General features: G+C 41.0%; 17 protein-coding genes across 32 annotated transcripts in view; 8 read left to right on the top strand and 9 right to left on the bottom strand.

Annotated features, from left to right (window-relative positions):
* Positions 1–1,046, bottom strand: part of RB195_011867 (uncharacterized protein) — a gene marked incomplete at both ends in the record, with an annotated part of 1,644 nt that extends 598 nt beyond the window's left edge. The window contains 2 exons of the mRNA XM_013439080.2: positions 1–134; positions 912–1,046. The exon at positions 1–134 is cut by the window's left edge and continues 598 nt beyond it. Of these exons, the coding sequence (XP_013294534.1) occupies positions 1–134; positions 912–1,046 (269 nt within the window). The remainder of the gene's footprint in view (positions 135–911) is intronic.
* Positions 1,047–5,809: 4,763 nt separating this feature from the next.
* Positions 5,810–14,580, top strand: RB195_011866 (uncharacterized protein; the record flags this gene model as incomplete). Of its 2 annotated transcripts, XM_064193462.1 has the most annotated exons (3): positions 5,810–5,831; positions 13,143–13,288; positions 13,867–14,580. In XM_064193462.1, 3 exons carry the CDS (start codon positions 5,810–5,812, stop codon positions 14,578–14,580), a joined length of 882 nt encoding a protein of 293 aa, XP_064051045.1. The 2 variants fall into 2 exon arrangements, with proteins under 2 accessions (XP_064051045.1, XP_013294533.2); XM_013439079.2 differs by lacking the exon at positions 5,810–5,831 and having other exon boundaries at positions 13,154–13,288.
* Positions 14,581–15,578: 998 nt separating this feature from the next.
* On the bottom strand, positions 15,579–19,134 carry RB195_011865 (uncharacterized protein; the record flags this gene model as incomplete). Of its 2 annotated transcripts, XM_064193461.1 has the most annotated exons (11): positions 15,579–15,623; positions 15,674–15,808; positions 15,864–15,968; positions 16,066–16,170; positions 16,828–16,905; positions 16,958–17,086; positions 17,333–17,454; positions 17,643–17,725; positions 17,839–17,960; positions 18,046–18,097; positions 18,211–18,275. In XM_064193461.1, 11 exons carry the CDS (start codon positions 18,273–18,275, stop codon positions 15,579–15,581), a joined length of 1,041 nt encoding a protein of 346 aa, XP_064051044.1. The 2 variants fall into 2 exon arrangements, with proteins under 2 accessions (XP_064051044.1, XP_064051043.1); XM_064193460.1 differs by lacking the exons at positions 18,046–18,097; positions 18,211–18,275 and adding an exon at positions 19,096–19,134.
* Positions 19,135–19,357: 223 nt separating this feature from the next.
* Positions 19,358–20,285, top strand: RB195_011864 (uncharacterized protein; the record flags this gene model as incomplete). Its single annotated transcript, XM_064193459.1, has 4 exons — positions 19,358–19,388; positions 19,443–19,544; positions 19,982–20,097; positions 20,151–20,285. 4 exons carry the CDS (start codon positions 19,358–19,360, stop codon positions 20,283–20,285), a joined length of 384 nt encoding a protein of 127 aa, XP_064051042.1.
* Positions 20,286–20,300: 15 nt separating this feature from the next.
* Positions 20,301–25,022, top strand: RB195_011863 (uncharacterized protein; the record flags this gene model as incomplete). Of its 2 annotated transcripts, XM_064193458.1 has the most annotated exons (6): positions 20,301–20,372; positions 20,440–20,527; positions 20,612–20,859; positions 22,916–22,992; positions 23,256–23,326; positions 25,000–25,022. In XM_064193458.1, 6 exons carry the CDS (start codon positions 20,301–20,303, stop codon positions 25,020–25,022), a joined length of 579 nt encoding a protein of 192 aa, XP_064051040.1. The 2 variants fall into 2 exon arrangements, with proteins under 2 accessions (XP_064051040.1, XP_064051041.1); XM_064193457.1 differs by lacking the exons at positions 23,256–23,326; positions 25,000–25,022 and having other exon boundaries at positions 22,916–22,996.
* An 809-nt stretch (positions 25,023–25,831) lies between these two features.
* On the top strand, positions 25,832–44,347 carry RB195_011862 (uncharacterized protein; the record flags this gene model as incomplete). Of its 3 annotated transcripts, XM_064193454.1 has the most annotated exons (21): positions 25,832–25,867; positions 31,179–31,316; positions 36,370–36,510; positions 36,612–36,738; positions 37,039–37,128; positions 38,158–38,276; positions 38,721–38,850; positions 38,930–39,050; positions 39,110–39,220; positions 39,366–39,502; positions 40,164–40,257; positions 40,319–40,436; positions 40,638–40,798; positions 40,862–40,946; positions 41,006–41,075; positions 41,415–41,490; positions 42,218–42,272; positions 42,651–42,777; positions 42,920–43,006; positions 43,513–43,604; positions 44,255–44,347. In XM_064193454.1, 21 exons carry the CDS (start codon positions 25,832–25,834, stop codon positions 44,345–44,347), a joined length of 2,208 nt encoding a protein of 735 aa, XP_064051037.1. The 3 variants fall into 3 exon arrangements, with proteins under 3 accessions (XP_064051037.1, XP_064051038.1, XP_064051039.1); XM_064193455.1 differs by lacking the exon at positions 25,832–25,867 and having other exon boundaries at positions 31,263–31,316; positions 40,892–40,946; XM_064193456.1 differs by lacking the exon at positions 25,832–25,867 and having other exon boundaries at positions 31,263–31,316.
* A 5,810-nt stretch (positions 44,348–50,157) lies between these two features.
* RB195_011861 (uncharacterized protein) lies at positions 50,158–76,852 on the bottom strand (the record flags this gene model as incomplete). Of its 3 annotated transcripts, none has more annotated exons than XM_064193453.1 (30): positions 50,158–50,268; positions 50,348–50,377; positions 51,884–51,913; positions 52,101–52,133; positions 52,243–52,281; positions 52,339–52,380; positions 55,036–55,080; positions 55,212–55,364; positions 55,434–55,475; positions 55,670–55,711; positions 56,706–56,809; positions 57,748–57,865; positions 59,293–59,388; positions 59,446–59,528; positions 61,379–61,448; positions 61,523–61,609; positions 62,322–62,406; positions 64,870–64,986; positions 65,498–65,608; positions 66,429–66,529; positions 66,670–66,738; positions 66,932–67,015; positions 67,084–67,164; positions 67,220–67,330; positions 71,521–71,678; positions 72,065–72,221; positions 72,304–72,402; positions 73,692–73,760; positions 76,666–76,784; positions 76,840–76,852. In XM_064193453.1, 30 exons carry the CDS (start codon positions 76,850–76,852, stop codon positions 50,158–50,160), a joined length of 2,499 nt encoding a protein of 832 aa, XP_064051034.1. The 3 variants fall into 3 exon arrangements, with proteins under 3 accessions (XP_064051034.1, XP_064051035.1, XP_064051036.1); XM_064193452.1 differs by having other exon boundaries at positions 55,212–55,361; XM_064193451.1 differs by lacking the exons at positions 50,158–50,268; positions 50,348–50,377; positions 51,884–51,913; ... (10 more) ...; positions 72,304–72,402; positions 73,692–73,760 and having other exon boundaries at positions 57,743–57,865.
* Positions 76,853–76,948: 96 nt separating this feature from the next.
* On the top strand, positions 76,949–102,424 carry RB195_011860 (uncharacterized protein; the record flags this gene model as incomplete). Of its 4 annotated transcripts, none has more annotated exons than XM_064193450.1 (17): positions 76,949–77,025; positions 87,370–87,515; positions 87,578–87,719; positions 88,342–88,414; positions 88,605–88,694; positions 90,248–90,422; positions 90,523–91,427; positions 91,496–91,534; positions 95,134–95,276; positions 95,396–95,588; positions 95,648–95,736; positions 98,280–98,289; positions 98,354–98,402; positions 101,248–101,411; positions 101,465–101,574; positions 101,644–101,771; positions 101,835–102,424. In XM_064193450.1, 17 exons carry the CDS (start codon positions 76,949–76,951, stop codon positions 102,422–102,424), a joined length of 3,123 nt encoding a protein of 1,040 aa, XP_064051030.1. The 4 variants fall into 4 exon arrangements, with proteins under 4 accessions (XP_064051030.1, XP_064051031.1, XP_064051033.1 ...); XM_064193449.1 differs by having other exon boundaries at positions 101,242–101,411; XM_064193448.1 differs by lacking the exons at positions 91,496–91,534; positions 95,134–95,276; positions 95,396–95,588; ... (5 more) ...; positions 101,644–101,771; positions 101,835–102,424 and having other exon boundaries at positions 90,523–91,472.
* Positions 102,425–106,409: 3,985 nt separating this feature from the next.
* RB195_011859 (uncharacterized protein) lies at positions 106,410–110,507 on the bottom strand (the record flags this gene model as incomplete). Of its 2 annotated transcripts, XM_064193446.1 has the most annotated exons (6): positions 106,410–106,447; positions 106,516–106,687; positions 106,744–106,863; positions 106,934–107,046; positions 107,112–107,207; positions 110,390–110,507. In XM_064193446.1, 6 exons carry the CDS (start codon positions 110,505–110,507, stop codon positions 106,410–106,412), a joined length of 657 nt encoding a protein of 218 aa, XP_064051029.1. The 2 variants fall into 2 exon arrangements, with proteins under 2 accessions (XP_064051029.1, XP_013294524.2); XM_013439070.2 differs by lacking the exon at positions 110,390–110,507 and having other exon boundaries at positions 107,112–107,205.
* Positions 110,508–111,138: 631 nt separating this feature from the next.
* Positions 111,139–113,930, bottom strand: RB195_011857 (uncharacterized protein; the record flags this gene model as incomplete). Of its 3 annotated transcripts, XM_064193444.1 has the most annotated exons (4): positions 111,139–111,291; positions 111,374–112,346; positions 112,423–113,576; positions 113,637–113,930. In XM_064193444.1, the coding sequence occupies 4 exons, from the start codon at positions 113,928–113,930 to the stop codon at positions 111,139–111,141; spliced, it is 2,574 nt and encodes an 857-aa protein (XP_064051025.1). The 3 variants fall into 3 exon arrangements, with proteins under 3 accessions (XP_064051025.1, XP_064051027.1, XP_064051026.1); XM_064193443.1 differs by lacking the exons at positions 111,139–111,291; positions 111,374–112,346; positions 113,637–113,930 and having other exon boundaries at positions 112,419–113,459; XM_064193442.1 differs by lacking the exons at positions 111,139–111,291; positions 111,374–112,346; positions 112,423–113,576 and having other exon boundaries at positions 113,601–113,930.
* RB195_011858 (uncharacterized protein) lies at positions 111,260–112,288 on the bottom strand (the record flags this gene model as incomplete). Its single annotated transcript, XM_064193445.1, has 1 exon — positions 111,260–112,288. One exon carries the CDS (start codon positions 112,286–112,288, stop codon positions 111,260–111,262), a length of 1,029 nt encoding a protein of 342 aa, XP_064051028.1.
* Positions 113,931–114,121: 191 nt separating the features above from the next.
* On the top strand, positions 114,122–114,466 carry RB195_011856 (uncharacterized protein; the record flags this gene model as incomplete). Its single annotated transcript, XM_064193441.1, has 1 exon — positions 114,122–114,466. The coding sequence occupies one exon, from the start codon at positions 114,122–114,124 to the stop codon at positions 114,464–114,466; it is 345 nt and encodes a 114-aa protein (XP_064051024.1).
* Positions 114,467–117,481: 3,015 nt separating this feature from the next.
* Positions 117,482–118,264, bottom strand: RB195_011855 (uncharacterized protein; the record flags this gene model as incomplete). 2 transcript variants are annotated; one of them, XM_064193440.1, is made up of 6 exons in its annotated part: positions 117,482–117,519; positions 117,578–117,749; positions 117,807–117,926; positions 118,004–118,039; positions 118,095–118,111; positions 118,171–118,264. In XM_064193440.1, 6 exons carry the CDS (start codon positions 118,262–118,264, stop codon positions 117,482–117,484), a joined length of 477 nt encoding a protein of 158 aa, XP_064051023.1. The 2 variants fall into 2 exon arrangements, with proteins under 2 accessions (XP_064051023.1, XP_064051022.1); XM_064193439.1 differs by having other exon boundaries at positions 117,807–117,942; positions 118,024–118,111.
* A 1,691-nt stretch (positions 118,265–119,955) lies between these two features.
* RB195_011854 (uncharacterized protein) lies at positions 119,956–127,048 on the top strand (the record flags this gene model as incomplete). Of its 2 annotated transcripts, XM_064193437.1 has the most annotated exons (5): positions 119,956–120,006; positions 120,220–120,302; positions 120,426–120,522; positions 126,398–126,650; positions 126,780–127,048. In XM_064193437.1, 5 exons carry the CDS (start codon positions 119,956–119,958, stop codon positions 127,046–127,048), a joined length of 753 nt encoding a protein of 250 aa, XP_064051020.1. The 2 variants fall into 2 exon arrangements, with proteins under 2 accessions (XP_064051020.1, XP_064051021.1); XM_064193438.1 differs by lacking the exons at positions 119,956–120,006; positions 120,220–120,302; positions 120,426–120,522 and adding an exon at positions 126,229–126,318.
* A 2,248-nt stretch (positions 127,049–129,296) lies between these two features.
* Positions 129,297–130,086, bottom strand: RB195_011853 (uncharacterized protein; the record flags this gene model as incomplete). The annotated part of the gene is made up of 5 exons (XM_013438254.2): positions 129,297–129,331; positions 129,398–129,569; positions 129,627–129,746; positions 129,826–129,932; positions 129,993–130,086. 5 exons carry the CDS (start codon positions 130,084–130,086, stop codon positions 129,297–129,299), a joined length of 528 nt encoding a protein of 175 aa, XP_013293708.2.
* Positions 130,087–132,820: 2,734 nt separating this feature from the next.
* Positions 132,821–133,174, top strand: RB195_011852 (uncharacterized protein; the record flags this gene model as incomplete). Its single annotated transcript, XM_064193436.1, has 1 exon — positions 132,821–133,174. The coding sequence occupies one exon, from the start codon at positions 132,821–132,823 to the stop codon at positions 133,172–133,174; it is 354 nt and encodes a 117-aa protein (XP_064051019.1).
* A 6,787-nt stretch (positions 133,175–139,961) lies between these two features.
* RB195_011851 (uncharacterized protein) lies at positions 139,962–140,564 on the bottom strand (the record flags this gene model as incomplete). The annotated part of the gene is made up of 1 exon (XM_064193435.1): positions 139,962–140,564. The coding sequence occupies one exon, from the start codon at positions 140,562–140,564 to the stop codon at positions 139,962–139,964; it is 603 nt and encodes a 200-aa protein (XP_064051018.1).
* Positions 140,565–141,284: the final 720 nt, after the last annotated feature.

The raw sequence follows: 141,284 nt of genomic DNA, 5'->3' as shown, positions 1-141,284 counted from the left end.
ACCGGAGCACAATTGCACTTATCAGTAGTTGTACGTTTCTTTCTTCCTAGCGGAAGATCCGATTTGTTGGTGTTGTTGTTGTAGTCATTGTTGTAACCAGCCATGATCAGCTGCCAAGCGCTATCCGTTTTAAGCTGAAAATAGTGATAATTTTTTTTAAGATTTAAAAAAAAACAATATACGTTTTTTAAAGACATTTTTTTGATGTATTCGGTATGATTTAAAGTAATTGCCATCACTTGAAAAACAATTTTAAACTGCATATACATTTAAAATGCTTTTCTTTCCCACGTTTGAAGAACGAGTTAGCCTAAAAATTGTTGTGAGTCAGTTATCAACGTTATTTCATTTTTGATCATGCAAAATTTCAGAAAACAAATCTTTTGGCGTTTGCTTTTTAATTTAGGTAAAAAGTCGTTTTTCTTTTCCTCGAGTTACTTTTCTGATGTGGTCGTTGAGGCGATGGAAAATGGATTGATCATACGGAAGAAATTTAACTTTATGAAGATGATATGTATGCCATTCAAAACTATGGAATGTTTTTTCATCTAGCAGTGCGGCAAATGAAGTTTAACTGGAATTTAAGCTTAATCGTGGTGGGTGGTACTTATGTTTATTTGGGCAACAGCTACGCGTCTGGAGAAAATTATTTGCACCCGTTGCAGGAAGGGCACTTTTTGGACTTTCCTCTGACTTGTTTTGGTTCAACGCTCATAACGGTCATCGAAAAACGGCGGACGCCATTTCTGTCCCTTTGGGATAGCGGGGCACACAAATGACCGGATTGAGAATAGTGGGCGGTGCATGTTGCAGATGAGGGCGCACTTGCTCCTGATTATCGCGAAAAGAAAAATTGAAGATCATTTTCTTTCGAGTGATGAATATTATGATTCAAATAAAATTCAATTTACTCTGAATTCCTTCATGTCCTCATTGATTTCACTTTGAAGGTTGTTCAAGTCATTAACAATAACACCCATAGCAATCAATACTGATAGAATTGCTAGCGTAGCGACGCCGGTAGCGATAACATAGGATTTTGACATCCTGAAAAGTATTCTTCATAAAGAAATGGATGAAAATGGAGAACGGAATGACGATTAGGTTGAGGTCCTCCCACCCGTTCGCCCAGGGCCTCGGACTTATCCGTTCTGAGTTAAAAGTATCACCCCACGAATCTGGGGAGGTACGGATTTCCGGTGGTGTATTCGTATACGGGATTATAGACTACTGAGAGAAGGGTGAGTCCGTTCATTTCATCTTTATTGCCGTAGAAAACGCCCCGGAAGATACGACTTCGAGCGTTCCGGCGCGCTATTTTCTACAAGGAGTTCGATTGGAGCGCGCCAGCCTTGTGCACGCGCCGTATCTTGCGGGCCGTTTTTTTACGGCAATTAAGAAGAAATGGACGGAATCAACCTCCTTCCCATAATCTACTATCCCGTATAAGAATACTCCACCTGAAATCCACTTTAAGGATAAGGTAAGGATTCCCCACCTTCTGTAGCAGGAAAATGATCTGACACCCTACTAGAAAATATGCTAAAAAGGTCCAACTTTCCTAGGTGGAACTTAGGCAAAATTCTAGTGAGCTCTGTTCGTTCTTGTTGTTTTTTTTTTTTGTGGCACACCTGTGGGTGTTTTCGAATAAATAAACAAATAATTGAATAACAGACGAGAATACTTACCTCGTACTCGAGTAGAAAGGTTGAAGTTTGTGATGGGAAATGACCGATGATTTCCGCCTTTGAACTTATATTAGTCCTCGGTGAACGAGAAAGCATCGTAGAAAAACCTACAATCAGTTCCACGTTCCCAAATGTTTCGTAGGGTGTGTGTGTGTGTGTGCCGTAATAACAGTTACACGTACGACTGGCTTATAACTTTTATGGCCTGTTAAAGTATTTACAACATCGACATTTCAGATGTTCTTACGGTTCCAGAACACTCTTAACATCGTTCTATTTCTATCAATGGAATTCCACTCTATTCCTAAAAGTATTCATTGTAATACTGTAACTTGTTCTATTGGTAATCCTGAAGATTTTTGGTGAACCACATGCATCTTTTTTTCCCCTCAAATTACGATGTCCTCTTTTGTTTTTAGGTTATTAGATATGAAAGTTAGAATGCGAGTTAAATTCGGTTCTATTTTTTTTTTTTGTTCTTTTAGTTGCTCATGGATGGTCTGTCCCAATAAATTCGTGAACAATGAGTTAGTAAAAATTTGAGGAAAAGGTTGGAAAGGTTTTAAACCCTTCCAATGTTTTTTTTGTTCCCTTTTAGATTGACGGCGCGAATCTGTTCTATTATAATGTGTAGTTGTCTAGCTATTACAGCTTTCTTGACTTTTTTTTCCATAAAACACTCTCCTCCTCTTGCTGGAGAAGTCTATAAACGACTTGAACAAAAGATCAATATGGAGTTTGAAAGAGTGATCTCTAAACTAGCGGATTTAGTCTTTAAGATTTTTTTGTCTTGTTCCAAGGTGGAAACAGTACTGCGGAGACGACCCTTAAAGGCATCACCCCACGAATCTGAAATGGTACGGATTTCAGGTGGAGTATTCGTATACGGGATAGTAGATCATGGAGAGGTGAGTGATTCCGTCCATTTCTTCCTAATTACCGTAAAAAAACGGCCCGGAAGATGGCACAAGGTTGGCGCGCTCCATTCGGACTCATTGTAGAAAGTAGCGCGCCGGAACGCTCGAAGCCGTATCTTCCCTGCCGTTTTTACGGCAATTAGGAAGAAATGGATGGAATCACCCCTCTCTCCATAATCTACGTTCCCGTATACGAACACTCCACTTGAAATCCATACCACCTCAGATTCGTGGGATGAGGCCTTTGAGGGAGTGTGGCATATAAAAGGAGGACACGTTAGTGTATTTTAACTCTTAACTGCACAAGCATAACGATATTCTTAGAACGTTTTGAATTCGCTGACATTTTCGATGACCAATATGAGTTCACCAAAATACCTCAATTGACATGTGTTGTCAGAAAATTAGTAGTTGAGATTTAAAAAAAAATCTGTCTACTATGGGTCCTAAGTAATCTATTCTTTTAAATTTGCAGCAAAAATGCCATTTCCTGAGACAATCATCTACTTTTTAAGTTATTTAATAAAACTAAACTTCAGTTTCATTATGGTGAAAATAATAACCCGGAAAGGTTGTAGCGCAGTTGGTAAGAGGTTCCGCTGTCTGCACGATCGGTCAGAGGTTCGAATACCTAGTGCTCGCCAAACCTTTCATCTCTCCGTGGTCGATAAATTGTTGTCAGACTTGTCTGGGAGGATAAAAACACTGATTTGACATCGGGTAGCCTCTGCAGGTCTATAACCTAGTTACACGTTCGTAAACCTCAAACGATTCTGAATTGAAGTGAACGTGGGGGCGTATCCCAGGCGGATTGAGATTGATTAACGTTAGACACATTTCTCGGTAAAAATGTTAGTATTATTTTGTGATGTATGAAACTTTTTTTGGGTTGGAAATGCGTATTTTTGTCTAAACAGCAGCGATGCACACTCGATTGGGACAAAGAAGAGCCGAGTGCGTACGTTGCGTTAGGCGCGCCGCAGTCACCAGGGCAAAGATAAGTGCCGGCAACTATTAGGTGAAGTAGAAAGTTCTGAACGTTTTCGCTAGATGTCTTTATGTGAGCTATATCTGACAATGTGAACATCATGTGATCATACTATACGACAACTTCAAAGTGACATTACGAGAACAAAACCTGAAAAAGATCGCGGCTTAATCGTGCTGAGCCAACCCAACCTTTGACAAGCCCGGATTTAGAAGGTTTTGCTGTGTTTGGTGGTATTGGAAGGGAATCATCCACTACGAGCTCCTGATACCGGGCAAAACACTCAATTCGGACCACTACTGTCAACGACTGACCAGATTGAAGCAGGCGATCAACGAGGACCAGCCAGAGTTGGCCAGTAGGAAAGGTGTTGTGTTCCATGAAAACAGCGCCGGGCCACGCACATATTTAACGACGAAGCTCAGAAACTCCGAGAGCTTGGAAGCGACTATCACCTTTTCAAGTATTCGCAAAATTATCTTGATGGTACAAAGTGGCTTAAAGAGATGCTCGTGAAAATGATTGGGCCAATTTTTTTTTGCCAGTAAGGAGAAGGACTTCTTCAACTGCGGAATTATGAAGTTGCCATCAAAATGGACAAAAGTTATGGGACAAAACGGTGCATATTTGATCTAAATCGGTATCTATACATCGATATCTATCCTCGTCGCTTTTTATCACACTCGAAACGTCTTTCGTGGTATAACGAGGATGAACTTCTTTACCAACCAAGTACGTTTCATGTATGTTACATCTTTGTCACTAATTGTAGTAATAAAGTCTTGACACGCGAATCAGACGTTCTGACGCGAAACACTGGAAGCGTTCTATATAACAGCCAAAAGTCCGATCATGAATTGTAAAGAAGAATACATCGCTGTGACCAACGAGGTGTCGCCATATCAAAGCGTATACGTGTTTTGACACACGGGGTCAAATGCAAGGGGGGATCTTTATTAGTTACTATTAATGGCGCAACTCTATAACAAATAGCGGTCCCCTAAGACCACGGTTTTATGGCTACGAAGGGTTGGTGATGTTGTGATCTGCGTCTCTGAGAATGTCCTCAAACAGTCTTTCAGCTAAGTCATATCTTGTGGAGTGACGAGACGTTTGAGGGGTAGATTACACTTATCTTTGATTTTTTTTTAAAGGCAGCATACTACGAATCTGAGGTGGTACGGATTTCAGGCGTATTTGTACACGGGATTGTAGGATAGTAGATTATGGAGAGGAAGGTGATTACCGTCCATTTCTTCCTAATTGCCGTAAAACACGACCCGGAAGATGCGCGCGTGCACAAGGTTGGCGCGCTCCAATCGAACTCTTTGTGGAAAATAGTGCGCCTGAACGCTCGAAGCCGTATCTTTCGGGCCGTTTTCTACGGCAATTACGAAGAAATGAACGGAATCATCCTTCTCTCGATAATGTACGATCTCGTATACGAATACTCCACCGGAAATCGTACCAGATTCGTGAGGTGATGCCTTTAAGTTCTGAAGAAGGCGACGACGCCGAAACGTTACCCAGAACGAAGACGGATAACCATCTTCTCTGCTTTAGTTTCTTGTTGTGCTCAAAAAGTGTTACCCAGTAAAATTTTCGTTGGTGGGAAATTTTAGCTGCAAGCTAATGAACCAATGAAATTCCACCCATACATGTACAGGCGCCGGCAAAGTTTCTTTGAACGAGGATAAGTCCAGCACTAATGCGCTTCGGGGTGCAGATGTTTCACTCCAACGAGTGGCGGACACTTGGTCTCGTGACTGTTGCAATGTGACAACCTAGAGAACAAAAGTTTTGGCACCGGCTATGCACACATAGTCTTGTAAAACTAACAAATTCATTTAAAATTATTATTGATAAATAACTAATTCATAATTCAACTATATGTTTGTTTTGTGATTTCGTTATTTTATCTAACCACGAGGACGATACAGGCGGGAAATACATACATCGTGAAATAATGCGACATCCGGGGTAATTTTGTCTCATATTGAATCTGAAATTCTCTCGAAAGTACACAGTTCATAATGAGGTGTTAAAATTGGCTGAGAATTGTGAATGTGAGGAGAAAAGTGAAACTGATTAGCACAAAGAGATTCTTAAATGTTTCGCATTTATCATTAACGTTCAAGTTTAGCACGTAACGAACATTCCTGTCGGTCGTAATGTAATAACGACCATTGTAGCAATGATCCTGTAAAAAAGTGCCGATGTTGGAATGGAGAAGAAAAGGTGGGTTCATTAACTTTTTTTTCGATCCCATTAATCAACGTATCCTATTACAAATTGATTTAGTTCAGTTCTTCAATTTCTTCCCGGGCATTTGTCAATTCATTCTTATTTTTTGAATTCTATAATTTTTCTCAAAATCTGTTCTTATTTTTATTTTTCATTTTCTGTTTTTTTTCGCTATCATACCCATATACAGAATACACAGATATATCTCATTTTTGTCTTCTGTCGATTTTTCTCCTGTGTCCTTGGATGGCCTGAATTTTTCCTGAAGGTGGAGCTTTTCCTTTTCGTAGCTTTCAGATTCCACTCATCCTCCTTACCTCCTTACGAAACTGAATCATTATCAGGATAACTTTAAATTTTTGCTGCAGTGGTGTGAATCTGCATAGGTGGTCTGATCAGAAAGACTGTTAAATGATGTATGTTGCATTCTGTAATGTTTAATTGAAGCAAAACAAACCAGTATTTACTTTATTTATATTTTGTTACTTTTTTACTATTTTTATTTTTTGCTTTTTATTTTTTATTTTTGTTTTTTTCTATTATTCATTTATTCAGGATGATAGATTCGTGTTTTTAGTTTGGAACAGTTTTGAAAAGTGTTTTTTTCCTGATTATTATAATGGGTGTTATATAAGCTGTGAAGAATTTTGTCAACAAACCTATAAAGAACGCTTGGCATCTTTCTGTTTCTTATGCAGTCTTCAACAGTTCACGTGAACCCTGTCTTCGCAACAAACTTTGACAGCCTGTAGTTCATAAATCCGAATATTTCTTGATCTTTTGGGATCTCAAAAAGTCGAAGTTGTTTGAGCAAAGTATGATTTTGTGCTGTTACTTCTCACTTAGTTACATTTCTATGAAAATCTTTCTCTAAAATTATTTTTGAACGACACTTTTTTAAAAATAAAAATAAAAAGAAAAAGAAAAAAATTTAAAATATCATACAGCACTCATACCACAATGGAATAAAAGTGAGAGAGTAGTGCTACAGTTGGCTGTCTTCCTCTATTGAATAAACCTTATTATGGCCTCCAGCCTCAAGGGAGTTGGGATCCACGGATTCATTATACTTCATTCATTTATTCGTTTCGCGTTGTTTTAGTAACCTACAGAGTAGATCTTCACTCACCTACTCGAGAGATCATTGATTTTCTCCGTATCGATTATTTCCGGGATAGGCATGGAGACTAACTGTTTAGTTAGCCACTTCTCTGCCAAAAGAATAGCGTTTCCCATAGTTCCAAGAGTATTTTTCAACGTATTAAGGGAAAAATATGAATATTTGGAAAAAAATAAAGTCCATAAAATAATACGTTCAAATAGTTACGGTTTCAAATGGTTTAATGGAATATGCTTTCTCTGTCAATTGATTAGATCACTAGAATAGTGGAGTATAAAGTTTACGAAGCTGTATACTTTTGTTCCTATTTAAATACAACATTATGAAAAAAAAAACTCTAGGGAATCGTTAGAAAACTGCAGAACAAAATTTCCAGCTGTGTTTGAGGAAGTAGCGAGGGATCTCAATATGACCTCTCCGAGAGAAATCTCCAATCAATCGATTCGGCAGCCTTGTTATCGGTTTTTTCTTCTTTCCTTCGTGCTTTAATGCACTTACCACTTAAGGTTTCTTTTCCTCGTGATTTTTTGCCATGTTTTATTTTCGTCTCCTTTTACATCTTCGTAACCATATCCACTGACTGTAACCACACTTTTTTCTTCTCAAAGCTAATTGGAGCTGTTCGTGGCTCTTCCTCCGTCCACAGTAATTGAGCAATTTCGTTCTGTGACCAGCTTTCAGATTTTAATTGTCGGCGACTCTACATGTAACCGCACTAGTTCGTCTTTAGTTCTTCTTTCAACTCCTCCTTTTTTGCGTAATGAGATCTTCACTTACTTTACAATATTACTTGTAATTTGTTGTTGTGTACTTGTGGCACTTCTCGTAATTGCGTTTCTTTTTTCGCCGATGTAATCAATTAAAAAGAATCGGAATAGAACATGAAAGATATGCACATAGCAGCTGAATTCTTTGTTCCACTTACGGTTGAGAACAGAACCTCATTTGAACCAAGTCTTCGAAGATTGCTGGGGGTTTCTCGAAGGGTTTGGGAAGGGCTTAGTAGGTATAGTTTGCATATGGTAATGTGAGAGAGATAAAAGTCGAGAAAAAAAAAAAGAAAAAGAAATCATGATGAAATAGTAGCTCTCAGCTTACTGCTATAAGTTTTATGTGATGAAAATGTTAATATTTCTCCGAGGACATTCACATTGTGGTAAGCGTCAAATTACTGCCACACCAATGAACAATTTAAGACCGCAAATATTTTTGAGATTCAAAAGCGTTACATGGCTAGAAAATCCTTTTATTCGTCATGTTTTTTATTTGTTTCTATGGAATTGTACTTTCTACAAAATTCCACCTTATTCCTATTCGTAATGTCGTTGTCAAAGCTAACTATGTTTAACATAATAACAGTTCTATTAAGGATGATAACAGTTCTATTAAGGATGGGTGTAGTGTAGCAGCTAGAGATCCCGTTGCCTACACGATCGATCGGAGGTTCGACTCCGCCCTAGTGCTCATCAAGCCCTTCATCCCTCCGGGGTCGATAAATTAGTACCAGACTTGTCTGGGAGGATCGAAACATTGACTTTACACATCGGCTAGCTCCCTCAAGTCATTATATAGGCTAGTTACACGTTCGTAAATAACAGGCGATTCTGAACTGAAGTGAACGCGGGGCGCATCCCATCCGGATTAAAGATATTACCCCACGAATCTGGGGTGGTGCGGATTTCAGGTGGAGAGTTCCTATACGGGGTCCTAGATTATGGAGAGGAGAGTGATTCTGTCCACTTCTTCCCACTTGCCGTAAAAAACGGCCAGGAAGATGCGGCGCCGCACTGTGCTGGCGCGCTCCAATCGAACTTCTTGTAGAAAATACTGCGCCGGAACGCTTGGAGTAGTATCTTCCGGGTCGTTTTTCGCGGCAACTAGGAAGAAATAGACGGAATCACCCTCCTCTCCATAATCTACGACTCCGTATAGACACTTGAAACCCGCATCACCCCAAATTCGTGGGGTGATGCCTCTAATTAACTCCAGACACTTTATCCTTTTTCCTTCATTACCAGCTTTGTTCATGTTTCCCGAAAGCAACTAAGCAAAAGCAGTCTTGAAGATTTTCTGAATCCTTCTGAAATTTTAGTAGGATTACCAGCTGTATTTACGTAGCAATTTCTCGAATGACATATATTTTTAGATTGACTAGCTCTTGTGGTCGATTTTAAGTAAAAGCCCAGAAAACGCTAAATTGGTTAAAATGACCGAGACGCTAACCATAGGCTCCGCTACTTATGCTTCCACAGGAGAGTTCGGTGTGAAGGACTAAAGTCAGAAATAGTAAATGTGAGGCAGCTGAAGTATCTTAATTGTTTATGTTCGCAAAAAGCATCCCGATAAATCAAATTACACAAGAAACCGAAGCCAAATTTCTTGAAGACCTGAATTTTTGTACTATAATATTTAAACCCCCAATGTCGGAGAAGTGTGAAAAATTCTTTGCCAACTTTCATGAAAAATCATTTTATTTCTCTCCTATCGGAGGTCAACATTCTTTATAGTAGTGTAATAAGATTCTGGAAAAGTAAACGATTTTAGTAATCATCTGCTACCTTTGTATCAGGTTTGTAGTTCGTCGATCTGCTCGATCGGACACCATCAATATTTTTATTTATTCCGGTCGCGCACAAGAGTTGCCCAATGGCTTCTCTTCTCTTCGATAGACTCGAAAACTTAAAGGCAGCATACCACGAATCCTAAAGGCATCACCCCACGAATCTGAGGTAGTGCAGATTTCAGGTGGAGTATTCGTATACAGGATGGGAGACTACGAAGAGGGGGGTGTTTCCGTCCATTTCTTCCTAATTGCCGTAAAAAACGGCCCGGAAAATACGGCTTCATTCGTTTTGGCGCACCATTTTGTACAAGAGGTTCGATTGGAGCGCGCCAGTCTTGTGCGGCGCCACATCTTCCGGACCGTTTTTTACGGCAATTAGCAAGAAATGGACGGAATCACCTCCCTCTCCGTAGTCTCCCATCCCGTATACGAATACTCCACCTGAAATCTGCACCACCTCAGATTCGTGGGGTGATGCCTTTAAGTGGTGAGGGAAATCGTGAGAAACGCTAGAGTTGGGGTTGAAGATTGCGGGATCAGGGATGGTTCCCTTCATCTCTGCCAGATCAGCGTAAGAAACGGCGTGGGAACCATTTTGGTTTTTACGAGGTACGTTAGAGCGCTCCTCTATGCATACGTTCCGGTCTCCTTAACAGCCTATTCATTGGTTTTACTTCAATAGGAAGGCATAATTGATCTTCGACCGATCGCACTTGGATTTGGCGCATGCCCAAAGGTGGTACGCTGCAACGTCTTCAAAAGGTTCTATTCCACACCGTTTCTTACAACAATAAGGAACCACCCTGGATCCCGCAATTTACAAACTCTAGATTTTCCCGCGGATTCCTTCATCACGTCATACTCGTGGTATGGTTCAAAGGTTTAAAGGACATCGTGAAGAGGTCCGGTTGCGTGCGAGAGTCGTCCAGTGGATTCTCCTTTCGCTAAAAACACGAAGGCCATTCAATTTTCCCTTGAGGGACTTTGTGAAGAATTCTGATCTTCGGGTTGACGTCTTCCTGCGGTACGTTTGATATCGCGTAGTATCCAGTCGCTCACGACCTTTATCCAGCAACTGTCGTTCAAACGCATCAACTGTCCGGCTCATCTAACTGCAGTTTCCTTAGCATATGCGGCAGCTTCTCTTATCTTCGATCGTTGACGTAGGACAAAACTTCGAAATCTCCCTCCCCTCCACTTGTGAGAAGCGGGATACTCTTAGTATCACCATTTCAGCTAAATGTTCTATGCCATTCTGACTGCATTTTTCTTGTGCATGCGTAGACGCCCAGGTTCCCGTAGGTCGAAGCAGGAAAAGCGGTGGTGTTGAATAGGTGAGCACGAAGCCAGATGTTCTTAGTCCTCTTCACTACATCATCGATGCTCTTATATTCTACACAAGCCGCACGTTTTCTTCTGCCCAGTTCCTAGATCAGATCGTTCTTCATGTTATTTCCCCGACCGTATACTTAGCTGGAGCATTCGGATATAATCGTTCTGTTGAGCGTGAATGGGGCACCATAAACCCATCCGTTCCTCATAAAAATCGTCTTGCCCAGGACCGTTTTTTTATGCGTTTCACCAAATTCGACCAGTATTCGTTCCGTCTGATTGATGCTTGATTTCATCAAAACGATGTCATCAGCGAAACGAAGATGGTGCAACTGTCGGGCGTCAGTTATCACTCCCATTCCCAGTCCTCGCATTACATTCTCGAGAGTGGCACTGGATATTGTGGCTGATTGTGTGTGTCTCTCTCTTCTCGTCGATTGTGACATTACTGTAAAATAAAATTAAAAAAATCTCGTGAAGTTGTCATGTAACTTCTTCTTTACTTATCGAGTAGGGGCGCCTTGGTTGTCCAAGCCTTCCATGACCGCTTCCGTTAACTGAATCTAACGTTTGCTTCAAGTCGATAAAAGTGAGACACAGCCACGTCTTTTATTCCGATATCTTGAAAATCCATCAGGAATAATTCAATTATAAACCTTAGAAACTGCTTTTATCGAACCAGAAGAATCAGGAATGAGCAAATACTAGAGGGGACTTTTTGTGGAAACTCAATGTTTTCACCTAACTGAAAGGAATCCCAACTTTTTCATGAAAGTATTTGTTGACGTTAATCAGTAGTAGCAAAAGGGAATAGCAGGTACTAGGAAATAGGGGATAGGTGAGGCTCGACAAAAAATCTAAAAGATAAAAGAAAACTCGGACACCTCTGAAAGTACGAGCGGAGATATTGATGGTGCGTAATTTGCAAATTCTAGTTCCTTTGATTTTTACGAACGGCGAAGGAACTACATCGCCGACAGAATTTCAATGTCACTTTTTTTATTGAGAGTAGAAAAACACCAATCACTAAGTGACTTGTTGGGTTTCTCGTTTGTTCTTGTTCTTTTTTTAGAAATAACAATACATAAAATTGTGGAAGTATATTTGTACAAAAGCACAAGAAAATATGATAAGAAATCCTACAAATATATACATAGGTGTGCTGCAGTTTTGGCCCATTTTTTTTCCTCAAGTGGTCAAATTAAGTTCACTTAAGATTTGTAATAAAAAATGATTATGGAAAGAACTCTGGCGTAGTTTTCCGCTGGCACCACATTGTTCAAATTTCAGAGTCTGTTGTGTTCAGAAACCTTCTATTTCGGCTTTTTGTTTTTTTTTTTCGTTTTCATTATTTTATTTGTTGATATTTATTTTAGCTCTTCAGTTCCTCCTAAATTCCATTAAAAAAAAACTCCAGTTATACAAAAAAGAACGGTGGTGTGAGGAAAATCGCCAGTCCTTACATATATTACCCTGAGATTCATTTAAGGAAAAAAAAGCCGTAACACTTTAGTGATTGGCTAAGATTCTGCTGGGACTGTTTCAGCAGAACACTTTTTTTTCCAATTTTCCAGTAGAGCTTCTTTAAAAAAATTAAAATTATACTAAAAAAATCAGTAAAATTTAAGAAGATATCATAACTGCTACATAGCTGTATAGACGTTCATTGCTGCATTTCTGAAAAGAAAAAAAAACGCTATCTTCCGAGTGGAACCAATCCGTTGTGATGTCGACGGTGGTGGAACTGTTGTGCTTGTCAATTCATTTCGTTTTTTTTTTCTCGCTCACAGTCACTTCACAAATTGTAATAGTGGAACACGCTTAAATAGCGAGTTGTTGCGCTTGATCAAACTCAATCAAACGATTCGTCCTGAATCGCTGCTGGAGGTAAGTCACTATCCAGTGATAGAGGCGTTAATGTTCCGTTAAAGGCATCACCCCACGAATCTGAAATGATACGGATTTCAGGTGGAGTATTCGTATTCGCATAGTAGATCATGAAGAGGGAGTGATTCCGTCCATTTCTTGCTAACTGGCGTAAAAAAACGGCCCGGAAGATGCGGCGTGTGCACACGGCTGGCGCGCTCTAATCGAACTCATCGTAGAAAATAGTGCGCCGGAACGCTCGATGCCGTGTCTTGCGGGCCGTTTTTTTACGGCAATCAGGAAGAAATGGACGGAATCACCCCCCTCTCCTTAATCTACGATCTCGTATACGACTAGTCCACCTGAAATCCGTACCACCTCAGATTCGTGGAGTGATGCCTTTAATCGTCTACGCTGCTTTCAGAATCACCAGAAATGTCGACGGTATTCGTAGTGACGACGAGTGCCGCATCCGTGATTACCGTATCGATTCTCATTGCTATGGGTATTATTGTGAACGATATTAACAGCCTTCGGGATGAAATTATGGACGGAATGAAGGAATTCAGGGTAGGTCCGGTGAAGGTCTATTTATATTCCTATTTGAACTATGTAGTGCGAAAAAGTAATTGGACGTTTTATTTTTTTAATCCCTGACCATCAATACTAGCAACACAAAAAATCAGCGAAATTTATCAGGTTTTTAAATGTTTCCTACACCCCAAAAGAAGTCCCATTACTTTCGAAGTTTTATCGATGTTTACTCTTTGTAGTTAGGTCAAAACCACCAATGCAGTCGCGTGAGCAACTGCGGTTGATGTGGGACCTTACTAATCTCTGCAATCGCAGTGTAGCAAATAAGGGTCCCACCTTGAACTCGAGCGCTTACGCAGCTGCACCAGGCACTAGTCCGTTTTGACCGGACTGTAAGAAAGCAGGGGACTCATATTTCTCTTCTCAACCAACACCGTAAGGAAACCTGTATACTTCCACATGGTACTTCACTTTAAAAGAGTTTGATAATTTGTTCTATTTTTGAATTGCAACTTATGCCATGTTTTCAGAGTATCTGAACGATGTAATCTGCAAAAATCGCCAAAACAGAAATATGCTATGACTCTACCGCTACTAAAGTAGTTCTTTTACAGCTCGACACCGATGATGCATGGGAAATGATCGTTGCCGCTTACACAGATACGAAGAACCATACACCAAAGAATAAACGTCAGGTCATTGACTCAGATCCTTCGAGAACATCTGCCTGCCCTTGTGCCATGGCAAGAACAAATTGCCCGCCAGGACCTCCTGGACCACCTGGAATGCCAGGACCTCCAGGACAACCGGGTGCAGATGGAATGCCTGGCACTCGTGGCCAGTCCGGAATAGGAGTGCTGGTTCAACAGCAGACGGAGAGCACTTGTGTCAGATGTCCGCCTGGACCGCCGGGAAGTGTCGGGCCACCAGGTGAACCCGGACCACAAGGCCCATTGGGACCGCCAGGACGTCCTGGGTTGCAAGGGAAACTTGGCGACAACGGCATGCCAGGTCCACGCGGGGAGAAAGGAAACGACGGACTTCCTGGAACACGGGGTCAGCCGGGTGTTCCTGGAATGTCAGGAACAAAGTATACACCAGGAGCTCCTGGCATGCCTGGACACCCCGGATTACCAGGGGCTCCAGGAGCTCCGGGTAAAGACGGCGAAGATGGTCGTCAAGGAACAAATGGTCAGCCAGGGATGCCCGGAATGAAGGGACAGACTGGGCGCCCTGGCCAAAATGGACAAACTGGCATGCCTGGTCAGCCAGGTCAACCCGGAAAAGACTCACACTACTGCGCATGCCCATCGAGATCAACAAACTGACAAGTTGACAGTCGAGAACGATCTGCTCCCATGTGATGTAATAACTTCGAAAGGAATAAAATTTTTAAACTTATTTTCCAACTCATTTTTAGGTTCCCGAGTGAGGAACAGTCTTTTCTAATTAGATAAAAAAAAGTGTTCTTCAAGATCAGTGCGGAAGATTCTGATGTTTCTTTAAAAGTAAAGGACACTAATCAAAGTGTACAATAGAAAACCTCTAAAAAAAACATGAATATACTCAAAATAGGTCAACGAACTCAATCGAAGCAAAGCTGAAGCGTTCTTTATCAATTCAAAATTCATTCATTTTAAAACAAGTTTGCGCACTACGGCAACCATTCACGATCATAACACCGTCTCGAACCTAAACTGATCCCTGTTCCAAGCTAAACTTCTTGCAAACTAAACACAGTTTCATATTGGAGGAACTCTCAATCCTTCTTAACTTTAGAACTGATGGCTACTGGTGGAATCTGTATAATCACAGTATATAATTGTCTTGAACAAATTAAATTAGTCAAGTGGGACAAACATACCTTCACTTCATTCTTCAATATAACAACAACTTCAAGGAATAACGAAGAGTTGAGTCAAAGCGGAAAGCTTTCGAGACTTTCTGGATATGATGAGAAGACGTCATAGAGTAGAAACAATTTTGCGCGTAAATCTTTGAAATAATCATCAAGAACAAGAGGTGAGCCTAAGCACTCATTTGAGGAAATAATCATAAAAAATAGAACAGAACTAAAGGTACGTGTAGCTTCAGAAACAGTTCTTAGCTATGACAATTCGTCATTTGCTACGAAAAATATCGTCCGATTCTTAGGTTAAAATTGGTCCTTTATTGTTGCTGTGTTCATCCACGATTCACAACTATAATATTTTATTGCTCCTTTACACATTACAATAAATGGAATTCGCTCTTCTAAAGCGAAGTAATGAGATACGTATGAATAAATTAACTCTAACTATTCTCAATGTTAACGAATGCTACTTCGTTATCTTGGTTGTACCTTACATGCTCTCAGAGTTGGTCGCAGGATCTAGAAAACGATTTCTGTCGGAGTTCACTAGATGTGGTCACTTGACTCACCGTAAAAGAGCACAAAAGATTCTCATCCACGTTCATCACAGCAGCAGCGTTATCGAATTGACCGCAGTAATGAGGTGCGGAGAATATTGTCACAAGTTTACGATTGGCAAAAAATTCATATCCATCTTGAACAACCTGGAATGGACCTGATTTGCGAACGAACCAATCACTGTTCGATTATAGTTCTAACCTGATGCGCTCTAGCGACTAGCTCAATATCTAGAATGTGGTTCATCTCAAATACAACATCTGGTCCGAAAACATATGAAACACCCCGTGTGTTTGATGCCCATCCCTAGAAGTACAACCTGGATCGCCTATGAATTTGAGAGAAAACAGTATCACAAATTCGTCTATTGAAGAAAAAACAACAACAAAGAAACGCATCTCACCTTAGTATAATTATCAGGATCACTCCACAGCAGATCAATATGTAGCGATGGATTGGGCGGATCAATGGGGCGAGTTATCCGTCGCAGTTGCTCCATGGACTTCAACTGAAGAAGAAATTTTGACTAATTTCACCTTCTTGAGTTTATGATTTGTTTCCGACAGTTTGTACCTTAGCTTCAAGAGTTTGTGGTATATCTCTTGCAGAAGAAACATGACAAAATTTGTGCCGAAAATATTGAGACAAACCAAGGCGTAGTATTAAGAACCGATCCGAATTTGGAAGTTGTTAAGTCTTCGAGGTACTAGGTTATTCGAGAAACGATAATACCGCATAGAAATCGAGAGGACGCAAACTCTTCCTAGGTATGATCCTAGTAGAGGCGGCGTAGCGCAGTCGATGAAAGGTCCAGCTGCGTGTGCATAATCGAAGGTTCGATTCCGCGCCAACAAAGCCTTTAAACCCTCCGGGGTGCTATCCATTGGTACTAGTCTTGTCTGGGAGGGTAGAAACACTGACTTGATGCAACGACTAGCCCCGCAAATCACTGTATATCGTATCCCGTTCAAAAACCTCAAACGATTCTGAATTGAAGTGAATGTGATGCGCATCGCAAGCGGATTGACTAACATCAGACAGATCATTCTTTTTTATCATTTATGATCCTAGTTTTTCACGGAAAATGACCTTGGCTATATTGGCGTAACTTGACCAAACTACAAGTGAAACAATCAATTATTTTTGGAATCAAAAAATAAGATACCTTCGGCGAAAGGCCGCCATGCATGCAAAGGATTTTCCCGGACACAAGAGCAGTGAATGGTAAGGCGGCAAACGCATCCTGTAACATTTTAACATGTTTCCTACTGATTTTGCCATAACTGAAAGCATACCTGAAATTGTAGCCATAGCCGAGTACTTTGATATCGTCGATTACATTCTTCGAAGAAACCATAAACTCGATTAATTGGTGAACACTCGTGATTTCCGCGTAATACGAAGAAATTTCCTGGATATTTGATCTGAAGACACATTATGTTCTATCAATGGTGCAGAAAGCAATAACAACCAATTTTGTTTTAAATATGTGAAGTACATGAAAATGATGTACTGTGGATGTTGTATTTCCGAATCAAAGAGTAGAGAAGAGCGAATCATTACAAAGCACAGTGGACTGCCTATTTAGGTCAAAATAATCGCACAAAACGTAGCTGACCATCACAAAATACCGCGTTGACTTTACGGAATGTGAATGACATAAATCATACCTTGTAACAGAAGAGTAGTGCTATACATTCTAAATTTTGTTGTCCTCTGTCCACATAATCACCCAGAAATAAGTAATTAACGAAAGGTGGAAAACCGGAACGATCCAACAGCCTCAGTAAATCTACAAAATCAATCTGTTGAATAATATCAAGAATACGAGAAAGAATATGATATTTTGTCGAAGACAGGGATCAGCAAGATCGTTCACAAAGAAAAATCAGTCGTCAATGATCGAGGATCATAACTTTCATGTAGTATAGTAACACCTACTACACACACTCGTACAATTATGAACCTTTCGTTACGTACCTGCATATTGTCCATGAATGTCGCCACATATCTTTAAAGGAGGTTCTAGGTCGATTAAGGATGCTTGACTCAAGAAGGCCTGTCTAAATTTCAAAAGAGAAAGATTTTAAAAGATGATATAACTAGGTGATTCAAGTACAAAATCACGCAAATCGATGTACTCAAACTTCGTAAAAATGGTACATTGAAAAATTACCTAGCAACTGTGCATAGATTCATAAGCTCGCTCTCCTTGACGCTATTAACTAATGAGTATCCGGGTGTGGCTATGCTCAATATTCGTACAATCAAGTCATCCACATCGTAGCGTACCGAATTCTAAATTGAAGACTAGAATTTCGTACGAGTTAGCACGAACTGCAAACGACAACAAAATCAGTGTATTTTGCTGTAGTGTACCTACGAGGTTTCTAGATGTAACCTTTATTTGCCTGACGTTTCGGCTTTTTCGCCGTCTTCAGAGGCCTAAATAGAGGATGACTGGAACAATGCTACGTTTATCCCGTCAAGTGCCACACTACCCTGGGTCAGTGTTTCGATAATCGTTCAGGGTAGTGAAAACAGAAACCTATCTACATTGAAAATGGTCTTACGTTTTGCTCCACCGGATGTGGCGCGGCTGGTTGCACGCATTTGTCACTCAGTGTACCAGCGAATGAGTATTACTGCGTGTAGATCACCAGCGACGACATAGATTATTTGATCTACACACAGAATATCTAAAAACCTCGTAGGCACACTATAGCAAAACACAGACAGAATATGCCGAGGTTTCAAGACAAAAGAACATTCGAAAATCAGTGTATTTTTGCGAGCGCTTTAGATGTGAATAGACTATAGCTAAACTCCACTGCTTTTACTTGCCGCTCACTCTGTATATGAGAGGCCGATGCAAGTAAAATATTCAAAATTTGTCGAGTATTTACATTTGCAATCAGCGCAGAGGTTTTTGAACTTTGTGACCGTGACGATCCTCACACACCGCACCCACCTTCTATTTTATGCGCACTTTTTCGCCCTCTACGCAAACCGAATCGAAATCACTGTGAGAGTGCCGGAGTCAAGAATTTTAAGGTGCTATAGTCGGATGATAACGATCTGAAATTTGGTGCAATTGCTTAGGGATTGCGTTCGAGGCGGCGCGGTGGTCCATGGAGGTTGGTGTCGAGGGGGACCACTTTTCGCTGGTGTCTGAGTGAAGTTATAGTCGAGTCAAAACGACGTGTGAAGAACGGTGCAGTTGTGTAAGCGCTTGCGCCCGAAGTTGAAGTTGAAGTTGAAGTGGCGCGGTGATGATGGCGGTTGGGATGGAGGTGGGACCATTGCGAACTGCAGCGATGTACGGTACTGGTAAGCGCCCACATCCGATTCTAACCGCTACAATCTACCGCGCCACTTCAAGCGCAACCGTTTGCACACAACTACACTGTGCTTCATGTGGCGCTCAACCGACCTTAGTGACAGCAGGCAACGTCGTAGCAGATACTTGCATAGAATGAACCACACTTCAAAAAACCGCCAAATTAATCCTTCAAAATAAGCGAATAATCACTATCAGCTCAGCGTATAAACGTCGGTATCTATCTTCGAACGATCACTAGCGACACGCGTTCGATTGAGGGACAAGAGAGAGGGAAGATAGCATGTGTGTCAACTAGAGGAGTAATATACGTGGCAACTTACAAGCTGCGGTCACCTGATTGAAGACGTTCCGGATGAATGCCAGCGTTGATGCAGTCGATCCAGGTGCTTTATATGGACGATTATCTCCAACGCCACATGACATTTGCATTTGTTCAGGAAGTGGAGTGAAGCAAGTCACTGCGCTGTGGCTCGGTAAAGTTGCTTCAGCAACTGCGCTCGAAGCGGTGAGGTGGAGTGAACGGAAGTATCGAAGTGAAGGTAGACACCCACATTCCTGAAAACGACTTCTTACTCTTCTTTGAGAGTTTGTGCAAGTCTATAAATTACGGAGTTTATACGTTAAAGGAGGTTATACATGCTAATTGCTGTTCTTTTTTCGCTTATTTCCGCACCACAAACGACAGAATCTTGAAGAACCATCCAACCTAGATAGTCCTAAGCAAATCCTTAAGTAACTACAGGTTCTGTCCTTTCGACACCGACAAATTCGACGATGAGATACGATAACTGTCTGCAAAACGCTTCAAATGCTCCTGCCAATTGCTTATGATCCGAAGAAACTACTGAAGCTGTGGGAGGGAAATGTATTTGGGGGAGAGAAGAGGGGAGGAAGAGGACGCTCTAACTCATTTTCTCCTCTTAGTAACTTTAGCTTACATGTCATGGATCCCCCAAGACTAATGCTTAGGTCTTAGGGCCCCGATTTATTCAATTATTTACTTCGATAAATAAGGGCGCCAATGAGCGCCTCAGCTCTCCCCCTCCCCACAGTACATTTTACCCGCTGTGGGAAATTGAAGACGAGGCTAAGGTAGATGCCAGACCACCACTTGAAAACAACACCTGGACGTTGCTTGCCCACAGACGTGCCACACTCCTTACACGGAAAGTGCAGTGAAACAACGCCCACTCAAACCATATGGGTCCTGCGACGAACGTGATTGGGCATTCCAATGCGCGACGGCGCTCGCAATTTTTGCACCAGCTTTTTGCGAATGAAATAACGGTGACAAAATGTATGGAGCGAGACCTGGCTGTTTTCAAGAGTATTTAAAGGAACTTACTGTAAGACGTGATGAAATATCGGTGCGTTTGACATGTTTTTTAAGAAGAGACTTCAGTAACGGTGCTAATCCAGATTTGTGGTTTTTAGGCGGAGTTACTGCGTTTGGAAAATCGTATTTATAAACTGGAAGAAAGTGACCTTTTAAGGCATCTTGAGTCAGGAAATGTAGTTATAGGTGAATTGACAATTTTGGTTTTTTTTTGTTCTTTTTTTTTCGCTCGTCTCTTCATCTCCTAATGATCAGAGTTCAATTTTTAAGGGTTTTCCCGCCATGAGCCGAACGAATCAACTCACTCGATGGTCAACACACCGGGAGAATTGATGTTTTTTTCGAATTCGTCGACAACAACGATAACTGCCTGCGAACTCTCAGAAAGAGCTCAGAAATCACAGAAACGCAAGAAAAAGAAGAAGCGAACGTCTACTGTTGGAACGCGTACAGTTCATGGTTCATCCAGCGATACAGATCCGGAAACTGTAGGAATTGCAGGTCTCGAAGCGGCTGCAGTAAGTTCGTCGTCGTTTGCTATGTTGTGTTTATTTCTCTGTTTGCACAGTTAATCTGCAGGGTTTTTGGGTATTTTTTTAAACAAAACTGTTAGAAGAATCGTGTTAACAGTCTTGGTTCTTGCTTCACGTTGATAATCGACAATTATAAGTGTAAGTTCCAACCATTATGCAAAGGCTTAAAGGCAGCATAGTACGATTCTGAGCTTTTGCGGATTTCAGGTGGAGTATCCGTATACGGGGTCGTAGATTGTGGAGAGGGGGTGGTCCCGCTCATCTCTCCCTGAATCACTGCGAGCAGCCGGCCCCTGAATGCTGTTTTGTACGAAGCCTTCTATTGCAGCGCGCCACCCGTAGTGTCCCTTACTGCCAATCGGGGCAGTTCGAATTGATTTTCGACGAATCGCAGGGCGGAGGCGGCGCAAGGGGTGGAGCCTTGCAATAGATAGCGTCGTACAAAACAGCATTCTGGAGGCGGCTGTTTGCAGTGATGCAGGGAGGGATGAGCGGAACTACCCCCGTCTCCACAATATGAATGTGGTGCACTTTATTTCCATCGTTTACGAGAAAGCCAAAATGTAGTAGGGTCAAAACGACCAGAAGCTCGGGCAGCTGCGAAGGGTGCTGACGAAACATGGTGAAGCTAACGGTTCTTATCGAGATGGGACCTTCGCTAACACCACCCATCGCTGCAGGCAGTCCGAGTGGAGTTAGCAAGGGTCCCACATCAATCAGAACCTAGTTTCACCGCGCCGGCACTTCCGTAGCCATTCAAGCAACTGTTCTTAGCATTATTTTGGTCCAACTTCATCAGCGACGCACTACGGAGTTTTAAGCATACAGTAGATCTGGATGATTGCCAGAGATAGGAACTGTTGAAAGGCGGGCTTCACAACTTCTAAACTGGTCTTTTTGAAAGTTTAAAGAAGTTTGGAATCATGGATCACTCAAAATATGGCTATGCTACCAACATCAGACGCGTCTTTTTCTCTTCTTTTTCATTTTCACTTTTTGGTCGTATCGAGCATAGTTCTAGTATTTATAATGTGTCAGTATAAATGACTTACACAATATTCTTATCGTGACTAAGGTTCCAAAATACTAATGCTTTCATTTCATTTTTTGCATTTCACTACATTTTTTCCTAATGAACTTATGAATTGCTGTGTACCATCATTAACCTTGGAGACAGCTGACGACAAATTTTTCGTGAGGGATAGGTTGAAAGCGGAACAATGTTTGCGTAGTTTCTCTTCCAAATTCGTTTTCTTCTTTTTCCTGTCGTGATATTAGTACTGGATATGGATGATCTACTCATGCTGCAAAATCTACCAATAAACCCGCGCAAAGGAGAAGTTTTGTTCGCTACCGTTGCTGATGTTCCTGATTCAGTACATATGGTATTATAGGTCCGGGTGGTATTGTTGTACTTTCAGCGCTAGTTTCGATGCAACATCAGACATGCCTTATTTTGAATTTTCGATTTCGATTTTCGATTGAAAGCGACATTTTTTCTTGCAGAAATTCGTCCGGTTTGATGTCTGTGCATTCTCAACAATATATTAATTCCGATTAGAATCTTTTTTTTATTGGTATTGTCTTAGATATTCATCTATCATAGCTATCACAATTATCGTATTGTTAAGGGAATTTTGAGAGAAATTGTTCTCTTGTAGTCTTCGAATCACCTGTCACTTTGATGAGTATTCTTTTTTTGCATTGTCTTTCCAGTATCCGATTTAGATTGAAATATATTCCGGGCGTACAGAAAATTGCAGAAATCGCCTTTTTTATGCTGCATGCACTTTGGTTTGGTCTGGTTTGTAGTTACTAAGAACTTTTCTTATTGTGCAATATATTATTACTATTATGACATGATAATATAGGCAAGATATTATTACTAAAATATTGCTGTGTGAAGAAAAATCCTTGTAGGGTAATGAAAAGAACTTCATCAGTGTGAATACTTGATTATAATGATAACCATATGGTTTCCATCCTATAGCCAAAGAGTTTTCTTACTTCAGCTAATAAATTTGAACATTTCCTTTTCCAGACTCGTGACGCTGAGCTCAGAGCAGCTCATAAACAGCAATACGAAGCCAAACACCACATGAAGACACGTTCCCAGACGTAGAGAATCATTTACAGTGAATTTTCTATTGCATTTTGTACATAGCCTCGTGACATATGACTTTTTCACGTATGCCTCTCAATATATTTGTATTAGAAGTATTTTTATAATGCTACAATATCGTTCTATAAATCTTAATGAGAATGTTAATTTTGAATCGGATGTTATGTTTCTTGTAGTTGTAGTTGCATGGTTTTCATCCAGTTGTCCAAGGACTTTTCTTTATAGTAAGCATACAGCTCATATACATCCAAGTCTCAAGAAAGAGTAATTTGCAGCTTGTTTTCCCCGATAGATACCACTACGGCGAAAATGGTGTGGACCATTCTTTTGGTAAGCCATTGTTACTTCGCTTTTCTTTTTCGAAAATAATTTTTATGCGATTTACATGTTTGCATGTTTCTGCTGATTTCTTTGCGTTGCGGTGCGGAGAAGCGTAGCGGTTGAGATTGAGGGGAACCATCACATGGAACTGCGGCGATGAGTGGTGCTAACAAGCCCCCGATCCTAACCGCTACGCTTCTCCGCACCCGCTTACGCAACTACACTGAGCTTCAGGTCGTTTTGACCTGACTATATATGAAGGAACTACTGTGGATTAAAACATAGCATAAACAACACAAGGTTCGTCATGTTGTATTCGACTGTGAGTTTTGCTGTGTTTCGAAACAGGCTGACTTGTGTGTAACTGGTAAGCGGTTGGGCTTTAGATGGTTTCGTCGGATCCTCGGTAGAAGCTTACGCAATTGTACCAGGCTTCATGTCGCTTTGAGTTGACTGTAGATATGAGCACCACTATGTACAATTATTTGTGAACTGAAAACATTGAAGGCAGCGTATCACGATTTTGACGCGGTGCGGAACCCACAACGAAAGCGTAGAGTTTGGGTAGTCAGTAGCGGAACCAGAGGCAGTTCCAATCATCTCCTCGTAATCGTCGTGAAAAATGGCGTGGAAGACGGCGTTTTTTTCACGACGATTTCAGTTGCAACAACCACCCTTGTGCACCCACCGCATCCATGACCGAGTGGTCAATTGTGTCTTCTAAACAACATATTCTACTGAGAAAAATTGATAGGATGCTGAGGGGACTGGATCGTGTACATAGTTGCGCGTTGTAACGTACCTCGTAGGAAATAATGTGGTTCTCACGCCGTTCTCTACGATGATTAGGAAAGGATTAGCGGAACCATGCTGGGTTCTCTCTGCTATCTGAACTCTACGCTTTCGCGGTGGGTTTTCCACTACGTCAAAATCGTGATACGCTGCCTTTAACTCATTTCTGTTTAATTGCCTGAAAGTGCGGCAAGTATATTTTGAAAGAGACAAGGATCGAGAACTTTCAGCCATCAATTCAGTAGTATCAGGAGGTATTAATAATAACTTTCAAACAGAATTCAGGCTTTCCGTCGCATGGCCTAAAAACCTAAATTTTACTTGAAAGTTATTAGATTTTTGAGCTAAGCTGTGAATGACATAGTTTTTTACAGAACAGCCCTAACACAAACTCATGAAAGAAGGAACGAAGGGTTATGTTTTGTTTGCTTTCTATTTTGAACTTTCTATTCCTAGCCTTTTTACTTGCTGTTTTTTTTGGGTATAGTTGGATCCAAACGACTTGAAGCTCAGCCAGTTGTAAGCAACGCGGTGGAGGGAGCGATTAGGATCGAAATGGGACTCTCACTAGCTCTACTCACTGCTACAGTCCAAATGAAGCTAGCAGTGCCAGGACCCACCTCGATCCTGATCGACCATTCCACCACGCGTTTCGAGCGCAACCGCTTACACAACTGCACCGCGCTCTAGCTGGTTTTGCGGCTACAATAGTGTCTTAGTTTCGCGTTGTGGTCTTCTGCAATTCTGTTATTTGAAAATGCAACTCTCCTTCTTTTCTTGCTTCTTTGTATTGAAACAACGTTCAGGGACCGTGTAAATGGGCGTAATTTCAAGATGGTTCCTTTGATTTTTTGAAAAATCATTTACGAAGTTATAGCTGTACTTTCCAGATCCACAAACGTGTTATCCATAAACACTGCCACCGAAGTTCGAAAGAAATTTAGAATTCGTGTAGGAAACTCTCAGCAAGACGGACAGATGGACCTCCCTTAGAAACAGTAAGTAATGAGGAATGTGGTATTTCATTAAACTTATACTACTAGGAAAACGAGGTTCAGTTCTACTCGTAATTTGTGTTGGTGTATTGGTGGAAGTTTATAGAAGTCAGCTGCCCACGGTGCAGCTGTTACTCCATGGACTCATCCTCATGCGTGCCTCCCATTCTGAATATAGAAGAAGCTAATTAAGTCTATAAGAAGGCTTTTTTTTAAACTGAATTTCACAAGAAGATATTGCATGAAGATCTCCCGCTAATTTTAGCAGAATCACCAGAAAAATTTCAGCAGAGTTCCGACTGAAACTTTGGCAACCACGTTTAGTTTTTCAGTTCCGCACCGGTCTTAATTGGAGTTAGGTTTGTGATTTGTTGGTACTTTTCGACCTGTTGATTTATCTTAACATTAATTTTGAGGCAACTACATATTTGTTGAGACTCCAGGCTCTTTTCGCTAGATCCTTTTCTCTTCTTTTTTTCTATTAAACTAGATATTACATAAAATTTGTGACAAAACAAGTACCACTTAGTAGTTTTTGGCTGTTATGATAATTTTGCACTACTTTGTTGGTGAAAGTGTGTCTGTTTTTAAAAAGTATTCTCCGAGATGTGCATGAAATAGTTTGAAAAATTCATTATTCATTATCTACCTGAGCCGGCTGGCAGTCAAGGAGAATGCCAAGCCTCCGCCTGATTGAAGTGAAAGTACAAGTGCCACTGTTTTGTTGATGGTTGCTCGCCTACCAGAAGCATTTTCCACCATGGTGGGCCTTCTTTTAGTGGAATAATCACATTTGCTATCTTTTTTGAAGAATTATTGGCATGCGTTCGTGACGGGGAATCTGCCTACTTTTTCGGAGCACGTCTGGTCGCTGGTTCCTGAGAGTGAAGTCAACGCTCTCGCCTTTCTGTGTCCTCCCCAACTTTGTCGCTGTAATCGATCGCTCTCCCGGCGCAGGATGTCTGTGTATCGTCTAATTCCTTGTTTCCATTGCTATCCCTGTTGTATCTCTTACGACAGCAACCCTCCGCAGCCAAATATGCGCATTCGGGTGCTTCTGCTTTGTCTGCGTTGTGCGGCGTTTCTCCACGTTCTCACGCCGAATTGCGATCTCTAACAGCTTCCGGATTCCTCTGGGACCGCTGCGGATCCTCATCGTACTTGAGTCGATATGTTTGGCCTGATATCGCCATTATTTTTCCTTGTCTTTGCGATGTTTGCCCGTCCGTTTCAACTGCGTGCCTTCGTACGCGTTTCTTAAAACAATGTTTGGTGATGTTGACGCGAGGCTGCAGCTACGGTATGCCATTGCTGCTTAGCGCACCTCGGAACACCTCCAATTGGTCGAGCGGCATTATTATTAATGCCGCGATGGATTATGGTAGCCCTGTTGGACTTCCTTTTTTCTCTGGATTGATATTCTATCATCGTTTTCCTTACGTTATGTGGACAATCAAGCAATGATAATGAACTATGACCCTATCTTGCCTTCAAAGAATTGTTTTTTATTTTATTTAAGTGCTTAAGTCGTACAAGCTTTTCGAATGTAACTGTTAACCAAATAGATCGTCTACCAGTATGGCTGCCCACTCCTTTGGACTTTTGCGCATTGTACAGTCTCAAAGCAACGTTGCCATATTTTTTCCGTTTTTCTACACTTAACGCCAACCATATTTCTGGAAGTCAGAGGCTATCAAAGTAAACTGGAAATAGACTTTTCTTTGGTCGACTAGCATCCAGCATCCTACTTCGTCATATGTGCATTCATCAGGTCTCCATTCTTTCTTTCAGAGCTCAGGACTCCATTCTGACTTCAAGTTGTGGTTTCTTGTGCTTATTTACAAGTACTTTAAATATTTTCTGAGCTGCTGCGGAGTTGGAAACCTTTATTCTGATTGTTATCCTTGTTGAACTCATGGTTCCACCTTCCTTTTCGTTTAAACACTTCTAAAATGTAACACTAGTGCAAAATCCCCTACTTTTCCCAGTTAGGGGAATCGGTTCTTGTATTCTCCAAACACCTCCGTTCCATTTTGTTTTAGATTACTCTCTAATGTAATTATGTTGTTGTTTTCCGTGTAGATCCTGCTGGCCACTGGCCAGACGCCGTTGTTAATAGGTTTTCCCGTTGGTATTAAGCGTCATTTTTTTTTCTGAATCACGTTGGTTATTTTTCGCGTTTGCGGAACATATCACGCTCTGGAACCAACAGCGATCCGTAATTAAACCACTGCTGTCCTTAAAATCTGTCATGACCTTATCTGTTTTTTTTTGTCAGGGTTTAACGCCTTCCTCGTAGAACCCTTGAAGTGTTGTTCAGTGTTTTGTTCTTGGACTCAACCTTCGCATGATACCTAAATTTGATAACGAAATGGCTGCTGCATCCTTCTTGTGAATTTCACCAAATGGTTCATTCGACCATTGAAGGCGCAAAGAGCAGCTCTGAACTTCCCGGTTTTTCTGGTTCATCTCTCTTGCTGTTTAATGGAATACAAATGCGCTGTGCAGTTTTTTCTTGTTGAAAACGCAATTTGATGTTATTGAAAGTATTTCCGTTGCGTCCCGGAAAAAAGTTATCCTGCTATTTTGTGGTCTTTCGATGAGATCTGTCACAAGGTTGTCAATGAATAACGATTAGCCGCTTATTAAAACCATCAAAATGTCGGTGTACCTTATGATTCTCTGAAAAACGCACAATTTCGTCTTCTTTCATAACTACTACGCTATAGCGTTAGATCATTGGTATCATCGGATCTTTTACTGATCCAAACATTTGTGGATCTGCAAACTCCACTAAAATGAACGCCTTTCATTTTTATTTTCTAATGAATGTAGCTTGGAACCTTTTGTCCTTGTTTGATTATCTTTAATATAATTTCTTGAAATGTTTTATTTCGGATGCGATTAAAGCAGCGCTGAAAAACGCTGTTCTTTCTCGAAAAGAAATGGCTGGTCTTTAATTAAAAGGATCGCATTGAACCCCAGCCGTTACTGTACATTGACGTACCCACCGCAATGCTTACTTTCAAATCCCTGGCTTCTTTTCTACTTTGTAATGCTGCTACCGTACTTGTTTATTATTTGTTCAAACTCGTCCGCATCACGTCGGATCTCATCTAAAATCAACCAGAAGAAAATTGCTTGGGGCACGTTTCATCGGAAGTATGGGATGGTTTCAAATCTTGAGTTTGCCTTTCGCGTACCTCACCTCAGTAGGTGCTGCCACGTTTTTATTAATTAGTGTTATTTTTGAAGATTCAAAGTGTAGATATATAAGTTGGTCTGCAGTCATGACTAGTCAAATGCATGCTGTTTTGAGTTCAATTATTTATTTTTGAATATGTTCTCTTGAATGGCTGGAATGATCAACGAAAAGTACATAGAAATATATGATGACACTAGATTTCCTTGACTTTTACTGAACTTCTTTGGCTTATACCTTAGTTTTTACGAAAATTTATCTGTGAAAATTGTTTTCCGGTTGAGAATTGGAAAGGATAAACCGTTTTCTCGTTCGTGTCATTTACTGAAGAACTTCTAACTCATTTCAGAAGATCTCAGTAGTCTATATTGCTTACTTGATTTTGTTTACTGCCTGTTTCAATTTCTATGTCTTACCTGGTGGTTTTTGTTCTGTATTCCCAATTTTTAGACCTTAAAAGGTTAGACTAATCGTAAACACAATAAAGAAAGTCAATCTCTGGGTAACAAAGCACTACTATGTTACTTAGTATATCATAAAGTTTGAAGATTTTCAACTTTTTTGTGTTAAAATTTTATCTCAGTTTTTAAAAATCGAAGCATTACAAGGAGTGGAATAATTTCCCTATTCATTTGAGAGTAGCTGTTGCTTCACAATTAGGCAATTATCGAAAAGGAATTTAGACTTTAATTTTTTTTTTAAATAATTAATTACTGTAATAATTACTGGACAATCTTTCAATAATTATTCTGATTACTGATTCGTGATTTTGAGGAAAATTAGACAGTTTATAAGATGATGGGAATTGTTTGCAACTACATACAAAAATAAGTTTGTTTTATGGATATTTTCTTTTCCTGTCGTTCCAAAACAAGATATACGCTACTTTTGTCTGAACTCTTCGGTAAAGACGGCTGTTTAGTATTAGTTGAGTATTACTTCGACACTACCACATACGTACTTCCTTTGTCAAAAGTCTTCTCCTTCCAAACATCGTTTTTTCATTTGAATTTCAGTCTCAGTCTTCTTCGCACTTTTGTGTAATTTGTATGTTTTGATTAAGTAAATCTTTTCCATTTTCTATGATTATAATTTTAAAAGATCCCTATTATTATAGGATTACTTTGTCGTAGTAAGCGCATTTATGAAATGAAACGCTTATGGTTTCTGTTAGACTGGATTATACACTATCAAAAAAATTTTAAAATCAAATTTAGCACTTCAGTCTTTTTTCTTACTTTATATGACCTCCTAAAAGTTATCCTCTCTGAAAAGATGCAGTCAGCATCAAATTTGTTTCACTCAGCAACGTTCTTATCCACTTACAACATCCTACCTCGTGTTAATTTTATAACGTTGAAAAAATAACAAGTCTCCTTTGAGGCGTGACCAACATGTTTCTATCAATTTTTCCCTTTGAATTGAAAGACGCGTTGTACACGACCACAAATAAATATTATAAATATAAAAGTAATAAAAGTAAAAAAATAAAAACCTTTTGAGTTGAACCTTCGACACTACGCACTTGTCAAAGGCTGTGATACCAGATACTTGTCAAAGACTACATATTTCGTGCAACCAACTCCTAATATTTCTTAGCTTGTCAAAGATAAGATGAAAGTAGAACTGAGGACTTTCTTTAAAAAATATTTTCGTTGCACTGTGGTCTTCGTAGGAGGACCTTAGAAACCTTCAATGAGATCAAAAGAAGCGATTTGACTAGTTGACAGATCAAAGGCATCATCCCCCCATTCAACATTTTGTTTTGTTATTGTCCTTGCTTGTGACGTTAACCAGATGGAATCTGCGGTAGTGCGGGTTTCAGGTGGGTTATGCCTATACGGGGTCTTAGATTAGGGGGAGGACGCTGATTCCGCCCATTTCTTCCCAATTCCCGTAAGAAAAACGTCCGGGAAGATGCGGCGCGTGCACACGGCTGGCGCGCTCCAATCGGACTCGTTGTAGAAAATGGCGCCTAGGAACCTCGAAGCCGTAACGTCCATGCCGTTTTTTACGGCAATCAGGAAGAAATGGACAGAATCACCCTCCTCCCCATAATCTACGACCCCGTATCGGCATTACCCACCTGAAATCCGCTCCACCACAGATTCATGGGGTGATGCCTTTAAGACGAACAGTCGCACGTCCACGCAGACGGTCGCATAATTGCCCGAGCTATTCTTCCAATCAGTTATTACTGTCTCCGAACGCGACATTCTTTGTTGCTTCCTGTTTTCTATTTTGTGGAGTCTTTTTCATGCTTTTTAGTTATTGTATTTGTATTTTGTATTGTACTGTTGTAAAAAATTCTTTTTCGACGAGTCATTGCATAAGGTATTAGGTATTGAAGCAAGGTATTTGTGTCTTCAAAAAACCGAGAAGTACTGAACTTATTGTACTGAATTTCTTCTCTAATAATGATATTTTTTATGCTGAAAAGTGGCGGAGAAGAAAATTGTAAAATCCTTGAACCACAGAAAAGCTGTTCTATATACTTTTTTCTACAATACTCATGACATGAAAACTTCTGTCTACTTTTTTTTCTGAAGTCTTCTGTCGATGTTATGAATACTCCCTTGGGATAAAATGTAGTTAGGGGAGAGAGGCACTCAGTGGCGCCCTTATTTCTGGAAGTAAATAACTGAACCATCCGGGCCCTAAGACCTAAGCATTAGTCTTAGAGGATCGATGACATGTAAGTTAAAGTTACTAAGAGAAAAAAGTTTGGTAGAGCGTTCAGAAATGAGGGGGCCACTGAGTGCCCCCAACTACATTTTCCTCTTCCCTTGTTTTTGCATTAACATTGTTTCTTATTTTAATTGTATGTTTTTCTTTTAAAGTGTAAGTAAACTTAGCATCACTAACGTTTCAGAATTCGTTACCGCAGCAGGCATATGACGGCGTTACCATCCCGTCACTCTTTCAAGTCGACATCGTTCGGTTCTCATCAATCGTAATGAGGGATGAAATACGTTCATGCTGCCTACGAACCACTACCTTCATCAAAAAGGTTAGCAGATAGTAATCTTTTTTAAACTGCATAATTAGCTTCAAATTTTTTTTCTGGAAAGGTTTTCCTGCTCACATTCAACATTTTGTTTTGTTATTGTCCTTGCTTGTGACGTTAACCAGATGGAGGAAGTATGCAAAAACTGGCAAGTTTGTATCAACAGACTTGATGAACGAGCAGCGCCTAGTTTACATGCGTTTTGGGCTGACACTGATAAACAACAACAACAACAACAATAAAAATAACAAGGGTGCAGCTGGCAACAGCTATGCAGCTATAAATGTACAGCTTTAGTTGCGGAGCAAAATCTCAACTATTCAACCATGCTTAAAAAAACGTGGTGGACTGCGAAAAAAGGTGGAGTATCGTGTTTTTTCTAAGAACTCAATACGACGGTTATAACCCCTTTGTACTCGGTAATGAGCTCAAGAAAATGTTGGGATTTGTTGCCTTTATTTTAATTTGGATTTGGAATTCTTTTTTGGCAGTGAAATATACTACTTTGTGCTTTTCCTAGAATCGCAGCGAACGAGACGATAAAAAAAATCCTCGGAAATTCCTCTTTCTTCGTTAGTTTCAAGTCGATTGTCCTGGCCTTCGTGTTTTTGACAAGATTCAAAAACACGTACATAGATCAGGGCGGCTTATAAACGAAGCAGCACTTCTTCCTTTCTATTGATGAAACACTTCGCTTGACGGCTTTCTGTCACTGGAATGTCTTGAGATTGAATGCATTGTGAATTTTTCGAGTCCATGACATGAATCGATTGGTGGCGCTGCCGCCAATGAGGTCCGTCATGTCCCGAGAGAGGAGGTGGCGGAGACAATGAAGCGCAGGGAGTCGCCATTTTCAGAATATGGGATAGCGTTTGAAGAAAAGATCCAAACTCCCATAGTTATGGGAATTTTAAGGGAATGTGGCGGATCGAATGAAACGTTAGTTGTGATTTAGTTATGGATAAATTGAAAGTCTAATTCGGTCTAAGCTTATTTTTTTCCTCAAAGCTTCTAACCCCATTTCTCTATCTCCTTCTCCCTCATGGTCCGGATTTCAGTAGAATCGAATAACCACGAAAAAGTGGGCGACGTGTTTGCTGCATTTGATCATAAAATCAGTGGACGAGCTGTCTCTTCATTCCAAAGGTGTAATTCAATCGATAAGTGAAAAATTTTACGACTATAGCTAAATGACCTATCACATCACCACTAATCACCATGTATGGATACCGTGAGCGTTAGCATTGACACATGGTCATAGGACAGAGTGAAGAGTGAGCGTGCCCAGCAGAAAGTAAGGGTTAGTTGCTGTAGACGCGTCGCGGTCGTTCGAGAAAACTTAGCTATCAACGATCGGGCAAGGCTACGAAAAACGCCAACAGCTTTTATTTCCGTGTTACTGTGAACGTGTTGCTCTTTTCAAACAACACTATATTGCACGAGTTTTCTCATGTGTCTCTACTAACGGATGCTTTTGAGTGCTTCTTTAGTTTGAAAAAAAAAACCGATCTGTGGAAATTCCACCTTTTTGCGTTAGTATAGTGTGAACGTCATATTTGTTCTCGTTCGCATTCCCTTCGGTTCCTCTTCTCGTCGCACCTGCAGTGGAAAATTGTTGTTTTTGGTTTTAGGATTTTTTTCATTCATCCAAAAAAAAACTTATTCAACACACCGCACTCGGGTGTTATGTGATGCAGTTTTTATATGCACATTTTGCAGCAGAAATTTATTTTGTAGATCTGTCAAAATAACTGCATCGATTTATTACGCTCGTAAAACAAATGCGAATTTTAGTTTTTCTGTTTTCCAATATCCAGTGCTAGATCCTTTCCCAAACAAACGTGAGTCCCTACGCAGTCGAACTCTTTGTCCTAAATGTGTCCTTGAAAACTGCAAGTGCATAAGAATCAAGAATCGAATTTCTATTCAGTCTTCTATGCAATTTTGAACGATAGAATTGTGCCCTTCCGTGCTGCGGAAAACATAATTTGCAGGCGGGCGGAGTAACTCTTGCAATATGAAGTGCTTCTTGAGGATTTCTCTTCCTTAGCAGCATGGTTTGTGAACAAATTTTCGAGGAAAAAACAGTTGGTTACTTGAGTAAACTGAACAACGTTATTTATGAGGAAATCTAGGTGTTTAGATGAATATGTAGCAGGAATAGTAGGAATGGGAATTTTTCGGATGAGCAATAAAAGGAAAATATGAATAAAAATGATAAATATAGAAAAAAGGGATAATGAATAAAGTCAGCTACGTATCAATCCACTTCATAGGTGCGATAGGGAGAAGCCGGACCCTCCTCAGGTGAAGGGGGTTCAGCTCATGGGGTGCAATTCAAGTGAAGGGGGTCCTTTCGTCAACCGCCCAAAAGTGGAAGGGGTCCCTTCCCTAACTGTTCAAAAATGAAAGGGATCAGAGCATCGGCTCCGACTATCGACATCTATGATCCACTTAGGATTTATTGCAATTCATAATCGTTGAGGTTTTTGGAATGCGTGTAGGCCTACAATGACTTTCGGAGTCAGCCGATGCACGTCAGTGTTCTTATCCTCCGAGACATCTCTGGAATCAATTTATCGAGCCTAAACGGATGAATAGCTTGGTTGCCACTAGGGCGGTTTCGAACCGCGAGGTTACAATGGGTCTCTAACCGACTGCGCCATAACCGCCCAGATATAAATAAGCTAGAATAAAACTTTAGCAATAGCAAATATTAGGTTGTCTCATATTTCTTTAGTTTTCATGGCTTTCTCTCCTACCTTTCTAATATAGTTATATACTAAGCAGAGGAATTACTCAGTAGTCATAGTCCATCGATCAAATTATTGATTCTTTTGGCCTAGGATTCAAGTTTTTGTGAATTAAAGTGTTGACGACCGTAGAAAGAAACTTATGGGGAAATCTATTGAATAGATATAAATAATAAAAGAAGGTGTTAAACACAATTACCCATCTGTGTAGTGCATATGTACTTCCAGTTCCATCTCGCTTGTCTCATTTCTGCAATTTTTTGGGCGTTGTTTAAACATACAATTCTTTTTTTTTAACTCTCTACACTTGTTTCAGGACAGAATTCTAAGCAATAATTATTGAGTTTGGGATTTTGCCGTACTATGCCAGCACTTCATGACATCTTTGTTATCCGGGAATGAACCAACCCTGTTTTCGGAGCTAAAACTCCTAAGAACTCTTTTTTCGTGCTTACACTGCCAATTTTTTTCTCTCTACCCCGTATAAACGACCAAATTACAGATATTTTTTCATTAGAAAATTGTTCTGTTTATTCCAAATAAAAGTATATATGTACAAGTTAAAAGGCCGTGAGTCCTAGTGATACTTTCCTTCTATTTCGCTTTTTCTTTTCCCACTCACCCTATAGCTGACAGTTTGTCAATTGTCAAAAGGCCGTTTTCTGCGATATTTGCACTGATGGGATACGTCATAGAGAAGAGATACATACATAACAAATTGATCCGAGAATGCGGGGGTTGCACTTTGTCGGTTTGAGTTATGAAGTTAACAGTGGAACCAACAGGGTTGGCCAACGATTTGCTTCCCATTTTGGCATCCGTACGTCGTCAGAATCGTACCCTTGGGACGTGACGTGCGCGCATATTACCGTATGCCTATGAATTGAAAGGACGTGAGCGTATTCGGTGAAAGTGTTGTCGTTTTAAAGTTGATACTGATGCTCGAAGAAACTACAAGAGGTCATCTGTAAAAATTGCGGTGATTATACTTCGTCGTTACTTCTTTAATTTTTTTTCCAAAATTAATATGAATAAAACTTTGTTCCGATCTGCAGCATTTTCTCCTTTATCTTCTAAAATCCCATTCCAACCTTCTGTTAGGCTCCCGGTTCCTGCTTTTCGAGATTCATCTGTGAAGAAAAGATCTTCTCCACTTAAAAAAAAAGTTATTTCTGGGTTGATCCAATACAAATTTGAAGAGAAATAAAACGGATTCTACTGAGAATTCAAAGCTTCTGTAAAGAGTTCTGAGATTTGGTGATGTTTGAATTTTTCATATGAAATGCAAATACCATTCTTAAACCAGAACTTCATGATTATGATCCTAGATCATCCAGATATGGTGGGTGTGGGGTGCCCACGCAGTCGATGACTTTAATAGTAGTGTAATACAGTAGAAGAATAGAAAAAATAGATTAGTATATAGACTATAGAGTATATCTAAGCCGCCCCAATGGCAACCAAGGTTTTCATCCCTCTGAGGTCGATAAATTAGTACCAAACTTGTCTGGGAGAATAAAAACAGTGACTTAGAACATCAGTTGGTCCCTGCAAGTCACAATGGACAGGTAGTTATGTACGAAAAAAAAATCCAAAATTTTTTTTCCATCAAAATTCAAAATCTCAGCGGTTACGAATTGCAGTAAGACGCTTTGACGCATTTTAAGAATTGACACGCCAGTGAATTTATCTTTTATCATCCAGATTCTAGAAATTCTTTGCTTTGGTATTCTTTTTTTTTACTTCTCTTTTATGCAAATTCTGCAGTACTCTTCCCGAGTGTAGAACACGATTCATCCGAATGTGAATTTTTCTAGTGTAGCTACACAAAATGAAGGGATCACAGAGTATTTTTATCTAAACTTTAAAGATAGTGTCTTATTGAAGTTGAGCTGTGAAGTGCAGGATATGAAAGCAATCAAATCTTTTCATTTTGTTTGAAAAGTACGACAGTATAGTTTTTCAGGTGAAATGAGAACGTAAAATTTGTGATTTTAGGAGATCGCTAGTTACCATGACAATGTGGTTTGATCGGGTCTGTTTTGTGTTTATTGAAAAATTACTAATACTTATTGATTGATCTAAGATAGGGGAAATAAGATGAACTTTGAGTGCTTTTAATCAAAATAAAAAGATCTGTTGTTTTTTTCCTAGCTATTTTATAAGTTAGTTTGCCTTTGCAGAAGTTGCTGGCAATTCTTGTGCAATTGCGGTTTTGTCACGAATTCATTGAGAAAAAAAGTCTGATTCACTGTGAATCAACGACTACGTGCCTATCCTTTTGGAATTCTTTGTTACTTTAGGCAACTGCATTCATCGTCACACATGTCGGTCTATGCTTCATGGTGGCCGTGTACGCGGTGGTTGGCGCTTTTATGTTCCAAGCGATCGAATACCCGAAGGAGTTGGAGTTCCAAGGGCATATCAGGAATGACACGTGGAATGTACGTTGTTAGAGATATTTCCCCTCAGGACCGTAATGAGACCAAAAATTAGAATTATCTACTCTTAAAAAAAACTAAAGAATGGTTGAGATTATTCTCAGGTTGTCCACGAATTGTACGATTTTATCAACAACAGCACAGTGATCGAAGAGGCCGAAGTAAAGACGAAAGCTCATCATTTGCTCAAACACTACGAGAAATTGCTCGTAGAAGCTGTTAATTTCGAAGGTTAGTAGCATAGTAGCTCTATATGGTTTCTAGCAGAATTAAGGTTGTAAATTTTTTCAAAATATGCGATATTTTGAAAAATTATTATTTTCGAAAGATATTTTCAAAATATGTGCTCGAAACGTCTAGAGTTCTGAAAGAGTCTGAATTATTTTGAAATTAGTCAGTTAATTGTTTTTTCTTTGCGTTCTGTTTCTTTTTTTTTCGAAACAATTGCTAAAGGAAAGCATTATAGTTTGAGCGATTTTTTGATTCCTTCAAAGGTTTTTGGAGTATCAGTCAATGCATTTCTTTTTGTAGGTTATGACGAACATGACGATCTTCGCCCGACTTATCAATGGACATTTTCCGGTGCACTACTTTATTCCATTACTGTTTTTACAACTATAGGTGAGCCATTTGCATCAAAGGCCTAGTTTTTAGCATATTTAACCTAGACGTATTTTCTGTAAATCAAAATGCACTTATTGAAAATTTACATTTCAATTAACTCATAAATCGCAATAAATTCACTGTTACACACAGCTCCAAACTGTACGAAATTGTCAAGCAAGTTCCAGGAATTTCATTTAGCTTACTACATCTGTACAGTTTTTGGTTATTATTTGGAATTGTACGTCCTTTGGCTTGGACGTCTGTTATTAGAACAAAAATTAGTGGAATAACTACTGGATTTTCGACTTAATAGAGCCTCAAGAGCATTTTATGACACCTTTACCGTGCTAGGACGAACACGTCTTTGTTTCCTTCACACGGGAACATAAAACTCCTCTCCGTACTTTTGTAATTTTTGCGTTACCTGTTTCCCTTCAAGAGACCGGTTTTCGAGTTGTTTTTTGTTTTGTTAACTCAAACTTCTTTCTCAAACTTCAATATTTTCGACGCGATACAGGATCTACGCATTGTGCGATAACCATAGTCACATCGTAATTTGTTGTTGTTGTTATTTGTAATTTGTTTTTTTTTTGTATTAATTTTATGATGCTTAATATCCATGTATCAGTGAACTCTTAAGAAATTTCCTCAAGCAAAGGCAACCACTATTATGTGACAACATTTTACTTGTTCATCATAATCGGGTCAAAACAACCTGAAGAACGATGCACAGCATTGCTGCAGTGCTAGAGGAGCTGCGATGGTCCCACCTTGACCGCAAACGCTGTTCCCACAGCTCCAATGCGGGCGCGGCCGTTTATACACAGGCCTACTGCTCGTTTTGACCCAACTGTATTACACTAATTAACTAAATTTAATTGATTGCTTACATGAACCAGCTCAGATTTATTGAAGACTGTCTTGAAGGCAGCAGAATAGTTATAAAACATGTAACAAACCTAGCTAAATCATTCCAGATAAAGTTGTAAAGAATGCAGAATGTAAAGAGTGTCATTGTCAATCTGATGCTATCATCTTTTCCAGGATACGGTCATATTTGCCCAAAAACAGACACTGGTCGCTTAATGACGATATTTTATGCGATGGTCGGGATTCCTCTGATGTTGTTGTGCCTTGCAAATATTGCCGAAACTCTTGCGCAGGTTTTTTTTGAGTTCATTTGTTCTTTTTTATTCAAATTCTGTTCTTTAAATTTTGTTATTGCTTGAAAAATCGAACATTTATCTGAGGTGTACGCAATGTTAAGTATTGTAGTGGAAATAATGACTTCAGGCTTAACAATTCAACTTTTTGTATTAGTAGGGGTTACGCATATTTGCTGCGCTGAAACGTAACAAAAAATGATAACAAATGATAGAAACTGTTATCAGTTTTGTGTGATCTTTGGAATGGCATCAGTATTCGTCGTTAGAGTCGATGAGATGTGATTTGAGAGCAGTATTCTATATATGTTACATGCTCTCGCTTAATGTTTAAAAAAATACTATAAGTAGAAAAATTGTATTGTTTAGTTCATATTCTTCCAGTCCTCATGACTTATTCATTTAATTTAATTTTTTTTAAAGGGATTTAGTCGTTTTTTGCAGATCTTCACCTATATTTATTTCAAACTATGCTGTGCATATTGTCGATGGCAGCGGAATCGTCGGCGAATCCGGCGAGCGGCGCTGTCGTTCCGATATCACCCAAACGCAGCTGTCAATAACGTGAGACGAGGTAAGTTGTTTCATCGAAAGCGCTAATCTTACTTGCTTTTAATTCTATCCACCCGAATAGAAATTAGAAACTATTCCAGCCCAATCGTCGAGGTCAACGCAACGCTACAACAATGTCCGACGACATCCGTCGTTGAACCGAGGGCGAGGTCGCTATGCAGATACGAAAAGTGTACGAAGTTTCGGCAGGAATCAAGAAGGGTACGATGGGATACATTTTAATTGTAAAACATTTTGCAAACCAATTCATTTGTTTTAAGCAATAGACACGAAACTCAACGCTACGACACGATTAGTCTTCCGGGTCGGCGAAAAATCAGCCATACGCGTAGTCCCAATGGGACCATCACAAGAAACACGTTTGCGAAAAAGTGAGTTATGTCAAGTTAAGTTTTTGAAAGCTAGACTAATTGTATTTTAGTCGAATTTGCGTTGTAGAATCGATAAGTTCTGGATAATTCCTCTTACCTTTAGTCAAGATTGCTCTTTCTTCTATTTCTCTCTACGCAATTGCAGTGGTCGATATCATTTACAAAAATCAAATACGGCAATGAATATCGAGCAGTTCAATATGCACGATTTGGATGACAAACGACATCGCCGGCGAAAACATCGAACTGCCGCATCAGAAAGCCCAGCTCGGGACTATAAAGGTGAGTTAAACTTGTTTCTCTTGAAATGTTCCGGAATATTTCCGCAAAAATTGCAGCATATTTCTTTTTTTCGTATCCTTTCACTATGTGAAGTATTCCAATGTTGCTTTTGTATACTATGCTGTACAAAAAATCTCATTTTATTGTCGCAGAAATAGTTTTTTTCTACACTCTCTTTCTTTCTTTTTCTTTTTCCTTCTTCTTTCTTTTCCTTTTCAAACCCCATTGCCAGCGACAACAACTGCGGTCCCCGAAGTCTGTTTATTTGTGTAGATAAGGTTCGTTCAGGAAACCCATAGCGGAACGGTGCAAAACTTACAAACAAGACTTGCTTATTGATAAACATAATGTTACACTGTTTTTTTTTCTAATTGTGGCCAAATTTCTCATGTAAAGAAGAATTATATCATGTATAGTAGTACTGGTATTGTACTAGACTGTAGAACTTTTTGTCTAAAACACCATGACTCGCGTTGGGTTAGGGCAAGGTAAAAGGCTCAAAGTTTTAGGTAGAGAAAGTCTTGAATTGCTGTCGAGGCGTCGCAGCCGCTTAGTGGCTGGCGAAAGTGTGTGCGATGGTACTTTTCAAATTTGCAAATAAACACATTATTTTGACATTGGCAGATAAAACATTGGAGTAGATGTACGATCATACCTCTAGGTGGTATACACGTACGAGCACATCATGATGACGGGACGACGGAGATGAAGGTCTACTCCGCATCGTCATTCCACGACGTTCCACATGAAAGGAGGTTGAACATACGTAAATTATAGCTGATTAGGATTCACTTGTTTTTTTTTCTGCATTTTTAGGAGGCGAAAACCGGATGAGGGCACTTCTAATGTTCCAAATGTTGTTATCTCTCGAACCAGAGACGATGAAGTCAAAGCTGCCAGTGATGTGGAGAGAACAGAGGAGACTAGTATACAGGTGCTTAAATATTAGTTAATACGTAATGTCGTAGGAAAATGTGATTATTGGGAGCGTTCTCTTCAGCTTGGGAATTTGAACATTTTGCTACTTTCTAGTTGCATGTTTAACACAAAACTAGCTGTATTTTTGCCTATGTCACTCATTTTCACAGTAAAGATTTATTTTTGGTGCTTTTTTTTACATATTACTCAGTTCCAGTTGTCATTTTCTGATGATGATGACATTGATCGCAAACCATCAACTCGTGACCCAAATGACATGGCACGTGATCTTGTCCGTGATATGAGTCGAGAAGTACGTGATCATGGCTACCATGTATCTGCGAAGCAGTCAAGCATGGACAGTTCAATGTCGCGAAGGTGATGACATCATCCGTTATTTTGCGGCTAGTTTCTGCTTTGTTGCACTACAGAGAGCTTTAGGGTTCGCGAATTCGACGGTCGCTCTTACAGGTCGGACAGATCAGAGCGATCGGACGAGATGTCGTTGCATTCGATGAGGCGACAGGTGGTAGAAAAAAAACGCATCAATGTACTGAATTAAGCAGAAGGTTGTGAATTTTCCAGGGTTACGGTCACTCGAAGGAAAAAATGCCAGTCAGCGTTGGTATCTGCATTGTATTCGCTTTTATCTCAGGTTAACAACATTGACATTGTGTTTTGCATGTATTTTAAAAGTTGTTAGAAAATTTTAAAACATCCCATATCGCAGTTTTCACTACTTAGGTAACTCCTTCATAGCGTTCTACTGAAAGTGCAGTGAGATTAGATGTGAAGAAACTAAACGCTAGGCATGAAATACTTGTGCTAGTTCTTTTTTGATATTATTGTTCTCATTACTGAAAATCGATTTAGGCCATTTGTCTGCCAGTTCTTGCCTGTTTTCTTTTTGATTTTTGAGCTCATTACTTAATAAACCATGGCTATTATAAGGTAACGACACTCAGTCTCAACTTCAGCAAAACTCTTGTTTTAGGAGGAGCAGTACTATTCAGCTGGTGGGAAGGTTGGAATCCATTCGATGGCGCCTATTATTGTTTCATCACCTTAAGGTAAGTACTTGACTCCTCCTCGTGTTAATAGCAGAACAATGACGTCCAATCGGCTACAATATAATATTGATATTTTGAAATGAATATAGAATATAGTATTATAGATATTTATTTATTTATTGAGTGTTCAAAACTGACGGTGTTAAAGTCTGCGTTAAACAGGTGAGTAGGGGTTTTGTTTACTGCAGAATGGAGAAATCACATTAAACATTGTGTGGTACAAAGGACATAACAATTGATGAACTGCAACTAGTTGGCTTAGGAGAGAATTAAGGTGTTAATAATTGTTAATAATTAAGGTGTTAATAATAATAATAATTAAGTGAGACGTTTATTGCGAAGAACTTGGGATGAAAAAGAGTAGAACTTGTCGAAACTCCTGTTATAGAAATGCTGACCTTTTTTGCAGAGTTATTCCTTCCTTCCTTCACCTCAATATCAGATTATGAGGAGAGGGGAAAAGAGGAAAACCGAAAAACTAGTCGACACATGGTCTTGAAAACAAGAGTGCTTATCTTCCAGCTATCTTTCAGAACAAACGAGCTTCATCGTATGAGAACATGGGATGGAATTACACATGTAGCCTTGTGTTACGTAATTTATCATATTTGTGCAGAACGATTGAGTAATTACTTAATTAATTAATCAAGTTCTTAATTATCGTTTTGTGTCCTTCTTTCACATAACGTGACACTGTGGCTTACAAATAAATCTGTCTTTACTTTAGCACGATAGGATTTGGAGACATTGTTCCCGGTCAGGCATTGGATGAAGGCTCACAAGTGAGTTGTTTGTGTTGTTTCTCATAAAAATATTGATCTAGAATAGTATCCAAGCTCCGTTAGGTTTTTGACTTGGTGGTGATGTTCTTTTTTCTACAGTAGTTTGTGGGGACGCGCAAAACTCCTTTTCTTTTGATTTTTTTTTCTCGAGATTTTGGGTTTCGGTCTACGCAAATTTTGCGATAAGATCACAAACAGTATTCTGCTTATGTTGACTTAGTATTCAAGATTGCGAGGGGAGAGATGAGACTGATTTAGTTTAAAAAAGTTGGTCGAGTTGTCCCTTGAGGGGCCTAAACTTATGGCGACATCTATATGTCTACTATTTTTTTTTATTAGTTTTTACTATCATATTAGGTTTATAGTCCTTTACTTCAGGAAAAGCTAGTCGTTTGTGCACTTTACTTACTCTTCGGGATGGCTCTCATTGCAATGTGTTTCAAACTGATGCAGGATGATGTTGTGCAGAAAGCGCGATGGCTAGGACAAAAAATTGGCATTCTAGGTAAATATAAGTTTCTCTTTCATTTGTATTTTTCTTTTGGGTTTATTCACTGCTATTTTTACGTTTGCCTTTGTTTTTGTTCTTGTTCGGCAGCTTTTGTGATGGTTGTTTGTGTGCTTCGCTTTGCTATGCAGTTTAGCAGCTCGTCCCATGGAATTGAGCGAGATGATTGCTCGCCACGCTTATTTCATTTTTGGAGCGGCTGGCTCTGTAACCGGAGGTTGTAGTGGTATGTAATCACATTTTTTTTTATAATTGCAGTTGACACGCTTGAAGACGATGCTTCTTGCCTGGTTTACAGCTTTGCACCTTCATATCAAAAATCAGTGTTTAAATGCTTATAATGGTATATAAGTATCTGTAGCTTATAATAGTGTATGTCGTATATTATTAGCGTGAGGATTTAAACTTACAATTCATTATCTGAGACTGTGCTGAAATGACTGCCGTTTAAACACATTTCTTCCTTTGACATACGCTTTATGACAGATACTGGTGCTTTGTGTTTTATTATGTTGTTAGAGATGTGTTCTTTAAAGTTTTTCTCACCGCTACTTCCAACGCTTTCATGCTGTTGTTAGCTGCCAGCCTGCTTTAAAGTATGACCAGCTGTATTTCGTTCGTCTTACCTGCAAGAAAACGAAAGATCTTCACTTCTTTCGTAAAAGTAGTGTTTTTGTAAAAAAAAAAAAACAGCTTGAGTGAGTTCTGTATTGTATTTTACAATAATTGTAGTACGGGAGGATTCTTCGGATTCCGAGTCCGAAATTGACGACGATATGATCGAGGAGGATGACGAGGATATAAGTGAGGAACGAACAGACCAGGCAATTTTTTTATACTATTATATTATTGAATCTTGTTTTAAAGCCCTAGTTGGCTTGATAGTTGGTGTTTATTAAGTTTTTCTTTTCTGCTCGCCAACTTTCACTTTTTTCCACCGTTCAAAAAAATGCTCTTAGATTTCCCTATTAAGGTATGGTGTACCTCAGAGATCGCTAGGTTGTTACCTTTAGCGGTCTGACTTTTTGACATTTACATCTTCCTCAAAGGCCTTCAGTTCCACTGTTCTGAGACGAATTTGAAGTAACGTTGGGTCAAGACGACATGAAGCACGGACAGTTACGAAATCGGCTGCGTTCGCGGTGGAGCGTAGCGGTTATAATCGAGGTGGGATCATGGCAAACAGCAGCGATGGGTAGTGTTGGAAAGGGTCCCACAACGATCCTGAGGGTTACGCTATACACCGCAGCGCATCGAGCGCAGCCGCCTACGCAACTGCTCTTAGTAGCGCATAGCGAGTTTCACATCGTTTTTACTCAGCCCTGGCATCAATTGAATTGAAACAGCTGCTTGTACATTTTGAACGTTGCTTTAAGTATTATATTTCATTATTTTACCTACTCATAATTCACTAAGAAAAAGCTTTCTGTCTTGATTCGTCCATTGTCATAGTAAGATACAGTTTTAGTTTTAGGACAAACGTACAATATCGTCTGGATCGTCGAAACGAGACGATGATATTGCCCTTCACCCTTCGTCATATCGAAAACACAAGTACCGGCGATAAGAGCAAGATGTCCGAGGAAATTTCTGCAAGAAAACTTTAGGACCTCGAAAAGTTCAAACTCAATTATAAAATGGACTGTTCATGAATATTACAGTGGCCTGCATTACCGAATCCATTCGTTTTATCTACAGTTGATATATTTTGTTGCATATTTAATTTTGATCTAAAATTTAACTCGGGTAAGTTACCGGGAAGTGCTTCAGTGATGAGACTGATGATTATTCTCCAGTATCCGTTAGGACAGCGCTTAATTATTGAAGAATTCTTTGCATATAGGAAAGATGGTTGTACCTCATCAATATTACTAACATTATAACGCAAACAAGGACACCATCGTTCCGACCATGTTGTCTTAGAGGATTCATGGAAAATAATTAACAGTTCATGTGTTCAACTGGCACAATATACAGATGCATTTGGATTTTGCTTTTCTTTTGCTCATAGTCATTTTAAACATTCGTTCCGATGTTAACTCACTCTTTTTTGTCGCATACAGCTCTATGTCCGAAAGTATTTGAATATCTTAAATTTGGCAATCTTCCAAAAAAGTTACTCAGATGGCTAGCCAACCCCATTTTACAGAGAGTCAAAACGACATGATGCATGGCACAGTTACGTAAGTGGTTGCGCTCGAAGCGGCGTGGAAGAGCTAGCTGTTAGAGTTGAGGTGGGACCATCGCGAATCGCTGCGCTGAGCAGTGGTAGCAAGGATCCCCCTTCCGATCCTAACCTCTACGCTACACCGCATAGGGTGCAACCGCTTACGCAACTACACCGTGCGTGCGTATCGTTTTGACCTGACTATACCGCCATGTGATCGCGTGATCCATCAATAGGTTTCGCTCGTAGTCGTCAGGAACGCCAATTTCCATCAAAAACTGGAAAAACACTTGATTTGTACAAAGCATAGAAAAAATAGAGGAGACAAAGATAGGTCACGTGGGACCACTTCACATGTGGTGGGTCATGCGTGTGACAACCTGCAAAGTGTTTTTGTCGCACACGCCACAGACGTAAAATTCGTTGCTTTATCTTGGTCTATTGACGTGAATTCTGTCATTGTTTTCTTCTGGTTCCCAATAGGTTAAAACTTCGGTTGCTGCTTACCATCTGAGGGATTCATTGCAAAATTTCTCAAAATATAAAATCAACAGATAGGCGTTATCTCTGCTTACAGGAAGATCATTTTGGCTGAACGTGGTTAAGGATTTCTTGGTACAGTCAATTCGTTTGCTTTATCTTGATTTATGGAAGCAAATTTTGTTTGTTTTTTTTTCTGTATTTTTTCTGTACCTGGAATGTTGCACATTATTTTCCATTCCTTATGGTGTTACCCGGAAAGCCTTTCGTTTGTTCTAGTCAATTTATCCATCATTTGCTCTGCATTGCTATTGTTCTCTCAACTAACGATTTTTCGTTTGATGATGTACATGGTATTTTTCACCGACACTTTCGTCTGTAGACAATTTTATTTGCCAAAAACGTTGCCTTCACGCTGAAATTATGCATCGTTGACCAATTATTCCTGCTCCAAACCAGAATTCCCATCATGTAATCTCATATTCGCAAGTTGTCACAAGTTATATTGACATATAAAGAAATAAGTCATTTTATAAGTCCATTGCTTAGTGAGAGACATATCTCTGTGGAATTGATGCAGGAAAAAAGCTGCGATGATTTGGGACAGCGACAGTAACTGTGGGTTATAGTGTTTTCTGTGTAAAATGCACGTGATACCTTTTATTAGAAGCAAAACATTATGTAGTCACGTACCTAACTTGATACACATCTTTGCATCATTATACAGTAATGAAGTGAAATCTGTAGGATCGCGGCCCTAACCTGGTAGCCTTCATTCACTTTTTCCAAGGAAACAGCCACCCTACCAGCTGTCCTCCTTAAAGGTGTTCAAAGCGATTCTAGCGAGGACCCTTTCTAGGGATCGACTGACTGTATATCTAGAAAGCAGAGGTTGACTGGTTACGAACACAGTTCCCATTCGAAAAAAAAAGAAAAAAAACAAACAAAGGCACAGAACATTGAACAAATGGAAGGTGTCGAACAAAAAAAAAAGCCAGGTTTCGATGATTGTGCCGAAACGTAGTTATCAGTGGAAATACTTCTTTCATCGCTAACCAACGATACTTGGGAGGGAGAACAACGAGCCTCAAATTTCAATGTTATACTCGGGTCAAAAGGTGGAAACAACCTGAAGCTAGGTGCAGTTTTGCAATCGGTTGCGGTCGAAGCGGCGCGGTAGAGCTAGCCGTTGGGATGGAGGTGGACCATCGCTTGTTGCATCACTCATCGCTGCACTCTGAGCGGGTGTAGCGATGGTTCCAACTACTTCAGTTCCTACGAAATAAATACTTTAGAACGCCTCTCTATTTGCACGTTTTAGCCCTCTCAGCAGCCTATTCATTGCTTCCACTTGAACAGTGTGGTGAGAAGACATCATCGATCTTCGACCGCCCGCGTTTGGATGCGGCGCGTGCACGAGAGTGACGCGTTGCGACTGAAATAATGGAAGCAGTCGTTTTTATCGACTATCGGAGAGAGATGAGCGGAACCATCCCGGATTTACCTACATCAATCTGCAACCTTATCTCGCTTTTGACGCAGATTCCGTCACCACGTCACATTCCTGGTATGCTGACTTTAACCCACTGAAAAATCAAGTATTGAGGAGTATTTGTATTTATTAGTACGCAGCTGGGGTCGTGTATACGAGTCTGGTTACTAACTGCTAGTTGTGGCTCTGTACTAAATGCAATCAGAGATTTGAGTATACGTTCTGGGAACGTACGAGCTAATGTAGACGATATGAAACACGGTGCAGTTGTGTAAGCGGTTGCGCTTGAAGCGGTGCGTGGAAGCGTAGCGCTTAGGATCGAATGGGGACACTTGCTACCACCGTTCATTGCTGATGGTCCCACCTCGATTCCAACCGCTTTCTCCGTCGCGCCGCTACGAGCGCAGCCGCTCACGCAAAGCACCATGTATTAAAGGCAGCACGAGATGGAGCGGATTTCAGGTGGAGTATCCGTATACGGGTTCGTACATTATGGAGATGGAGGTAATTCCGCTGATCCCTACCTGCATCACTGCAAACAGCCGCCTCCAGAATGCAGTTTTGTACGACGCTATCTATTGCAACACTCCACCGCCTCCGCCCTGCGATTCGTCGAAAATCGGACTGCCCCGATAGGCAGTAAGGGACGCTACGCGTGCAGGGGTGGCGCGCTGCAATAGAAGGCGTCGTACAAGACAGCATTCAGGGGCCGGCTGCTTGCAGTGATTCAGGGAGAGATGAGCGGAACCACCCCGGTCTCTACGACCCCGTATATGGATACTCCACCTGAAATCCGTACCACCCCAGATTCGTGATATGCTGCCTTTAAGGTCGTTTTTACTTAACTGTATATAACCTGCGCAGTAACATGACGGAAATCACTCAGATATTGCAAAATGGTGATGTTGCCCAGCACATTGCCAAAGCCCAAATCAGGTAGGTCAGATCTCTAGAGGGAGCATGGAGTTTTTAATGACAACTTTACATACGTCATAACGGTGGACTGCAAATATTGTCAACCTGAGCTACTTCGGGTCACTCGTTGAAGATCCGGACAACCGCAATAGTACCAACCCATTACCGTACCGATTAATTCAGGTATGTATACAGCTCTTTATTTCATTGCTTTTCTCGCGACCCAGTTATGTCGATTTAGCACTATTTGTAATCCTTGGCACAAAATTATGTTTCTTTGACATTTTTTTTAAGAATTAAATTCGGAGGAAGGTTCTATACGGCTGTGAGTTTTTCGCATGTGTTGATCTTTTTTTTTGTCGTCCTTAGCTATTGATAAGTTACGTGGAGTAATTAACTTTATGAACAAGTGACAGTTGTCTGTTGCAATTCAGTGCGTTTGTTCCGGATATTCTGCGTATACGGTGCAATATTGTACGTGCAATCACGTATAGCGTATTGTATCCGTGTGATGCATTGCGTCCACGACAAGGCGTGCACTAGCTCCTCATCCGCAGATCTCGGTAAGTTCCTCGAAGCTCTCTTCTTGCCGTTCATTCATTTTTTTTTGTGTAATATTGCGAATGAGTAGGATTATGTGATCTTTATAAATTCCTTTTACATTATTACATTTACATTTACATTTTTATTTTTTGTAATGGTTTTAAGATAGCTCTAGCATTTTGGATTGAAGCGATCGAATTTCTCCATTTCTTCGTTTCATTGTGCATAAGTAGCATTTTCAGAGATTGTGAGCGTGGTAAAATCCCAAAATTCGTCTTGGAACAACACTAACTATGCACAATCACACAAATAACGGCGCAAAAATCAAATCCGTACGATTTCTTCGAAGAGATGCAAAAAAGTGAGACAGTAATTGAAATAATAGTGAGGGAACTGTCTCAATCGGCAACACGTCCACGATTTTGTCGTTAGGGCAGCTTCTTCTACTTATTTAAATAATATTTCTCCGATTGTGGGCTTTGGAAGGTGGTGAGGTTGCCGCCACTTTCCCGTGTCATAAGTTGCGTCGTTGGGAGACAGGATCACGCGGCGCTGTTTCACACGCCTTTTTTTGGTGGATTATTTAAAAGAATTGAGTATACTTGCGCTCATACCCGTGAACTATGCCAAGAAAATGAGGCTCAATTGAATTGAAACCAAACGCAGGGTGGATTGATCGCTTCGGTCTATCGATCGTTCTTGCTCGATACAACCGTCGCGCTGGAAAGCAAGAGACATTCTCGCATTTTCAAACAGTCGAGTAGTTCTCAGCTTTTTTCAGCATTTCAACAGTAACGTTCCAGAATCTTCTCGAGCCCGAGCATTCGTTCGTCAGTTTGCGAACTTTGTAGGGAGACTAAGTGTTTGCATATTCGAATGGTTAGGAGAAGTTTTTAGCCCAGCTTTTTCTAAAATGTAAAAAAAGACATGAAGCTCGGTGCAGTTGCGTCAGCGGTTGCGCTCGAATTGGTGCGCTGGAGCGTAGCGGTTAGGATCGAGTGATGACTCCTTCCACCATAGTTCATTGCTACAGTTAACAATGTTCCCACCTCGATTCCAACCGCTGTCCCACGTGCGGCTTCGAGCGCAAACGCTTACGCAACTGCACCGTGCTTCTTGTCGTTTTGACTCCAACATAGATCTAGCGACTACAATCTAAGTGGGGACTTCCTCATCTCTGCAGTCAATTCCAGTAGACAAGGGTCCCGCCCGATCGCATCCGCATCAGCTCGACAGCGTCGTGCGGTGAGCGCGGCCATTTGCGCAACTGCACCGTGCTTCTTGTCGTTTTGACCCGACCATAGGAGTGAGGGGACCCTTCCTAACATTATTTTTCGCTGCAGTTCACGATGGTCGTACCTCGATCGTAACCGCTACCACCTATCTTTATGTCGTTTTGGCCCGATGATACCTGTGTCTGTTTCTAGTTGCCTAGAATTATTCTCGTGGCTTTTTTGTTGCCATCGTTACAGTTTTATTACCATCTGCTACTTCAACAATTGACCGTTTTCATTTCTATCGATTGAATCGATTATAGGAGGCTAGCCACGAGCGATAAAACACATAACAACCCAAAATGAAGTGATTTGGTTAATTTGTTGCATGATTCAAAAAATACATGAAATATTAATATTTATACCGCGTCGAAGACAATAACATTGGTTGGTTACAGAATAAAAATATGGATGACTTTTATCGCACAAAGTAAATTACGAGCTTTTAATCTATTAGACAAAGCGTAAAAAGAAACATCGAGCATGCGAATGAAATGTGTTTGAAGTCAAACAGAAACGAAATGTCTTTTTTTTTTCAAACAAATGAAGAGACGTTTAATAGCATAGCTAATATCGATCCAGTTGCTCCATTGGTACCGGTTCCCTTTTTGAATGGACTGAAATTGGTGCTTCGAGAATTACATCCACTGGTGCATCGTTTTGTTTTTCCTCATTTGCAGGTTCATTACTTCGCACCTTACTACGTGATTTTTTCGGCTCCTGATCCTATAATAAATTGATCAGTAGTAGGAATATGAAACAGGTATTCGAATGATTTTATTGTCTGTCATTTTCGTTATGTAACTTTATCCTTTCCAAAGTGTTCCTTGTTAGGAACGTGATGAGAAGAAGTTTGATGGATGGACACAGGACTGACTATATCTATATTTGTTCTGGAATCATCAAACGAATAATGAATTGTGAAAAATGTTCAACGCTGTAGTCCCGCGAAGATAGCGGCTATTCTTCCATAAACCCTGCTGCTTGAATATGAATTACATTCATTGCAAGGTAAGGCGGTTGTATTGTTTGTAAATAGAAATTTTTCGAACTTCTTCATCTTTTTAATTCAAAATTAATTTTATAAAAGTAAGTTAGACATGAAAGTGAAGTCCGTTGAATGCAAGTTCATATCAAATTAATTCTGGACTATGTACCGTATCCATTATTTTTGTTCTATTGTGGTTTGGAACTTTATTTGAGAAGAGATTACCGACGCTTGTTCTTGCTTACTACTCTGCCAAAAATGAACAGCTGAAGAAGTTATCTAGTTTTGAGACTTTTCTACAGTCCTCTGAACGGCATAAGAATCCGATTGAAGAGATGCAAGTCCTTTTTCTTATTAGAAAAATTCTTTAGTGGTTGAATAATGAAGAATAGAAGTTCGATTTCAATTCGGAATCGTTTGAAATTTGTGAACGCGTGCCTAGCTACCATAATGACTTACAGTTCCATTCGATGTGTCCATTAGTAGTCTTATTCGCGCAGGGTCGAAAAGACGAGAAGCACGGTGCATTTGCGTACGCGCTCGAAACGGCGCAGTGGAGGCGACAGTTGGGAGCGAGATATGACCATCGCAAGCTGCAGCGATGGTTGGTGCCAACAAGGGTTCGCTCCTAACCGCTACGCTCCACCGCACAGCCTTGGGAGAAACTCCGTACGCAATTGCACCGTTGTTCATGTCGTTTTGACCCTACTATACGTATAGAACAAAAGTTCTCGGATGACACTTACTGTCCACTCCGACAGTTATCCTCAAACTCTTCTGCAACGGTGTGCAAGGTTTTTTAGATATTCATTTTGAGTGTTTTCAAAGTAGCAAAGTGAGATATCGTCAAAAAATGGTAATGGCGATGAACTTTGGCGGTCTACCACAGATAATATCTAAGAGTTAAGAGCTACTTCAAAGATTTTAAAGATCATGTTTCAGTTCAAACAATAGAACTAGCCATTCAACAATCTGACTGGCTGAACAGCACCCCATAAACCTTTGGACGTAATGGTCAATAATGGAAACAACAATTTGGGCACTTCGGTAAGTTCTGTGAGTGCGCTACTTTCTTCTATTTTGTGATTTAATTTTTTTCTCAATATCATTTGTCGTTGATTTCTCTGTAACGGAAAGCTGCTGTTTTTATCACTCTTGTAAAACGAATGCTGAACTAAGGTTGAGTTCTAGGATAGAAACATCAGTAAGTAGCAGCAAATATGAAAATGAGAAAAAAAACCTACAAATGGGAGCAGAGGTGGATGAATTTCTTCCTGAAAGAAAAGTCTCGAACATTTATTCAAATTTTTGTATAGCTTTCAATCAGTGTAGACTCGTTTTGAATAATAAGAGCAATAACAGTTTTAGAAATTTTAGAAAAGACGCCACATGCGATACGTCGAAAAAGCGTAAACGTTTGACGTTCGTTGAAAATAAAAGAAATACAAAAATTTGACTAACCTCATCTTGTGTGCGAAGATTCATATTTTGTTGCTAAAAGAAAATATAAAGATGTTAACGTGAATCTATGTACTCAAACAAACCGAATATTTCCAGTGAATATGTAAGATTTTAAGAAAAATCAATGAAGTGTGTTTCTGACCTCTTTATGAGTTAATAGAGTGGTTGTCGGTGGTTTCCACTGTAGTACTCAACGATTTATTTGGAACAGCGATGACAGAATCGTAATGAGACTTACTTTTCGAATAGATTCAACTAAGTCTGACGGTAGTGAATGTGACTGAAAAAGTGAAACGTTTACGTCATTAATGCATATATATGAATTAAAGAGACATGCAGTTGATTCTCTTCTAGGCGAAGGGAGTTGCAGGGAGGAAGCATCCGAATAGTGCTCATAATAGCTACCTAATAAGCAGGTTTCTTGATGTCAGAGCCATTAGAAAGAGTTTGCTGATTTAGTAGTTACGTTACTTAGCCGAATTAACTTAATTGACCAATTATTATTTTTTTGTCAAAATTCGTCGTAATGGCGTCGTTAACCTTTGTCTGGAAGCCAGACAGCTAAAAACATCGTTCGAGATTTGTTGTTGCTTCCTATTGGTTTGAGGTTGGCTGCGAAATATTTCCGAAACCACCGTATTTGAGACCAAGTAAGCGGGAATCCGCTATTAAAAGCATCCCCCACGAATCTGATGTGGTATGAATTTCCGAGAGCCAAAGACTATACGGGGGCGTAGATTGCGTAAACGGGTGGGATCCCGCTCATCTTTCCCTGCGTCACTGCAAACAGATGGCTTCGGAATGTGGTTCCTTGCGACGTCCTCTATTGCAACGCACCACCCTTGTGCCCCGCCCTCGCCTGCGATCCGTCGAATGAAATGCATTGCCTATCGGGGCGTCCGAATGGATATGCGACGAATCGGAGGCAGGGGCGCGGTTCAAAGGTGGCGCATTGTAATAGAGGGCGTTGTAAGGAACTGCATTCCATAGCTGTCTGTTTATAGTGATGCAGAGAGAGACGAGCGAGAACCCACTCGTTTTTGCAATCTACGGCCCCGTATAATCTTCGGCACTCGGAAATCCATACCACGTCAGATTCGTGAGATGATGCCTTCAATTCATTTACATAACGGCAAAAATGGGTGCTGCTAACTTGCTGACTGTTCGTGATTTCACTCTGATTAGTATGCGGTCGGAGCATGCATGGAAGTCCAACGAAGACGAATAGCTTGCCGATCGTGGATTCCTACGGATGGAGCAAGTGTACCCTAACTGTGGAAATAGCCATGAAGTTACGAATCAGGCGGACAAAGAAGATGCGCGCTGAAAGTTTGGATGCTACAAGCGCCAGTGTTGTTAAGCTAAGGCAATTATGGTAATAAACGTAAATACTAAGTCAGCCAATTCTGTTTAATGGCTTACAGCTCAAGAAACACGGCTGTGCTGGAAGCGGCGCGGTCTCTTCGAGTACAGCTATTTGCGCAAATGTACTGAGTTTCGGGTTGTATCGACCCGAGTATATGAATGTAGCCAGCAAACAATCCTTAGAAAAAAATCCAAGAGCGAGAGCAAAAAAAAACTAACCAGAAAAAAAGAGAAATCGAGAATAGGTTTCTAGATTACAGGGATGGTCGCGGCTACAAGTTGTGAATGCTTTCACAGGCATGTATGCTCTTTTTTTAGTGCTGTGTGAAAATTACAACACTGAAGATTTTTTTCTTCTCTAACTTTCCCGTTTCTAAATAGATTTTTGCTGACCTTTTAGGCAAAAAGAAACAGTGTTTTTATGAAACTTATAAGCATCTTATAAGTGATCGTACATCAATTTGTTGCTTTCTACCCTTATATTCTTGTTTACGCATTAAAGGGATCACCGCATGAATCTGAGGTGGTACTGATTTCGAGTGGAGTATTCGTATACAGGATCGTAGATTATGGAGAGGTGCGTGATTCCGTCCATTTCTTGCTAATTGGCGTAAAAAACGGTCCGGAAGATGCGGCGCGTGCACAAGGCTGGTGCGCTCCAGTCGAACTCGTTGTAGAAAATAGCGCGCCGGATCGCTCGAAGCCGTATCGTCCGGGCCGTTTTTTACGGCATTTAGGAAGAAATGGACGGAATTTCCCTTCTCTCCATAATCTTCGATTCCGTTTACGAATACCTGAAATCCGTACCACCTCAGATCTATTTCTATCAATATTTTTAGGTGTTTGTTTTTGAATGTGCATTTTTTTACTCTTGAGGTAGTTATCGGTACTTGGAGGAAGATCATTCGTATTTTGACCTGAGCGAGGGAAGTCCACAGGAGTTTCTGAAGAAAAACATTTGCCACTTTGTTGCAGTAATGCTTCAGAATCAATACTTGCTTGTTTCGTTCTATCAGATTTTCATCTTCTAGCAAAATAACTGAGATGAGTCTGCGGATTGGGATGAGGCCTAGTGAGTATAAGAAATTCAATTTCATTTACTTATGCTCTTTAAATTGACAAATACAAAGGTGAAAACAACGTGAAGCACTTTTCAGTTGTGTAAGCTGCTGCACTCGAAGTGGTACGGTGGAGCGTACTCGTTAGGATCGAAGCAAGAGCCTTGTTAGGACCAATCTTCGCTGCAGCTCGCGATGGTCCCACCTGGATCCCAACCACTTTCTCCACCGCGTCGCTTCAAGCGTAGCCGCTTACACAACTGCATCGTGCTTCATGTCGTCTTCACCATACCATAGAACCTTCACAATTATTTAAGCCAAGAACTACAGTCTGACATTGTACATTACTGGATGCACAAACAGGAAAAAATGGTAGAAGGTGGCGAACTGCTGTGCAACCACTTAGGGGGTGGAGCTTTTTTGCCATGGTTTTCACGCGAGCCTAAGAAAAGTATTTTCAGTAAATATTCATAATTTTTTTCTGTGAAAGCATTCATCGTTTATAGAATTACCTTTTCTTGGGGCTTATTCGGTTGTTTTTCTTGTTGTGTTGGAACCTGTAACTAATTCAGAGCTTGTAGTAATGGAACTTTTTTTTCTTCTCATATCGTTTTCAAAAAATTCAGTCATTTGAAAGGTAAGTGTATGTGAGCATGAATCTAAGCATCTAATCATGAACTTCACTAACCTCAACCTCTTTATTCACTTTTTCATAATTCTCTTCTAAATCTTCTTTTGGTGACTTGTTTGCTGGTATGACTTCCTTTGACTCCTCCTTCGGTTCTTCTTTCTCAACATTTTTGGAAGCGCTCTGGTCCTTTTTGACTGACTTTTTTTTCTGCTTTTGTTGTACATTGTTTTGGAGTTTATTCTTTGCTTTGAACATACAATTTTCTAAATTTTTACTTACTGGTTGTTTTGAAGTCTTTTTTCGTGTTTTATCCTTCTTTTTCTGAAAAAAAAGAGCAGTTAATTTAACCATTGAGATGTGGGATAATTCATAGGATTTCCTCTCAATTTTACTTAAGAGGCAGTGTACGAAATTTACGATGTTGAGATCTCTCCAGGAAAAGACAGGGTTGGTTGTGTAGATTATGAGAGGTTATTCATTGCTGTAAACATACAATTCTGTAAATTTCCACTTACGCCTTTCTTTGAAGGCTTTGGTCGAAGTGTGGTTTTCTGTGCCTGAAGAATTAGTTGATTCAATTAATGGAATGTGGAATAGCTCATAAGAATTTTTTCAAACATATTTTAAAGGCAGCAAACGACAAATAAGATGTTGTGATCTTGCGGAAAAGGAAAAGACACTATTAGTGGTTTAGATCACGAGTCACGATAACGCTCAACTCGTCCTAATCTCCAGTAAAAAAAAACGGCATGGGAAACAGCATTATTGGTTGTTTTCTCCTACGTGGCACCTTAGAACGCCACTTTTGCAGACGTGCTAGTTCCCTTAGCAGCCCTCTTCTTTGGTTTTGCTTGAATAAACTGCTGAGGAACCTCTTCGATTACCGTCCGTTCGCGGATGCCGTGCTTATAAAGGTGTGGCGCGTTCTTACGTGCCTTGTAGGAAAATTAGAACATGTTACACCTTTCTTCAGAACGATTAAGGAGAATTGAGCGTCATTACGCCCACAATTACACTTATAATCTACACTTCGATCTCTGTGTTTTCTTGGAAATACCGCAGAATCGTCGATTTCTCGGCGTGCTGCCCTTAAACGAAAAAGCTACTGGAAATTAATCGATGGTGTACTTATCTGTTTTTACGACTTTTTGCCAAAGTTCAATTCTTATTGCTTCATGCTGTCATTTCCGTGTCCTTTTTTCATTCCTCTGTTTTTTTAGAAGTTTTTTTTTGTACCAAATTTAAAGCCTTACACGAGGAGCAGGAATCTCCACAGCAGCTCTGTCCGAATTAATGAATCGATTGAATAGGAGAAGAAAAAAGTTGTCAAAAATGCTCTTCTTCACCCTACTCTTATCCAATTTTAATTTTAAAAAAAGTCAGAAGAATTGGAAAATCAACACATACTATCTTTTAAGATGCAAACTTCTTTTTCAAATGAAACAGATCAATTTTAGATCAGGCTAGTTTTTTTTAGAATTTCCATGTGTATTTTTGGACTTGCAAAAAAAAAAACACACTCATAGCCCACCTATATTATACTATACTTACGAATTGTTGTTTTTTCTTTCTTGCTCTTTTGGATCTTTTTCTTTTGTAACTGCCAGCCATACAAAGACCAAAATAAAGAAACAAAGTACCAATCGCACATATTACTGAAAAGTGGAGGCGTAGATCAATAATTTCAAAGTAATTTCTTCAAAATATAAACTGAAATAGTCTTTGAGATGCAAGAACTTCGGGAAAGAAATATTCTGTGGTTTTATATTTGAAAATTTTAAATTTTTTTTAAAGGTTCTTCTAAAGAAAGACGTATGGGAAGAATAAGTACCAAAGTTACATATATTTGCTCTCTATCGCTGTTGTTATTAAAAAAAATTGTGGGAAGGAGTCATTCTATGCACTGTTGAAGCAGTTGAAATGAAAGAAATATTGGAGATAACGTGGTTTTGTTGCGGATAACACTTTATCTGAACCTACATATTGCGTTGATCAATGAGTTCTGGGACATCTTGTAAAAAAATCAGTTTCATTTCGCTTCATTTGTACTATTTTGTTTATTTTTTACTTCAACTTTGGTCAATACCTGACATAACGATCCACAATATACTGCCAAAGCGATCAGGGGAATAGTAGGCCCCCTCGTTTGGGCGTAAGTGGTTGCGCTCGGAGATGCGAAGTATAAGCGCAGCGTTTGCCATCGAGCTGAGGCCACCGTTAGCTTCACTAGGCGTGCAGCGATGAAGGATGCTACCAAGGGTCCCTAACGATTGTAAACGCTCCACCCGCGGTGCTTCGAGCGTAACCTCTTACGCAGTTTCACTGACCTTTAGGTAATTTGACCCGACTATGCTACTGATCCACCGTGCTTGGGAATTCTGTCCGCGCTCATCGTCTACTTGGTTCTTCCAAGTTGACGATGAGCGCGGACAGACAGTTTTTCCAAGTATTAGCCGTCGGAGTGCCGATGGCTACCCAACTTTATACACGTTTATTATATAAATTTCGAAATTATTGTAACTAGAAAAAGAAATCCGAAGTGTCGTGAAATTTATTGATAAACTAGTATTTATAAAGATAGAGGAATGCTAACCACAGGTTGGCCATAATCCTTGCACAGGAGGAGTGACATAACTGCAATATGATGAGCCCATCACAGTCCAAACAACAACAATCGGTTTACATTGCGGCGAACGAGCGGTGGATTGCTCCTGGAAAAGGTTTAGTATGAGGTCTGAGTTGAATACTTCTTCCGAATTCCGAATCATATCGATGACTTGATGGGACAACTGTTCCTCTTTTTTTGCTGGTTTTCTCGGAAATAACTAGATTTAGACAACTTTGCACGACTCCTCCGAGCCACTAAAGGAAGAAACGTTATGTGGAGGAAGATAACGTTCTGATGACAACATGTACTAACTAATAATCGCGTTGGTGAGTTTCAGTGGAAAGTTAGTTAGTGCGTAAGGAAAAGAGAACCTTTGATGCTCCTTCATATGGACTCTCCATTCCCTAAACACTTTTTTTTTGCGCAGTCAAACGTCTGGTAGTAGGAGAATGGCAGGTATCCGAGCTAATTGGGATTCGTTTCTGGCAGAGCTCTTGCTCAAGTTCCTGTGAACTCCACTATTTACTCAACTGCCCACTAAAGTGATTGAACAGTTCCATAATGTAACGATCTTCGTAACTGCTAGAAGCTCAAATTACACGCATGTTTTCAACTGTCTATCTGTGATTCTTTTTCTTTTACACACTATTTTTTGAGTAGCAAAAGGTTCGGGAATCCTAATGTTTTCCTTCCTTAATTCCTTTTAACAGTACACCAAATATATTTGCAAGATGCTTTGTTTTCTTCACTACTGTTACGTATTTTTATTATGATATTATAATTATTACTTATTACGAGGCAGATGTAGCGCAGTCAGTTAGAGGTCAGCTGTAGCCACACGATCGGAAGTTCGAAACCGCCCTTGTGTCAACCAAACCTTTCATCCCTCCGGGTCGATAAGTTGGTACCAGACCTGTCTGGGAGGATAAAATCACTGATTTGACATTACAAATCCCAGTAAAACGTCTTGGTGCATCCTAAGTGGATTAATACGCCAGTGGCATTATCCTGTTCATTATTATTCACTTATTTTGTCACTATTTCTTTTATTATGATGTTATAATACAAGGGAATATTTCTTTTCGGATGACTGCAACGCGTGGATGTGAATATGCAGTCTTTACTTAAAGGCATCACCCCACGAATCTGAGGTGGTGCAGATTTCAGATGGAGTATAGGTATACAGGATGAGAGACTACGGAGAGGGAGGTGATTCCGTCCATTTCTTCCTAATTGCCGTAAAAAAACGGCCCGGAAGATGCGGCGCCATTCAAGTCTTGCGCGCTCCAATTTGAACCTCTTGTACAAAGTGGTGCGCCAAAACGAATGAAGCCGTATCTTCCGGGCCGTTTTTTACGGCAATTAGGAAGAAATGGACGGAATCACCTCCCTCTCCGTAGTTTCCCATCCCGTATACGAATACTCCACTTGAAATCTGCACCTCCTCAGATTCGTGGGGTGATGCCTTTAATCTGGCGGCGTAAACGTTTAGCATAGAAAGGAAAATGAAGAGTCTACTACACGTCTCACCATTGTAGCGTATTCATTCACTTTCAAGAATGAAACAATTTCGATAATGGTCTCATAGAGCTTTTTTCTTGAGGCTGTTGTCAGCAGAGGTCCCAACTGCAATTAGTTAGTGATTAGTGAAATTCATGGAGAAGAGGAATAGGAAATGCACACCGATTTTGCAGAGGCATTAAGTTCAGTGAGAAAATTATGCAATTCCTTTTCTGCTTTGACAAAGACCTTCCGAATTTGTTCACCTATAAAAAAATCCAAAATGATATGACACTGCTACAATCATTAACACGATAATTTTTAGATTTTACTGCTTGAACAACGTGCGTTTATGGTCTACATATTGTTATTTCTGAAACGTCTCTAAATTGTTGAGGGTAAAGCACGATGTATTCGCAGGAACTCTAAGGTTGCTGAGGTGGTTTCTAGAAAATGACACTTAATCGTTAAAACGTCTTTTTAGGTATTAAAGTGAAGGTAGCTGATTTTTTTTTACAACATTTGCAATTGTGTTTGTGGTCTAAATTAGAACACAGTTACTAATTCATATCCCAAAGTCGGTTCCCCGCAGATTATTCCGTTGCAAACCGTTGAAATTCTCGAGAGTGGGCAAAACAAAATTCTGGAAATATCAGTCGGAAGGAAATGAGCCGACAATCTTAAATATACTTTCAGAATTCACACCAGACAAAGTTTTGAGCTGAATACCGACAAAGTTTCGCCAACTTTCGTCAATCACTTGCAGATCCTTCCATTGGCATCCCGCCGTGAAACGAAAACTCATTTTCTGTCTATTGCTATTTTGAAATCTTAATTTTGCGCACTCCCAAAAATCCCGACGATTTGCGACGGGTCAAAGGCATCACCCACGAATCTGGGGTAGTACGGGTTTCACCAATGCGGGGTCGTAGATTGTGGGGAAAAGGGTGGTTCCGTTCATCTCTCCTTGTGTCAGTGTAAACGGACGACCCCGGAACGCTGTTTCTTACGACGGTTTCTGTTGCAATGCGCAACCCTTGCTCCCTCTGGGATTCGTCCGAATGGATTTTCGACGGTTCACATTGGTATAGGGAGGGATGAACGGAATTACTCTTCTCCACAATCTACGACCCCGGCTGAAACCCGACCCTCTCCAGATTCGTGGGATGATGCCTTTAATTCGTTGGGAAGGGATTTTGGGGAGCAAGTTGGTGGCTGTCTTGTAGTTCTAAACTAATTTCAGTCAGCCCAGTCTCGTAGTAAACGGTATTCAAGGAAAACTCTCTGTGAAGCCGGATGAATTTCCACCTTGTGATATAAAAGATCACCAGCATCTGCGATAGCGTCAAGCTCAGCGAGAGTGCGATGAGTTCATTAGATTTGTCACGGGGTGATAGAGGCGTCAAACGATGTAATGGACTGTAACATGTCCTAAATAGTTGAACTGGCGTGCCGCGGGTCCCAGAAATCTCACTGAGTCTAGTTGAGTGAAGACAACGTGGACTCTGGCGCAACTGCGTAAACAGCTGCGATCGAGATGGGACCTTACTCATCTCCGCAGTCCAACTGCAGCAAGCAAGAGTCACGTTTCGGATGGCAGCCGGTACCTCCACCGCCTAATCTCGTGTGCAATGGTTCACGCAGTTGCGACGAGCTTTGATCCGACTGTCTCGTGTCGAATATTCAGAGGAACTGGCAACCACTTGATAAACCGACTTTAGCACTTCTCATCCACTGTATGGTTATCCAGACGTGGATCTCGTCGATCTAGCAGCTTATCCTTTCATTCATTCAACTTCACAATCGAAAACGAGTTTGATTTTGTCGCGTATGTGCAAGCGCTTTAGCCACTACTACTCTTATATTGAGGTCGGTTCGCAAATCTCAATATTTCATTGAAAAACGCCACATACATAGGAATTTTTTTAGTTGAACTAATTCATATAAGTCGACCATTTCCAAGTGTTTGTTTTCTGGAGAATGATAATCACGAAAACGACACTTTTTTAATATCAGACCACCAGGCAGGTGGGTCCTTCGCCTTGTAAGCTCAGCATTAGATAGCACTGCCCAAAAAATGATTTCCTGATGGTTTGTAAAATATCTACATAACTACCTTTTCGAAGTCTATTCCAATGGGTTTTGTCCATCCCTTTCACAGAATCTTGGAAATCATTGAGAGAATTCTAAATATGGAGAGAAAAGATTCTATATATAGTTTTAAATTCATACATACATTTTCGTAATATTGACAACTCACCTGCACTTTGGTTGCAAAGGATTGTATGTCATTTTCTACTTCACACTTTCCCAAGGACACTCCTATCTTCCCCACTAACTCATCTAGCTGCAAGTGTTAGGACAGTATTATCGGACGGACATCGTATGCGAAAACATTCGGTGTTGGCTTCATTTCACTAATTAGTAGGGTTTGTGACGTGGTTTGGAAATATCGTAACAATCCCGATCTCCCCATAATCCCAACATCTCATTATTCCTATGGATATAATGAGTTGTCTATTTGGATAAATTGAGGCTTTTGATATTGAGTTTTGCAGGAAGTGCTTAATATTTTTGGTGCCACACTTGGAAACCATGCCATAAACCCTAACCTAATCGTTGAAATCGAACACAGAATCGAACTGCTGCTGCAGTTTTTAAAGGCATACTCGCGAATCTGAGATGGTACGGATTTCAGCTGGAGTGTTCGCATACGGGATAGTAGATTATGGAGAGGGGAGTGTTTCCGTCCATTTCTTCCTAATTGCCGTGAAAAACGGCCCGAAAGATACGGCTTCGGGCGTTCTGGCGCACTATTTCCCACAAGGAGTTCGACTGGAGCCCGCCAGCCTTGTGTGGCGCCGCATCTTCCGGGCCGTTTTTTATGGCAATTAGAAAGAAATAGACGGAATCACCCTCTTCTCCATAATCTACTATCCCTTATAAGATTAGTGCACCTGAAATCCGTACCACCTCAGATTCGTGGGGTGATGCCTTTAAGTTACAGTTGACGTGGGCGTTCACATGTTCATATATGAGAAAAAATTGTAGTTACTAACCCTGGGAATGTCGTAACTCCATATTTGTTCTATTTTCGTAGCACTCACTATTGAACTATTTTTCTGACATTCTTGGATTACACCTCTAAAATATGCTATACATTATCAAAAACTATAACCATCATCTCATCGTTCATCACGTGAAAAATGGTAGGCGAAGACGAAAGGAGTTCGTTTATTTATGCATATGTATTTATGAAAAAAATCCTGAACTTAGAAACAAAGGAAAAGTCGGAATTTTTCGCAATTTTAAATTTTTCTGTTAAGGTGAGCGGTACCATCGCTCATTGTAAGTTCGTCAAACTGGCGCATAAAAGTTGTGATGAAAATTACATTTTTTGGAACGGGTTTGAAATTGGAGAATGTCATAAGCCGACTAAGCTTGCGAAGAAGAACCCGAAAGTTTTCAAAATTTGTACGCTAACAACTAACTGGATATTATGTAGTGTAAATTGCGTTTAATTGTCTCACTGTGCGTAAGTATCCAGTGCAAAAACCTCTTGGACAATTAGTTGCTTGTCAGTGTTTGTAATCGTTCAGTGCAGCCTTGAATTGTCTCTCGTACTGACTACGAACTCGACTAACTATTGTGTTCAGCCACTGTCGATTCTGTTGGCCTGATGCGTCACATTCTTGCTAGCTGGCACTGATCCACCTTCATCGGTCAAAGGAAAAATTATCGATAGAGCTTCTGGAAGCTCCTCTATGCTTTTTCTCCTTTTAAATTAGTATTTGTGTTCTTTAGTTGAGCCGATCGCGAGGTTTTTATAATCATTTACTATTGGCTGCTTTGGGCGGCGTATCGCCTTTTTCAGAGCCTGAAAAGGTGAAAACGAGCGTTATTTATCGAACACCTTATCTGGTCAACAAAGGAGATCCTAAGTCTACTGTTAGATCTTATAGTTAGAAGTGGATGTCTCATCCGTACCTTAGGATTGGGGGATTTTTCTGGAGCTGCCAGATGACCGTAAAGAGTAGACCAGCGTTGTCAAGTAGCAACGTTGCGGGCGAGTTCCGGCGTAATACAGAGGTACTTCTTTCTGCTCATTGGGCTCTTGGAGTGGATCCAAAACGCCTTCAGACCCTTTTGCGCGGCATTACTAGGATCGTCCGCCAATACCGTGATCTTAGTTTCGGAATCTGCGTTATGACGTCGCACCCTGTGACCAACTAATGCCGCAGAGTCACTTGACTTCCTTTTGCCGTCCAGGTGTTTATTAAAGGCAGCATACCACAATCTGACGTGGTGAGGGAATCCGAGGGAAAAGCCAGAGACGGGGTTGTGCAGGTATCCGGGTTGGTCCCGCTCATTTCCCCAGTCGTCATAAAAAACGGTGTGGGAACAGCTTTAATTCCTACGAGGTATGTTAGAACGATCCCATATGCACAGCATTCATACAGCAGTGAATAGGCTGGTGGAAAGAAATAACTGATCTTCGATCGCTCACACTTGAGTGCGATGCATGCACAAGAGTGGAGCGTTGCAACTGGAATGGTAATGAGAAACTGCGTCTTTCACTCCGTTTCTTTAAAGGCAGCATACCACGAATCTGAGGTGGTGCGGATTTCAGGTGGAGTATTCGTATACGTATTGTATTTCTTCCTAATTGCCGTAAAAAACGGCCCGGAAGATGCGGCGCCGCACAGGACTGGCGCGCTCCAATCGAACTCCTTGTAGAAAATAGTGTGCCGGAACGCTCGAAGCCGTATCTTCCGGCCCGTTTTCTACGGCAATTAGAAAAAAATGAACGGAATCACCCTCCTCCCCATAATCTATGACCCCGTATACGAATACTCCACCAGAAGTACAGATTTTACCACTCCAGATTCGTGGGGTGATGCCTTTAACGATGGTTAGGAGAGGATGAGCGAAACCACCCCGGATCCCGCAATCTATAACCCCAATTTTAGCTTTTCCTGCGTATTCCTTCACTATGGTGTGCTGCCTTTATTCCGAACGTGTAGTCATCCGTTTCTCCCATGTATTTGTCGCTGTACCGCATACAGGTAATCAGATAGACAACACATGAAACAACACACAACAACACTTCCTTGTTGCCCAGACATATTTTGCACTCTAGCATAATGCATACACATTTAGGCAATCGCGTATGATCCTTCACTTAAGATTGCTAGGGGGCGAGCTCTATAATCGCTGCAGATTCTTATAGATTTTCTCAGTTTAAGAACACAAACACTGAATCATAATCATGTCGAGATTTATTAGAACTCGTACATGGAGGCATTTACAATTAATTTCTCCTTCCTTTTCCTGTGATTGTACATACCTCATTTGGTCAACTTTATAGTGGTAATTCTATTAAAACATTTTTTTTTCATTAGCACTGGCGCCCGTCGATTATCTTTCCGTTGACCGAACTAGAGGATACCCTTGCACGCATTCGCCGAGGACGTACGCGTCAGGACGGCTCGGATGGCCTTACGGCAAGGAATACTGCGGGCATCGATGATGACGTCTCAATAAATAGGCACAAATAAAGTCAAAAAAGATAGATTTCAGCACGATAACACAAATTAAGAAGCTCACATAAGGTCCACACTGAGATTCGAATGAACTGCTGGAGGATGGGTGTCGTTAAAATCGCTGTTCTTGGTGAATCCCTTACACAGGTACATAGAAACGTAAGCTGCGGCGAAAAAACTCCTAAAATTATCTGTTTAATGAAGAATACTGCAACAAAGGATAATACTTCATTGTGAAGAGTTATAAGCAACATTCCACAAAATTCATGATGTTGATACCTTATCACGAATGCGTAGGTAGGAATAGGGGAGTAGTTCACGAATATGAGCGTGATTGCGCTCGATTCTCATTAGCAAGCCAGGAGAAGGCATGGGAAACAGCTCTGTGTGTGATCCGTTTCTCTAACGTCACAACTTATTACGGGTAACAGAACGAAGACAATGGGGAAGTGGAGCGACACAGCCAAAGCTGTTTCTCACGCCTCTTTTTTCCTGCATTTACTAGGCGAAATTAGGCGTAATTATGCTCATGATGATCCAGAACTACATCCCCACCCATATCTACTTGCGGAGAGCCTCCAACATCGTCAACTTCATGATAATTTCGTGCGTTTACCAAAAACAAGTTTTTTTTTCTTTTGCAACCATTTGTTCTTTTCAAAACACTCCTACTATTCAGCGAAAACACTCACGCAAGGAGGAGAAACAAAACAGCTATGATGATAATTGATCCATGACCAGCAAGATTAAACAAAGTATCACCAAACAACTTATCATCATTATTACCAGACTTGATATTATACCTGAAAGGTCCCCACATTTGAACCTTACTAAAAGGACATTGGCATCTCATCTGTTGAGAATTTGGACAAGCTTTTAGAGAAAGGTGTTCATCGTAGATGGCTACCAACTTCTTCTTTATCTAGATATTTTAACTCGTCAATTCAGTAGCCGTTGACGGATTTAACTGCTTCATTTTGCGGATTATGTTGGACCAATGGTGATTAGGAGCGAAGAAGTTGACAAAAAAAGCTAAACTAAAAAGTACTAAACGCTTGGACCCGGACTAGTAGTAACGTTTTGATGAGACCCACCCATAGCCGCTGTAAGTAATTGTTTTGAAATACCAAAATACCAGATCACAAAAAAAAAACTGGCTGACCCAAAGAAATTTTAAGAAACTCTTAACTCTGAAAAAACTAAAAGGGTATGCTTGCTTCGGACCCGTTACAAAGGCGTCACCGTAACACTTTGACCAACTTGAGTTCGAAAGCGAGTTCAAGAGGGTAGTCGAAGAGAACACGCAGCGTAGGCTTTAGTCAGTGACTTCCGGATTGGTGGTTATTTTGGAACATTTTGCAAGAAGGTTTGAAGGTCAAGATCATTGGCATTGACGGGACTATTTTCAGTTTCAAATATTCAATGCAAGATTTCATAGCTCTTGCTCCTCCCAGTAAACATGATATTTAATTTATTTGAAAACACACATGAGTGTGCCTCAAACAGGAATATTAAATAAAACTCGTTACTAAATTCTAATGGTCCTACCCAATATTTACTGTTTCTCTCACGGAAGGAAATGTATCAGAGCTCTATAAATTTGTTTACGCATAAAAAACGTACCTCATTATCAAAGTTATAATCGCAGCTAACGCAAAAATAATCTGAAGAACGGGTACTAACAAAGGCAACAACATGTAATTGATAGTTTGTTTCGTGATATCCTAGAACGGTTGTCATATGGAGAGGAGAAGCATATACTATACACTACCGTATCTCAAAATCCCAAATCAACTTGAAAATTTTAAAAATTCTGTGCCATTCGATGGATGTGAAAAATATTGATTGGATTTCAAAACTTCACATTTGCTTGTTGTACGTCCTTAGCCGCAACTTTGAAACGTCCAGTTTCGTGTACGACGTCGGCAATGGTCTGAAATAGGTATGAATCACAAGATAACTGAATAAGCTTGTATTTCTATAAGTTTGAGGCTTATTAGCGCTTTTTTTTTGTTGCAGCGTAAAACATTAGGTTATACTGCCAATATCCACATACTAGCGTCTTAATTCAGCGAAATTTCCGATCTTCTTTTGATAAATACTTACCTATCGTTGATTGTGCTTACCTCATTAATAAGAGTTCGATAGGAATCTAATTCTGCGCTAATTTGAGTTTTGTCTCTCTTTATGTAGGTGATTAGGGCCAAAAACTAAAATTTGCAAATCTTTAACGATTAAAGCTTGATTTGAGACAAGTGGATCGCACTTCATAACTGACCTCATCCTTCAATGACTTTGACATTTGTTTTAGTTTGTCAATATCAGTACTGTTTATTGTCCAGCTGTTTAGCAATGTTTCCTGGAGTAGGGAATAAATGTCCTTGTCAGATTTGAATGGATTTGACTATACTTACCGTTTCCGTAGTTGTTGAGGAGAGTTTAGTTAGCCTCGGGAGTGGTGATTTTACTATGAGACTGTTTAGTTCTTGGAGGGTGTTTACTGCTCTTCGTTTCATTGCAAGCAGCTGAAAAAATCCAAGACGAATTCTTCTTAAGCGATACTTCAAATCTCATTACACAATCTTTTTACTTCTCTTCATGAAATGAGTATGTTGTTCCCATATGAAAACTCTCCCGGCCGGCCGTTCCCACGAAATCGATTTAAGAAATTATCGCAAATAATTCACGGTCTGCCCCACTGTATATAACACCTTTATCACCACAGATCTCTTGGGCATGTGATTTTGCGCCCCAACATTGCACTCGAGCGATCTGGCTGGTGTAGCGCGATCGGTAAAAGGTCCGCCTGTGACTGCACACTCGATGGTTGGAGACCACGCTAGTGCCAACCACACCTGTCATCCCGCCGTAGTCGATGAATTGATATCCAACTTGTCAGGGAGGATATAGGTAAAACAACGACTTGATACATCGACTTCCTTTTCGTCCCAAGCGAATTGATATCAGGCTTTACTTTTTTAATTTGTTCGCAGTTTGAGTGACATACTCAGTATTCAACTTGTGGCAAGTGAAAATTCTCAGGGCAAATGCTCTTTCGCTTTTTTTTTTAATGAAATTATCAATCAGTTTTATACTACCCGAAAGAAGGAAACATTCATACTGTTATCTCCTTGCGGGATTTTCGAGGATTCTTACTGCTAAACTAAGATCAACTAGCAGACACGTTTTATACATTCGAAAACCATGTTCTGGAGATCCTCAGGACAATAAAGTAAGCAAAGCAGTAAGGTGGGGTGTTCAGGTTATGGAAGATAGCAGCCAGAATGATTCTGATTCCCTATATTTTGAGCTCTTCGTGGACTTTAATGCTCACGTATTCCTGCTTTACAAGGAAAAGCTGAATTTCATACTAATAATACTCCATCACATCAGTATTCTGTAACAGACTGAATTGTAGGGTGGTGGACAACCCTTAGTCATATCACCCCAGTATTTTGTAACTGACTGAACTGTAGGGTGGTGGAGCAACGTTCACGAGGCTGACAACTAAGAGTAACACAAAAACCAATGTCAGTGAGTTGATAAACACTCACTGGCTTTGGTTTTTGTGTTACCATACACTCACTCCTCTCATTAAAAAATTCAACAATACCACAAGTTCGTAATATATGAGTTAAAGAGTAAGAAAGCTGATGGTTTGGTTCTTTCATTAGTATAGCTGCCGCACTTCATTTCTACTTCTTATCCAATATCATTTATCCAGATGGGTAGTCACACTTTGACGGTTAAATCGGCTTGGCTTGGAGACATTGCTATCCAATAAAAATTTACCAGCGGAACAAGTGAATATGTATTTCTTCTGCGGATAATTTGCATCACGCAGATGAAATACATGTTCACTCTTTCTGATATTGGAAATGCTCATCTACTAATCAGGTAGATTTCGCAGCGAAGTACCATTGTGCCAAGTTTGCATTAAGAAATCTACTAAGTTATATCGAATAGCACGGTTGGAAAGAGATGTTGCCGATTGTTTCAACTCCATCATCCACCTATCTTCGAAAAGTCGAATATGTTGGATATAAGCGGGGGAAGGTGGCTTTCAAATTCGTCGCTTGTCATGCTGTTGTTAAAGTTCAACTATAGTAGAGTCAAAATGGCATGAAGCATGGTGCAGTTGAGTAAGCGGTTGCGCTCGAACCGGTGCTGTGGAGCGTAGTGGTTAGGATCGAAAGAAGACCTTTGCTACCACCATGCTGCAGTTCGCCGTGGTTCCACCTCGATTCGAACCGCTCTCTCCCCCATGCCGCTTCGAGCGCAGCCGCTTACGCAACTGCACCGTGTTTCATGCCGTTTTGACTCGCTTCCAATTATTAATAACCACGTATAGGTGCAAAAGCCATTTTGAAACTTCGAGAGAAGCTCAGGAACTTTTTTTTCTTAAAATTAATCGAATCAAACGGGTTTTGTTTCACAATTTATGCTCCTGTAGTATCCACCTTGATTCTTGTAAATCCAAAACGATCTGTGAATGATGTTAGGGTTATAGAAATATTACGCAGGATTACATACCACCATACCTCAAACGGCAGATAGCACGCATCCTGCGCAACTCAAAGCCTCATCGTTTGTCCATTAAAAAAAGAGGATGATTGCATGGTGTCGAGAGTGGTTTATCTCATTACGTACAGGTCCTCAATTGGAGATTATAGAGAAGCTGGGCGGACATTGTTTATTCAGGAAACATCTAAATAAAAGAGAAAAGGACAAAATCACTGGCGTATCAATCCACTTGGGATGCGCCAACGCGTTTTACTGGAATTCGTAATCGTTGAGGTTTTTTTTTGGAACGCGTGTTGGCCTATACAATGACTTGCGGGGCCCAGATCTTGTCAGTGTTTTTTATCCTCCCAGACAAGTCTGGTATCAATTTATCGACCCCGGAGGGATGAAAGGCTTGGTGAGCACTAGGGCGGTTTCGAACCTCCGATCGATCGTGCAGGAAACAGAACCTCTAACCGCTACACCACACTCGCACATTTTTCATCTAAAGGCAGCAAACTACGAATTTGAGGGGGTGTGGATTTCGGGTGGAGTATCCATATACGGGGTCGTAGATTATGGAGACGGGGTGGTTCCGCTCATCACTCCCTGCACTGCAAGTAGCCGCCTCCAGAATGCTGTTTTGTACGACGCCATCTATAGCAACGCTCCACCCCTTGCGCCGCCTCCGCCCTGCGACTCGTCGAAATCTAGATAGGCTCGCAAAAAACGTAATCGAAACTCCGGAATATAGGTTTAATTCAGGATCTTTTTCACGAGCATGAGATCATAGCTGGCGGTACAATGGAAGGTTGCCTTTTGTAGGTGTCCAAGACCAAAAATGAACAGAGATGATGAGCGCATTGCGATTACAGACGAACTAGCCCCATACTAAAACCTTTGCGAGCTTTGACCTGACGGATACGTCGCTAGGGTCCCTTGTAAAAGCTCTTTTGTTTAATAGTTGTGGTACGAGATGGTCCACTATGTTACCATCCCATCACATGAAGTAAACACCAGCGGACATGTCGTTTATTGAGACCAATACTTTCTGAAGAGTTTCTGCAAGATGATGAGGCGTTCGAAAGGATAAATCACTTGAGACATTGACTTTTCCTAGCTCTGACGAAGGCGATAACGCCAAATCGTTACGTTAATAGAGACCAATACCAATCTTGGCTACAGCTCAAGTATATAAAAGAGCTACGTTTTTCAAATGCCAAGATTCAAGGACAATCGAACATATGCAGTACTAAGAGATGTACCAGTGAGCAGCTTTCGACTTTAGAAGAAGCTGTATTATTCAAACTAAAGATCTGGGAATAGTTCTATCATAGTGTCAATTACGATCGCATTGCGAAAATGGGTACTTCAATCTTCTTTTTTGAAATTTAAAGGCATCACCCTACGAATCTGGCGTGGTTGGAATATACCTGTATCAGGTCCTAGATCATGAATACAGGGTGGTTCCGCTCATCTCTTACTGCATCGCTGTAAACAGACGGCTTTGGAATGCGGTTCCTTACCACTTCCTCTATGGCAACACGCCACCCTTGCGCTCCACCCCCGCCTTTCGATTCGTCGAAAAGCGGGGCGCAAAGGTGGCGCACGGCAATGGACGACGTCGTAAGGACGGTTGGGATCCAGGTGGGACCTTCGCGGAGTGCAGCAATGAACGGTGGTAGCGAGGGTGCTCACCCGATCCTAACCGCTATGCCCAAACGCTTCGAACGCAGCCGCTTACGCAGCTGCAAAGAGCTTCATGGTGTTTTGATCTCATTATATAAAGGGTACATCATGCCGCTTCTATGCTCTGCGGCTACACCTGTTTTCAGATCGTTCTGACCTTACTATATTGAAGCAGAAAATAAAGTAGGCGAAAATCGTTTGTGGTTTTGATGCAAAAATACACGTGAAAAGAACAAAAAAATCCCCATAAAACAAGGAGAAAAGCACTACGTCGTTGTGCTGCCGATCGAGTAAGGAACGGGCGGTGACCCTTTATGCAAAGGGCTAAATGCATCACATCAACTGTGCACTTGATCACTTGGACAGAAGTGAAGCTATCTAGGTTAAAAGGGGCCGGATTGGCAAAAGTTGGATTTTCCTTTACAGTCTTGAGTTTTGGAGTTTTGAACCATGTTAATTTTTTGGTATTTTGGTTATCAACACGTATCACCCTTGACATTGAATTTTTATATTTTTCACTTACTTTAGTGATATTTTCATACTTAAAACGTTCTTGAATCTCCTCCAAATTTTTGGTGGCATTAAGTACTAGAGATAGGACATCTTTCTCAAGCATCGGGCTTCTTGCATCAAACAGACATATTGTAGAATTTGCGGATTCACCAAGAAATTTGTTAACGCCTGCAATAGTAACGCTTTAGAATCATTCTTAATTTGATATTTGGTTTCTCTTTTTCTTTTCTTTTTTTTTGGATCTCTATATAATAACTAAGAAGATACTTATGGTTTGTTTTAAACTCTCCATTCTTATCAACGTTTTCAACTTTTTTTTTTCTAATTTTTTTCAATTCGTCTTGTTTGCTTGACGGCTGTGGTCAATCAGTGAAAATAACAGTACGTGAAATTTTTCTACTACTAACAGTAATATGAAACGAAGTAAGATGAGCAAAAGGGAAGAGTCTCTCTCAGAAATAGCGCACATAGACTAACGTATAGTACATTCGTTTAAATTCTGACTCTAATATCATTGCAACACGATAAGTCCAATTTTTAACGGAACAACCCACGTCCATAAGCGTTTTCAATATCGAGATTTGCCACATTGTGCCCATCCGAGATTAGTGTTATGCTAGTGAACAAGTAGTATACACTAACGGCTGTAATACCTATACTAATAGCCAGTGATATGAATGCGAATACAAGCGTGTCTATGGTAGATGATCGCTGTAATAATGAATTTTTTGAAGTGGGTAAGTAGTCAATTTTGTTTTAAGAATTTAATTTTAAAAAAGTTAAAACTACGTGCCTTTGAAAATATCACACTCTTTCCGCATGATAGAATACTAGCGACCAAAAATGAAAGAGCCAACAATAAACAAACAAAAGCCACTATTACAATGACTAACTAAATAAGAGCATTAAATGCATCAGAGATGTCTGCTTTGTGTTAATTACAATGCCACAGGCATCGACTCCTATACTTCTCCAGACGATCATAATGCTTCAGATTGGATGAGGCAGGACAGAGGTTCAATCGGAGGAGGTTGAATTCATGTGAACGCGTTCTGGTCGCGAGCGAACATAAAGACAGCAAACCCCAAATCTGGCGTGGTGAGCGAATCGGCGGAAAAAAACTTGAGATGGGGTTGTAGATGGCCAGATCAAGGGTGGTTCCGCTCAACCGTTCCTAAAAAATGTCGTTAAAAAAACGGCGTAGGGGAGGCCTTTTTAACTAGCTACTCCTGTTTCAGCACGTCATCCTTGTGGATGGGTAGCATCCACGTGCCAGGGGTCGACGATGAATGAGGTCTCTTTACCAACCTTCTCAATTAAAAATTATGAGTAGGCTGCTGAGAGGACGGGAACGTGTACATAGAGGAGCGTTCTGACATACCTCGCAGGAACCGAAGCGTTTTTCGTTTTTTACGACGATTAGAGAGAGATGAGCGGAACCACCTCGAGCTTCGCAATCTACAACCTTGCTTTTCCAATGGATTCCCTCACCACGTGAGATTCGTAACACAGTGCCTTTATGTAACACAGTGCACTTATAATCGTAGATGTATTCTTCCAACATTTCCTGGTATCTACCGCTCCTTCTCCAGATGTCACACAGGTGTTCCTACTCAAGGTGCGTAGCTTTTTTCGGCTGCAGTGTATCGGCCTTTGCAATTCCTCCTTCACCTACGCATTCACATACATATAGTCGAATCAAAACGACATGAATCACGAGTGTAGTTGTGGTGGATTTGCGTACGCGCTCGAAATGGCGCGGCGGAGGCAGCAATTGGAACGGAGTTGGGACCGTCGCAAGCTGCAGCTGCCAGCGAGGGATCCATCAGTACGCTCCTAACCGCTATGCTCCACAGCATCGCCTCGAGAGGAGTAGCGTACGCAATTGCGTAATCTGCTTCATGTCATTTTGACCCTACTACGCATACATACATGCGTAAATACCTTCTATTTCTCATTCGAATTTCTGCCGAACAAAGTTAATGCTTCACTACGGCATGGTATTATTTTCGTGACATGCAACGGAGTCGACGCTTTAGAAATTTACAAAACTTAGAAAACCATTGTTTTAATTTGTTGACTGAGTGATTTTTAAATGATTTAACTCCCAGTCATTTTTTGACTTTATCGCATGTCTGTTAAGTGCTGTGACCTCAGTATATTCAGAATAAAAAAACTTGCATTGGATAAAATTTGCCATGTGAGTACTTGTGGAGAGGTCGAAGGATTGTAGTACGCTTTAGCAACATGCTAAAACAAACAGATTATGTGTGGATATCCTCTATTGAGAATAGCTTCAGCAGACAAAGATATAGTTTGCTCTATCCACTATGTGTTACAAGAATTCATACATATCATCACATCTCATATATACCCACTGATCTGCTGGACATAAGATAAAAACAGATGAAGTATAGTAAGGTCAAAACGACATGAAGCACCATGCAATTGTGTACGCAGCTTCTCTCGGGGCGTTTCGGTGGAGCGCACCGGCACCGGCGTGGTGAAATCCTTGCTGGCACTACCATCGCTGCAGTTTGCGATGTTCTCACCTTGGTTCCAACTACTGCCTTCACCGCGCCGTTTCGAGCGCGTGCGCAAAAGCACCGCAACTATACTCGTGATTCATGTCGTTTTGACAAGACTATTACATAGTATATTAACAACTCTGTAGACATGAAAGCGCGGAGTATGTTCTTAGATGTCTTCCATACGCGCACGAGGTGCTGGACGTCGCATGGCATGAGCTCAGCGTGACTTTAGCGCCAAGTGGGACTGGTTCGACCAAACGAGGTAGTTGAAGGGACGGGAAAAGATAGTATGTGTCAGCCAGGCAGCAAGTACACTGCGGTGTTCTTCACTACAGCTTGACCGCAAACAACATTTGGATGACCTCACACAAATCATCGGAAAACGCTCCGAAGCACAGGTACTGGTACCCGAAGGGGAGGTGGTGATCAACCACGGTCAATCACTGCAGCAAAAAGCCGCTATATTGTGCAAGAGACAAGAGAAAACCCATGTCAATCAATGCGTGCAGTTGCAACCACATTCAACTGGTCTGCAAGGCACGCAATCTCACACTTCACAGTGACACGGGGACTGGATGGAGGTTATCTCTTGTGCGACGACCAGCACAAGAGACAACCTTCCCTCGACACACATCACATCACCGCACGTCGGCGGCACCGGCATTGCTGCCAAAAACACAGGAACTGGACCAACGGAGAGTGGGAGAAGAGAGAGAAGTGTGGGGTGCTCTTTTCGTGATAGAGCAGATTCGGTCTGAGTAGTGACTCTGAGCGAATCCACATATGGCAAGAGATGGGAACACGTAATGTATACAGAATCATTGACGAACATGATCGTTTTGGTGGCCCAGGTATTGTGATGTGGGGAGGTATAAGGTTGCATGTGCTTACTGACTCCCAAATCAGGACACAGGATACACTTACGGTCAACGTTATGACACTGTAGTCCTTCCCCATGTGCGTTATTTTAGGGGCTCATTCAGTCCTGACTTTACATTTATGGATGCCAAATCGCGACGGCATCTAACAGCACAGGTGGGGGAGCTTTTGGGGCGAGAGGATATTTGTGTCGCGCCCGTTCTCTTAACTTAAAACCCATTGGACACGGATGGTATGCGTTGGGGAGACATTGCATATTGCAGCACGTCCAATTGCATCAACGATCATCCAACAGTTGTCAACTGCCCTGGTGGAGGAATGAAGCGTCATACCACAAGAACTCCTTACCAAACCTGTGCATAGAACGAGAATACGTTGCAGAGCATATATTACGATCCATGGTGATTACACACCTTATTGAGAACCATTTCCCGTCTTCCATAATGTCCAGAGAACCCTCATAGTCAGCGACGTCAGTGTGTTATATTACGTGGCAATGACACATCAAGCAAAAGTCACTTTCGCTCTTAAAGGCAGCGTATCACGAAATTGACGTTGTACGGAAACCCCAGGGAACACATAGAGTTCGGGTTGCAGATTGAAACGGGTGTAGCTCCGCTCATTCTCCTCTTAAGGTCATAAAAAACGGCGAGGAAGACGGCATTCTTTCCTAGGAAACCAGTTGCAATGCGCCACATTTGTGCACGCGCTGCGTCTGCTAGCGAGCGGTCGGGGATTAATGAGATCTTTTCAACAGCCTATTCAAGTAAAACCAATGAATGTGCTGTTGAGAGGACCTGAATGTGTAGAAGGCTGTACGTTCTAACGTACTTCGTTGGAACTGAAGCGGTTCCCGCGCCCTTGTTCAATACGACTAGAAGGAATCAAGCGGGGGCACGCTCGTTTTTGTAATCTTCAACCCAAATACGTTTTCTCTTGGGTTTTCGTTACATACCAATTTCATGATGCGCTGGGGCTGCCTTTAAGTTCTGCACACCAGAGTACAATTCAGAATTATATTCACATCGGCTTAGTTATACTTAGTTATCGTTTGGAATCGGTTTAAAGCCTACTCACACGCTAATAACGGTTCCGATTTTCAAGTTTTTCTGGAAACTCGAAATAAATCATGGTATATAATATAATTATCATACTCATATACTGCTTGCAGTTCACAGTCGCGATGGGTAGCACTAGGTGCATCTCTGCCAATGGATGAATTTGGACCACTATTTCATCCCAGCGTCTGACGCCGCGAGCTTAAAGCACGAGTTAGCAACTACTCAGTGATAGTAATAATAGCTAGACGAGTCTATTATGGGGTGCGAGGGATTTCGCAAAATGACATGGCGAATTCGCGCGCGGCAAAATTGTGCCAACATCCTCGACCAATGGTAACCGCATAGATCACGCATTTGTCACTTCTCTACATCTCATTATACGGCGTGAAAGGGCAAAAGTATGAAGACTTCAAAGAAAAGGCAGGGAGAAGTGATTGGTACGAACTGTCCGCATCATCGCACACTTTCCACTACTCATGGTTGCGCGAGTAACCAAACCCATCAAACAGGTTCGTTGCGTGCGACTACTCGAGCTGTGCCACGCTTGCGCTTAGCGACAACTTTGATTTTGATAATCAAACAAGTGGAAAAGGTGCTTGGAAGAAATCTGTCTATTATTGTTCAATCACGTGACAGATGACAACTTAACGTTACGCCGATGTTACGTTTATTTTCAGAACAGACCTTTATAAGACGTTCATCAACCTTATCAACCACTTTCTCCATCAAAAGAAAGGGGACGTCGTAATAATAATCATACTTCTTTTCCACAACTAAATCTGAGAATACCGGAGAAGGGCAGTCTTAAAAACCAAATATTACAGCGAGTAAAATAAAGTGAGTTCTAGCAGAGCTTACTAGAGTTGGCCATTTCATTGCTTAGGCATGAAAGAAATGAATCTAACCATATTATATCCTTCGTACATTTCAGATACTTCTCTTATCGTTATGACATCTTCATTTAAGTATGTTGCGACGTAAAATTGGTTGGGGTCCGTTGAAGCGACGAGCTTCGCTCAGTGTCCGAGCGAGTTCGAAAGGAAGGTTAGTTCGTTCAAGTACATCGGATTACATGTTGACAATTTTTCTGAAACCATCGAAACATATTTTACGGTTTTTTTTCAACTTTTTCTTGGATGTTTGCCTGACTTTGCAGAGCACAGTTAGGTTAAAAACAGCGTGCCATGAAGTTGACATGGTATGGAAAACAGGGAACAGGTAGACTTTGAATTGTAGATTATGGAGACGAGCGCGGCTGCGCTCATTCTTGCCTAACCGTAAAAAACAAAGTGGAAGGCGGCGTTCTTTCCTACGAGATCTGTTGCAACGCGCCACCATTGTGCACGCGCCGCATCCAGAAGCGAGCAGGCCTCAACGCATCTATGCCACTTATCATTGTCATAGCTGCCGTTGTTGTTCAGCGTGCAGCCTAGGTAGCAGAACTCATCTGCGAGTTCGATCGGTTGCCTGTCTACCTTGATTCCGGTTGAAAATCTCGAGGAGACCCAAATCTGCTTGGACTGTCTAAGGCGAAGGCCTAATCCATATTCTGAGGGTTGCTTCGCTACAAGGTCGGCAACATCTTGACGTTTCGTGCTGCTTTCAGCGAATATAACAATATCGTCAGGATACTCGAATTCAATCAAGGGGCGTCCTGATAAGGATAAGAAGAAATATTCATTTTTGCTTCGTCATTTAACCTAGTAGTAACACAGTCAAAGTATCGCTTCCTAAAAAGGCACTAATATGCCTTTAGAACTCTGTGGCTGTTTTCATAGGTACAGTTCGCCGAATTTTTGGCCCTTTCGCCACTCTACAACTCTCAATAACTACACTTAGGCATGGTGTGGTCAAATCACGATGAGTAGCTAAAAATCAATTCTAATTGGAAAAGAAATGGAGAATTTTGTGGATCGTAGATGCAGTCGGAACTTTCTCAGTACAAAGCAGCATCTATTTCTAATGGCGGCTATAGGTGGCAAGGTATAACTGGAGGTGTAATTACAAAAATCTGTAAAGACACGACGGTTGAAATGGGTAGCTAGTATATTTATGTTTTCTTGTTATGCCAACGAGGTTTGGGTGAAACTTTATTGTTGGCCTGACGTTTCAACAGACTCGTCTTTATCAAAGGCCTGAAAATGGTTGAAAATGGTCTTTGGTGCCTTGCATATCCCATCAAACCTCTCCTCTCTCCTTGCTAAGCCTCAATTTTGTTCTAAGTATGCTACGCGAGACCTCCAAAAGGATAGCAAACTGACCAGTCTCACCAACTAGCGCGGCTGCTGAACCACCGCATTCTGAAAGATTGTCAGCAAGGCCAGTGAGGTCTACGCGCTGTGCAGTAGCTTTAGATACTGATGTCTGAATAACATTAAGGAACTGCATGTGGGACAACCATATAGCTCACAGAGTGTTACGAACTGCAAGAAATCATTGGTAATTTAAGCACTCATTCTTGTTACTCATGGCTGGATTCCTGACGGAAATCCAGAATGCTTCTAATGCCTTTTTAACAGATATTTCTTTCTCGTGTGCTAATATCGTACATTCGCTAATGTTGTAGTCAGTGAGACTGGTCATTTTGTTTTCCTTTTGAAGGTCTTGCGTGGCGTACTTAGAACAATACTGAAGGTTGGCAAGGAGAGAAGAGGAGTTTGATTGGATATGCATGGCATCAAAGAACTCGAACCATTTTCAGGCCTTTGTTAAAGACGAGTCTGTCGAAACGTCAGGCCAACAATAAAGTTTCACCTAAACCTAGTTAGTATAACAAGAAAAAATAAATGCACTTCCCAATGCCGAAGTTTTAAGAAGAGAGGACTTAGAGATTGGGTAGCTAGTATTCTCCCATTTTCTGGAGTTGTACACGAAACGAAAGGTTTTTAGTTTCCAATTTATCCAAATGTATTTAGCTATTTCTTAAAGGATAAAGTAGTCGGGGAGACTTTGCAGCGTGGCTGCGTGATCAGAGGTCCGAATCCGCGTCATTCAAGCTTTTCATCCCTCCGGAGTCGATAAATTGATACCAGCCTTGTCTGACCTCTGAACACTGTCCTGACTCATCGGCTAGCTGCAGCTCATTGTATAGGCCGGTTACACGTGCGGAAACATCAAGCGATTCTGAATTGAGGTAAACGTGGTGGCATATCCGAAGCGGATTGATTAACGTCAGGCACTTTACTTTATCCTCTATAGCTATTTTTTCATAGTATATTGGGTAGATCCTGGACATTCCTTTTTATATAGAATTGGGTTTCTTTGTATTTCTTAGTGTTTGGGTTTCGAGTGGTGCTCTCTACAATCTTTTCTTCGGCTTGATTCCTTTTATAAACATTCGTTGCCTTCTACCTCTACGCTGTTTGATTTTCAGCGGGGAACTAAATTTAGATACCAGAGCGGTAACTTCTCCTCGCCTTTCTTGACTTTTTTCGTTCGGCTTTTTTTAAGCGAAGCCTATTTCTGGACCTCGCATCGTCTTACACAAAGTTTCGCTTTTCTTAGCGCTCGAATAACTAGGCTATCTATCGGTTTCAAATCGGCAAAAGGATTGGATAGTTGTTTCATTGATTAGCACCTGATTATCGATCGTGGTAGGTCCGGCTGAGAACTAATGACGCACTTCTACTCGTTATCTCCGTTGTTTAGAACTGTTTTATCAAAAATTCAACCATTTGGGCGGATGATTGCCATTGTTATTACGTTGAACCCCCGATAAGAACATCATTCGTTTGCTATACTTAATTGTTTAGAACAATTGTTGGTTATATTGTCCGCATTCACGTACTCATTTTACTGCCATAAATTTGACCTCAATCCATGAAGCAGCAACTTCTTTTTGTTAAGAAATACTCGTAAATGTAGAACTGTGCGTATACGTTCATTAAAATTTAGTTCGCCTATCTTCTTATGACATCATCGGATGGAAATCTATCAGTGATGAGTGGTTGTTTCAGATAATTATCGTAACCTGTAGTTGTTCAGAGAATGTTATACACCTTAAAGAGGCACTTTACAATACTTTTTTGACGTCTACTTTGCTATCGTGACCTAATAATACCTGGTTAATGAATAATGATAGCAAATCCAAAGAAAAAATTCCTTGAAAATCCTAACGGGATGATATGCACGGCTTATTTGTAACTGCCCAGTTTCAGTCATACTTGTTTTTTTTTCAATAATCATTTCTATGATCTAGGTTAGACTTTAATTCTTCTTGCAAATTCTTCTTTCATTTTTTGTTTCCCCTTTGAATCACGCTCCATTTTCTAGAGCTGTCGGTAAAATTTTTGCTTCCTTGATTGTCGTTACATCCGAGCGCTGCGACAGTAGGAGGCGCGGGCACGCGCATCGCCTACGCCATCCGCTAGACACTGTCACGTTTATGGTCCCATAGCAGCTTCTAAAACCGTTATCATCGCCTTGTAACATTGCGTCATAGGATGACGGATCCGTCATAGGGGCGTGCATAGTTCCGTTTTTCGAATGCGGCGGAGCTGGAGGCGAGGTTCCGCCCTCAACGACCCAATGTGACGCATTTGATCTGCACCGCGACAACGAGCGGTGGCTATAATGGGGGATGCCGTGTCGGATGGTGGAACGAGGAGCTCGTGTGCGTCAAAAAATGGCAAGCGCTCTAGCCGCGTCGTTCTTTCTGAAGAGCTCACACTTCCCACTCCGGACTGTTGCCGCCCTATCATTTATCACACGTCGCAGTGCGAAAAAAACTCCGAAATCAGTTCGAAGGCAACACACCACGAAACTTACGATGTTGGGGTCTCTCAATAGGACAATATGGGGTACGAGATTACAGGTTACGAGCGTGTTTACGCTCAACCTTTAAAAAAACGCTCGCTTTAATCGCTCTCAAAAACGGCGTAAGAAACGGCTCGAGGTCGCGACGCGAGTACACCGAAGGCGCGTTATAAGGTATCAAGAATGGGGTAGACCGTTGTCAAGCTGTTTTCTCAGGACGATTAGAGGGAGTGGAGCGTGAACGCGCTCATATTTATAATCTGCTCCCCAAACCCTACATTCTCCACGAGAAATTCCAACATCGTCAATTTTGTGGTATGCAGACTTTAAAGGAGATATTTTTTTTAGCAGAGGTGCTACATAAGCGCTAGCAAGAATATTTATACGGTGAGCGAGCAAGTATGAAACGTTCAGTGCAGTTTGAGGCTTTGGATCCATTCTCTCTCACCTTTCTGACTAGTTTAATCCGCTCCATGGAGTAGAAATGAACTTGCCTTTCTGCAAGTAGGACGCGGATCGTTGTAAGTCAGTGCTACATGCGGTCGGGTCAGTACGACATGAAGCATTGTGCAGTTGCGTAAGCGGCTGCACTCGAAGCGGCCCTGTGGAGACCCCACCTCGATTCCAACCGCCGTCTCCCCCGAGAGACCGCTGTCTCTGGGACCTTCTCGAAGTGCAGTGATGGGTGGCGTTAGCAAGAGTCCCACGACGATCCACAGCGCTGCTTCGAGCGCAGCCGCTTACGCAACAGCACCATGCTTCATTTCGTGTCAACAATACTATATACTTGATGTAACCGACACCGTATGTGTTCAACTCATCAAGCGCAGTGCGCTTAAAGGCACGAGTCTGAGGTGATACGGATTTCAGGTGGAGTATTCTTATACGGGATAGTAGATTATGGAGAGGGGGGTGATTCTGTTCATTTCTTCGTAATTGGCGTAAAAAAAATGGCCCGGAAGATGCGGCGCGTGCACAAGGCGGGCGCGCTCCAGTCGGACTTGTTATAGAAAATAGCGCACCGGAACGCTCGAAGCCGTATCTTTCGGCCCGTTTTTTTACGGGAATTAGGAAGAAATGGACGAGATCACCCTTTTCTCCATAATCTACGATCCCGTATACGAATACTCCACTTGAAATCCGTACCGCCTTAGATTCGTGGGGTGATGCCTTTAAGCGGAGTGCGTTTGTATCAACAAATAGAAGGAGCGTGAAAAGCAACAAGGTGCGTCACGCCCACCTTGTTGAACACATTTTCCGCCGACTATAGCTACCGGCAACCGTACAGTCGTTGTATCCGGCGACGCAGCTAGGCTCGGATAAGCTCCCGAACGTGACCGAATTACTTATAATGTGGCACAAGACTGCCAGACTTTTCTGGGGGAATAAAAACATTGATTTGATACATCGGCTAGCCTCCACAGGCCATTGTATTGGCTAGACACGCTATTTGTAAACCTGAAACGATTCTGAGCTGAAGTGAACGGCACATTCCAAGCGGATTGATTAACGCCTGACATTTCTTCCTTTTTTAATAGAAACCTTTTTCTAATGCTGCATGTGCCTACCTATGTCAACTAGACGTTGGTTCGTACAAACCAGCTAATCCGCAGCTCTAAATCCCTAAGGACGAGGATTTTTTTTTGACACCATGTTCAGTTTAATTTTGTTTTCTGACGATTTCTTTGTCCTTTAAGAGGTGGTTCAGGCGCGTCACGCAATGATTCACTGCAGGACACGGATAAGGCTAACGGAATTAATGAGGGTAGTGAAACTCCGTAAGCAAAATTTTTCATCCTTGGTGAGTACTATTCGTGAAAAAAAACGTTGTCTGATGTCAAATGGTTGAAATTTCGACAAAGGAGGAGGCAGATAGATTGCGTCCAGTGTAGATCACGCCTGCGTTATTGCGAACGCACGCATCACATACGGGGAAATGCAAGCATAGGCTCGTCCAGACTTTGAATCCATCATGTGATGGCGCATACGCATGTATACCATGTGGGGGGTCATGAGTCCGGACGTTACACCCCACCCACACGATCATGATGCTTGTGCACTTATCTTTTTTCTTGATAACAACTCTGAAATGGGGTATTGTGTCCTTGCGTTGAACAATGGCAATAAAATCCACATATTGCTGAGGCATTTGCTTATTTATGTTGTTTTTTTTCCAATATAAGACACTAAGCACCGATCATGTGCATTCGTTCCTAAGCTGGTTGTTACTTTTTTCGAAATAACGATAGTGTGCTCTCATCTACGGCAGAATTTCAGCGTCAGAATTAAATAACTATAATTATTTTGGGAAGTTTCCAAATTTCTCAACCTTCACTGGTTTTATGTTTATTTTCATGTATCTAAACCTATTATTCCTCGGTTTTTCATCGACTTTCGGCGTCTTGACCCCTTTTTAATGTCCATACCTCACCTTTTTTCTCTTCTTTCTGTTTTGAAGCACTGTCCTCCCTGAGAATTTTTTTCTAAGATTTCAGTGTAGTTTGCAGGAAAATTAAAGACTAAAAATGCTAAATTTTCCAAAATTTGCCATTTTAGGGTTTACTCTTGAGTATCTAAATCTATTATTTGTACTGCTTTGCCAGTTTATGATATTTTAGCCTATTTCCCATGTCCAATCCTTACTTTTAACTCTTTCTTCTGTTTTGAAGCGCTATTATCTTTGAAAATTATTTTCTGAAACTTAGTATAATCTGTAAAGAAATTAAAATTAAGAAGATAAAAACATTAAACATTTTTCTAAAGAACTTCGAGTGTTCTAGAAGTTGAAAAAGGTAAGGAATTCTATCGTGTCACGCAATCTTTCGTATCATTTTTCCATTTCGAATCCTATGAATAGACGAATAGATACCAGGAATAGAATTTCTTTGGAGAACCGGATTGAATCGTAGTGTGTATATTTCATTGCATACATCAATGTAATTACAAGTCACAAACAAGTTCTAATCATTTCTTCAGTTCGTTTCCTTTTTTTTTTTGTTTCAACGGCAGCTGCAGTCAAACAGTGCACACGAAACGCAAGTATGTACCATTGTCCTTCCTTAATGTTTGTCTACGTGATGCGATTACTAGTTTGTGACTTAGTAGTAGTAGTAGTAGTAGTAGCACTTTTCAAGGACGTAGACACATTAGTCATTATTCTTATTCATTCCTCTTCATCTACGATTTAGATGCTAGAAGAAATACACACCTGTGTATTACAATCAAGTGGTTCCAGTTTCCTTTCTATTTCATGGATTTTATGCCCCCGTGCTAAAGAGACACTATTCATTTCCTTTTTTTCTAAAGTTGTTATTATTCTCTTATTATCCTTAAACGTAGTTCCATTCTTTTTCTTTCTTTGCTAATTTATTGGTTTCACTCGTTGAATTTCTCCATTTCCTTAACTTTTCTTCAAGGAATTTCCCCTAAATTGTGTTAAAGGCATCAACCCACGAATCTGGAATGGTACTGATTTCCGGTGGTGTATTCTTAAATGGGTCGTAGATTATGGGGAGGAGGGTGATTCCGTTCATTTCTTCTTAATTGCCGTACAGAGAAGATCGGGCCGGAAGATACGGCTTCGAGCGTTCCGGTGCACGGTGCACGGTGCACGGTGGTGGTGAGTTCGATTGGAGCGCGCCAGCCCTGTGCGGCGCCGCATCTTTCGGGCCGTTTTTTGCGGCAATTAGGAAGAAATGAACGAAACCACACCCCTCTCCATAATCTACTATCCCGTATACGAATGCTCCACCTGAAATCCACACCACCTCAGATTCGTGGTGTGCTGCCTTTAAGCTACTTTAAAGTAACGATTGAAAGACGTAAACATGTCAGAAAGTGATTTTCAAGCCATTTTTGGAGGTCTTATAGCTTTGGCAGGAGTTCCAGGAATTAGAATATTTGGAATTTCTGTGGAATCTCAGAATACATCCCTGGTCCACCATTACTAGTGTACATTAGTATTTAGATCTTCGTGTCAGCGTCTGCTTTTTTTTCGACATCGCTTTGTTCACCCGTTTGTCGACGATTTTTCTCACCTTCATTGACCTCAATAGACGTTCAATGGGCTCGGTTAGATTTTTCGATACACGTTGTTTTCTTCTAGAATTAATACACTTCCTTTATTAATTCCCACTACATTACTTCTGCACTATTTTGTAGAGTATGTGTATTTATTTATTCATTCATTCATATACATTAATGACGCACCAAAAAAAAAAAAGAAAAAAGAAAACAAACTTTGTCAGAGTCAGAACGTTTTTCGAAGAAATCTGTATCCAATTTATTGTCAATGGAACTAATGGAATGTGGAATATTTTCAGGTAGCCACTCAAATGTCCTCTTATATTTCCCAACTTCTTATATACTTACTTCTTACTTACTTATATACTTATGTACTTAACTTCTTACAAACTTACTTAAAACATAACTTAATGCTTAATGAACCATATGCTAACAAGCTGACTCCATCACCGTCTACTTCTAATTCTTAATTGTTCTCGTTCCGTTTACGTCTATTTTTCCATCTTCCGTCATTTTTGTTCTATCTTTTCGTATTTATCCTAGACGAAGATAATTTCATTTCTTCATTAGAACTCGAATAATCAAGAAAATATGATCACCTCCTCGACAAATGACCGTTTCCTCTTCTTCTGCTATTCCTCATCTGTACTAACACGAATGTAAGGCACCTACAGGTTCCACCTCAGGTTAAGTCAATTAATCAATATATTTTACTTTGAGACTTCAGAATACAGGGTTCTTATTCAGTTTCTCGATGCAAAACTCTTGAGTTCCTTAACTGATATTCATTCTTTCACTTATTCATTCGTTCATTTATTCATTCATCCATTCACCTCATTCATTAATTCATTATTTAATTCATTCATTCATTCACTCGCTACTCTGTTCATCAGTTCCTCTTGCTCGTTCATTCACACATTCCATTCCATTTATTCACTCCCTCTTTTCTCTTTTTTTTAATCGACTTTTTCTCTTCCCTGTTCCCTTCAAATGCTTGCAATTTTTCACTTGTCTTCTTTCCTTTTTTGATTTTTCTTACAAATATTTCTTTGCATTTTTGCTGTTTTTTTCACTCTTTCTCATCTTGCATTTTGTCCAGGAAGGTCTGATTTCTCCTCTGGACTTTGTAGGTTGACGGTAAAATTCAGCTTCTAGTTGCACTAGCAGAAATGTAGTGTGAAAAATTCGTGGATAGGTACTTTTCCTTGCGATAATTGTTTTTGTCTTTACATATCCGATTTCTGAACGATCTATTGTATCGACCTATGAGGCTGTATGCTTCGTCCAAATCTTCCACTACAATGAACTGGCCTATTTTTTTCTTTTGCTGAAAAACCTGTATTTTTACGGATACCAGCGTTATGTACATACTAGTCTCCATATTGTCGGATAGAGTGCTTAAGGAGACTCCTATATTAGTTCCCCCTCTGCTGGCAAGGTCGGTTCTTATTTCACCGGCTTCATTGAGGTGACATTGACATTCTTCACGATATCAGCTGTTTTTTAATGTTGCAATATCGGTGTCACATGGGAAAATTTTATTGTAGTAGTCGTTTGTTCAATTAGAAGTCAATCGAAAAAAAAACTGAATAAAAAGTGTTGTGCTCTTAAAACAATGAACTTAGGCAGAGAATTTCTCGCAGTTTTCAAATTTCGCGTTAGGACCTAACTACTATGTTGTCCTGATTGGTGCGTACGCTATGGGCGGTGCGAATTGCTAGCGACTAAACTAACTTCACATCAAACATGTACAGCACTACTTTTCCTTGATTCCTCTATTCCGTGGTCGTTCCCGTTAATGGAGGGAATGGGTGTGGAACGATAAGAGAAAAGGGCAACGTTTGCATGATTTTCTTGCACTATCGATGTTTCCATAAATTTTAAGCACCGTTCTTTTTAGTTCCCGACAGCGACTATCCTAGAAAGCAATGAACATTCGCGAACATTTCGATCTTCTGCAGACTTCTGTAATTTAATTTAATTTTTTTTTTGGTATGAGTTCCTCGTGAAACTCAACTTTTTTCCCCGTTTTTTTTTGAAAAGAGACCTTTGTTCAGTCGTTCAAGTATTTTTTCAAAATTGCATTTGTTGATTTCTTGGTAGTCGTGCCTTTTTCTAAAGTGCAGTTTCTCAAGGCAAGATTTTTTTCTGCCTCAGACCTTGGTTTTGTTTGTTTTTTTTTGTTCGTTCGGAGGCAAACTGTTGAGGAACAACACTGTAATAATCAGGAATTCAAGGTTGACCATGAATTTCCTCATAATTACTGATTGTCAGGATTTTTCTCTGTCATATACGATATGTCAGAGAGGGCAACTGAGGGTGGACAGACATTTTTTAGAGCAGTTTTTTTATGGAGGCTAACTAAATGCTCGGGTTGGAATGTTTTCGTATTTTTATTATTTATGAACTAGTTCTAATTCACAAACTTGCGAGGTTTTAATTGCAGGTTTTAGTAGAATTTCACTCTTTTCAACGATTGTTGCCACTATTTTATACTATGACAACTCTCTAAATGTAATAATTTGCAAATAACGCATAGTTAGAACTCGTTTCCTGACTGATGACATTTTATTAAGATCTCGAAAAGAAAAGAAAAGATAAAATTTCCAGCAAAATGCACCTACATCTGCGACATTCACGTGGTGTCGATGCAAAAGGACGAGTTCATATCTCAACGGATGAAATGGCGGAGATCTATCGAAATTTTCATCAAGCACTTAACGAGACATACTGGGAAACAGCTTCAAACCATAAAAGTGTGTATTTTGTTGGAACTCATAACGAATTCTAGTGTACGGTAATCGTTTTTCCTTTATAGTTTGCACAGACGCTATGGAAACACTTAAAACGACTCATATCTCGAAGAAAAATGGACGATTTCTTGTGCTTTTCACATCGGTGCTATCTGAAGCCTACAGTCATGCACATTACAACGTTCAAGAATTGCTCTACGATGACAGGTGAACATGGGGGGGGGGGGGGTTCCTGGAATTGGGAATCTAGGCATAAATGGTCTGTGATTTATTTTTATTTCTCCTTCTTTAATTGTGCACCTAAACACAAATGTGTTGTGTTTCTTTTCGTTTCTCAAAGGATTTCTACTTTGTTTCTTAAATCTGTGAGTGGTTCCCTTGCAGTAATCGCGTTTTTTTTGTGGTTCATCTCAGAATTGGAATAGGCATTGGATCACAGTCTGCAGAAAAATCTTTTAATATTTTCACTTTGGAAATATTAAATATTATGGAAATATTAGAGTAGAGATCAACAGGTCCATCAAAAAGATCGTGACAATTCGTCTATATTTCTGCAAATATTCAAGAATACATCTAAGAATAATATTTAATAAAATTGACTTAGGAATAGAAAGAATAGAAAAAAGATTATATCTCTTATATATATTAGCTGATCAGAGATGACATGGCCATTTTTGTTTACTTATTTATTTGTTTACTTGCCTAGAAGTCCTGAGTATTTGAACGCCTTCTCTTAACACTGGATAGTAATTGCTGATGAAAATAATAGAAAAACATAGAATATATTTTTTATTTTGTATTTTATTGCATTAAACGTTTTGTATTTCAGAGATCAGATACGAGGTAATTACTGGGCGGATGTGGTAAGCTTTCACAAAGCAGTTATGGCCAAAGCAGATAAGGTACGTGCACTCAGAACTGTATAGTCGAGAGTACCGTAAATTACCTTAATGTTACAATGAATACTCTCATCGTCTGCATTCACTTAATATATTACAGTGACTTTGTTTATGTGTTTATTTCAACGACATGACATAGTTTTTTTTTATTTTAGTGCAATTTCTTAAAGTAATTTTCAATATAAATTTTTAGGTGCATGCACATAGCAAATGTTTGCATCAATTGGCTTTACTGCTGCATTTTGCTTCACTTTACAGCCTTTACAAGGATGTCGCTAATGAGGTAAGCTTAAGTGGTTTTGGATTGAGGGATTAATAGGAAATTGATAACAAGCTGTTCACTTAAAGGCATCACCCCACGAATCTGAGGTGGTACGGATTCCAGGTGGAGTATTCTTATACGGGATCGTAGATTATGGAGAGAAGGGTGATTCCGTCCATTTCTTCCTAAAAGAAAAACTCGTTCGGAAGATGTTTGTGCACAAGGCTGGCGCGCTCCAATCGAATTCGTTGTAGAAAGTAGCGCACCGGAACGCTCGAATCCGTATCGTCCGGGCCGTTTTTTTACGGCAATTAGGAATGGAAATGAAAAGAAATGGACAGAATCACCCCCCTCACCGTAGTCTCCCATCCCGTATACGAATACACCACCTGAAATCCGTACCACCTCAGATTCATGGGTTGATGCTTTTAACTGAATTATTCACTTTCTAACTTACTTTACTGATCTATTCACTTTCTAATTCAATGATTTTTCCTCCTTTTTTGAACTGTACTAAGGTGCTCGATCCTGTGATCTTTATATATTTTTGTTTTCTTTTTTTTTACGACTTTTTTTTTTACTCATATTCCTATTACTTTTTTCCCAAAAACTCTCCATCTCCGACAGTTCGCTATCAACTTTAAAATTTTCATGGGATAATTCCTGCTACAGAAACTCCTTGTGTATTGAATGTGCCGTAGATCTCGCGTCTAGTCCATTAATCAAACTTGTTGCTGAACGGTATTACTATCCGGGTCAAAACGACGCTTCATGAGTTCCGGTTCGGCGATAAGCGCTATTGATTCTAGCAATTTTTTTCCTCCGAACAACCTATTAAGATAGCGATAGAATTGTTGAGACGCGCCGTGGTTCATCAAGAAACTAGAGCGGAATGGAATTATTTTGAGGGAGCACTGAAGTGGTATAAAGAAAAGAGAACTCGTAGCCTAATTGTTAGAAGGATGTAAGAATAGCACATGAGAATGAAATGCGCTAAGGAGTTAAGAAAAAACTGGAATGTGTTAAAGTATGAGTGAGAGTAGAAGTACTTGGTGTGGAAAGAATAGAATACGACTTATCTTCTTAGGAAAACCGCATAATTTCAACGAGCAGAAATCGGCGCTTATGTATCACCGCACGACCGCTGCGTATCCTTCTTGCGGCGCGTCGAAGTAGCGCCTCAAACGAGAGGTACGCGATCAAAAAAAAAAAGAGGGGTTGTGTAAATGCGAAGGTGTCGCGGAAGTACAGATGTTGTTCCCGCTGAACTTCTGGAGTCGATATTTCTCCTCCAAAGGCCTGCAGATTGCTTTAATCCTTGGTTTTTTTTTTCAAAATGAAATCGGTGTCCTTAATTGGAACACTGGATTTTAGAAATCAAAATTTTTCGAGAGGGTTTCTTTTATTAGAATGTAGCCTTTGTAAAAATTTGAGTTCTTCTCAAGTCGTGATGAAAAACTAGGACTGGAACAAGTCGGGTGCAATTTTTCTTCACAGCATTACAGTTAAATTTCAATTTTTTTTTCTAGCTTTGGAGTACAGCCTCTACTTCATTTTCAAATGGTAAATTTCAGGAATTTATTATATCCCTGTATCAACGAGCAGAAAACTACATACTAAATGATCATCATCGACTAACTGATGCGGAAGCGGATCAAATCAAGGAATACCATGATGCTATACAAACTATCTACCATCTTCGTGGTGAACGAAGTCGCCCTAAAGTAGAAACTGCTACGGAAAAATTAGGTGTGTTTTGCCTTCTGTGATTGGTTGGAGAGCAAATGATCCGCCCATTTGAACAATTTTTTCTATTTTCTCAGCACGCCAAAAATTATTTGAATTTCAGAAGAAGCTCCAACGCTAGCATTGAACGAGATTGATGTTGTTGACGCTACGCGGCCAGATCCGGTGCAGGATCAGGAGGTTACTCTCTCTAAAGATGAACTTTATGCCATTTACGATAAGGCTCTTGAACGACATAAGAAGATGGTAATGAAGAGACAGCAAACAATGGAAGAACTGGAAAAAACGGTGACCGCGGAAATTTCGCCCGTTTCCTCAGAATGCTCCGTAGAAGAAGAGAAACTTGCTGAAACTCAGCAAGGGTCTAGAAAAACTTCAAGCCAAAACTCAACAGATCAGAACAGATGCGCAGGGGCTAAATCGGTGGTTGTGACATCTGAAAAGGAACTTGAGCAAGTGATCAAAAAATTGAATCCAGTAGTGTTGTCGGAAAAGGTGGAAACGGTCAAAGAGAAGGAGCCTCGTACGATAGGAAACTCGTCGAAACAACGACAAAGCGTCTCATCATCGAAACACTGTCCTGAACGTAGAAACACGCTCGCCACTGTTCCAACACTGAGGGAATTTGCTGGAAAGAACGCAATTGTTCTAGATAAATATGACTTTAAAGGAGAATTTGAGAGAAGATGTGGTCGGAAAAAATTCATACCACCTACGGCTTTAAACCTTCCGATAATTGGACGGCCAAACAAAGATGATACCATTCAGAGTTATCGTAGGAAAGGTCTTTTTGATGATGTTGGCTTTCGACAACCGCCAAATTTGCATAAAATGCAATCGTTTACGGAATGTGGTTCATCCACGAACGCACACGCCATGGTCACATACGAAGAAGAGGAAGACCTTAGCAGAGAAGCAGAGGAGGATGATATTCAAAATAATAATTCACTCACACCTAATTCTTATATGACAGAGAAGATTATAAAAGCAGTTTTGGCCGAGAAACCAGTGAGTCCAATCTCTCCCCATAGAAGAATGTCGATGATCAGTTGAAAATTATCGCTTTTTCTATTCAGATAACAAATACAAAATTGAGAAAATTCATACATCAAGTGGTTCGTTTTGTTTATACTTTAATATGCATGTCCGGTATTCTTCTGGCTTCTTTGTTTACCCCATGGATTATTGAATCAATTTTAAACATTTTCTACAATAGCATTGTTAGTTAAGTGGTTGAGATGAAATTGTAGGAAAAACTGCCTTTTTCAGCGAGAACATGACTTTTCTTCTTGAAAAATGTATCAAAAATATTGTGATTGTACAGTTTTCTTTTATTCGCATAAATTTCTGGAAATGCTCTGTTTAAAATATCAAGCTTTAGGTGAGAAGCGTTGTTGTTGTTGACGCTATCGGATCAGTTTTGCAATGGGTACAACGCATTCCTTATCATTCACAATCATTTTCATCAAACTATTTATCAAACGCAGAAGTAGTGCACATACAGTAACAGTAAATTCAAAACATTATCGGGTTGTTGGAGAACTCGTGACACATTCATTAAACATTAGGAAAACGATTCTTTTGTTAAAGGCAGCATACCACGAATCTGAGATGGTGCGGATTTCAGGTGGAGCATCCGTATACGGGGTCGTAGATTATGGAGACGGGGGTAGTTCCGCTCATCTCTCCCTGCATCACTGCAAACAGCCGCCTCCAGAATGCTGTTTTATACGACGGCATCTATTGCAACGCTCCACCCCTTGCGCCGCCTCCGCCCTGCGATTCGTCGAAAATTAATTCGGACTGCCTCGATAGGCAGTAAGGGATGCTACGCGTGCAAGGGTGGCGCGCTGCAATAGAAGGCATCGTACAAAACAGCATTCAGGAGCCGGCTGCTTGCAGTGATTCAGGGAGAGATGAGCGGAACCACCGCGGTCTCCATAATCTACGACCCCGTATACGGATACTCCACCTGAAATCCGTATTACCCCAGATTCGTGGTATGTTGTCTTTAAGCGACTTATAATTGGTGATGAGAAGTGGATTGTTTACAACAATGTGGTGCGCATATGGTTTTGTCTCCGACGTGACGATTCGTCTTAAACGATGTGGAAAGTAGACATTCATCAGAAGAAGGTTATTCTATCAGTGTGGTTGGATTTTAACGGTGCCATATTTTTTGAGCTCCTACCAAGGAACGAAATAATCACATTGAATGTCTACTGGCGGCAATTGGACAGTTTGAAAAATCCAGAAACGTCCAGAGTTCGTTAATCGTAGAAGAGTTCTAAGTTCCATCACAAAAACGCGAAACCACATATAAGCTTGATCACCTGTCAGAAAATACTGGGGCTTGTATGGAATGCGTTGACACGCCCGTAATATTCGCCTGGCTGTGCGCCATCAGATTTCCTCTTGTTTCGTTCACTTCGCAACTCCTTGCATGGTATAACATTCTATTCAAATGAAACTGTAGAACAGCACTTTATTCTGTTTTTCGCCGACAAAGACAGATCCTTTTATGAACGAGGAATTGTGAAGCATACTGATAGCAGAAAGTTATCGAACAAAAAGGACAATATATCATTGATAGGTCTTTGTTCAATTCAGATTCAACAATTCAGATACGTTCGTGTAGAAGCAAGAAAAGTAAACATTGAACACAAACAACGAACGCCCAAATGAGTGATTACGGATGTTAGCAAATCCGTAACGTAACTATTAACGTAACTAACGTAAATCCACAACTATTGACTTCAAATATCTTTTCAACGACTTTGAATGCTATGATCCACTTTGCCAAGCGCTCCTGCACTACTACGTACACTACTAGGGGCACCTACTACGTATGTATGCATGGGAATCATTTGAGTCATCATGAAATGACTTTCAAATATTTGAGTCCAGCTTCATTCAAAATACCGATGCTACGGAAAGCGGTTAAAACAAAGTTATTCGAAAATGATGACTCTCTCAGAAAAATCCAATTCATAACAAACTGAAATTTGAAATGAAATGTTTTGCAGTAAACACTGTCTTAGTTAGACTGCAAGAATAATGGTAAAATGATAAAGGATAAAGTGTCTGACGTTAATCAATCCGCTTGGGATGCGCCCCCACGTTCCCTTCAATTCAGAATCGTTTGAGGTTTACGAACTGGCTATACAATGACTTGCGGTGGCTAGCCGATGTGCCAATTCAGTGTTTTTGTCCTCCCAGACAAGTCTGGTACCAATTTATCGACCCCGGAGGGATTAAAGGCTTGGTGAGCACTAGGGCGGATTTGAACCTCCGATCGATTGTGCAGGCAGCAGAATCTCTAATCGACTGCTCTACACCCGCTACACAAGAGTAATGGTACCAACAAGAAATCAATGGGTTCCAGAATGCGGGTTCTCATGTCTTTGGAACGTGGACAATCAGAATACTGAATTGAAGTATACTGTGCCTCATAGATTGTTGAAAGGAACTTTTCCCACGTTCTTCGAACTTTCCGCCACGTATCCTTCTCAGAGGCATAGGTGCGAGAGCGAGAAGCCGGATCCTCCTCAAGTGAAGGGGGTTCTTTCGCCAACCGTTTAAAAATGAAGGAGGCCCCTTCCCCAACCATTCAAAAGTGAAGGGGTCAGAGTACCAGATTCGACTATCGCATCTATGCTCAGAGGTCTGAAAAGCACCACCAAACATTCTATCTCTCATTTCACTGCGCTGCTGACAATAGCTAAAGTTTATTAAAGATAATTTTGCAAATAAAGTAGGCACAACAAACCTTTAATTCCACCGTTCTGTGGCGAGGATTATCCGTAGCAATGTTATTATTTAGTGTGTGACATCTTTATACGGTAGTTCGGTTAGAAATGTCAAGTGATCTACAGCTTTCATAATGATACGAATGGCAAACGATCACTAGTGATCGTAAAGCACTCATTTCGGTTTTTTCCTGCTTGGATTTCTGCTTGAGACCAAGAATCCCTTTGTTTCTCTCGTTGTGATGTGTCCAACGTGCCAATATCGTACACGCTACGCTAAAGTCGTGACCAGCCTGTCTTTCACCCCGATGCTTTCCAAGCCGCGAAGTTAGCTCCAATTTTCGCACACCTACTTAGTGAATTAACTCTTATGCTCTATATAGAGCACTGTTTCCCAAACACTGGATTTCCTGCATCATTCCAGGTTCAGCGCAGTCCCCTATTTTGGCGCATAGGGAAATAAGGCACCATTTCCACGAGCACGAGGCCTTCCCAGAGGTCAGCGGCTCTAACCCATAATGGCCGCTTGCTTCTGGACTGAAGCAGAAGCATCTAAATTACCACATGTGTATTGTCGTAATATTCATGCCTGTTGCATTGTAACGCCCTCACAACCCAAAGTGGTGGCGTGTTACGATCCTCTTGTTCAACAGTAACGTTTCTACAGGCTAAACCTTGTAACAGTTTTTTGTCTTAATTAAAGTAAAGTGGCTGGTTTGAAGAACATACTACCACACATCACTTCCCACACACCCAGCACCAATGAAATATTGTATGCAACATATCCCGAACACAAGATGATTTATCCCGCCGGGCCGCTACCGTAACCGCACTTAGGCGTTAAGTAAAATGTGTCTGCCTACACATGGGATTTGACGGCAAGGTGGATAATTACTTACGCTAATATAATAATGACATAGTATTATGATATGTTACGTTCTATTAACATGGAAAACGACTTGAAGGAAGAACTGAATAGAAGAATGAGAGCAGCATGGGCAGCATTCGCAGCCGTCAGGGAAGCTACGGACCAACTGACGGACCATGATCTTCGTGCCCATCCTTTCGACTCGACAGTCCTTCCAGCGCTCTGTTACGCAGCGGAGACGTGGGCAGACACCGCGGCCACGTCTAGGAAGCTACTTACTACCCACAGAGCCCTTGAGAGCCCTGCAAGTTTAACCGGCGCACACAACACCTTGCCGGTCTTCGTAGCTCCGACTTAAGAGGAATGTCCCGTCTTCGCGACCCAGCGGAATATGTATCGAAAGCAAAACATAGATGGGCCGGTCACATCATGAGAAGAATCGACGATAGATGGACTAAAAGAACGCTAGAGTGGATCCCAAGGGACGCTAAACGCCCCCGAGGGAGACCGCCAACGAGATGGGGTGACGTGTTCGCTGCACGGATGGACCAGGTGAGAGCTCAGCTGGATACGGCTCAAGGACCTCCTCAGCGTCACTCACGAAGCTTGAGAACATCTTGGATGACAATGGCGAGGGAACGAAACGAGTGGAAGAGATGCTGGGGCCCGCACGTCTAGTGAAGACGGGCCATCTAAGTAAGTAAGTAAGCATTATGATATGTTTAACTATCTTCTGACGTTTAAGTGTAGACAGACACATTTTACTTGACGCCTAAATGTGGTTACGGTGGCGGCGCGGCGGGATAAATCATCTTGTATTTCGGACTCCAAAGTCCAAGCTCTCAGATGACCTCAAACGGAAATAATCACTACAATAAGCCAATGATATCACAAGGAAAAATGGATATAACATAAAGAATGAAAGGATGACGTGTCTGGAGTTAATCAATCCGCTTGGAATTCGCCATCACTTCAATTCAGAATCGTTTGAAGTTTTACGAACTTGTAACTGGACTTGCGCGGGCTAGGCGATGTGTCAAGTTAGTGTTTTTATCATCCCAGACAAATCTCGTATCAATTTATCGACCCCGGAAGGATGAAAGGCTTGGTGAGCACTAGGGCGGATTTGAACCTCCAGTCGACGATCGTGCGGGCAGCGGAACTTCTAACCGACTGAGCCACACCTTTGTCTCCCGTTCACCTCTGACGAAACTAGCGCTGAAATACGACATTGTTTGATGATAATGATGACGATAAAGATGGTATGATAATGGATATGATAATGTAATGGTGATGATAATGTTAAAAAAGAACTGGTTCGCAACAGAACATCGTTTCGCAAAGAATGCGTTTGTGTGGAGTGCGTTATTTGTCCATTCGGTAAAATAGGAGACTGCCCTGAAACCGGACTGATGTGGCGTAATCGAGCCTTTGAAAAGTAGTATATTGACAAAAAGGGATTGGAAGGGAGCGTCAGAGTCAACTTACTCAGGAGGAGAGCGACTAACCTCAGTGCTCGGAAGGCATCGGCGTGAAAGACGCAAGGGTCGCAAGTCCACAGTGTCCAGTACGATTCTAGCGCATGAGGCTGAGATCACAGCGAAAAATGAAAACAAGAGCATTCTGAATTCCTAGCAGAAATCCAAGCATGAACAACCGAAACGAATACTTGACGATCACCACTGATTTCTTACCGTTCATATGATTATGAAAATTGTTAATCAGTTGCGATCCCTAACCCAATCATCATCTAGGGATGTCTTACAATCGCAGTGACTGTCACATTCGATGCGGATAACTTCCGCTGCGAAACGGAGTAGAAAGTTAGTTGCGCCTGGCCCATTTGGAAAATTATCGTTAAAGGCATCACCCCACGAATCTGAGGTGGTGCGTATTTCAAATGGATTATTCGTATACGGGATAGTAGATTATGGAGGGAAGGGTGATTCCGTCCATTTCTTCCTAATTGCAGTAAAAAACGATCCGGAAGATGCGGCGCCGCACAAGGCTGGCGCGCTCTAGTCGAACTCCTTGTAGAAAATAGTGCACCAGAACGCCCGAAGCCGTATCTTCCGGGCCTTTTTTACGGCAATTATAAAGAAATGAAAAATCACCCCCCTCTCCATAATCTGCTACTCCGTATACGAATACTCCACCTGAAATCCGTAAGTCCGTAGTACCTCAGATTCGTGGAGTGATGAGCGGTTGAAAGCGAATTATTCAAGTTGCGGTTAATTTTCACTCAATTCCCCTTCACTGTTTAATTTTATCTGAGTATTTAAAAAAGGTGATCGATACCTCCTGGAGCATCTGTATGTGTAGAGAGTATGAACAAAAATTTAGAAATTTTCTAAGCTTTGATTTTTATTTCCCTTTCCATTCTTTCTACTAATATTAGCATCAAAATTGTCATTATCTTTATTAGTTATATCTTTACTACATTTACTTGTTGTCTCCCTCTCCATTTTCTCATCTTATAACTTATTATAATTTTTCATAAATCTCATAACTTATTATAATTTTTCATAAATTTTTCTCTCGTAATTCAGCTAATAGCTATAATAATAAGTTTTTAATGGAAAATGCAGATTGGTCCTTAAGCGTGGACTCGTTTTTTGAACCTATATGATCAGATGGGAAGAATATCCCTCTTCCAGTACTTTTATCCACAAAATCGTTCAAACTATAAGCTCTTGCTATAGAATTCCGCTCACTTTGCTGCTAAAGGACCCCCACCCAAAAAAGCCAAAATTGCGGGCATTCCACAGTTTTTGTGGCGACCTATTCACGCGTCTAACATTAGCAGTGCGATGAGTAAGTGGTGAGAGTAAAATGTAAGAGTGAGCAGACACGCTCACGCACAATTCCTTCCATTTACCTCTTTAAGTGCGGAAAGATGCATTCGTTTGAAGAGGACACCACACAAAAAAGAAAGAGAAAGAAAAATCGTCTACGACCTTGTGCAGAAGGAGAAGAACCCGTCTACGAACATTAAGCACCAGCAAGCAAGGTGGTTTTTTTTCCCCCTACGTTCAACATCTACGTTCCAGTATTTTCAGCAGAGGACAAAGAGGTTAACAGCCGATGCGCTACGTTTTCGTTACATTTCGTAGGATTTCTTTACGTACCTGGTTACAGACTTTAAATGAACTGAAAATAGTCAGTGAAACCTCATTTGAAATAGTCCAAATGAACACAAGTCGCGCCCTACGGGAATATTTTGCTCCGTTCACACTCTTCCAGTGATCTAACGGTATCAGGTTTAGGTATCAGCCGACTTTGCGAGGAAGTAATCTCTCAATTTTTTTAATTTTTAGGATCTATCCTTGAGAAAAAAGAAGATGGAGGAAGAAAATCCAAAAAATTGTAAGAGAATGATCCTTATCCTTTAGTACCGACCAAAACCACTATGGTAGTTGTCCGAATAGTGAACGTAGCGACCCATACGAGTTACACTAAGCCTCCACAATCTTGATGGTAGTCGCACGCTGAAGTGCTTCACTAAACCAGTCCGAGGAATTGCATAACGCGGCGGCTATATTTAAAATGTAAAGACAGTAAGCGTCTCCTGGTCGTGAAAAGCTGCTATTTTGCACGGTCCTGTGCAGAACCTTGCAGACGCAGTGAACAGTATTCTTCGTCTGAAAACATTGCTCCGAGAAGAAGAAAAAAACAAGCCGTTCCACTCTATTAACCAAGCCCCGATTTAATTGACGCTGCCCTCTCGAATGGCTGTGAGTCGTAAGGCGGTAATTTATGATTTTTCACCGATTCAGGGGCTGGAAATGTAGTGAATTGTCGGCTTCTCAAGAGGAATCAAGAAAATTAGGAACAATAGCATTGTGCTGCCGTCTCGCACGGTAAATTGTTTAAATGTGCGAATTTCTCAACTTCACATCGCACCAATGCACAGAGTGGATATCGATTTCTCGTGCACCATGACGCTTCGAAATTTTCTTCACAGCGTAGCGAACCATAAACGCGCAGTTATAGGGGAGAAGTTCCTGATGAGAAATGTGAATGTGCCGACATGTTTTAGGAGAAATCATTGGCGCTCGGATTTTTTTTTTCTGAAATCGGAGAAACATGAACAACCCAGCAAACGTTGCCAAGTCCTAGGGCTCATCCTGTTACTAATTCTAGATGGGTTTTTCTCAAATAGAAAACATGCTTTCTCTCAGCTATCATATCTCGTAAATTTAGAAGAAGAAATGTTGAGAAAAAAGAGGGGAAAAAATCGTGTAGCAATATAGTTAAAAAATCGTTTAAAATTAAAATCTAGTGGTTTTGTTGAAGTGTAAGTTCATCGCTAGAATTAGAATAATTCCTTCAGAAAGAAAATTTTCAGCCGTGTTTCAACGTTTTTTTTTCCTGGAATGCAGTAAGAGTTACTGTTGTACTCAAGCAAATGCAGCAGCTGCAGGTGTTTTCTATAAATAAGTAAATAAATAAATAAATGACGACGTATGATTCGTGCAACATTTTTGTAGCATATTTTCATACGATGGGCAAAACGAAACAGATTAATTACAAACAATCGCGAACTAAGAACTATTGCAATAGAAGTGTTTAACTGGAAAATTAGTACAATATGAAGTGAAAATAGGTGATGCTTAGTGTCCTGGTGTGTAGCGTACTACTACGTAATTACGTACTAAACGCACGTACTAAACTTCTTGATGCTTCGAAGAAAAATTAATATTTGAAACTCCTAAGAGATTTACCGTAACGCTTGAGTTTTCCATTCCACCACGATATGACATCATTAGGAGCGCTAGACCAGTTGTTCAATGTGTATGCGACTTCAACTGCGTCATTACTTTCCAGAAACGGGTAGTGGTTCTTCTTCAGTAGCTATTGTAGATAGTGGCGTCAGCTCGTTCCTACTTCACGTCTCTATGTTTTTGCACGTTTTCGTAAAAAGCCTTCGCACATCGACGACGCTTCCTCCACTTTGCCCGGTTAGACAAATGTGAGAGAGCAGATGAAGTGCAGAGACGATGACACGAAATCGTTGAGTGTCCGCGCTGAACATGGAGTGCACAGCGTCAACGTGTGCGAAATGGTGGAACGCTAAGACCAGTCCGCGCTGGATATAAGAGGCTGGACTTGCTGTGCCGCACATCTCATCGTATCCTCTCCTCCTCCTTCTTTAGATTCACATGTTTCCTTCTACGTAGGGTACGCGTATTCGAACTGTGTGAATTTATTCCCCCTACCGTATTTCGATTTCTATCATCAAAAAGTCTAACTTATAACAAAAATTGAACAGAAACTGTTCCATTATTTCTTCAAGTCAGTCAGGTCAACGCAAAATCACATCTCATCTCATTTTATGGATAATTTTGAGCGCTATGATTAGCTTCGATGAAAAAAGGCCAACGTTTATGATAATAAGGAGTAATTAGCGCTCTACACCCCCGTATCGTCATCTACAGTAACCGTCCAGGGGTCTGCGTTGCGTATACTGTTTGCACACCGAAAAATATCAACAGTACACCCGTTTACCGGCCTTCATAACTCTTTTATAAAATAATCAAACAGCTTTCAACTCCCGAAATATATCCTAATCTCTGTAAATTTTTCCTATCATCATTCTTTCAGTTTACTGTCCCCTACAAAGCCGTCTTTTACCTCTTTTTTTTCTGGATAAATCAGTAGAGCTAGCTTTAAGGGGGATGAAAAAAGCAGTCGTTGTCATTTTTTTCAAACTGAACCGATTCGGTAAAACCTTCCCTTTGTTAACCGAGACTCGCCCATTTTCCCTTTCGAAGGATTTGCAATCGGTGAAAATAATTCTCTATAAAGACTTGAGTAAGACAGCCAGCTTCTCCCAAATTTTCCTCGACGTTCCTCTGTAATTTTCGGTGAAAAAACTCTACGCAGCATAGCAGATGACAATATTTTATTATTGTAGGAAAACATGTAGTTTGGGCCCTTAGGCTAACACATTAGAAAAACTCAGGTGCAATAAGTTGACAGTTAATTCTGGAATATTAGAAAAATGCATTGAAGTAGTAGTATGGGAACATTTGAGCTCTGTGAAGAGTAATTTGATAAATTGCGGAGACATGGAAGGAACTGTGTTATTCTGTTTGACTCCTCTACTAGTTTTTGTCTTGTTCACTTCTAAAATTCTTATCCGGACCCGTAACTGATTCAAATTCCTTCTGCTATGCTCAGATTCTCCTCTACCAGTCTATAGTTCCAGGTATGTCGGAAAAGGAGGAGCGACGTTCGCTCCGTCCGGTTGCTTTCGCTGCCGTCGTCTTCTCGACGGTTGCGTTGACGAGTTGTCTGCTCACTTTCCCGATGATTTTGCACTATGTGCAGACTCTGGAGTCACAAGTTCAGCTCGATCTTGAGTACTGTCAAGTGAGTTCTGTTCGGTTTAGCTTTGCGTACGTACGTAAAGATTTCTGCTTCAGGCTCGAGCACGTGACATGTGGAAAGAGATGTTGAGCATAGAAACCGGCGGAAAACGTGATGTTGCTAAGTTGGCCGATATTGTGATGAGCCATAGGAGACTGGAGAAAAGGTAAGTCGTCAATTACTTTTAACGCTAATGCTTATGTATATTTAGACGACGGGATGATCTTAATTACAGAGATACGCTTGCGGACTTCTGGGCTCGTCGTCTGCATGATCAAGAGCTTCGTGACGAGCCAGTTGGGTACGACACTCCATCAGCTGGCGTGGAATCTGTAGCTGTAGGCGGGGGAGGTGCACAAGGATGTAGGTTATTTTGAGTTAATCCTTGTTAGAACACCGTACACATAGGAAAGAGTTTTATTTGAGGTTGTACATGCAATCGCGGACCACCAGGTCCACCAGGTGACGCTGGTCGAGATGGAATTGACGGTCTTGATGGAGTTCCTGGTGACATCGGACCTCCGGGTCCGCCAGCTCCACCAGGACCAGACGCCTCCACCCTCTTTCCTCCACAGTGCCCATGCGAAGCACCGCCCGGAGAGCCAGGACCAAAAGGACAGCAAGGTCCGGACGGTCCACCTGGACCGCCTGGTTCCCCCGGAGAAGACGGGAAGCCCGGAGATCAGGGTGCACGCGGAAGTCCAGGCTTGCCTGGACCAACAGGGCCAACTGGCCGACCAGGACCTCCCGGAGAACCGGGCACCTACAAAACAGAAGTTGGACCTCCAGGACGACCTGGTGCCCCAGGGCGCCCTGGACCACCTGGACAGCCTGGACCCCCGGGAGGACCTGGAAACGATGGAAAGCCTGGCGCGCAGGGACCACCTGGAATGCCCGGACCTCCTGGACAACCTGGACAGAATGGACAGCCTGGACCTCCAGGACCGAATGGAGAGAACGGAGCACCAGGATCCTGCGAGCATTGTCCTCCAGCAAGACTTGCTCCTGGATATTGAGATGTATATTGAGCACAGAAATAAACTTTTGCGATTCAGTGAATGTTCATTATTTACAAGATGTAAATTGGGGGAAATGAATTCGTCGCAATGGAAATTTATGGATGGAACTAGACTTGGGTAATGGAAATTCTTTACCAGCTACAAATACTACACGCAAAATATTAATCAATTTCGCCAAGCGCTCGATTTCGAGGGAAGACAAGAACGGACATATCGTTGGACGGTGTTCAGCATGTTTTATCCCTTGTCCTTGTTACAAAAGCTTCCCAATTTTTTTTTACAAACAAATATAGAAACAAAAATACACAAGGTTGATTATGGATTTGGCCGTTGACCCTTTTCTTCTGTCTAAAGTTAGGCTTTCGATCTCTTTAGTGGGTAGCTATGAGAATAAAGTATGAGGACTCATCGTAACCAGCATGTAGCAGCCGTTAATGTGTCAAGCCAGTGTATAGGTGGTGAGGTGTTCGGTTGAACGCTGGCACACCTAAGAAATTAAAGGGCAACGGATAAAGTCGGCGGCGTTGATCAGTCCATATGGGGATGCGGCTACGCGTTCCTCTTCAACTCGGAATCGCTTGACGTTTATAAACGCTTGCCAAGCCTTAAAGGCATCACCCCACGAATCTGGAGTGGTACGGATTTCCGGTGGAGTATTCGTATACGGGATCGTAGATTAAGGAGAGAAGATACGGCTTCGAGCGTTCCGGCCCACTACAATACTGTGCATGAACATTGAAAAACCGACGGTGAGTGACGGTGCGGCACCGTCGGCCACCGTCGCTTGCTCGCAACTTGTCCTAAAATACCCGGCTGAGCCTGGCTGAGGTGCGAAACTAGCCGAGCCACGGAGTCTGATGAAAAAAGATCTCGAATAGCTTTGAGAACAATATCAGTCGACTCGAAATGCTGTGGCGAGCTTAATTTTTTGTGAAATAAGAAGCATAGTGTTCAAATATCTGCATAAAATCTGGCTGAAAGCTTCATAATCTTCCCTATTATGGAAAGTCATAAAAATGCAGTTCTATAAGGAAGCGAGAAAATCTGTTCAGAGAAAAACAAACATTACAAACTAAACTATATCATGTGTTTTAAGAGATCTGGTTGGATTTTTTTAATAACAACTCTGTTCTGGAGATTAACGGAGATGCAAAGTAGAGAAGTCATGAAAGGAAAAAGACGGAAAGTGGAATTTCCCAACTTTGCGTTGTTCTAGTGTACGAACGAAGTTCGTCTGTACAGATACAATAAAAATCTCACAAAATTCATACATACGTGGGCTCTTAATAGCAACTTTTTGGCTACTTTGATAACTTCTGTCCTTGCTACTAAGGTTCAAAGTAAGAACGAACCGCAATTTCACACAATGGACAAAATCGCACAAATGTTTATTTTTTTTAAATAACAAACCAACAATTTCGTGTGTTTTACTCTAAGAATTTCTTGATGTTATGACCAAATGTGGAAGTTTGGGTCTCTGAACACTTTTTCAACTATAACCTTAGGCTATGTTAGGTTCCAATTGTTGCTTTTCGGCGCATATTTGGCGTCACTTTGTTGACGTGTTTGTTTGTTTGTTCCTTTCTCAACGATATGGGAGCTCTGGATAGATCTCAGAGGGAAGAATCTAACGATGCATAAATTGTGTTTAAATTTCTATTTTAGGACAAGTTGCGAGCAAGCGACGGTGGCCGACGGTGCTGCACCGTCACTCACCGTCGGTTTTTCAATGTTCATGCATAGTATTTTCTGGTAGGCACCTTTTCGTACTCAGTTCACCAGGAACAGGATTTTTTAAAAATGTAATACAAAAATATTGTTCCTGTTAAAGAGCTGAAGAAGAAGGGTACAGTATACTGTTCAGAAAATAATTTGTTATGTTAAATATTGCATTATATGTTAATATTGCAACATTTTGGCAACTCTCTCAACGGCTGCAAAATGTTTTTCCATTAGATGACGCGCAGTTCTTCTATTGGGTTGGCCCAGAAGTCCTGGGGTTTTTCCTTTACAGTGAATTGTTGCGTCAAAAACAAAATTCGTTTCGGTAATGCGTTTCAAGTTATTCGACAAAGAAATATGTGCTTTATGAAAAAGTGTACTTGGTTTTTTTTTTACACTGATAGTTCGTTTTGGCCAATGTCCAGCCATTGACCTTACAGATGCAGAGATCCTTACCACTCTAAATGAGAAACGAACACTTTTACAACTTGTAACATAACGTACTAGGAAATGGGCTGTAGCGGAAAATGAAATGCCAATAGATTGTGATTTTTCTATTGATCTGCTTCAGCTGTGGCAAAGACCGGTATTGATCGTCACTTTCCTCCTGCCATTTCATTACAAGGTCATGTTCAGGCCAATAAACGTTTAAGATTCTGATTTGAAGTCACATTGCTAGTTAGCGTAGAGCGTATGTGTGGGCGAGAGTGGAGGAGAGGAGAAATAGGGGAGGAGATTGGTTGCATTGCATTGCTAAGGGGTCTGCTCTGCATTTTCCTTTTCGGGTCTAAAAACTTTTGAGATTCTAAGTTGAAGTCGCGTTAGTACAGATATCTGTGGGAGAAGGCAGAGGTGTAATGGAAGGAGAAGGTGGCTGCAGCGCAATGGTGAGGTTCCCTCCGCATTTGCGCGGTAGATCCCCCGACACCCCCTATAACTGAGCAATTCCTTCATCGCTTCGAGTTTGATGAAAGTTTGTGACACATTTTTACGGGAGGTCAAGAAGACTGACCTGATACATCGATCCGTATACTGGTTTATAATCCTCCATTCTGAATTTTGAAACGTCTCATCATCATTCAAACAATCATTTTGAAACAAAATCGAATGCGTTGATGCATCTCTAAGAGATCAACCAATGGTAAACACTTAAAGGCATCACCCCACGAGTCTGTTGTGGTACGGATTTCAGGTGGAGTATTCGTACACGAGATAGTAGATTATGGAGCGGAGGGTGACTCCGTCCGTTTCTTCCTAATTGCCGTAAAAACGGCCCGAAAGATATGGCTGCAGGTGTTCTGGCGCACTATTTTCTACACGGAGTTTCGACTGGAGCGCGCCAGCCTTGTGCGGCTCCGCATCTTCCGGGCCATTTTCTACGACAACTGGGAAGAAATGGACGGAATCACCCTCTTCTCCGCAATCTACTATCCCTTATAAGAATACTCCACCTGAAATCCGTACCACCTCAGATTCGGGGAGTGATGCCTCTAATTTTTCATCATTCTTCTGATCTCGATTGCTTCTGTTGTTGTTTTACCAGTGGAATTCAGCCGTTCAACTTATTCTCAACACCTCCATTTCCTAGTGTTGGAAATCTGGTCACATAGTCCTGATAATATAGATTTTTGTCTTTTGTTCTCTCAAAGATAACGTTTTGTAAGGCTATAATACCTTGAGGATCATTTTGGAGTTACATTATTTTAGTTGTTAGTTGTTTCCGATCTTCAATACACTATTTGTTAGGAAGCACAGAAGGTCATCCTCTCCTGAATATAAGGTCAAATGCACAAACAATGCGATAAAAAAGATTCCCTTAAATAGAGCTAAATTCCTCGATTTCGGCTGCTTACACAATGGAAAGTAAAACAAAAAGAAAGCAGCTTCAGAAACAAAATTTGTTTTCTGGTCTAAATATATCCGTGGGTGGAACGATCTTTTTAAATATTGTTGCGCTTTGCAAATGTGTTCTCTTATATTCAGTGTCTTTCATGGAGTATAAGTTGATTAACGCATTATAAGTGCTACCAAAAAATTCCATAAATGTCTAGCCCCATCGGTTTTTTTTTCTTCTGGAAGGACAACAGGCCATCTCATCGCTGGCATATATCAAAATGATTAGTTATCCAGTAGCTAGTCAATAGCTTCTTAGAAAGTATTTATTGGAGTGAAATGATGACAACTGAAGGATACCAATGTACGGCGTATCGTTCTCAACAACGATGAAAAATCTACACTCGTTTCGCCGCAAATCTCTGGACTAGTTTCTGCCACTAATGAGTTTTGCCGTCTCCTCACCTTCAAAAATAAGCGGCTTTGAAAGCTACGGACTAAAGACTCTTAATGCGCAAAAAATCGACGCTCACTTGACCAAACTTCGGAGAGAAGCGGAAACTGCTTCCCGTACTCGGCCTTAGCATCATCGGATAAAGCTTTGTACAGTTTCAAAATCTCACCAGCTTTTGCTATCAGGTCATTAAGGGTTGGTTTATTGTCGGTGAAGAACCGCGCCATAAATTCACGTCCGATTTCTTCGGCCTGTTAATGAAGTTTCGATAATTTCTCGGAAGTTCTTCGACTACGGAACTTTCAACCTTTTCGGCGAAACCTCTCGCCTCAGGTCCGAGGGCCGCAATTTTGCCTTTTGAAATACTCCTAAGCTTCTCGACTTTCGCTCCTAGTTCCGGTGACTTCTTTTTGAGTGCAGCAATAGCCTAAACATGGATCTCACTGCGGATGATTCCTTCAAAATGGATCAACAACTAAATAAAAGTTGTTTCTAACGTTCACTACATCTTCATCGCTGTTACTTAGTCCAGCATTGGCGAAGTCTTCCAAAAGAGTCTCATCGGCCTCAGTAAGGTTCGACAGAAAGTCTCTGAATTCCGGAGGCAGTTCTGAAATGTGTGTGAAAAATGTGGGAATAGCAATGAAGGTAAAATATCGGATCTCAGTAACCCACCTTTAGGGTCTGTCAGAATATCCTCCAATTTGAATGCAGGAGCAAGCAAAAACTGAGTGAACAAAAAAACAACAACGAAGATTTGAAGGACCATTTCTAAGAGGAACACCGCTTAATTTCAGAAGCTATGTCTGAACCACATCGAAAGAGTTGGTAAGGAGGACGAAACGTGCAGTTGAAGATGATTTGTGGTAGGATTTTAACTATATCGGCGAGGGGCTGGACCTACGGTGCAGAAAGATGAGCAGAGCCCTCTAGAAAAAAAATGAAATGAAAGCATAGAAAGAATGAGAAGTGCAAAGTCCGTTATTGTTGGAAACGCAGAGAATAGTGCAAAGTAAACGTAGTTTAAAGGCATCGCCCCACGAATCTGAGGTGGTACGGATTTCAGGTGGAGTATTCGTATACGGGATCGTAGATTATTTAGAAAAGGGTGATTCCGCCTATTTCTTTCTAATTGCCGTAGAAAAAAAGACGCCCTGAATATGCCTCTTCGAGCATTCCAGCGCGCTATTTTCTACAATGAGTTCGATTGGAGCACGCCAGCCTTGTGCATGCACCGCATCTTCCGGAACCGTTTTTACGGCATTTAGGAAGAAATGGACGAAATCACCTCCCTCTCCATAATCTACGATCCCGTATACGAATACTCCACCTGAAATCCGTACCACCTCAGATTCGTGCCTTTAAAGAATACCATGTGCAATATTAGCAAAATACAAACAAAATACATGCATGATTTACTAATGATTGTTACAACGATCATCTACTCTAGTTGGATGACATGTTAAAATCTATTGTTCTTCGACATCAACTTTTATGCGCATTTTTCCCGCATTTACTATCGTTGTTATTGGCTAAATAGCATTGGCTGCAGTCAATCTTGAATGCACTCTTTATTTACTTTCTTTACAAAAATTTGAAATGCATTTATTTTCTTGCCAACTCTTCACCTTTGTAGTATTCGATGAATTTTTTTTATTATTGTAGGATGTGTTGAAGCCATGAATATGAGGTTAGTGATTAATTGAAGTGTTAAGTAGGTTTTGTTTTCCCCTTCGGTACCTCAGGACACAACACAACTTCCTATCCACTGAAAAAAAGAGGTTCTACACAGGTCTACGGTGACATCCTTAGCATTGACGGCGTTTCAGACTTGCATAACTTCCAAAAATTTTGCAATAGTTCTTCTCAGTCCTCGTTTCTAATTTCTCTTTTTTTCCAGAATAGAAAATGATGACTTTACTGATCAGATCAGGATAAGTACGAGGGGTCCTGAGTACGATTACAAGAAGAAGAATGTAAATTATACAATGCGTTTTGAAGGATGCCTTGCGGCCTTGCCTTTAAGTGAGTTGTTTTTAAAAAATTTCACCTAAAAAGTAGAGAATTCTGCATATGAGAGATGGAATTAAAGAGTATCCGGTACACAGGGTCGGTAGAAGCCGATTGAGGCCATTATATTTATCCTATAACACTATACTATAACAGTCGATGGTGCATCGTGATGTGTTATCGTTTTTACTGCGACTGTCACGGGTCAGTCCCTAACAAAAGTGGGATTTTTGCATTTAGTGTACGAGAGTTAAAATTCGATTCACAATCCTCATTCGACAGTGACGAAGATATTATTACCACTCGAAAAAGCAATTTCGATGGCAAAAAAGACATCTACAGGCGCCATTAGGGATATAATTAGTACAAAGTAGTCTCCAGAAGCTTCTGAATATCGACGCTCAAAGTGAATTTCATGCAATATAGCTAAATATATTTTGTAGAGAGAGATTTCTTCTATATTTCTGCAAAGTTTTTGCTTCTAACTTTCCTATTTCTTTTGAAACATAGTTGAGAAAAATTCTAAATTTTGCCTCAAAGTTTTGAGTTCTTCTCAGCTAGCTTTTGAGAGAACCACAACATCCAAAGAGACAAAAATTTGCAGTGAAAGGGTTTTCTTTGATGCGCTATCAAAATCAAGCATCGAATTTTTCCGCGGCGCTGCCGTAAGCACGCAACGGGAAAAAGTGCGAAATGTCTGATTTTCGGCAACGCGTCAAAATCTGTATGACTTTAAACAATGTCCAATAACTCAGCTCGTAGTTCATAGAGAAAAATTCGGTTTGAAGTTAAGGAAGATTTTCGCTTTCACGATTCAATTTTAGTTTCTTTCTTTCTTGGTTGAGAAAAATACTAAATTTCTCAACTTTATCTCAGCTAGTTTTCAAAAAAGCCAGTGATCCTCTGAAAAAGATATTCTAACCCCTTTATAGTGCAAATCTTCCTTCACCGATGGCAGCCACTTTTGTCTTTCTTTGTCTTTTCTATAGTCTGTCATTTATATTTATTTCAAGCTACTAAAATCCAGTCCAGCAGTAATTTCCAATCAGGGCCTAGCTCTAATCGCTAAAATAACCTCTAAGTAACACCTATTTTTAACGACCTGTGCTCTAAACAGATTTTGGGAAAAACTGCCGGTGAATAGTTTGTCTCAGTAATTTTTTTGGTTTCCCAGTTCCAATTCATAGTTCCCCAGTCAGGGCATAGAAAAACCCCGAAAAGTCAACGACCTAGTTGACGTGACACGTGACACAGACGGAAATTTGGGACCACCAGTGGTTGAAAACTTAAAAGATTTCTATTTCAGCAACATCGTTCCGCAAACCTCATACTCAACTCGTTAACAAGATTCCAGAGCTTCAAAAGTAAGTAGAGAAAGGTAAAACGTTATCAATTTTATATTCACAAACATTTACCGTTATTCATCAACAGAAAAGACATGAATTACACACAGAAATTCCCATTCATTTGTTACTTTTGGGTGATTTTTGTGTTTTTTTTTTGTGTTAGCCTGTATTTCTCTTAAAATCAATACCATTGAAAGAAAAATGATTATGCATAGATCTTCCAGATTTTAGGCATGTTCTTTGAAATATCCATGCAATCTATTGGGCAATTTGATAGCATGGTCGACCACTGTTGACTGATTGATTTGTTTGGAATTTGATATGATAAACACATGCCACGAACAGAATGAACCCATGCAAAGTGCGCTGAATTATGTGCTAATCTGTATGTTAGCAAAACAAGGGATTCCTCACCCCTGAAAAAAACCACCATAGAGTTCTACTTTCTTAGAAATTTGAAAATATGGCAGCACGCCTTCTTCAGAAAAAGGTACACAATACTTTCGCGCTCACCAGGTATCGATTCTGTGGTCCATTTAAAGACTTATTCACTCAATATAACTACGATTTTAATGATCTTGAAAGAAAAGGATTGACCTTGACTCGCGTTGCTCTTCGGACTGGTTGGGTGAGCGCCAGTAATTTCTCCGTTTGTCGCAATCGCGTCCCAGAGTCGCCCAGTGGTTCCTTCTCTCACGTAGTACACGAAGAACATTGAAATTTTCTTTGAAGAACTTCGTGAAGAATCTGTCCGTCGAGTTGGCGGACTTCCTGTGGTGCGTTGAATATCGCGTAGAATCCCGTCGCTCACCCCTTTGGTCCAGCGGCGTTCGTTAAAGCGCATCATGTGACCGGCCCACCTTATTTTACCTTCCTTGGCAAACGCGGAGAGGTCTCTAATCTGAAGTGAGAGAGAATCTCGAAACCCACCTCTCGCATGTTTGAAGCGGGATACTTCCGGCATCACTTTCAAATGTGCGTTCACTGACGCTCATATCATTTTCTTTCTGCTTTCGCAGTACCCATCTTCTGATATGCTTCCCAAGCAGCTCTTTTTCTTCTGCCCACATGGAAGATCAGGTTATTGTTTATGTTAATTTTCCGACCTAGGGATACAATATATAGCTGGTGCATTCGGATTTGTTCATTTCCTTCAGCGAAATCCGAGACATCCGTGACCGCTAAAATGATACCTCTCACTACTTGTACTAGCGTCGTTCGTCAATTTTGTCGAACTGGCTTCAGTCATTTCCATTCGTAGGCTCTCTTGTCTCGAAGAGCAACGAATTTGAAGGACTTTGTTACAAAATCTGGTCATCGACTCGGTGATCTTCCTATCACCTTGATCACCTTGACTCCCGTTGATCTTCGAACTGGTCGAGCGGGCGCCAGTAATTCTTCCATTTGTCCCGATCACGTGCCAGAGTAGCCCAGTGGTTCCTCCTTTCGCGTGGGACACGAAGAGCATCATATTTTTCTTTCAAGGGCTTCGTGAAGCCCTTGAAAGAAAAATGAATCTGACCATCGGGTCGGCGGTCTTCCTGTAGTGCGCTTAATATCGCGGGGAACCCAGTCGCTCACGGCTCTGGTCCAACGGTTGTCATCAAAGCGCATCACGTGTCCGGCCCACCTTATTTTACTTTCCTTGGCAAACGCGGCGGCGTCTCTAATCTTCGATCGCTGACGTAGGAGGGAACTTCGAATCCCGTCCCTCACTTGCGTGAAACGGGATACTCCTAGCACTCTCTCAATTGCGCGTTCAATGACGCTCACCGCGTTTTCTTCCTGCTTGCGAAATGCCCAGGTTTCCGAAGCATAGGTCAAAGCAGGAAGTACGGTGGTGTTGAAGAGGTGAGCACGGAGCCGGGTGTTCCTGGTCTTCTTCACTACATCCTCGATGCTCTTGTACGCTCCCCAAGCCGCTCGTCTCCTCCTGCCCAGCTCGGGGGTCAGGTCGTTCATCATATTCAGTTCCCGACCCAGATAAACGTAGCTGGTGCATTCGGATATGTTCGTTCCGTTGAGCGTGAATGGGGCATCCGAGACCCATCCGTTCCGCATGAACATTGTCTTTTGTAGGTTCAGCTGAAGACCGATGCACCCACATGTTTCGTCGAATTCGGTCAGCATTCGTTCCGCTTGGCTGATGCTAGGTGTTACCAGTACGATGTCATCAGCAAAGCGCAAATGGTGTAGCTGCCGACCATCAACCTTCACTCCCATGTCGTCCCATTCCAACTTTCGCATTGCGTTCTCGAGGGTGGCTGTGAATATTTTGGGTGAAATTGTATCACCTTGTCGGACCCCCCTCTTCACGTCAATGATGATGTTCTTGTAGAATGGCGAAATTCCGGTCGTGAAGCTACTGTACAACTCTCGAAGTACCTTTATATACTGAGTAGGGACGCCTTGGTTGTCCAAGGCTTCCACGACCGCTTCCGTCTCAACCGAGTCGAAAGCCTTCTTTAAGTCGATGAAGGTGAGACAGAGCGGCATCTTGTACTCTCGTGATACCTCGATGAGTTTCGAAACAGTGTGAATGTGGTCAATCGTGCTGAATCATTTCGAAACCCTGCTTGCTCGCATGGCTGTCCTTCATCCAAGACTTTTTCAATCCTATTAAGGATTACTCTTGTAAAGAGCTTGTAGATGACGGACAGTAGGCGGATTGACGATAGTTGCCGATGTCATGTGGATCTCCCTTTTTATAGAAAAACACGGTCTTGCTGGTCTTCCACTGTTTAGGAACCTTGCATTCCGACAGATAACGTGTAAAGAGCCTCGCCAGGGTGTTGATGAGTACTGGCGGAAGGCTCTTCAGGTGTTCTGGTCTTTTTCTGTCGGGACCGGGTGCCGTACGATTTCTTACCGACATGATAGCATGTCGTATTTCGGACGGGAGAACCTCTGGAATGACTTGTCCATCTTCCCTCAGATGGTGAGGAGGTAAGTGGACATGGCTGTCGAAGAGATCAGAGTAGAAGTCGTAGATGATTTTCTCCATCCCCCTTCTCGATGCAATGGCTGTTCCCTTTGGGTTCCGGAGAGCAGTCATCCTCGTCTTGCGACTGGCGAAGTCTCGACGGGCATAGCGGATGCTTTTTCCCGCCTCTGCAGCTTCAGCCAGCACTTCTGCTCTTCTCTCTTTAAGGTCTTCCTTTATCGCCTCTCGGCAAGGCCTTGCGAGCTCGGACGTGAGTTCTTGGTTCCCTGCGGCTCGTGCTGCTCCACGCTGGCGTATCAGCTCAAGAGTTTGAAGAGACAGGCGCCTTTTGGTGGTTTTAAAACTCTCAGCCTTCTTCGCGCAGTCGTGAAGGTGTTCAACAAGCCGGTCGTATTCCTCGTCGATGTTGTGCATTGCGGAATCTTCCCAAAAGCCGGCTAGCGTAGCGAAGAGATCCCAGTTGATGGTAGTCCTGGGATTTCTCTCTCTGAACTTGGCGGCTTTCTCTGCTCTCCTTGTGAAGGAAAATCTTCCTTGGAGGAGGCGATGGTCCGATCCCGTATAGAACTTTGGTACAACACCGACGTCCGTCAGGCAGAACCTTTTTTTGACGATGATGTGGTCTATTTCATTACGGTACCCTCCACCGGGTGACTCCCACGTCCAGCGTAAAGAAGAGGGCTTCTGAAATTGCGAGTTCCCATGGATGGTCTTAGTCGTCATGATGAACTCGGAGAGCCTCTCTCCCTGGTCATTCCATTGTAGGCCGTGGGTCCCGATGTGAAGTTCCTCCGGCGTTCTTCTTTGGCCAACCTTAGCGTTGAAATCGCCAACTATGACCTTGTAGAAGGCATGATCTTCTTGTTAGAACTTCTCCAGGTCCATATAGAAAGCTTCGACTTCTTCTTCTTCGTAGCTTGATGTTGGAGCGTAAGCGACGAAGATAGTCAAAGCTGGTATTGAGCCGTATTTTCTGATCCGCAGACGTCCGATTCGGGTCGTAAGTTGTTCAAAAGAGTCGATGTTCTTTGCCATACTCGTGTTGACGAGGACGCCAACTCCACCAACACCTCTACTGTCGCATGTTCCTAAGAACAATTCTTCTCCAGTTTCATATACGGCGTTGAGAGGGTGACGTCGTCTCGTCTCGGTCAGTCCGATGACGTCGTACTTGATCTTCTTGGCTTGCATCATCAGATCTTCGATGGCCGCTTCCGATGCAAACGTACGTTATAAGTACAGATCGCCATCCTAGTCCTTTTCCGTTTTGGTAGCCTACATGACTCCTGCAACCCCGTCCTACCTGGCGCTACCGTACCAGGCTTTCCTTCGGAATCAGGAGACTCTTTTCTATTACTGTGTTTTGCTTAAAACTTTTAAAACCCATGGGCAGGTTGCAAGCCTCTAGTCCCATAAGTTTCTGGGAGAACTTTCGTTCTCCCGGTGTGGACATGTGGAGCTTATTTGTTGGAGGCGACTCCAAACCGCCTCCTTTGCACCTCCCTCACTTGTTGCAGTCACTTGATTGCAGGCTTTTGGCCGGACCGACGTGCGGGATACAAGGATGTCATGAGTCAGTCCTGGCTCAGCAGAAACAGGGAGTCCATCCCCTGAATCCACCTGCGTCTCTGGGCGAGCGCAAGGTCGCTTTTGGTCCGCGATTAGCCCAATATCCGCCACCCGGGGATGCGCCACGTAGCCTCGCGACTAACCGGCTGCGATCCCTCTAGTGAGGGAGATCTGTGGGATCTTCCTATAATGGTTTTATATCACGTGGTATACAGCGGTCACATCTGTGGTTCCCCTGCTGTCATCAAAACGCATCACGCGTCAATTTCTAAATTCTAAATTCACTTACCTCGGGAAATACTGCAGCGCCTCTTTTTTTGCAGAAGAACTGTCCAGAGTATTCTTTCAAGGGCACTTAAAATGAAGAAGGGATAGAGATAAAAACTGGAGTATTTCTGGGAAGCTAGCCGGGAGCCGTGCAACATTACACTGCATCAGATACGGGTCCACTTTCCGTAAATGAATAAAATATTGCTCGATGTGCAGAAGATGACCACAACAAGATTTGATTTACATGAAGTGGCCGTCTGACACTGTCGCATGGCACCGCATCTGCCGAGTATTCTGTACCAAAACGTTCGACTCTAATTCAGAATTGTGCAAGATCATAAACTTATGTGAAGTCTATACGACGAACCTCAATAATTCAATCATTGTCAAATTCAATGTACAACCCATGTATCAGGTCAGTAAGTCCGTATCCTTATGAACAGGTCAGGCACCAAAGTATTGAGTAGGTAGTAGAGGAAGGATTGCTTTTGGACAATGTCGAGCCATTCATTGACCATAGAGATGGAAAGAGAAACTCTTACCAATAAATTACAAACTAGAACTCAACACTTGTTTGTCCATTGCTGTAACGTACTACCAAATCGGCCATAGAGAAAAAGAAGCCAATAGAGTTTTATCTTTTTTATTAATTTGCCTGAGCTGTAGCCATGATTAGTATTGGCTTTATTAACGGCTAACATTTCGGCGTTATTGCCTCCGTCAGAACTTAGATAATTAAACCTTTCATCCTCTCTCATCACCCTGCAGAAAGCATTCAAACGATAGGCAAAGTCAAAGAACTACATACAGGCTGGTGCTCACCTCTTTTTTTAAATTTGTTCAGCTGAATGATTTTTTTGCGTATACGAATCTGATGGCTGTGTGCACGTGGTGGCTCTGGTCTCACTAAATGCATCAGGCATTTGAGTGTACACATTGGGAACCTACGAGCTATATAACGTGTGACGTATATAACAGTCAACCGGGAAAAGTGTCTGAGAAGAAAGTTGCGTCAACAACTGCAATAAGACCGCGATAACGAGTGGAGGTTATAAGCGAAAGAGTTTGAAAAGGCGAGGAAGGACAAGAACCCACGGAGAGCCTATGCTTTACTAAAGCAGTATAGCGCCAAGATGAAAAGATGTTCTCCATTCCTCAACACTGGAAGTGAAGTGGTGGTCACAGAAGCAACTCTGCCTATTTGGAAAACCTTGCTGAACCTGCAAACCATCAGTCCCTTAATTCGAGCATGTCCAACGACCAACGTACACCGCGGTCAGCGAGGAACCACCGACTGAGTCCCACGTTCTGGTCTGTATCTGAAAAATAAGGTTTGAAATTCTAGTGGAGATGACGGAATTAGCGCAGAAATGCTGAAATATCTTCGTCGATCTGCGATGCGTGAGACGACAATGATTATTCGCTCAATATGGATAGACGAAAGGATGTGTGACTCGTAGGACACGGTATCATAATCACTTGAGTCTACTTATCCAATTCGCCCCATCATTATGTACGCGGAAATGAGCTCCAATCGAACTCGTTTTGGAAAATAAAAAAAGACGCACTCGTTCGCTTGAAGCCGTATCGTTCGGGCCGTTTTTTTCAATTAGAAAGAAATGGGCGGAGTCACCCACCTCTCCATAATCTACGATCCAGTATACGAATACTCCACCTGAAATCCGTACCACCTCAGATTCCTGTGGTGATGCTTTTAACTGATGTGTCGATTCTCATACCGATTCATAATCGTCTATCATTATGTAAAGAAATGAATGGGTTGGAACACTCCTAAGAAATCGACCAATGGTAAACCACTTAACTCTTCATCGTTGTTCTAAATTAATTGTTTCCGGTGTTTTATCAGTGAAAATGAGCTTCTTATTCTCAACACCTCCTTTTTCCAAAAATCGAAGTCTGGTGACATGGTCGCGATAATATATACTTTTGTCTTTTGTTCTCTCAAAGATAACGTTTCATGAGATTATAACCTCTTGAGGGTCATTTTAGAGTTACATTATTTTAGTTTTTAGTTGTTTCCGATCTTCATCACTTTATTTATTTATTTATTTATAGGAAAAGCAGCAGGGCATCCTCTACTTAACATAGGTTCAAACACACGAGAAAAACGATGAGAAATTTTTCCTTAAGTCAAGCGAGATTTGTCGATGCCGATCTGGACATTAGAATTTATGACCGAAAACGTAACGTTGCTCATTTTCATAGATAGATCATTTTTTGTTTCTCATACTTATGGTTATGTTATAATTCTCGAATTTGATTCCTCAAATGATAACGTTAGCTACTTGGTCGCTTCCACAGGCAGTTTTGTTCACAAATGCGTTCTGATATGTACAGTGTCTTTTGTGAAATATGAATCGATTAACACATTATAAGCGCTACCAAGAAATTTAATTAATGTCCAGTTCCACATTTGAGCGATATTTGCCGATGACGGCTTGGACATTGGGATAAAAATAAAAAATAAAGCATTTTCAGGAACAAAAATTATTTTCTGGTCTAAAGATATCCGTAAATGGAACGGGACTTACAAATATTGTTGCGTTTATGACCGCGCAACGTAACCTTGTTCATTTTCAAAGATAGATTATTTTAGGTTTCTCTTAGTTATTGCTTCATTATCATTCTCGGAGCTGATTTTTTCGAATGACCATGCAGCTATTTTAACTACAGATGCCTTCTGTTCGGTTTTTTTTTTCTTGTGGAAGGAATACACACCATCTGATTGCTCGTGGACGACAAAATAGTTACTTGTGCAAATAGTCAAAGGTTTGTTAGGAAATATTTATAGAAAAGAAGCTATGACAACCGACGGATAGCAAAGTACTGTTTATTGTTCTTGACAGTAATGAAAAATCTACGTCCATTTCGTAGAGAATCGCTGACTAGTTTTGAAAACCAGCGAATTTTGCCGTCTTGTTGCCTGCAAAAACAAGGGATTTTGAAATCTACGTAATTATGCACCAACAATGAACGCTCACTTCTGTAAATGTTGGCAAGAAACGGAAACTGGCTCCCAAAGTCGGCTTTAGCAGCATCGGACAAAGATTTGTACGAGATCAAAATCTCCCTCACGCTTGCTTTGAGATCATCCAGGGTTGGCTTATTGCCAGTGTAGTACCGCGCTTTAATGCCGCGTGCAATTCCGATGGACTGTGAAAAAAGGTTCAACAATGCTCGCGAAACTTCTCTAAGTGTAAAAAGTCCAACCTTCCTTGCGAAAGCTTTCGCCTCAGGTCCGAGGGCCGCAATTTTGCTTTTTATAACTGCGTGAAGCATCTCGGCTTTCGCTCCAAGTACCGGTGACTTCATTTTGAGCGCAGCAATTGACTTAATATCAATATAACTATAGACGGTTCCTTCAAAACGAATCAACAAGAAATTGAAAGATGCTCTTTACACCCAACCTCTTCAGGGGTTCCTATACGGTCCAGCCTTGAAAACTTCCTTCAAAGCAGTCTTATCAGCTTCAGAAAGGTTCTGCAGAAAGAATCTTACTCCCGGAGGCATTAGTTCTGAAGATTGAAAAGTGGGAATAGTTGTTAATCTAAAACACTAAAGTACAATAACCCACCTCTATATTCAGCCGGAATATCGTCATATTTGAATCCAGCAGCGAGCAAAGATTGAGTGAACAACAAAACAATGAGAGCGATTTGACGTATCATTACTGAAAGGTACAGTGCATAGGTTCCAAACGTTATATATTTTATAACGCGGTAGGGCTGAACCACGTCGAAGGAGATGTTGACGACGACCAAATGTGCGATTGAAAGTGATCTGTACTAAGGTTTTAAGTATTCCAACGAGGGGCTGGACAAAGTCTGCAAAGTAGTCGGCAGAGCCATCTAGAAAGAAATAAAATGAGAGTATAGAATAGAAAAAGTGACAAGTACAAAGACTGCTATGATCGGAAACTCAGAGAATACTAGGAAAGAAATGTAGTTTGGAGTATTCCATGCAGATTATGAGCAGATTATATTAGCAAAGTACGCTACGGTCACGATAAAATTTGTGACTATGACGATTTGTGGTTTCTACACGAATGTGTCAACGGTGCTCTCCTGTAGTGGGATGACATATGTTTTGAAGATACGATATAGTCGATTGTTCTTTGACATCAACTTTTATGCACATTTATTACCCATTCACTGACGCTGCAATTGATTGAATAGGACTGATTACAGTTAATCTCCAACGCTCCCCTTGCTTTTATTACAGAAATTCAAAATACATTAATTTTCTTGCCAACTCTTCGCCCTTGTAGTAATCGGGGATTTTTTTCATTATTGAAAGTGTTGAAGACATATATATGAAGTTAGAGGTCAATTGAAGTATAAAGTAGGTTTTGCGTTCTTTTCATCGGAACCGAGGATGCAAAACAACTTCCATTTCATTGGCCGAAAAGGAACATCAGAAGTTCCACTTAGATCTACTGTGTTTTCCATTCTGGTTCAAATATTAAGAAGAGGTGTTAATCGTTACGCTGCTACTGTTACATCTTGAAATAGGGGTCAATCGTCTTCTTCTTCAAATTCTTCCAAACAGATCTTCAGGCCCAATTAGTTAGTACACTTTCACTAAAAACACCTTATGTTCCCATTGCTATTCCATCAAGCTTATTCTTACTGTATATTTCTTGAAACAAAGTTACACCGACGGCAAAGGGGCATGGGTTTGGGTTCGAAATTATCTGAGGTACACTTTAAAAATTGTCACTTTGTTGTTGCGTTAGATCATCTACAGATCTGCAATGTCTATTCCTTTGCGCACCAGGAAACGTCTACAGTGAACATCACTTCGTGAGCTCTTGACAAATATTCAACTAACCCTCTTCTTAACATTTGAACTGAGGAACTTAACAGCTCCCCAAACATAAGCTAAGCATGTGCTAATTTCATCTCTGTAAACTTACTGTCGGTACCGCCGTAGCATAGCAGTAGTCAATGTTTAATGTTTGAAAGTGGAAAACATATGATTGGGACTAATACAATTCCAAGAAGCTCTAGTGCTATAATTTGACAGTAGATTTTAGAAAATTAAAAAAAAAACACAATGAAGTTTTTTTACAACATTAGAAGCCTGTGACGAATAATTTGATAAATTTGAGGCCTAGGATCATACTTATTTGGCTCGTCTACTGCTTTTTCAGTTGCTAACTCCTGAAGTTCTTATTCGGATCCGTGCATGATTCGGAATCCTTTTGCTATGCTCAGATCCCCCTCTAGCAGCATAGCTCTAGGTATGTCAATAAAGGAGGAGCGACGTTTGCTCCGTCCGGTTGCATTCGCTGCCGTCGTCTTCGCGATGGTCGTTTTGACGAGTTGCCTTTCCTTTTCTTTCTCGATGATCCCCCACTATGTGTAGACTTGGACTAAAACGTTCAGCTCGATCTTCAGTTCATCGTCAAGTGAGTTGGCTTAACTATGCATCCATGAAGTTTCAAAGGTTTCTGATTGAGGCTCGAGCTTGTGACATGTAAAACGAGATGTTGAGCATAGAAAAACGTGCGACGGAAAACGTAATGTCTCTATGTTCGCCAATATTGCGATGAGCCATAACAGCCTGGACAATATGTGAGTTATTGGTTGTTTTTAAATGTGTGATGCTAACATTCATTCAGAACGTTGACGATGACGTGAATCAGAGAAACACGCTTGCAGGCCGTTGTCTGTATGGCCAAGAACGTTGTGACGAGCCAGCTGGGTATGACCCTCCTTCAGCATTCGTTAAGTCTGCACCTGCATGAGGTGGCCGCGTACAAGGATGTAAGTTATTTTGTTAATCCCAGCTAGAACAATGTGCACATACACAGGATTTTCAATTGAGGTTGTGCATACATGGACCACCATCTGGTAGAGATGGAATTGACGGTCTTGATGGAGTTCCTGGTGACATCGGACCGGATCTGTGGGAAAGGGCAAAGGTATTATGGAAGTAGAAGGTGGCTGCAGCGCAATGGTTAGGTTCCCTCAGGATTTGCGCAGTAGATCCCCCGACACCTCCAATAACTGTGAAATTCCTTCATCGCTTCGAGTTCGATGAATTGGTAACTCATTTTTTCTGGAGGGCAAGAAGGCTGACCTGATACATCGATCCGAACAAGATCGAATGCGTTGACGCATCTTAAGAGATCGACCTTAGCTGAACTCTTAATTCTTCATCATTGTTCTGTGTTGATTGCTTTTGTTGTTGTTTTACCAGTGGAATTCAGCCGCTCTACTTATCCTCAATATCTCCATTTCCTAGTGTTGGAAGCTTGGTCACATAGTCATGATAATATATACTTTTGTCTTTCGTTGTCTCAAATGTTCCGTATGTGATATTATAACGCCTTGAGGATAATTTTAGAATTACACTATTAATTGTTTTCGATGTGCAGCACATTATTTGTTAAGAGGCCTTGCTCGTCGTCCCAATACTGAATATAAGCTCAAACGCACAAGAAACGCGATGAAAAAGCTTACCCTAGATCGGTCGAGATTTCTCCATTTTTCTGGTTTTTGACACATTGGAATAAAAGACGAAAATAAAGTAGTTCCAGGGACAAGATTTATTTTCTGGTCTGAATATATCCGTTGGTGGTACGGGCCTTTTGAATGTTGCTGCCCTTTTGACCCTTTTTTTAACGTTGGTCATTTCCAGGGAGCAATTATTAGTAGCGGTTTCTCATAGTTATAGTTTGATTGTCATTCTCGGAGCTGATTCTTCAGGATAGTTTCATTAGCTCTTACTTCTCTACCGCAGCTTATTTTCCTTACAAATGCGTCCTTTTATGTTCAGTGTCTTTCGTCAGATATTAGTTGATGAACACATTATAAGCGGTATCAGAAATCTTCATTAATGTCCAGTCCCTTCAATTTTCTTCTGAAAATACAACAGACCATCTTATTGCTGGCATATGTCAAAATAGTCAGTTGTCCAACTAGTCAATAGCTTCTTAGAAAGTATTTATTGAAGTGAAATAATGACAATGAACTGAAGGATACCAATGTACGGCGTATGAAAAATCTACACTCATTTCGCTGCAAACCTCTGGACTAGTTTCTGTCACTAATGAGTTTTGCCGTCTCCTCACCTTCTAAAATAAGCGGCTTTAAAAGCTACGGACTAAACACTCTTAATGAGCAAAAAATCAACGCTCACTTGACCAAGCTTTGGAAAGAAACGGAAACTGATTCTCGTACTCGGCCTTAGCATCTTTATCTTTTCAAAGCTTTGTACAGTTTCATAATTTCACCCGCCTGGTGCTATCAGGTCATTAAGGGTTGGTTTATTGTCGGTGTAGAACCGCGCAATAAATTCACGTCCAATTTCTTCAGTCAGTTAACAAAAGTTCGACAATTTCTCGAAAGTTCCTTGACTACGGAACTTTTAACCTTTTCTGCAAAATCTTTCGCCTCAAGTCCGAGGGCTGAAATTTTGCTTTCTGTCATAGTGCTAAGCTTCTCTCGCTTAAGACTTTCGCTCCAAGTTCCGGTGACTTTTTTTGAGTGCAGCAATTTCCTTAATATAGACCTCGCTATTGACGGTTCCTCCAGAACGAATCAACAGCAAAGCAAGAATTGTTACTAATGATCAGCACCGCTTTTTCATTCTTATACGGGCCAGCCTTGAAGACTTCTTCTGAAACGCTCTCATCAACATCAGAAAGGTTTTAGAGAAGGTCTGCTAATTACGGAGGCATGAGTTCTGAAGAATGAAAATATGGGAATGGTTGTCAAGTTGAAATATTGGAGCCCAGTAACCCATCTCTACAGTCTGCCGAAAAATTCTCAAGTTTGAATGCACGAGCAAGCAAAAAATGAGTGAACAAAAAAACAATGCGAGCGATGTGACAAAGTTATGCATAACGTCTATGCCTAAACCTCGTCGAATGAAATATAGGCGACGACCAAATGCGCTGTAGAACGTGATCTGTGGTCTGGGGTTTTGAACTTTTCCAACGAGGGGCTGGACCAAGTGCACAAAAAGGTCGGCAGAACTATTTAGAAAGAAATCGAATGAATGTATAGAAAGGGTAGAGAGCACAAAGCCTGCCACAGTTAGGGATGGAGAGAATACTAGAAAAGAAATGTAGTTTAAAGAATTCCATGCACATTATAAGCAAAGTACACACTACAAGTATGATTTACCACACGATTGTTACAACGATTATCTACTGTAGTTGGATGACTAAGGTCAACATGATACGGTTTTCATCGACATCAATGTTTATGCATATTGTATCTGACTCAGTTAATCTTCAATGCTCTCAAAACTTCTTTTTTTTTTGCAAAAATTCGAAATACATTTACACAGTAGATTTATTTTTTATCTACGACAAGTGCTAATGTTAAAGGCAGCATATCAGCTAATCCTGTTAACGTCACAGTTCTTATATATATATATATATATATATATATATATATATATATATATATACATATATATATATATATATATATTAGGTTGGCTCGTAAGTCCAAGGTTATTTAAAGGCAACATACTACGAATATGAGGTGGTGCGGATTTCAAATGGAGTATCCCCGTATACGGGGTCGTAGATTATGGAGACGGGGTAGTTCCCCTCTCGTCATGTATTGCAACGCTCCACCCGTTGCGCAGCCTCCGCCCTGCGATTTGTCAAAAACTAATTCGGGCTTCCCCGATGGGCAATAAGGGAGCTACGCGTGCAAAGGTGGCGTGCCGCAATAGAAGGCATCGTACAAAACAGCATTCAAGGCCAGGCTGCTTGCAGTGATGCAGGGAGAGATGAGCGGACCAAACCCTGTCGCCATAATCTACGATCCCGCATTCGAATAATCCACCTGAAATCAGTACCACTTCAGATTCGTGAGGTGATGTCTCTAAGTGAGAATTTTGCGTGGAAAGTGAAATGTTTTTGCAATACGATTTATATTAGTTGATAAAGAATTATGCACTTTACAGAAATTACATAAATAACAATTACAGAATAGTTCGTTGAGTTTTTATTTATGCTGATATACTTTCCGTTCATTTTAGGTCATTAAAATGGAGTGTTAAGACGACAAAAAAGGCATTTTTTTACATCTTTTCTTTTTTCCTTTAATAGAGGTGTCAAAGTAACAGAAACTACTCGGGAGATTCGATAAGTATATAATGGGGGAGCGCTGCCTATCAGGACCAATCAATATTGATTTGATTGATTCAAAGACATCCAAAGACCAAGCGAAAATTCTCGATTTCAAAGACATCCATCCATAGTACCGGACGCCCCGTTTAGTTCGATAAGCAGCGACTTTATCAGTTTATTTGCAAAGATCCTCACCAGGAATGAGAGAAGTGGAAAAGATAATGGGATGCTCCAACGGCACGTTAGAGCGTCACCTTCACTCGGTGAACGATGTTCAAAAGTTGGGCGCATGTATCTCGCATGTCTTGAACGACAACAGTGAAAATCAACGGAAAACTATCTCCACAGATTTGTCGTCAAGGCATTGAACATCTTGCTGATCATTGCGAAGAAGTTACATAACAACAACGGGGAATACACTGTTGATTGATTTGTTGTTTGTTACTTCTTTATTTTTTATTTTTGGACACTTGAACTTTGAAAAATGCCAGATCTTGTGAGCAAACGGAGTACACAATTACTGCCGTTAAGCAAATCATAAAGACTTCGATTATTCCCTGCAGCGTGCATTTGGAAAGTCTTACGCTCATAAGTGAGTTCCACATTTAATGGAATAACACTACCTGATTTGTGACACAAAACACATTGAATTGTATGCAGACGAACTTAACATATCTACAGGCGGTGTGTGAACAGTTTTGTGAATTCAAGACCTCGTGTCTGCGGTTGCTGCTGTCGTGCTGTCGACGATTCAGTTCCTCTCCTAAAGTCTCCCTTAGGCTTTCAGGCAGAGAAAGAAAGAGAGTCTAACGCGACTATCGGCAGGAAACAAATGCGGCATACTGAAGAAATCTTCTGCGAGCCGATTTCCTTTCCTTTTTTGGCGTTCTTTTTGGATGTGCTGCTCTTCTCTTTCATTTTGCTCTTCTTAACCTACTTTAATTACCTTCTTCCTGTTCGAGTTCTCCTCAACTCTATTAATTCCCTATGCTCCGAGTCTCCATCCCCTTCTAGGTCGGCTGGCCGACAAAGATGATTGTGGATTACGCCTCCGACAACCAAACGACATTTTATCTAAGGACTGGCTGCCGGGTTACATCCGCATAATCTCCTTCATGGTCGTATTCCACTGTTTCACATAGCACAGTGATGTCCTCCGTGTTTAACCTTAGAATAGTCAGGTCAAAACGACATGAAGCTCTGCGCAGCTTCATAATTGGCTTCATAATGGCATTCGAAGCGACGCAGTGGTGCGTAGCGGTTATGGTCAAGAAGGACCGTCATGAACTTCATTTTTCAGTTCCCGATGGTATGTACCTCCTCGATCCCAACATAACATTCCACCGCGTCTCTCCAAGCATAGCCGCTCACGCAACCGCATCGAACTTCATGTCTTTTTGACTCTGTTATACCTCGAAACGTTAAAATACAAAATATAAAACATGATAATCTTTTTGAGAATAATGTTTCAATAGGTAAAAAATGCGAATACAATGGTGTGTTTCTCGTCAAATTATGCGATCCAGAAAAGAGATTAATAGAACGCCTGTTATTGCTTGTACCAGCGTAGTTTGCCGATTTGCTCGAACGGAACGTTAGTAACACATCCATTTGTAGCTTCTCTTCTCTCGCGGTACAGTATTTCTGGAAAATCAGCCAGCATCCGCGCAATATCGCACTTCTTCAGACACGGGTTTTACCTAGTGTAAGTGAATAAAATGTTCCTCGACGTGCTGAAGATGACCAATATATGGTGTGATTTACAAGAAATGCCAGCGATTTACAGAAAATGCCAATGAGTGACTCTGTCGCAAAGCAACACATCAGCCGACTATTCTGCACCAACAGAACTTTCGACTCTAATTCAGAATTTTATAAGGTTATGAACTATACGATATGAAGTCTATACGACTTCTGTGGACAATCCATCTACTAAGTCAGTGTCCGTATTCTTGTAGATAAATCTAGCGCTAAATTATTAAGTATTAGAGACAGGATAGGTTCTAGGCAATGTCGAGCCATTGAATATAGAGATGCAAAGAGAAACTCTTACCAATGAATTACAAACTAGAATCGAATATTTCACTTGGTTGTCCATTGATGTAACGCAGTACTAAATCGACCATGGAGATAAAGGAAATGCCAATGGATTTCGATCTTCTTTATTGATTTTCTTGAGTTGTAGACAGGACTAACGATCTTTATCCTTATTTATTTTATTAGATCTTTATTAATGGCTAACGTTTCAGCAAACGGCAGGCAACCTCAAAGAAGAACAAACAGGCTAGTGCTTACCTTTTTTTGAATTTGTCTCTCTGAAGGATTCTGCCACCTATACAAGTCTGATTGCTGCCTGCATGTGGCGGCTCTGTTTTCACTAAACGCAATCAGGCATTTGAGTGTACGCATTGGGAATGAGCGACGTATAACGTGCTCAGTTTCTGGCGCAAGATTCCCGTACATTGCAAGGAAGGTGCTGTTGTCCAGCACACCGTCAAAACCCGGAACCTAAAAGGTCAACTGCCTGGAAGCAGCATGGAATCTTTGATTACAATAGTCTGGTGGAGCAATTCGGCTCAGCTTCGTCTAGATGCAACTTTGAACGACTCCTGGATCGCAAGAGACGTAAACTTTGGTCATATATTAAGGAGACCAGCCGATCGCCTTGTTCAAGGAGTTCTGAGGAGGAGGGTTCAATCTGAAGGAGGCACCTGGCCGAAAACGGAAGTTCTGGACTGACGTGGTGAAAGAGAACCTGAGGAAACTCGGCGTGGATAGGCGGTTCAGGCGAGACGTGAGGTTTCGCAGAATATGGAATAGCGACGAGTGGATTGATTCTGTGCAAGCTCTCGCAGAAGATCGAGAAGGCCCGGTAGAGCTGTGTTCAAGGACGACACATTTCGGCGAAGATGCGGTAATTGCGTTATGCGCTGACATCAGCCCGCCGATTAAGTCAAGTAAGTCAGGCAGGACATGGTCTGTGAATCTGGCTTATAAAATGGCTATATTCAAAAGATACCCAATTGGAGATGGCGCTAATCGACAAGCGCAACATCCCTGAAGATCCAACGTAGTTGACGGTCCAGAAAAGATCCCGTTCAGTCCACCTTACATATCTGATAGTAAGAGCAGAGCTGTGCGGAAATGTCTACGAAAAGCGGTTCTAGAGAATGACGTGAGGGTTGTGGAAATACCTCCGGCGAACCTCAAGGGTCAACTGGTACGTAATGGTGCGTATGATCGACTCTGCACAACTCCCAGCTACGTGGTTTGCCCTTCTGGCAGAGAAGGTGATTACATGGTATCAGGAGTGGTATCGTATTACGTGGCAGCTTGTGCGGTGACGATTATATAGGGGAAACGGGACGTCCACTGTGTATAAGGGTCAAGGGGCATCTAGATGGACTCGCAAAATCAAAAACCTTCATCCCACTTGGAGCACACCGTAGAATATGCCATCCAAACTCCAAAGTGGAGGTAGAAGTTTGCATATTATCCTACGAGTCCGAGATCACAGCACGCAGAACACTAGAGGCCTTTTGGATAACCGCCAAAAGTCCAAAAATGAACAAGAAGGATGAGTACATTACTATCACAAACGAGTTATCCCTATATCAAGACCTATGCGGGTTTTGATCTACGAGCGAGCCGTGAGGTCCCTATATAAAACCCTTGTGACTCGTAGTTGTGGTACGTGGTGGTCTGCTGCGTTAAAAAGTCTAGTTAATGAGGTAAGTACTAGCCAATGTGTTGCTGTTTGAGTTTGCTTACCGTTTGGGTGCTTTCTGTAGGGTGATGAGGCACTTGAGGGGATAAATCACTAGTGGCTTTGAACTGTTTAATAAAGGCGATCAATACCAATCTTGGCTACAGCTCAAGGAAATCAATTAAAAACTTCAACATGCCGAGATTCAAAGACAGTCGAATATGGGCAATATCAAGGAATCTCTTAACTGCGTGTTATGTACAAGGCTCTCAAGTGGATTATCCTGGACTGTCTTCCCTGTGGTCGATCTGTGGTTGACCCCCATCACCAACGAAGTTAAGATGCGAGCCTGTTTATCCGCAATTCGCGCCGTAATGATGTGCGAACCAGGCTTAGGCAACGTCTGAGGTTATGGAGTGGTTTGATTGTACGGAAAGGAAGCTACTTAGACGGTTGCTTGGCTACTTTTGGCCTAGGGTATGAAACAATGAAGATCTTTGCGCAGAAATGGATGTGGTGTAGTGGCGGATGATACTTGGGGGTGTCAACTTTTTGCTACTCCATCAAAAATAACTACAGAAAATGTCTTCGTTTCTTCGTTCACATTGCAAGAAGACCAGCAGACCGCCTTGTTCAACGTTCCCTGTGGAACCTTCCGGTTCAAGCTGGAAGACAATTGGAAATTGTGGACTGAGGTGATGAGAGAGGACTTGAGGACGCTTTGAGCGGATAGACAATACAGTCGAGACGCTTTCGCAGGATATGGAATAGCAACGAATGGATTGATTCGTCGCTATCCATATAACTATGAATGAGATGATGAGATAGGAACGTAAAGTTATGAGGCTCTTCTACAGAAACTTGCAAAAGAGCCTCATAACTCTACGTTCTTATCTCATCATCTCATTCATTCCTTTCTACTAGATGCTACCAAACTAAAATTGTTCGAACACAGACTATTATACTAGTAGGAGGATGGAGCACATGATGTCAGACATCGTTTGCCCCTTCTTACCAAATCATTGCAAATGTTCTCTTCAGGCATGACATCTAAGATTCTGAATTAAAGTCACATTGTCAGTTAGCGTAGATTTGGATTTGGAGGAATGGAGGAGATGTGAAATAGGATAAAGGGAGAGGGTGGTTGCACTGCAATGCTTACCCTCTGCACTTACGCAGCAGATGGTTCGACAAAGCGCATAGCTGAGTATTCCATTCACCGCTAAGGGTTTGACAACAATTGGTAATTAATTCCTATAAGGACAAAACTTAACTGATACCCCGATCCTCATGCCGGTCCATCATTTTTTATCGTTTTGCAGAAAAAATATGAAAAAAAAAATATGCGTTGGTGCATCCCTACGAAATCGACCAACGCTTAACACTTCATTCTTCATCGCTGATCTAAATTAATTGTTTTTCTTGTTTTATCACTGAAATTGGGCAGCTCTGTTTATTCTCAACACTTTCGTTTCTTAGTGTTGGAAATCTGATCACATAGTCGTGATAATATATACTTTTTTCTTTCGTTCCCTCAAAGATTCCATTTTGTGAGATTGCAACGCCTTAATCATAATCAGAAACAAAATTTGAAACAATAAAATAGACAAATTATTTAGGATTTCTCATAGTAAGTTTAATTATTATTCTCGGAACTGATTTTTTATAACTTTCTCGTAGAGAATTTTTCTGTATTTTCCTTCAGAGTGCGTTTTGTTCAGTTCTTTTTTCTTCTGGAACATCTCACTGCTGATATACGTCAAAACAGTTATTTGTCCAAATAGTCAAAGGTTTGTTAGGAAATATTCATTGAAAAGAAACGATGACAAATGAAGGCACCGGGGTCGCTCTCGACAGCGATGAAAAATCTACTCCCGTTTCGCCGAGAATCGCTGGACTAGTTTTCACCAGCGAATTTTGCCGCCTTGCCGCCTGTAAAAACAAGAGGTTTCAAAAAAAGCAGTAAAGGCTCTTTATGCGCCAAAAATTAATGCTCACTTTCGAAAACTTTGGCGAGAAATGGAAACTGCTTCCCGAAATCGGCCTTTCCAGCATCGGACATAGCTTTGTACAACTTCAAAACCTCCTTGACGCTTGCCTTCAGATCATCCTTGGTTGGCTCATTGCCAGTGTAGTAGCGCGCTTTAATGCCACGTGCAATTTCGATAGACTATGAAAAAAGGTTCAACAATACTCTCGAAACTTCTCTGAGTGCGGAGCTTCCAACCTTTTCTGCGAAACCTTTCGCCTCAGGTCCAAGTGCTGCAATTTTGCTTTTTACCATAGCGTGAAGCTTCTCGACTTTCGCTCCAAGTTCCGGTGACTTCTTTTTAAGCGCAGCAATAGACTTGAAATCAGTCTCACTATTGACTGTTCTTCCAAAATAAATCAACAACAAAGAGAAAGATGATCCTTGTACTCGGTACCTCTTCAGTGTCTTTGTACGGCCCAGCCTTGAAGACTTCCTTCAGAACAGTCTTGTCGCCATCAGAAAGGTTCTGCAGAAAGTCTCTTGCTTCCGGTGGCATGAGGTCTGAAGATTGAAAATTTGGGAATAGTTGTCACGTTAAAACACTACAGCTTAATAACTTACCTCTATAGTCTGCCGGAATATCCTCATATTTGAATGCAGGAACGAGCAAAAATTGAGTGAACAACAAAACAATGAGAGCGATTTGACGGATCATTACTGAAAGGTGCAGTGTTTTATTTCAGGGGTTATGTAGTATACGGTAGCGCTAGACCACGCCAAAGAAGACGTTGACGGCGACCAAGTGTGCGAAGGAAGCCTGTAGTAGGGTTTTAACTACTCCAGCGAGGGGTTGGACTAAGCGTGCAAAGAGGTGGGGTGAGACATCTAGAAAGAAATAAAATGAAGGTATAGAAGGAGTGGCAAGTACAAAGTCTGCTACAGTTGGAAACGCAGAGAATACTGGAAAAGAAATGTAGTTTAAAGTATTCCAGTATTATGAACAAAGTACACTAGATTTAGTACGTGCAAGACTTAGTACACAATTTGCGTCAACGATGCTCTACTGTAGTTGGATGACACATGTGTGGATGATACGATGTGGTCTATTGTTCTTTGACATCAATTTTTACGTAATTTTATTACGCATTCACTAACGCTGCAATTGATTGAATAGCACTGATTACAGTTAATCTCCAACGCTCTCATTACTTTTATTACAGAAATTCAAAATACATTAATTTTCTTGCCAACTCTTCGCCCTTGTAGTAATCGGGGATTTTTTTCATTGTTGAAAGATATGTTGAAGCCATGAATATGAACCTAGAGGTTAATTGAAGTATAAAGTAGGTTTTGCGTTCTTTTCATCGGAACCGAGGATGCAAAACACAACTTCCATTTCATCGACCGAAAAGGAACAGCAGAAGTTCTACACAGATCTGTTGTGTGTTCGATATTGGTTCAAATGTGAGGAAGAGGTCTTAATCGTTACGCTGATACTGGTGAATCTTAAAATAGGGCCAATCGTCTTCTTCTTCAAATTCTTCCAAACATTTCCGCAGAGCCAATCAGCTGATACACTTATTAAAAATACCTTATTCTCTCATTGCTATTCCATCATGCTCATTCTTACTATATATTTCTTGAAACAAAGTTACACCGACGGCAAAGGGGCATGGGTTTGGGTTCGAAGTTATCAGAAGTACACTTTAAAAATTGTCACTTTGTTGTTGCGTTAGATCAGCTACAGATCTGCAATGTCTATTCTTTTGCGCACCAGGGAACGTCTATAGTGAACATCACTTCCTAAGCTCTTGAAAAAATATTCAAGTAACCCTCAACTTCCCAAACTTAGGATAAACATGTGCTGATTTCATCCCCGTCAATTTACTGTCGGTACTGCCGCCGATTTTGCCGCATTTTCCTTATAATTTAATCGTGCCAACTTTGAGGTGAGAATGAAAAGCATGTCCTGTTCTTTTTTGCAGACCGAACCCTTTCCGTAAACCCCTCTTCTGGTTAGTCCGTACTTTCCCACTTATTCTGTTAAAGGATATGCAGTTGCTGAAAAGGATTCCTTAAAAGGAACAAAGTGAAATAGCTAGATTTTTCTTGGTTGTCTGCGCCGTCTCTCTGTGATTCTTGAAGAAGAACGCTTCGCAGCATAGCAGGAGTCAATGTTTAATGTTTGAAAGTGAAAAACATGTGATTGGGACTAAAACAATTCCAAGGAGCTCTTCTGTTCTCCTGTCTCTTCTCTTCTTGCCAACACCTCGCCTTTGTTGTATTCGCTGATCTGATTTTTTTCCCACTACTGCGAGATGTGTTGAAGCCATAAATATGAAGTCAGCGGTCTGAAGCATAAATTAGGTTTTGTTTTGTCCATAGGAACCGAGGATAATACTGCAAAATAAATCTAGTCTAAAGTATATAACATACAATATGATCAAAGTACACTACGTGCATGATTTAGTACACTATCTTGACAACTATGCTCTTTGTTGGATGACACATGTATGGATGCTACGATGTAGTAGATTGTTCTTTGACATCAACTTTTATGCAAGTTGTTCCCTTGGTCTCGCAATCATTGCTACAACTAATTAAAAAAAACATTCATTGTCTTGTCATCATCGGAACCGAGGATGCAAAACCAAACTTCCATTTCATTGTTCAAAAAGGAAAAACAGAAATTCTACACAGATCTACTGTATGTTAGATTTGGTTTTAAATTTTTTAAATTTAAATTTTAGGCAACGGTATTAGATGGATGCTGACATTATGATCCCTTGTCGATGAGGTATATGAAACAAGCAAGGAGTTTCCCAAACAATGCTGCATAAAGCCAATACACTGCAACAAACACAACCAAACACTGCCTATGAGTTGACTTTAGAGGGGAATCGAGTAAATCGTGGAAGGAATACGTCATACAACTAAAGTATAGCCGCGTTGTTGCAACAGTTAGGAATTCATTTCTTTTGCAACATTCACCGCACTTCCAACCGTAACAGACTAAGCAGTTCGCAGTCGCAGCAGTCATTCCTTTTTTTCTATCTCTCTAGCTGGCTATTCACATCTCTTCTTGCGCACTTAGTCCATCTCCCCGTGCTGAAATGCTAAAACCCTAGCCACATCGTTTACGAACGAACAACATTTCTGTCATCATCAAAATCTTCTTCGGCGTGCATCAGCCCCATCGGTTTTAAATAACCTCCGAAATTCGGCACTATACCATTAATGATCAGCCAAACTGTTTTCGCTGTTTTCCTTCCCACCCAATTTCCGCTTGCTTCTGAATTTAAATATGAGGATATTCCGGGAAGATTATAGAGGTGTGAACCTTTCTGACGCCGATGAGACTACGTTGAAGGAAGTCTTTAAGGGTGGACCGTATAAGAACAAAGAAGAGGTCCTGAACATCATTCTTGTTTACTCGTTTTGTAAGAGTAATGAGATTGGTGTTCAGACCATTACTGAACTCAAAAAAAAGGAATAAGGAGCGAAAGCCGAGAAACTTCACAGTATGGAGAAAGTTGCAGTTCTCGGACCTATGGCGAAAACGTTGGCAGAAAAGATTTAGAGCTCCGCAATCAGAAGAGTTTTACCAAATTCTTGTACTTTTTCTTTCACAGTCTATTGGTATTGGACGTAAACGTCGAGCACAGTACTACATTGATGATAAGCCTACCAGGGATGAACTGAAGACAAAAGTCGGGGAGGTCTTAAAAATGTGCAAAGCTCTATCCAAAGATGGTAAGAATCCAGAAGCAATTTCCGTTTCTCAGCAGTTTTTAGCAGTGTAAGTGTTGATTCCTTTGTGCTTAAGGGTTTTCATCACCTTGATTTCAAAATCTATTATTTTTACAGTCGAGAAGTTAGTAAAATTCGTTAGTGCCGAAAACTAGTCTGGCGATTAGCAGCGAAATGGATGGCAGATTTGTCACTGTTTTCGACAACGTACTTTAACATTCTTCAGATGTTTTTTTCAATATATTTTGTAAGGAACTTTTGTAAGCATGATGCATTGATATGTGACTATATGACTAAAACAACCGAACGCTTTTAGTTATCAACGCCAAAAATTTCATTCATTTATTATGATTATGACTTATTCTTCTGAGCATCCAAGACCAATAGAACAGGAATTGATACAGAATGAAAAGTGATTAGTAGTATAGCGAAATTGTACATATGAGTTGGATTAATATAGTTCTATTATACTAGTCGATTTCGAAGCATATTACTGCATAAAAGATGAAGGATAAAGTTCCTGGCGTTAATCAATCCGCTCGGAATGCGTCCCCACGTTCACTTCAATTCAGAATCGTTTGAGGTTTACGAATATGTAACTGGCCTATACAATGACTTGCGGGGGCTAGCCGATGTGTCAAGTCAGTGTTTTTACCCTCCCAGACAGGTCTGGTACCACATTATCGACCCCCGGGGGGATGAAAGGCTTGTTGGGCATTAGGGCGGATTGCAACCTTTGATCGATCATGCAGGAAACGGAACCTCTAACCACTACACTACACCCGCCCTTTATTACAGTATACTTTCCCATAATCTGCTATACACAACCGATGTCGACGACTTCTCGTGCTCGTACATCGCTACGTTAAAGCACAACTAATGAATTTCATCTGTATGTATGTAGCTCTTTCGGGGCACTAATTAATTTGATACCCCACTGAAAGCATTGCAGATAAAAAAAGGTAAGTTAACGGAAGCGTTTTGCAAAATCAATCATGTTATTAACTAAGTAATAATTATTACAAATTAGATAATAGCTACACTATACGAACGACAAACTAAACAGGTAGTGAATAACTAAATAATAATAATAATAATAATAATAATAATAATAATAATAGTAATAATAATGAGGTCCCTTCAACAGCCTACTAAAGTTAAACCAATGAATCAGCTGATAAGGCGACTTTAGCAGTACAGAAGTGGGCTTCCTAGCGTATATTGCAAGAACCAGAGCGGCTTCCACGTCGTTTTCTTAGGACGACCGAAGAAAATTGAGCGGATTCACTCTAGCTTCTGTAATCTACAATCGGAACTCTTCGTTTTCCTTGATGTTTCTGTGCTACGTCATATCGTGATACTCTGCCTCCTAAAGTGGAAGAGCTTAGTATGACTGGAATTGGAGTGAGAACTGTTTCGTAAATTCATGACTTAGTGTCTATGGTTGCTGTTACTTGCTGTTGTTGGGATCAGAGTTCGTCCTGCAAGAATTTCCAGTCTTGATGTCTTGATCTCCTCCCAGTCTTTTCCTTTCTCTTACTCCATCCCCCTCTTCAACTCTCCGCGCGCCACACATCCCTTTCACGTCGGGCCGCCGACAACACTTAGTGCAGATTCCGTTTCTGTGACCACCAAGCGACATTCCATCTGAGGACTGTATTGGTGACAAAGTGTGAACATGGGTAGGCGGTTTTCCTGCGGTGTGTTTGGTATCGTGTAGTATCCAGCGCTCACATCTCTAGTCGCACGATTGTCAATGAAGCACATCATGTGTTCAGCGAATTGACTTCCCCTGGCATATACTGCACACAACAACTACAAGTCACAACATGCCGGCAAAAGATCTGTCTACAGTGTATTTGAAGATGAAAATAAGGGAGAGGAAGAAAGCGGACATCGAGTATTTCTGGAAGAACTAACTAGTTGTCGTGCAACATTACGCTGGCCTTACCTAGTGTAAGTGAAGAAAATGCATAAAGATATGTTGGAGATGACCAAAATATGATGCCATTTACATGAAACTCCTGTGTGATGCTGTCGCAGAGCTGCGCATCAAGCCGACTACTCTATAGGATGTTTGATTGAAGTTCTGAATCGCAGAAGATTATGAACTTACAGAAACTATGGACTCAGGAGGTCATTTCGGGACCTACTGAGGACAATCGATGCACCAAGTCACTGTCTTAATGCTTTTAGAGTAGTCTAGTACCAAAGTATTGAGTATGTAGCAGATCGGTTTTGAGCAGTATTGATTCATTGGCCATAAAGATGCAGAGAGAAACTCTTACCCAAACTAGAACGAACCATGTTTTCCAGATTGTCCTTCAACTTAACATACTATAATTTACCACTAACATTTGATACATTGATTGTAACCTCTCCTCAACCCTTCGTATGTTCTCATTCAGGACCATAAATGCTCAAGATTCTGAATTGAAGTCGCGTTGTCAGTTAGCATGGATATTAGTGGAAGAGAGTGGAGAGGACGTGAACGTGGGCGTTGGTTGGGCTGCAACGGAAAAAAAGTCCCCATGCATTTGCACGATTCTACGCCGCCTGTGGCTGAGTAATCCCTTCAATGCTCCGAATTCGACAAATTAGTACCACATTTTTCTAAGCGGACAAAGAAACTGCGGTGGCACAAAGATCCACATGCTGAGTGTTCGTAATCGTTTATGATTTTGAATCAGAATTGAGGTGTTGGTGCTACCTAAGAAATCGACCTTTAAAAATTCTAAACACTCAATTCTTTATTGTTGTTTTGTGCTGATCGGTTTAGTTCTTTAAACTGTATAATTCGGCCGCTCTACTTATTCTCAATAACTCCATTCCCTGCTCTTCAAAATCCGACCACATAGTCCTGACAATACATATTTTTGCCTTTTGTCCTATCGAGCAATCCGTTTTGTGAGGTCACAACACTTCTAGGACCACTTTGGAGTTAAAGTTTGGTGTTTTCGATCGTCAGCATCGTCAGATTCGATATTTGTTAGAAAGCACAGGACGTCATCTCGCTATTGAAAACATGCTGAAGCACATAAGAATTGCGATGAGAAATCTTTCCTTGCAAGATTTGCGATACCGTTTCGTGACATATTGGAAAAGAAAAAGAAAGAAAAAGAAATTGAAAGACAAAAATAAAGTAATTAAGAGACAAATCTGTTTTGTGGCCTAAATATATCCGTGAGTGGAACGAATCTTATAAATATTCTTCTCCTTATGACCGACCAATGCACCTTTCTGCAGGCTATTTTCCTTACAAATGCGTTCTCTTATGTTCAATGTAAGTGAGTCGTGAAGTATTAGTTGATTAACATTATAAGCGCTACCAATAAACTTCATTAATAATAGTCCCATCGGTTCTTTTCTTCCAGGAAACTGCAGACCATCTCATTGCTGGCATATCTCAAAATATTTAACTGTACAAATCTTCTTAGAAAATATTTATTAAAAAGAAACGATGACAACTGAAGGACACTAAAGTACAACGTATGAGTATGATGAAAAATCTACACACATTCCGCCGCGTATCACTGGACTAGCTTCTAATATCAGCCAATTTTGCCACCTTCTCAACTGTAAAAATGAGGGGCACTAAAATAATGACCCTTAATGAGTCGAACAATCAATCGTCACTTGTCAAAACTTTGGCGAAAAACGGCTTCCTGAAGTCGGCCTTACCAGTTTCGCATAATACTTTGTACAGTTTCAAAACTTCCACGAATATTGAATTTAGTTTATCGATGGTTGGCTTGTTTTCAATGTCGCACCGTATTTCTTTTTTACGTCCAGTTTCCGTTGACTGTGAGAAAAAAGGATCGACAATTGCCTGAAAATTCTTTGACTACGAAACTTTCGGCCTTTTTTTTTAGTTTTCGTTGAGTTTTCGCCGCTGGCGAAAGTTTCCGGTCAGAGGGCTGCAATTTCGCCCTTCTTTGTAGCATAAACCTTCGCTCCAAGTTTTGCTGACTTCTTTTAGGGAGCAACAATTTTCTTAATATAAATCTTGCTACTGAAGATTGGCTCCTTCGAAACGAGTCAACGACAAATTAAAAGATGTTACTGATGCTCAGCACCGCTTTTTTATACTTACACGTTCACGCCTGATAAACTCTCTTCACAGCAGTCCTATCGGCATCAGAGGGGTTCGCAAGAAAATCTTTTGTTCGATGGCATGAGTTCTGAAGATTGAAAGTAAGAGAATAGTTATCACTCTAAAACACTCGAGCTCTATGACTTACCTCTACAGTTCCGCATTATCCTCATATTTGAATGTAAGAGCAAGGAAAACTTGGGTGAACAAGAGAATAACAAAGACGGCTCCACGGATCATTACTGAAGGTGGTTAGTTTCAGAAGTTATGCTTGACACCTATGCCTGAAAAACGGAGAATGAGATAACGACGACAACTAAATGTACTGTCGAAAGCGATTATGCAGTATAGTTCCAAATATTCCAATGAGGGGTTACCCTAAGTGCGTAAAAAAGTGGAAGCTAGAAAGAAATTAAATGAACGGACAGAAAAAGTAAAAGAAAAAGACAATATTATCGTTGTGAATGCAGAGAATACTGTAAAATAAATATACTTCAAAATAACGTCATGTACAATATGATCAAAGTACACTACGTGCATGATTTAGTGCACGATCTTGACAACTATAGTCTACTTTGTAAGATGACACATGTATGGATGATACAATGTGGTCTATTGTTTTTTGACATCAACTTTTGCGCAAGTTGTTCCCTTGGTCTCGTAATCATTGCTACAACTAATTAAAAAGCATTCATTGTCTTGTCATCATCGGAACCGAGGATGCAGAAAGCATTCATTGTCAACTTCCATTCCATTGATCAAAAAGGAACAATAGAAATTCTACACAGAGGGTGTGTTAGATTTGGTTCAAATGTTAAGCAACATTATTAATTGAATATTGACATTGTAATCTCTTGTCCTCGATGAGCTATATCAAGCAAGCAAGAATTTTTCCAAGCGGTGCTGCATAAAGCGAAAACACCTAGCACACTTAGTAAAGGCACCTTACCTTGTCATTGCTATTCCATTAACAGAACGTAAGCAGAGAGGTTCGAGCTCTACATGAATTGTTGAGAGACCGCTTCATTTTTCTTCGCTGGGTGCAATACCAAATGTTAGGAAGACAACTAGTTAACGTTTGTCCTAATGACAGAACAAATGCAGTGTAACAGACAAGTACTACAAGAGAGCCACACGCGACTGTAGAATGCGTTTCCAGTCCCGTTTCCTGAGCTCCTCTGGTAAATGCGACCGGTTCAGCGCTACAGGGCCAATCCGTTACGGTTCCATACCTCTTGATGCTGGGTACTCCCACTGCCAACCACGCTCTATCACCACTCAGGCGTGTCCTTAACAACAGTGTTTGGATCCCACAAAGAATACAGGGCCGCCACATTCAGTCGTCAAACATCCACCTCTCCAGAACCCTGTTTTCCGCTCCCAAAAACGTCTTCGAGATCCTACCTTCACTATCACGTCGCGTCTGTGCCTCGGACCTTCAATTTAGGCTGCATGAGATGTTTCGCCAGTCGAATCTTACTAGTTGAAGTGAATCTAGGCAGAAATAAAGCTCACACGAGTGCTAGGGGTATATACAGAGGATTTAATCTCACATGACTGTGGCGCACGTGACTGTCAGGGCCATTCAAAATCAGGGAATAGGTGACCGTATCAAGCTGACCAACCACGGTAAACTTGTAGACTAGAGTAGACTTGTAACGCAACATTTAACTAACAACAAAGTAACATAACAGATATATTTATATACAACAGCTCTATGTACAATACTATGCGACAGCACGGAGCCAGGTAAAGGGAGCACTAATTTTCGCCTGAGAGTGTGTATTCGTTTGTCGTTTTAACGATATAGCGATTCGTTGCTGATTTGTTTTAGAGCAATCTCTGAAATAGACGCGGCAAAATTACTTTTGCAGGTTACCTTATCTTTTTTTTATCTTACTGCAAATATCATAGCCAGTTTGTGCAAAAATAAAAGTGTTCATTCATTGTTTTTTCTCCAGCTTTTCCAAGACACAATGAAACCACACCAGTATGGGCTGTCGCCAACGCCACATTACAATTATATTCACCAAAGTATTTACATAACTTATTAATTTTTACCCAAATTGTGCCTTAAATACAATGAAAATGCACCGACAGATGTTTCCATGTATGACTATTATGATAGTCATACATGGAAACAGTCATAGTTATCGTAGTCGTTTTGTTAAAAGAGTCATAGTTATCGTAGTCGTTTTGTGTTAGCCAACGACTTTTTTGCAGACATTTCTCTAAAAATTGTTTTCAGTTCGGTCGTTGCGCACAGATTTCCTATTAGAAGGGCGATAGGCTAGTATTCGCGAAAATATGTCTTCTATCGCAAATTCGATGCATTTTGGAGAGAGGTGGCGTATGGCGCTACTAAGATCTTTTACCGTTGGCAAATTGGCAATTTCCAAAACCATACAGCAATAAAGTCGGATGTGACTATTATGTGTTTTTAATGTATTTTCTTGTGCTGTAGCCAGGATTGGTATTGATCTTCCTTTATTAAACAACAGCAAAAGTTTCGGCGTTATCGGCTTTGTCAGAGCCTGGAAGAAAACCAAACGCCATCAGCGATTCATCCTCTCAAGCGCCTCATCACCCTATATAAAGCATTCAAATAATAAGTAAACTCAAACAGCAAGCATCAGCTTCTAGTGCTTACCTCATTTACTAGATCTGGTTACGCAGTAGACCACCATGTACCACAACTATGAGTCACTAGGGTTTTTTTATAGAAACTTCACAGCCCGCCCAGTAGATCAAAACCCGCATAGGCCTTGATATGGGGATAGTTCGTTTGTGATCGCAATGCACTCATCCTTCTTGTTCATTTTTGGACTTTTGGCGGTTATCCAAAAGGCCTCTAGCGTTCTGCGTGCTATGATTTCGGACTCGTAGGATAGTATACGAACTTCTACCTCTACTTCGGAATTTGGATGACATATTCTACGGTGTGCTCCGAGTGGGCTGGAGAGTTTAGATTTTGCAACTCCATCTGAATGCTCCTTTACCCTAATACACAGTGGACGTCTCGTTTCCTCTATATAATCGTCACCGCACAACCTGCACGTAGTATGATACATCACTCCTGACACCATGCAATCACCTTCTCTCTCAGAAGGGCAAACCACGTAGCTGGGAGTTGTGCAGAGGTGCGCTGGAGGTATTTCCACAACCCTCACGTCATTCTCTAGACCCGCTTTTCGTAGACATTTCCGTACAGCTCTGCTCTTATTATCAGATATGTAAGGTGGACAGAACGGGATTTTTTCTGGGCCGTCCACTACGTTGGATCTTCTAGAGAGATGTCGTGCTTGTCGAGCAGCGCCATCTCCAGTTGGGTACCTATTGGATATAGGCATTTTATAGGCGAGATTTACAGACCATGTCTTGTCTGTTTTGATAAATGTTTATCTATCTTGCAGCGAAAATTCCATTGCGCTTACTATCGCGCTTGTTTCAAGTGCGCATTATTTCCTAGGATTGTGAAAGCCTTTTTTCGGCAGTGGTCTAGAACTTTTAAATAGATACTTAATGCTATCAATTTTGCCGAGAACGGATACGAGAATTGAACGGCTGTTTCGACCAATAAATCAATGGATCATCACTGGACAAAAACACAACGGATACCAAGGCCTGATGCAGCACTTTTTTCAAAACGATTTCCTTTGTTTGAAATACATCTTTGAAGCAATCTTCAAACTATGTTTCAACTACTAACTGTGCTTTAAATTTTTATCAGTATTTATCGATATGGACTTATAGGAAAGTGTGTAGTTGTGGTTTGTACTCCTGGAACACAGAACCTAGAGCACACTTAATTGGACCGCCTACTTCATGTTCATGGTAAATATTGCATCTTGCAGTGCACTTGCCACATTTTTAAACAGTAAAAAAGCGACGAATGCCGCAAAGGTAGAGAGAGTTGGCAAGATAATAAATTTAGTCCTAATTTTACCAGAAAAAAAAATCCGTCCTTTTCGAGAAAGGCCTCTAAGGATTACTTATGATCGGTACTATCTAATCATCTATAGTGTCAAAGAAAGCGTAAACAATCTGCATAAGAGTTAATGTTGAAGCAC

This window comes from Necator americanus, chromosome III (assembly GCF_031761385.1).
Source record: "Necator americanus strain Aroian chromosome III, whole genome shotgun sequence".
NCBI lineage: Eukaryota > Metazoa > Nematoda > Chromadorea > Rhabditida > Ancylostomatidae > Necator > Necator americanus.
Note: the sequence above shows the minus strand (reverse complement) of the source record. Positions and strands in the feature narration are given on the sequence as shown.